Source organism: Ascidiella aspersa, chromosome 8, assembly GCF_963924565.1.
Source record: "Ascidiella aspersa chromosome 8, kaAscAspe10.2, whole genome shotgun sequence".
Taxonomy (NCBI): Eukaryota; Metazoa; Chordata; class Ascidiacea; order Phlebobranchia; family Ascidiidae; genus Ascidiella; species Ascidiella aspersa.
The window spans coordinates 19,567,740-19,710,802 of record NC_139454.1 but is presented as its reverse complement, the minus strand read 5'-3'; the positions used below and the strand labels follow the sequence as shown (position 1 = coordinate 19,710,802).

General features: G+C 36.2%; 10 protein-coding genes, 2 long non-coding RNA genes and 1 pseudogene across 13 annotated transcripts in view; 8 read left to right on the top strand and 5 right to left on the bottom strand.

Moving 5' to 3' along the window:
- LOC146136752 (coiled-coil domain-containing protein 158-like) overlaps positions 1-16,769 on the top strand; it is a 25,722-nt gene extending 8,953 nt beyond the window's left edge. The window contains exons 10-25 of the mRNA XM_083395550.1: positions 82-208; positions 1,170-1,328; positions 1,793-1,884; positions 2,293-2,500; positions 3,443-3,646; positions 5,604-5,735; positions 6,683-6,813; positions 7,562-7,696; positions 8,367-8,532; positions 8,748-8,883; positions 9,374-9,432; positions 9,997-10,136; positions 11,702-11,817; positions 12,387-12,564; positions 15,360-15,523; positions 16,223-16,769. Coding sequence (XP_083251676.1) covers positions 82-208; positions 1,170-1,328; positions 1,793-1,884; positions 2,293-2,500; positions 3,443-3,646; positions 5,604-5,735; positions 6,683-6,813; positions 7,562-7,696; positions 8,367-8,532; positions 8,748-8,883; positions 9,374-9,432; positions 9,997-10,136; positions 11,702-11,817; positions 12,387-12,564; positions 15,360-15,523; positions 16,223-16,296 — 2,221 coding nt within the window. The 3' untranslated portion in view covers positions 16,297-16,769. The remainder of the gene's footprint in view (positions 1-81; positions 209-1,169; positions 1,329-1,792; positions 1,885-2,292; positions 2,501-3,442; positions 3,647-5,603; positions 5,736-6,682; positions 6,814-7,561; positions 7,697-8,366; positions 8,533-8,747; positions 8,884-9,373; positions 9,433-9,996; positions 10,137-11,701; positions 11,818-12,386; positions 12,565-15,359; positions 15,524-16,222) is intronic.
- Positions 16,770-16,956: 187 nt separating this feature from the next.
- Positions 16,957-20,301, bottom strand: LOC146136751 (UPF0462 protein C4orf33 homolog). Of its 2 annotated transcripts, XM_083395740.1 has the most exons (5): positions 20,225-20,301; positions 19,778-19,967; positions 18,651-18,711; positions 17,839-18,087; positions 16,957-17,494 (listed from the first exon to the last, which is right to left on the bottom strand). In XM_083395740.1, the coding sequence occupies exons 2-5, from the start codon at positions 19,953-19,955 to the stop codon at positions 17,401-17,403; spliced, it is 582 nt and encodes a 193-aa protein (XP_083251866.1). In that variant the 5' UTR covers positions 19,956-19,967; positions 20,225-20,301; the 3' UTR covers positions 16,957-17,400. The 2 variants fall into 2 exon arrangements, with proteins under 2 accessions (XP_083251866.1, XP_083251865.1); XM_083395739.1 differs by lacking the exon at positions 20,225-20,301 and having other exon boundaries at positions 19,778-20,091.
- A 4,446-nt stretch (positions 20,302-24,747) lies between these two features.
- LOC146136750 (cationic amino acid transporter 4-like) lies at positions 24,748-41,439 on the top strand. The gene is made up of 12 exons (XM_083396245.1): positions 24,748-24,832; positions 29,907-30,083; positions 31,081-31,225; positions 32,051-32,262; positions 33,418-33,583; positions 34,811-35,038; positions 35,509-35,578; positions 36,398-36,582; positions 37,378-37,593; positions 38,115-38,349; positions 39,490-39,598; positions 41,381-41,439. The coding sequence occupies exons 1-12, from the start codon at positions 24,748-24,750 to the stop codon at positions 41,437-41,439; spliced, it is 1,887 nt and encodes a 628-aa protein (XP_083252371.1).
- A 1,838-nt stretch (positions 41,440-43,277) lies between these two features.
- LOC146136749 (uncharacterized) lies at positions 43,278-46,093 on the bottom strand. The gene is made up of 2 exons (XM_083395354.1): positions 45,684-46,093; positions 43,278-44,927 (listed from the first exon to the last, which is right to left on the bottom strand). The coding sequence occupies exons 1-2, from the start codon at positions 45,976-45,978 to the stop codon at positions 44,347-44,349; spliced, it is 876 nt and encodes a 291-aa protein (XP_083251480.1). The 5' UTR covers positions 45,979-46,093; the 3' UTR covers positions 43,278-44,346.
- Positions 46,094-47,845: 1,752 nt separating this feature from the next.
- LOC146136748 (uncharacterized) lies at positions 47,846-51,725 on the bottom strand. Its single transcript, XM_083395355.1, has 2 exons — positions 51,230-51,725; positions 47,846-49,815 (listed from the first exon to the last, which is right to left on the bottom strand). The coding sequence occupies exons 1-2, from the start codon at positions 51,507-51,509 to the stop codon at positions 49,220-49,222; spliced, it is 876 nt and encodes a 291-aa protein (XP_083251481.1). The 5' UTR covers positions 51,510-51,725; the 3' UTR covers positions 47,846-49,219.
- A 4,427-nt stretch (positions 51,726-56,152) lies between these two features.
- LOC146136747 (uncharacterized) lies at positions 56,153-58,482 on the top strand. The gene is made up of 3 exons (XR_014501614.1): positions 56,153-56,257; positions 56,584-56,638; positions 57,851-58,482. It is a non-coding gene; the product is annotated as an uncharacterized LOC146136747 (long non-coding RNA).
- A 7,667-nt stretch (positions 58,483-66,149) lies between these two features.
- Positions 66,150-69,029, top strand: LOC146136746 (uncharacterized). The gene is made up of 3 exons (XR_014501591.1): positions 66,150-66,296; positions 67,595-67,661; positions 68,431-69,029. It is a non-coding gene; the product is annotated as an uncharacterized LOC146136746 (long non-coding RNA).
- A 1,829-nt stretch (positions 69,030-70,858) lies between these two features.
- Positions 70,859-79,505, bottom strand: LOC146136745 (integrator complex subunit 12-like). Its single transcript, XM_083395399.1, has 7 exons — positions 79,336-79,505; positions 78,573-78,702; positions 76,414-76,655; positions 75,662-75,728; positions 74,842-74,971; positions 73,541-73,638; positions 70,859-72,600 (listed from the first exon to the last, which is right to left on the bottom strand). The coding sequence occupies exons 1-7, from the start codon at positions 79,497-79,499 to the stop codon at positions 72,034-72,036; spliced, it is 1,398 nt and encodes a 465-aa protein (XP_083251525.1). The 5' UTR covers positions 79,500-79,505; the 3' UTR covers positions 70,859-72,033.
- A 5,906-nt stretch (positions 79,506-85,411) lies between these two features.
- Positions 85,412-104,665, bottom strand: LOC146136743 (coatomer subunit beta-like). Its single transcript, XM_083395981.1, has 19 exons — positions 104,455-104,665; positions 103,894-104,045; positions 103,243-103,412; positions 102,685-102,838; positions 101,902-102,092; positions 101,370-101,490; positions 100,762-100,893; positions 100,326-100,448; positions 99,024-99,169; positions 98,506-98,683; positions 97,315-97,539; positions 96,692-96,808; positions 95,918-96,067; positions 95,158-95,307; positions 94,625-94,769; positions 93,647-93,878; positions 92,402-92,525; positions 87,528-87,683; positions 85,412-86,805 (listed from the first exon to the last, which is right to left on the bottom strand). Exons 1-19 carry the CDS (start codon positions 104,627-104,629, stop codon positions 86,746-86,748), a joined length of 2,901 nt encoding a protein of 966 aa, XP_083252107.1. The 5' UTR covers positions 104,630-104,665; the 3' UTR covers positions 85,412-86,745.
- Positions 88,347-92,100, top strand: LOC146136744 (uncharacterized; annotated as a pseudogene).
- Positions 104,666-106,038: 1,373 nt separating the features above from the next.
- On the top strand, positions 106,039-124,220 carry LOC146136742 (double-stranded RNA-specific editase 1-like). Its single transcript, XM_083395256.1, has 18 exons — positions 106,039-106,236; positions 106,753-106,864; positions 107,503-107,664; positions 111,149-111,274; positions 111,760-111,904; positions 112,767-112,875; positions 113,268-113,367; positions 113,911-114,050; positions 114,506-114,637; positions 115,197-115,317; positions 115,773-115,852; positions 116,490-116,578; positions 117,003-117,136; positions 117,954-118,146; positions 118,679-118,905; positions 120,694-120,780; positions 121,648-121,805; positions 123,096-124,220. Exons 1-18 carry the CDS (start codon positions 106,111-106,113, stop codon positions 123,201-123,203), a joined length of 2,349 nt encoding a protein of 782 aa, XP_083251382.1. The 5' UTR covers positions 106,039-106,110; the 3' UTR covers positions 123,204-124,220.
- Positions 124,221-126,250: 2,030 nt separating this feature from the next.
- LOC146136741 (uncharacterized) lies at positions 126,251-138,820 on the top strand. The gene is made up of 18 exons (XM_083396244.1): positions 126,251-126,425; positions 126,624-126,785; positions 127,229-127,268; positions 127,631-127,687; positions 128,316-128,426; positions 129,219-129,320; positions 129,554-129,700; positions 130,855-131,001; positions 131,463-131,570; positions 132,436-132,569; positions 132,988-133,069; positions 133,438-133,599; positions 134,236-134,379; positions 135,643-135,806; positions 136,534-136,594; positions 137,873-137,935; positions 138,591-138,664; positions 138,779-138,820. The coding sequence occupies exons 1-18, from the start codon at positions 126,324-126,326 to the stop codon at positions 138,818-138,820; spliced, it is 1,902 nt and encodes a 633-aa protein (XP_083252370.1). The 5' UTR covers positions 126,251-126,323.
- Positions 138,821-139,156: 336 nt separating this feature from the next.
- Positions 139,157-141,781, top strand: LOC146136740 (nucleolar and coiled-body phosphoprotein 1-like). The gene is made up of 2 exons (XM_083395864.1): positions 139,157-139,239; positions 140,341-141,781. The coding sequence occupies exons 1-2, from the start codon at positions 139,165-139,167 to the stop codon at positions 140,494-140,496; spliced, it is 231 nt and encodes a 76-aa protein (XP_083251990.1). The 5' UTR covers positions 139,157-139,164; the 3' UTR covers positions 140,497-141,781.
- The last annotated feature ends 1,282 nt before the right edge of the window (positions 141,782-143,063 follow it).

Below are 143,063 nucleotides of genomic sequence, written 5' to 3'. Positions count from 1 at the left end.
ATTTTCCGCTTACCAGAATTTCTAATTTCGCCAATGTTTTTTTTTGCAACTCGTATTTATTTTTGATTTCCCGCTTACCAGGGCGCAATTGGAGGAGCGCAACGCGGAGATCGGCCGACTGCGCGAAGTTGCCGCTCAACTGAGAGGCGAGCTGAACACGAGGCTGGCAAGGGAAGTGAGCCAAGCCGAGAACGCACAACGCATCAAGGTATTCACGCAAAACAACCAGCTTGAACTCCAATGCAGGGGCGTAAAAATAAGCTGCTTCGGGTATAACAGGTGTTTGTTTAACATGGGGATCCGTGGAGCCCTTAGGTTAGATGTACGTGGACTAGTTTTAGGGGGTTTATAAAGGCAAAATTAGAATCATATAATTTATAATTTAAAAAATGGGATGATTTTTTTAAGCTTCGATCAACATTTTTAAACTTTAATTTTTAACAGTTCAAATAAAACAACACTTGAGTGGTTTTTAGACAGTTTAAAACAGAGATTTCTTTGGTCTACTTGTTTTGTGTCGTCATTTGACGACGTAATCTCTCTAAAATCCAGTCTGACCTTTGTCCACGCGAAACAAAGATTTAAAAAAACTCAAGGATTCGTGGCGATGATAAATACATGAAAATGTTGGATACTTGTTATATTTCGATCCGGTACCAAACTACGTTTATTATTAACAACAAGTTGGTTTGATATCGGAACTTATTTCAAGCTAGAACGGGCAAGTAAACTTTAAAATAGACACTGAACCGATATTAGTGGAAGCCATATCCCTATGCGTGGCGCAAACCAGCTCAAATATCGCTGTCTGTAACAAAGAATTTGCTGGACTGGTTTAACACAGCGTAATAGGCTTATGTGTTGAGAGCCGTTAAAACTTCGATTGTTTCATCGTGATTTACTTCATTTAGGTTGTGGACACAATAAGTTCGATAAATTAGTAAGATTTTAATGGCGTTGGCTTGCTGCTGCCTAAACACAAAAGAGCCCGAATATTAATTTTGTGCCCATCCCAACAGGCCCAAATATCGCAATAGGAAAAACTAAGACCGGATAAAATTTCTGTTGTGTTGTTTATTTAAATGCATTCGTTTGTTGTTGCGCAAAATTAATTTCTGCATAATTCTTCCGTGGCTCAATAAAAAGCTTAGCAAACACTGGTTGTTTAGGGCGAGGAGAAAATTTCCGAACTTTCTCGAGCGAATACGAAGTTGCGCGAAGACCTGAGCAGCGCTCGGGCTTCGATCGAAGGTTTGGAACGACAGATCGCAGACCGCGCCGTGGAACGAACGGGAGCCATGCAACAGCTGCAAGTTAAGGAACAGCAGGTGCAGTTTTCCGAGGGTCGTGGATTCGAATCTTGGTTGAACAACGATGGAAATCCGCTGTAGTTTTATTAAGTAACAGTAAATCTTTAGCCAAGAATAGAACGAGCTTTAATTTTGTTTGACTGTACCTCTGAATATGTGATATTACAAATCACCTTGACCCTTGCAAGATAAATTTCGACCTTAATTCCTGATCAGTAACAGCTCTAGCAAAGCTAGTAATTCAGGTCAGACATTATTAAAAGATCTTAAATTACGACCTTTCAATAGTGTCTGACCTGACTTCCCAGCTTTGCTAGAGTATTCTGCGATTTAGTTTTTGTTTGATGTAAATGTATTTTTTCTGATTTAAAAATAATTACTTTTAATCGTTGCCTTCAGTTTCTATTAGGTGATATTTCGGTTTGAAACGTTTTATTTTTTTGACTTTTACTGAACTTTGTTTTTTTTTTTACTTCCGTTAGGTGGAGCGATTGAGCACCCAGCTGAGCATCGCCGATCGAAAATTGGCCGAAGTTAGCGAAGCGAAGAAATCTTACGAGGAAAAGTCAAACAGGTGAAAACACGACGAAAATAAGATTGTAAATCGGCGAAATTCCCTTCAAGTTTGTTACCATCCCGCTCCAAATCTCTATTTCTTTTCGTTTAAAAAAAAACCTTCTACGAATAAAAGGGTAAATCGTTTATTCGTAGAAGATTTTTTTTTTTTTCGTTTTTTAAAAAAAAACTTTTCCGTAGAAAACGGTAAAACGGCCGAAGCATTTATGCCACACAACTTGAAAAATTGGTAAGTTTTGATAAGGTCAATTTTCCTTTTTGAACATATAGCAATGGCGTCATTGGGCACCAGATCTAACGTCCGATATTTTTTAGTATCGGATAAAAACACAAATTTTATCGAAAAAAACTGTTCAATAAATTAGTTTTCTTCCCAGATCTTAAAACGTGCATATTTTTCGTCCAGATGCGAGCGCGAAACATTTGACCTTGGAAAACAGCTTAAGGACGCCAAGGTCGACCTGGAGCGCGCCAACGCGATGTCGGATGAGCGCGAGCGCAAGGCACGACAGTTGCGCACGGAAGCGGATGAGAGAAGGGAAGACGTCGAAAAGTGGAAAAGCGAAGCTGAAGAATCTCAGAGGGAAGCGAGGGGATTGGAAATCGAACTAAAGGTTGTTTTTGTGTATTTATTTCTTAAAAAAACTATTAAGTCTGCTGTTTTCGGTCCAAAAATGTGAAAGTTAAACGGATAATACATTCAGTGCACAAACGTTTTATTTTTAATTAAGCTCAATTCTTTGACAAATTGATAATTTATGAAATATACACTACTATTTTAAAGTTTTCGTATAAACCCAAGAACCGCTGATTTAGATGCACAGAAACTTTAGATCAGGGCTGCGCAGTACAATTTACAGTTGGCGGCAAAATCGGTTTAAAAATTCTGTACTGCACATGCGCACGTCGGACTCGGGACACGAACTACCTAAAACTACCAGAGGCCAAAGTGCGCATACGCACCAAAATAGGACTTTACTTAATGGTCGAAACAATAACTAAATCGTAATAACATCAGCTTGCTGCCAATAGCTTTAGATGTGATAAAACTAAACCCTTGTTTTTATATATTTTTCCATTTGAGTGGCGAGTAATTTTCCTGCTTTACTCGTATTTTAAACTTTGAGTTTTACTTGTTTAACAGAAGACTTTGGAATTGCTGTATATTTTGCGCCGGTGTTTTTGGAATCGGTCAAAACGAGTCACTTAGGTTGGAGAATCCCTAAAAAGTACAAATGTGCTCGGTTTTTCAAACTTAAAAAAAACATTGCTGTGTAGTAGTGGCGAGTAATGGTCGAAACAATATCTAAATCATAATAACATCCGCTTGCTGCCAATAGTTTTAGATGTGATAAAAATAAACCCTTGTTTTATATATTTTACTAACTTGACTTGAGGATTTTAAAACATTGCTGTGTGACAGTGGCGAGTGATTTTTCTGTTTCACTCGGATTGTAAACCACCTTGTTCGGCTTCTGAGAAATTGTTCATTTGACAAAAGTCTGATCCCGTATTTTATTCGTATTCTTAAACTTTGAGTTTTGCTTGTTTATCAGGAGAAGATTTTGGAGCAGGAGCGCACCTCATCGCTTCTCAGGAGCAAAGAGCAATCCCTGGAGGAGTATGAGACACGGATCGCTCATCTCGCCGAAGAGAAGGGAAAGATCGCCGAGGACATCCGGAAGATTGAGAAGGAGGTTGCAAGGATCATGAGAGCTAAGGAGGAATCAGACGCTAAACTGGAGGAAGCCAGGTTCCAGGTGAGTTCCGAGGGTCGCTGGTTCGAATCCCACCTCGTGGTTTCTTGAGTATTTTTTTCTGCCTTCTTATTATGTTGAATATGAATAAAAAGTTATTCCAAACGTTTAAAATGCTACTACTTCTGTATGAGTTTTTATATTTTTAATACATCTTACAACCACCCCAAGTTATTATACTCCAAAGTTTATTAAACTTGTTTATAATGGCTTGAGGTTAAAGTTGTACGAATGTCAAAGCCCGTATAAAAGATGGTAGCATGTTTTTTCATTTTGAATGAAGAGGTATTCGAAACGTTCAAAATGCTACCTATGGGCTTTAATATTCTCACTACTTCTATAACTGTTTATATTTGCCTTTTTCAACACTGTAATTTATTGATATTTCTCCATGCTATTGTTGTTTTTTTTTTGGACCCTTTTCGTAATATTTTACTTGCAAATGTCTTTCATGCCATTATGGAACTGTTTTGTAAACCTTAGAAGACGCAGTACGGTTGATATATATTAGCGTTTCTTAACCCATCAGTCGCGACCCAAAATTGTGTCTATACACAAACTAAATTTTATTGACATTTTATTTTTTTTTTTATATTTTGGGGTGATTATTATTTTATTTTATTGGAAGTTAAACGACAACTTTATAAAACCAATATTTTGTTAAATATTTTAGTTGTTTAATATTGGATCAAGTAAATAACAATCAAGTTAATGAAATTGACACAAAATTTTACATACGGCCCACCGTCTTTATTCCTAACCGGCCGTTAGTGAAAAACAAAATTGGGCCCCTGATCTGGACAATGGTAAGTATAAATGCCGAACTCTAACGCAAAGAGTGATCCTCTTAATATATTACGGTGTTTGGCGAAGCGCTGTTTTCATGGCATAAAGAAATAACGGTGTTTTTTGTATTTTGTGTATCACAATAATGTAATCCATAATCATGTACTTTTTCTTCGCCAAAAAAACTAAAAAAAACGTTGGTAAAAATAGATGGCGTAAATACCGCGTTTGATTGAACCAGTATACGCTGGTTTAGGGCAGGACCTCTTTTTCGCGACGACCTAAATACTTAAGTATAATAGCAAAAGCTTTGGCGACCCAATTAACTTCACTCAACTTTTAGTTTTCGAAAAAAGAGAAGACATTGCCATACATTCGAATTCAAAAAAATTGATTTGAGCTACGTCTTCGAATGGGTTCTACAGTTTCGTAAAATTTGAAACAATCTTGCTCATTACTAGAGCGAATATTTTTGACCAAAAATTTTTGACAAATTTTAACCTAAATATAAATTATTTTGACAAAATTTTGACCTGTTAGAAATACATTGATTTAAATGAGCTAGGCGTCGTTAATCACGCGTTTTTTATTACGTATATTGCTATAATAAAGATATAATACGGTTAAAATGACTTTGAACTCAAATCAAAACTAAATTTTTTTGATAAAATTGAACGATAAATTTCAAAACAACCGAACGACGAATTTGAAAAAGGTGACTATATATTTTTTTTAATTTTGTAAACGATTTATGTGCATTTTTATTTGATATTGACTTTTGACCTAACGTGTAAATTTTGATAAAATTTTGACTTTTTTTGACAAGTCAAAAAATATTCGCCCTATACTCATTACCAATCTCAATGAATACAACTATGTGAACTAATGCAGTCGGCAACCGAGCTAAATAAAACGGCGACCACATTTCGGGCACGACCAATGGGTTGGCAAACACTCTCCTATAATTCAAAATGTAGTTCAAGTTTGGAGAAACCTCGCTCAAAAGTAATCTCAATAAACCTAACCCCGTAAACAACTGTAATTAGCGACCCAACCAAATTAAACGGTGACACATTTTCGGTAACGGCCCATAGGTTGAGAAACACTGGTTTAGGGAAATAGTGGATTTTTGTCATCCGCCATATGCTTGACCGGTTGTGTTGGATGCGTTTAGCTTGGTCATCTGATCGACGAACGCGACGGGGTTTCAAAACAACTCAAAGCGACGCAAATAAGATACGAGAAAGACACTGAGCGGCTTGGAAGGGATCTAAGGCACAAGAAGAAGGAATTACAAGAAGCACAGGTTTGAGTGGACAACTGGAGTTCTTTTGGCCTTTTTAAAAATTAAAATTGACGTAGAATGACTATTAATGACCATTCAGAACGACGTGGCATTTTGTGAACGTTTCGCAGGTTTTAACCTTTGTTTTTTTACCATGACAGACATTATAGTTTTGGACTGCATAAAAAGAAGACGAATCAGTTTTGTTTTTCATCCACTGAGCGCCCTCGTTGTTTCATACATCATCTGAGGCTATTAGTTTAATCTCTTCTATTCTCGATGTTCGAGCAGGCGGACCGATACATCGAAGCCGTCAAATATCAGACAATAATCGGCTTGAGTTCCATCAGCCTTTTTAAATACGATTAAAATTGACGTAGAATGAATACCAATGATCATTTTTAAGTATTTTGTAAACCGTTCGATTCAGACTTATTCATTTTCAACATCAAGTTATATTTTGATGTTGAAATTGAATAAATATTAACTCGAATGTTTAATATATGCTACCTATACTTCTGTATGGGCTTTGATATTCATTAAACGTCTAACTACAACCTCCAGCCATTATCTACAGATGTATTTTGTTCACGAAATGCTACCCACTTCTGTGTGGGCCTTGTTGTTCATTTTGCGTCTAACAACAATCTTCAGCCATTATTCTCATAAAACTTAAGCGTCCACAAAATATAATTAAAGAAATTGAAATAATAACATATTTGAACTGGTAATATGTTGTCTTCAAGCAATTCCACCTTATTTCTAGTTAAATATTAGTGTTATACTTGAAATTGTGAATTTCCAAAGCAAATATTTTACGAAAAAATAGTTAAAAGTATATTGGTTGTAAAAATGCTCTTCCCCAATCGATGCAATGCAAGCAGCAGCAACAGTAGTTCAAAAATATATTGGTGTCTAAACCGTTTCAAGCTGTATTTTTAGCGCGGGGTTGTGTGTTTTTATTATAGGACACCCTTTATACGATAAAGAATGTGGACGGTAAAGCTGCCAAGATGGCGGTCGTCATGCAAAAGGAGCTGACCGACAAAAGAGCTCTCATCGACTCACTCCAGAGCGAATTAGCTAAATCGTGCGACAAGTAAGTTGTGTAATTTTGGAAAAGCTACAGGATTGACATAAAGTTGTTGATCCTGAAAATGACTTGATTTAATTGATTTGTGTAAAGTCAAAAAATGTATTTAGAGAGTTTTTTAATTTATTTTATGCGCAGCTAAAGCATGTTAGCCACAAAGTCTTAAAATGCCTAAATGTCGAGTCTTTCGAAAATCGCATATTTTTTAAAGCGTATTTAAACAGTATTTGAATTTATTTTAAGTACAGTTGAAGTTGTGTTTTATTTAACATTTTATTATAAAATTAGGTTATTTATCTTTATTTTCGTAAAACAATTAGATTACTTCATGTTTTTTTTTTTTGTTTTTTTGTTTTGTAATTAACTTTATCCTTTTGGGTAAAAGATTTGGGTTAAAATGAAATGTTTTCATAAGGCAAATATTAAAAAAAATCGGTTATTTATCTTAATTTTTGCACGTAAAACAATTGCTAGGTCTATATGTTGCGTTTTTATTTTTTAGTTGATTTATTGCTCATAGTTAAACGAGTTTACAATTTTATTAATTTAACGTTTTATTTTTTTATTTCAATGATGTGACTTGGACTTAAATGTTTTAAAAGACTTGACTTGGACTTATGTTATTTAAAAATGACTTGACTTGGACATAAGATATTTCAAAATGACCTGACATGTTATGTTTTGAAAAGACTTGACTGGGACTTCAATCATTCCAAACAGATTTACATTTAAACTTTGTCCAATACGTTGTCAGACTCGAGGCTTGTCAGAAAGCGCTCAAGAACTTAAAAAAGGAGACTTCGGGACTCGAGAGGAAGAGTGATCTCCTGGCTGCGGAACTGAGGGACGCGAATGAAGAGCTCAGGAAAAAGAGCAAGAACGAGAAAGGGTTGGTGCTTTGAGATTATTGGTAAAATATCAACTTTTCAAACTCTACAGCTCTGCATGCTCATCAATATTCCAGGATCGAAAATCAACCAAAAATATTAAAAAATATCAGCAACTTATTTTAAGATCCAACAACCACAAAAAATTTAAACCACAGAATATTATAGTTCGCCAAAAAGGGCATCATCAGTTCTTCATAAAAACTGCAAACACAAATGAAATACAATACGTTTTTATCGACATATAATCACAAATATTAAATGTTTATAATTTTACCTCAGTGGTTATTTTTAGGTCTTACCATATGGATAAAAGATACGATATGGGTAAATAACCGGCAGTGTTGGGACAGGCATACCTGATACCGAATCCGTCAAAATTCAATAATGTATTCTGATCCCATTCGTTGTTCCATTAAAGGTTGAAAGTTAGTGTTTTAAGATGGCTCGGGCTTTTCAATAGACTCAAATCGCTTTCAGTGCCAAATCTTTACTATAGGTTCTGCAGAAATCGGTATTTCAAAACTCTCAGACCCTTATTGACAATATTTTCGCCATTAGACAATTTGTTTTAAAATTTACGTTATTTTTTTATTTTTGGAAAAAAAACGCGAGCCTTACAGCCGGTTTTAACCAACATTGCAAATTGACCTCTACCGCCGCCACGCGCAGGTACAAGATGGCGACGGAGCGGCTCCAGAGGGCGCTAGAGAAGGCGGCGATGCGCAACGCTGAGGCTCAAGCTGTGATTGACAGGCAAGAGGACGAGATATCACAAGCCAAGATCAAGAACGGCTTGCAGATGATTGACAGGAGAAGACCAGCGACCAAAGTACAGGTAAGTTGTGTGTGACGTCATGGTGACGTAATGTCAATTGCAGTGATTCTCAAAATGTGTGTTTAGAGCAGTAGTTCTCAAGTGTGCCGTTTTAGTAATTTTGGAAAGTCCTAGTTGTTTAACAGAAGATAAGCAGAAAAGCATAGACTTAAAATGTATACTAAACGCCATACTAGAAGAACTTCCGGTCAAATTAATATTTTTTTTATTTTAAGTCCGATCCTCTGGTGCCTCCTTACGGCCGGGCACCGTCTCAAGCGATAACCAATGAGAATGCTTCCCTTCAAAACCTACTCATGCGCGCCCTGACAAACCAGTCACGTGGTACTCAAGCTACCAACGCAACTTCGGGTAAAGAATTGTTAAAAAAAAGACGTTTCTGTATTCTGTGTTGTTTTAAAAAATGTTGTTTTATTTTAGCCTTTATGGTTCATTTTGGATTTTTCCTGAATGTACTTTTTAGTTTTTGGCATTTTTTTAAGTTCACACTACAAAATTGCATTTTAAGTTTGGTAGTATTTTTAAATGTAAGCCTAAATATAGAAATTCTACTTTGGCCTGTTGAAGCACGTTTGTGTAAAAGCTTGAAGAAAAAGACAAGAAAAACAAAGTTTAGGACCACTCCCCTGTATTAAAAGTTGAAATTGGTATATGTTTACCGTAATTATTTGATAATTAACATTGACCAAATGTGGATTCAAAAATGGAAATACATAATTTACGGCAACGCTGTAATCGAATTGTATAGAAAATCTAGGATTACAATCTGAGCAACTTAAGAATTATTAATTTTCTTTACAGTTTTTTATTTTTATTTTTTCATCGATTTTTATTTTAATAGGCGCAGCTCCACCAAACAGCAGTGACAACGGTAACATAACGACAAACGAAATTTTCAAGGTAAAGTATAATGGCATCTCAAAACTCGTTCATGAGTCAGTAAAAAATTGACCGGCACCAATGTACTTAATGTAAACCACCCTATTAAGCAAAAAATAGAAATCGTAAACCACCATATTAAGCAAAAAATAGAAATCAAGTCACAACAACTCACCGGGTACAAACCTAGTAAATATAGGTATTAAACACAGTATACAGGTTGCATTGATTATGTTGGGTTGATTAAGCCACCTGCAGTTGTAGGTTGCCTCTCCTGATTTAAAAACATGTCCACAGATATAGGGAAAAGGTTATTTACACTCAACAAGTATTATAGTCTACAAAAAATAATAAGGAAATCTAAAATCTCAAAACCTTGCTAGTCTGCTTGTAATTCAATTACTTCCTAACCAGCCATTCCTTACTGCTTAGTGCAGAATTAGTAATTTAGAAATGAAGTCAAAACAACTCGCCGAGTAAGCTTACTCGTTACTCGGACGAATTTTGTATCGGTAAAACGCCAAACAATTTCTAAAAACTATAAAAAAGTGTTTTACGCTTAAAACCACCGTTTTTTCTACACAGCTTCTCTCTGAAGTTCGTGACCAGATTACGTCACGTGACCCAGTGACGTCGACAAGGTCGTCGCCCCCTGCGGTCAAGGTCACGAAGAAGGGAGGACGTCGACGCAAGCACCGTCGACTAAGTTCGTCACTCGACGAAAGGTATTTGAAAACCAGTAAGAATATCACAGCCCATACAGAAGTAGGAAGAATTTTTCGAATGTTTCGAATAAATCTTAAGATATGGCTGGATGTTTTAGTTAGACATAAAATGAATACCATAGCCCATACAGAATGGATTGCGCTTTTTGAACGTTTAGAATAAATCTTCTAAGATAATTTCTGGAGGTTTTAGTTAGACGTAAAATAAATGTCAAAGCCCACACAGAAGTAGGTAGCATTAGATTTATTTAAAAGGTTGAAAATGCCACCACTTCTGTATGGCCTTTAATATTCTTACTACATCTAGCAACCTCCAACCATTATGCTCCTATAATGTATCCGATCCGATATATCACAGGGTTACCACAAAATCTTTGAATCTTTTAAAGTCTTCGAAATGACTTTCGTATCGAAAAATCTTTAAAAAACCCTATGTGTTTTCAAGTCTAATTTATTGTATTACCAGTTTGCTTTATGTGCTTTATACTTTGTGTAGACCATGGAATATATACTGTTTTGTTTGTGATTTCAAAAAAACGTCGAGCGATTCAATTTTAGGTCTTAAAAAAATGTCTTTTGTATATTTTTTTTAACTCTGTGCTGTTATCAGTGTCCAGGAATTTATTAATACAATGTCAGTCTTGTGGATTTATAGCGGATTCGAATAGCTGCGTCAAGGTAGTAACACCAACTGCCGTAAAACAAGTACAACGTCAAGGCACCATGTGCTCAGTGACCTTTGACCGGAAGTAGTAGAATGCTTACATTACTAAATGTGTATAAAAACACTTACACGGAATTCCTGGTAGAACAATGCAAAAAATCTAGGCTGCGGTAAGATTTGAACTCACGAGCTAGGGAAGACTGTAACCACCGTTGCCGAATACATATTCGAACTGACAACCTCGACCACCTCGCGACCGACACAGTATTCTTCTAATGAATCTGTCAAATCGTGTTTTTAACATGCTAACTGTATTCTCATAATTACTTAACGTTCTAGTCATTCTAAATACATCGTAAGTGTTGAGCCAATTATTACTAAACACATAAATCATACGAAAATCAGGGGGCATTGTTAAACGAAAAATTGTATTATAATATTAACAATCTTTTGCATTAAGTTACAATTGAATTAGCCAAACGAAGGTGCCACCTGATTTTCAGATAATTTAGGACAACAATTTCGCTCAAAGAACGATTTGAACGGCTCTCATGTGGTTTAACATAAAACAAAATACGGCCAAAACGAGGGATGAACTCAACAAAGGGTTCAGGCTTATTTAGATTGCCTTAACTGCAGTCGTTATATATTCAAGACTGTAGCTCCGAATTAAACGTAGACACCGTATTAACACCGCTGTACCTGTTCACATTAATGCTCTCCGAACGATAAGAAACTCCAAACAACAAGGATTGCGGTCCACCTTTTGGAAGTGAGGTTTTATTAAAACATTTTGAGGCTACATTACAGATCCATGTATCAGACACATACGGCTGGAACAATCAGTCAACTCAAACGGTTGCTTTAACCTAATTTTAATGATTTTACTTCGATATTTCAGTTCCGACCTCGCCGTGGTTCTAATGCAATCCGACGCCCCTTCCGTTCGTTCCGCTCCGCTGGAAGACACTATGACGTCATTGAGTGACGATACGATACGCAGCAAACCGCGTCGAAGTGAGTACATTATTGTTCGAACAACTTGGCGTGGATAAGCATTATTAACAATATACTTGATGAATGAGGTGCTGAAATAATATTTTTTGTATTTTAAGCAAAGATCTGAAATGTTGAGACGTGAACCAAAGGCGAAATAAAAATAAAACAAAATCTATTTTTTCACCTGTGTGGAGTTGATTCCAGTAGAGGAGTCGCTATCTTTTAATTATTTCTGGGGTTTGCCGTGAACCAAAAAAGTTTGGAAACCGCTGCAATAGAATTGAAATAAATGTGTTTCGTTTTAAAAATCATAATTATTTCATTAAACACCATAGCAAATTCAGGTATGAAAATTTATGTGGTGCATCTTTTTCCTTGGAGCCCTAAGCACGTGCTTATTTGGCTTATTTGGCTTAATGGGCAATCCAGCCCTGACAATAGTTATTTTCTAATTAATTTTGTTATTCTAGTACGGCAGTCGCTATATTTTAATATTTTCTGGAGTTTGGTTTTATCAAAAGGTTTTATCAAATTCGTAAAATCCGCAGTACCGCTGTTCAAAAACAACAAACTTCGATTCATTTCAGGGGGCGGTCACGTGATGACGTCATCACCAAAGAAGCCCCCCTTGCAGCGTCGACGTCACTTGGGTGCAGGGGACCGACCACCCTCACCCGTAAGTATTCTACTGGCGGCGGGAGACAGCCTCGTTCCGACCAAAGAAAACGCGAGGTTGGCGCCAAAGACGGGATTCGACGGAGACAGGTGGGTGCGGAGTTGTACAGCTAGCAAATATACTTTAGACCAGTAGTTCTCAACCGCGACTCCGTGAGTCATTGTAGCGGCCCCCATTAGAATTCAAAAAATAAAATGATTTATCAGAAGCATATTGTGCACGAGTTCGCTCGACAGCAGCAGGTGTTTTTAGATTAATTGTTTAATGACGTTGCTTTGTAACGCAATCCCTGAAAATTTTCAAGCCTTGAAACGAAAATAAACATAACATACCGCGATGCCAAATCAACTATCAAAAAAAAGCTTGCCTTCTTCAGCAAGAAATTAGGACGTTTCAGAGTATATATGGGATGAAAAACATGTTGCCTTCTTCGATGCGGTTTGTTGTTAATTTAAAATTTATTTTTAATAAGCTGCTTGATCTTTTTGTGTCGCTTTTTTTTAAATCTACTGTTCAAATTTGGCTCAGCTGCTTACAAAGGTTGAGAACCATGGGTTGTAGTTTGGTGACTACTTCTATAGTTAATAATGTTTAAAATGTTCAATTAAAATATTCAGACATTGTCAATATTCGTACAAAATTTACACCAAATTTTCCTTTTGTAGTTTTTCCTGTCTTAGTTAACGTCAGTCGACTTTGACCAAGATAGAAAAGTCAAAAGTACATTTCTCATGTTTGAAACCATTGTCGTCATTAGGGCAAGAATATATCTTCCTTTTTCAAACATTCAGTTTGTCACTGTACAACTAGATCAGGGCTTTTTAAACGGAGGTCAGTGGACCCCTTGGGCTACGTAGACTAGTTTTAGGAGGTCCATAACATCAAAAATAGAATCTTGGTGTATAATTTGAAAAATGGAAATGTAAAAAAGCTACATTGAAAAAAAAACGCTTTGGTTCGTTTGGTGCATGGACCTAATCTGTTTCAGCCTTTCTCTCATTACTCAAAAACAGCAGTTTTTTTACACCAGCGGTTCCCAAACTTTTCTAAAAAATTTGCCTGGTGGACCCCGTTCAATTATTTTTATATATCGCGGCCCTTAAATAATTCGAATTTAGTTGACCCATGGTTCTTGTAGAGTCTACACTAGTGCAGTTACTAATGTAACAACTTTTTAACCAATTCTAACGATTCGCTGATAGCAGGTTTGTACATCATTCAGCATATATTAATTATGCTATATCAGGGGTCGGCAACCCCCGGCACGCGTGCCACTTGTGGCACGCAAGAAGTGGCACGCAAGATGGTTTTGCATGGCACGCCAATTGATTTAACGCGCACGTTATATACCCTTAAGAAAGCGCAACCATTACATCACTACCACATCACTAACATTACTATTACATCACTAACACTAGCGCTAACTAAATGGTTGCACACATTGCCAGTTCGTGTCACAAATAAGTGTCGTAACTGTGTTGTATTCAATATTATTTTTTGTGAGCGTCAAACTTGTTGTTTACCACTACCAGTTTGTATTACGTCACAATGCCCCAAATTTGGCGTTACGTTTACTACGTTAAAGCAGGGCATTCTACATCAGTGGTTCTCAACCGCCGGTCCGCGTCAACTTTCCTGTCGGTCCGCCAAAAATATTACAAATTTATATCTCAATTGCAAAAAGCAAGATGTTGAAGGCGGCTTGGCTTGTCCATCAAATTTAGAACTTAGCCATTCCGTAATTTGCAGCATTGTGACGTAACATAGAGTTAACGGTCTACTTTGGACTTCATCTTACGTCACAATGCTGCAAGTGTTGTGCCCAACTATTTAAAAGTAGGCTACTACTCGTTTAAATCCCAAACTTTAAGACCAGTTGTACGTGAAAAACTTTAATAGAACGACGTATAACACGTATGATATCAAAGAGACAGCAGCAAATTTCTCATTACATAGAAGTTTTCGTTATTTGCTTTTAAGTTGCATAATTGTGTCATAATTGCATTTTGGGTTGATTTTAATTTTTGACGGTCCACCGGTTCGCCAAAATTCTTTTAAAATTTTACCCGTTCGTAAGCTAAAAAGGTTGAGAACCACTGTTCTACATTAAAAGTAAGCACGTGTGTTTTTGTACGACTGAGAAACCAACAAAAAGCGAAACTGAACACTTCTAGGTATCGGCTTAAAAGCATCGAAGTATATTTCAAAAAGATACGTAAATTAGATGTCAGATTACAGCAGGGCTGCTGAGTCGGACTCGGGAGTCGAGTAAGACCCGAGTCCGACGTGTGCGGCATGCGCAGTACTAAACTTCGAAACTGATAAGGCAGCAAACTGTAAATTGTTAAGGTGGAATAGCATATGCTCGTGGCATATTTTCCATGACCCTAAAGTGGATTGCGGAATACCCACCTTAATTTAGTTACGTAAATTGGTGAAACACAGAGGCTGAGTCGGGCTCGGGACGTGATGAAATCTGATATTTTGGCCGAGTCGGACTCGGGTTGTTTTTAACCGACTTCGCAGCCCTGATTGCCAGTGCGAAACCAAACATAGAAAAATGTTTGGCACGCAAGTTGTTAATATTTTGACATTATTCATAAACTGGCACACTGCGTTCGAAAGGTTGCCGACCCCTGTGCTATATATACTATATGCTTTATGATGTCACAAGATACATCATAAAACGCGCTATATGATCGATTAATGAACATAACTAAAGACAATATTGATGACAGATAATGTTTAAAACATAGACTAATGTTTAAAAACTTAAAGACTAATTGTCCTTGCGGACATTCTGCAACTGCTGCACCGACCCCAGTTTGGGAACCGCTGGTCTACACTTTTTTATGAGTCTTATTGCGATTTCTTTTCGCCGCAGAGCGGAGCCGGCGGGCTTCTATGACATCATAGACAAGGAGAACGCGCGTGGTCGGTTTGTGCAAGGCGCGATTTCCGACAATGCCGAGGAGTTGTGTCGGCAGCTGCAAGAACGACTGCAAGGTTTGTCCGAGATGGGCGGAAAGTTGGAGAAGCAGAATAAAGGTGAACTCAATTCAACTGCAACTTGCATTTACATATTTGCTATTTGATTTCTGAAATTGTTGTATGCACGAAGCAGGATGCAGCATGTAATAGTGCCATGGTTGTTTCTTGGCTTACTACCCTCTGAGCCTTCGTAGCTCAGTTGGGAGAGCGACAGTCTCGGTATGACCAAGGTCGTGAGTTCGAACCTCACCACAGCCTAGTTTTACGAACAGGATGCAGTGGACAACGGCACTATGGTTGTTTCTGGACATGCTCCCCTCTGACCCTGTGTAGCTCAGTTTGTACTCGTCCACCACAGACTAGTTATGAACATGATGCAGTGGGCAACGGTGCTCACAATATGCTAAAACCAGGAAACTAGTCAAATGATGGATTCGCTCGAATGGGCCGCGACCCATATGTTGAGAAACACGAGTTATCGTCAACACACAACTTCAACATTTATAAAACAAAAGCCCTCTTTGGAGCATAATGGCTTGATGTTGTAACAAGACGTAGTAGTAATATCAAAGCCCATACAGAAGTAAGTAACATTTTGAACGTTTCGAATAACTCTTTATTCATTTTCAGCATAGTGAGAAGCACTGATTCTAAGTGTGAGTTATACGAAACGTTAAAAATGCTACTCTGTATCGGCTTTGATATTGCAACAAATCGCTCTTCTTTCACGCCTAACCACATTCCTTGTGTTTCCAGCGGCAGCAAATCTGATAAAGAAGCAAGATGAGAAACTGAAGAAGGTGAAGGCCAATGGCCGGAAATTAAGATGACAACCTCACTGTTTTATATTACTTAAAGTACATTCGCGAATTATGCAGTATTTTTATTGGCAGACCACTGTAGTGACATGTTACGTAGGTACGCTAAGCAAAAAATGTTAATGATTTTATACTGTATACGTGCATTTTGAAAGATGTTATTAAAATGTATGCCGTGTTATGTCATTTATTTTTATAGATAGAAGGTACGTTCTTTGCTTTAGGGTTTTGTCTCATATATTTCGCGAAAATATTATAGAATTATAATTGTCAGTCGCCAATGCTGTGATCTTGTTGACCCATTTTTATTTACCCTTGTGTAAACTGCAAATGATATTTTTATATGCTATCTCACAACATATAAAAATTAGTTGTAAGAAAAAATCTTGTAGTTTTGCAATGCTGATAGATTGGTTAGCCCAGTGTCTTTTCTGATTAGCAAATCAGCTTTCTTGTATAATTAATTGCTTTTTTTCTCTGTACTTTTGGCGGCCATTCTATTTCAAATTTGTGGCTGTAACTAACAAAAAATGCAACTTGTGTAAAAAGTTTTAAGATTATATTCTTTCAATAAAAATTTTCACGCATAATTGTGGAGGTTTCAATGTTTAAGTCAAGCAAACCATATTGAGATGAGCAGAATAAGAATAAAAGTTTAACAGAGTTTTCTAAACTAAATGGACAGATGAAACTGAGGTTTCTGTAGATTGAACAAGATTGCTTAAGAGAAAACAGCATACAACATATGTGAAAATCAAAAACAAAGCACACACAAGAATTGCACTCTATAGATAACTCCCTAAAAGTTAAACTATTTTATTGAATCACTGCATTGAAAGCAATGGAAGATTTATCCACAGTGAATAAGGCAGACTCCCAGATTTTGGAAGGGTTTTAAAACTTTGCCATTCAAGTAAAAAGATTAAATAACTAAAATTTACCACCAATCAAAGAGTAATTTCAGCACCAAATCGATCAGAAAGTGAAAAGATAGAATAGTGGTACACAACACAATGTGGGAAAAACAATTGTGCAGCTTACCGATGATTTGATTCAAAACTTGTTTGATGGCCCAAATCGATAGAGATGAACAGAGCAATGTTGCAATAGGACTCATTAAGAACTCCAAATTGATGAAGAATCTTTTGACCAGAATCCATTTGGAAAAGTTTTCTTCATGTCAATGTCTCCAAAGTATTCCAAACGATGACTAAAAAGATTAGGAAAATTTGGATAAATATAATAAAAAAATTTTTAAAACCCCTTTCATCACTAGTGGGAAACTTTGCCTACATTTTAATTATGTTGTTCTAAACTTACACATGATTCAAAATCCACTATATTTTAATGGATTTGATCAGAATTGATTGTACAATATGTCTTAAGTTGTGTTGCAGATGCCACATAACAAAAATATGTTATGCATTTGGATAAAAACCAAAAAAATACCTAAAAAAAACTAAAGGATGTGAAAATTTTTATAGCTTTAAATGTATATTTTGTCCAATTAAGTGCTATACATTTAATTTTTTTATGTACAAAACAACTACGTACAAGTCTGGTTCTGAATGTTTGTCTTTCGGTGCCGGAAACAATGATTGAAATTGTCTTGATTTTTCTTCGCCGTGCATTGAGTAACAGTTGTATTTATCAACTCCGACTGGAAGGTAATCCCAAGGTATCAGTGCGGAGCCGCTCCAAGTTTTATCATCACGATTTATAACCGAGGTGAATTCCAACTCCAGGTTTTTTTTCCAAAAGTCTCTCCACTTTTTAAACAGTAAACCGATGTGCTGGCCGTGACTGTCAAGAAAATAAATGTTAAGCTTAGATATGTTGTTAAGGTTTAAAGCAGTGTTTTTAACCCCTGGGTTACAAAATTATGTCGCCGCCTGCAGAAGTTCCCACAAGGTTAGATTTATTGGGAATGGTCTTGAGCAAGATTTTTCCAAAATTTGAGAAACTAGCGGAATCAACAAAAGACATGGTGCATATTAATTGAACTTGAATACAATGAAGTGTTTGTCTTATGTTTTGCTTGCTTACAAAAAATAAACAGGAATGAGAATTGGGTCACCATGAAAAAAGGTTGGGAAACATGGGTTTAAAGCATGGCTGCCAAGATTTTTGTTGTAGAAACAATTTTAATTAACAAAAACATCCTGAATATTTAAAAATATTAAAAATATTGTGTCTGTGCATTGAGCAAGTATAAACTGTCTACTCTAACGTAAATAAGAGTTTGGTTTGCATTAGCTCAATGATTATATTTTAGGTTTGCTAAACTATAATAAAACATAGCATAGTTTTAATTTAGTTAACTACTCTAGTTGTTTAATTCAAGTAAAGTAAGAATTAAAACTTACGGACAGTATTCTACTTCCAGATATTCACCAGTAGAAGAGTTGAGGAAGAATATTTCAACCACTGTAAATATAATGATGTTTAAAGTTTAAAAACAGATATAAAACAATCATTTCTCAAAATTTGACAGAAATATATATTTCACAGTATGAATAGGCATTAACTGTGAGCTTAATATAGGATTTGAGCAAAATGAAAAAAGGTTTAACTTATTTGTTTTTCAGAGATGGCCAAATTAAAAACCTTCTATTTACATGTTGTTGTTTTTTTCTCATTTTTTTATGTCAAAGTGTAGGGGGCTATCATATGACCGCTTTTAATTTTTCAACTTTTCTCTATAAACATGAATGGTCTTCTGGGGGAAATAAAAGCAGCCCAATTGACTTCCTTTTAGCATTTTCTTGCTTATATTTTTAACAGAATAATATTTTTATGTATTTTTTGGCATGAGGCCTCAACATGTCAGTGGCAATAAAATGTTTGCTTTGATGAAAGTTGATGTCATGTATGTATTTTGGTGTCCAATTTGTCTTTGTGGGGGCGCTTTTTGCACTTTGCTATAAGATCTCGGGTGTGCAGCGTCAAATGTTGAGGTGTGCATTCAAGGTTTTATGCACAGTTGAAGTTTAAAAATCTGGCACAACTCAAACTTTCTCTGGAATTAAGGTGTACTCAAATAGCTTTAAAAAATGGGTGTACACCTTCCACAGAATACAGACCGGCCCACAAGCCAGTCTGCATTTCATGGCACTTCATGCCAAGATCTCCGGTGTTTTTAGATGTGCAGGTGTGCAATCATGTTTTGAGGTGTTGAGTGAGAGTGTATAAACAGGAGGGAATGGTTCATTAGAGTTTTAAAATACAAACATGACTGGTATAACTTTAAAACGAGTTAAAAAAGGTACCAAAAAAAGGAAATATTAATATCCTTAGTTCTGGTAGAAAAATAGGCTTTTGTCTGGAATCCCACCACGTTTTTTCAGGTAGGTTACAGTTTTCATGAAACAGGTCGTCAAAATGGAATTGCAAACTAGGAGAATAAATATAATGATATCGAACCACCCAAACAATGTTAGCAATATAAACCCCCCGACAAAAATGCCACTTTTTTTTCTCTGCAAAATCATACCTTCATATTCCCACAACAACCAAAACGATTTTCCAGGTTCTCCAGAAGGCTTTGGGTCGTCGAAAAACGGTGCGTTTATGGTTAGTTGGACGCCACAATCGCATTCCTCCAACTTAAATCTGACGGGATCGTGGGTTATAGGGTCTCCATTCCACAATGTGGCAATTTCAACTTCCATTTCGCTTCAAAACTTTTTTAGAAACACGTGGAAACGTAAATAAAAACAAAAGTGAGAAACAGCTGATCGCAAGTGTGGTCTCCAAACATACTCGCGAATTGACCAAACGGGAAGAACGCAGCTCAAAATTTCATCGTGTAATAACCCCAGAACTAATATTATTATTCAGTCATATTCGGTGTTAAAATTTAAGCGTGCCAAAAGTGACTTGAATAGGGTGAACATATACTTAGTCTGCTCTTCAAAATAAAATCATGACTGAGGTATACCTGCGCGAAGTTGGCGCGCTGGAATAGGTTTTGGGCAATATCTTCGAAAGTTGTGACGATACAGAGTTGAAGTTTTTCACCCGATCCGTTAGAAATCAGTGCATTTCTAAGCAAAAAGGTCTACGACAATCAGGGCATCCAATGGCAGAAAAGTCTAGACTTTAGACCTTGAGGTCCTGGCAATGCACTGATTTGGACCTTTAGGTAAACTCCCGGCGTAGATAAATTGAAAATATTCATTAAAAGTTCAGAAAAGATAACAAAAAGTATGAGATAGGATTAATAACACTTGACCCACCTAAACCCTAACGCTAACCCGAATCCTAACCCAAATAATGTGCGTTATTTTAATAATTCTTTAAATGCTTGGGAAAAAAGCCCATACTCGGATGGGCATAAGATAGTTTCTCGTCCATTGTATTTAAGATTATTACGTCACAAATTGAGGTATTGGGGCCTGAAGCGTTATAATTATTAAATTATCGCACATTATTTGGGTTAGGGCGCTGGTTAGCGTTTGGGTTTGGTTGGGTCAAGTATTGTTAAACTTAATCTTCTTATGCATATTTCTTAATGCAAATTAGTGCATTGTCCAAGACCTCAAAGTCTAAAAGTCGGACTTTTTGATCCTTTGAATGCACTGATTGTCGTAGACCTTTTTGCTTAGAACTGCACTGATTTCTGACGGATGGGGTGAGTTTTTACACAGTCCTTGTATTGGTTACATCTTTCCAGCAATCACACTTTTAGCAAAAAATATTAAAAAAAAATTAATATTCAAAAATATGAATATTAATATTCAGCGATATTAACCCTTAACTGTTGAGCCAACAAGTTCAAATTTTAACGATATAAACTAAGAGGCACCACCTTCAAAATAAGACATTGGGGTACCTAATGTTGTTCTAAAACATAGAAGACTTAAGAAATCAATGAACAATACTTTAGGATTAAAATCAACCAAATGTATGTACTCCAGCTAATACAACTTTTAAGTCCATTAATTAATTGATGTTTAAATTACCCCTTGAAACTTGGTGTTCTCAGTTAAACATTAGAACTACCGGTAGTAGGCTACGGTCATTTTGACCGTTTTCGATTTTTAATCGTTTATAATATCTTTGCTTAGGTAACTGTTTTAGAATATTGAAACTTATTGACTTTTTTCAAACCTAGGTCAGATTTTAGCATATAAATCTTTACTTCAGTAGAACAGAATAACCACAGTAGGCTATGACGTAGGAAGCAATTTACCTTAAATTACCGCCAACGGTCATTTGACTGTAAAGCAAATTCTATTTCCTTCGCAATTAAATTCGCCGAATTTCTGCTTCCGTCAACCATCGAATTTTGATGAATTGTTAACTCAAAATATGAACTAGAATTGTTACCAGCTACTACAGCAATTGTTTACTATTTTTTTAAAAAACAATAGCACAACGAAAGGCTGTCGTTTAAGGCGTATTTAATCGCGGAGGAATTAGAATTGGCCTTACGGTCAAAATGACCGTTGGCAGCAATTTGAGGTAAATCGCTTCCTACGTCATACTGGGGGTATTCTATTTAACTAAAGATTTATATGCTAAAATGTGACCTAGACTTGAGAAAAGTCAATAAGTCTCAATATTATAAGAGTTAAAGATACATAAGCGAAGGTATAAACGATTGAAAACCAAAAACGGTCAAAATTACCGCACCGGTAATTCTAGTGTTAAACATTTTTAATACAATCGGCTGTAGGATAAATCTTTGTATCGATTGATTTCGAAACACATCGCAACAGTAAAACATGAATGTTCGCCCAATGTAAATCAATGTAAGTCTGTACATCAATGTAAGTCTAGACTTTTTTCCATTAGCAGTATTCCAAACAGCATTAATAATTTAGTTCAAGGTCTGTCGCCTGCACTTTAGCTTTCAAATTGTCAGTAGGGTGTTTATTGCTTTAACAGCGAACGCAAAGTGCTGTTATTTTGGAAAAGTCAGAATCTTTGGGGCACCAGGATTTATCAATTTGCAAAAAATGGTGTTCTATAGAAATAAAGTTAATATGTCAAGGTCAGAATCGCCGTAATTACCCGCAGTTTTTATTTATGCCGTTTAGCAGTTTTATGGCGAATATGGGTGTTAAAACTGTTAGACAATAACACTAGCCTTAAACATTTTATTTAAATTAATCTACAGGGTTTTCTATATTTTCACCACGTGCTCACCCTCAAATCTAAACGAAGCCTATCAACATATGTTATCATTTTAGTATGCCTTACCCCAGTGGTCGACAAACTGTGGGCCGCAGAGTCATTTCTAGTGGGCCCCAAGTAACTTTTGAATAGCTTTGTGTTATCATGTAGTTGTGGGCTGCGTGTTAGCCGTACATTCATTGCACTTTATTTTAAAATTGGTGTGGCATGTAATTTTTAAATTGGCTCAGATTGGAAAGGCCCACGTGCCAAATGTGGCCTGAGAGCCAGTCAAACTATATTTTTTGCCAACTTTAAATGCACGCAAACGCAAAAATTTTCGCGCTTTGCGCGTATAATCTTTTTTTATATTATTTTTTACATTATGGCATGGCACTGTTTTGGAGATCAAGGCGCCGTGAAATATTTCACTATAAAATCAAATATCCCGAAAAGCCCTGTAAAGAGTACTTTGGGCAGCGACAAAAAAAGTTTGCTGGCCACTGCCTTACCCCATTTTGATAAAATGATGAGGCGTCGAGCGTCTTATCGCACACTCAAAAAATGAAACTTTGGCAATTTTATTAGCGCGAGTCTACACAACGAAACGTTTATTTGTAATTATGTGACGTCACATTATGACGTGGCTTTGTCTTCTTAAAAAAAAGAAAACATTTGTCATGCACCCCTTTTAAACAAATTTTTTTGGTCCGCGCCGGCTAAAGTCTATTATTAAAATTATTTATACCACTACAGATACCAATAATGGTATAAAGTTGAAAAATAATATATTTATTAATATGGAAATTCTGTGATTGAGGAATGAAAAAGTTCAAAATTTAATTTCAACTTTAATAATGAAATTTAATATTGAACAAGCTTTAATAACGAACAGAGCGTAAAAATCACAGGCATCTTTTGAAATATTAACATGTTACATAGGTACCGAAAAGCATAACTTTTTGCTTACAAATAGTAGGAGACGGTGTCTAACTAAAAAAAAAAGGTTTTGTCATTCAAGCCCAGTATAGAAAGATGTTAGATTATACAGTGAAGCTGTTTCCCGTAATATGTCATTGTGACAGCGTTTCTAACATAGCCATTTGGTACACGCAGTCCAGGCATGTTAAACAGCAAAGCTATAATAAGCTGTTAGAAATTCGTTCAGCCAAGAGCAAATTATATACGTAAAGATGGAAGTTAAAGTTAAAATGTTACAAAAAAGAGATTTAGATGTTTTTATATCTCTTTTCTCTGTCTCTCTCTCTCTCTCTCTCGCGCGCGCGCGCGCGCTCTCTCCCTCTATTTCTCACTCTCTTAGTTTTTCTTTCCACTCTCACTTTCTCTCTTGTTCTCTCTCTCTCTCTTTCTTTTTTTCTCCCTCACTCACTCCTCTTATAAAATTTTCCCTTTTTCTTTGACTTTTATTAATACAATCTTGTTCTGCCTGTGAATTTCTTTATATTTTTCCTCTTACATAACCGGAATCTAAACTATGAAACAACCGCAGCGAATATATATTAATCATGGACAAGATCAGATGTAGCCAGACAACAACAATTATTCTTATCTTAACTGCGAGCCTGCTACGCGCCGTTAGATGTGGTTTTGCGCTTTCATGACCGTTTAAACTGATAGGTTTATTTGAAATAAACTGTTAGTGCATTTAGATAGTTTTGCTTTATAATGTACTTAGTACTTCAGTTTAGACCAAGGTTTCTTAACCAAAGATGCGGGGATGCTGAATCAGACACAGAAAACGTATTACTTTAATTTATTGCTTTGCTCAGTGTAATGTAAAACTCACACTTTTATAAACCTACATGCACTTGTATTGTATAAAAGTTAAATTACAGTGGTTTGGCCTAATTAAGCAATTCTAGAACGGGTGCTAGAATTGGTTGGTGATTTGAAAGGGGTGCAGCAAGAAGCAAGGTTAAGAACCACTGGTTTAAACTCTTTATAGATACGATTTACTCAAACAGACTCTGTATTTACAAAACCTGCGAATCGTTAATGCATGTTGATAAATTAAAACAGCTCTTCTGGCGCGTGTACTTTTAGTAGGATGTTGAAAATTCGACAGAAAAAGCTGTCATGATTGATTTAAGCCTATAGTAGCGACAATTTACATGGTAATATTGTAGAACTCTTATAATTCAGCTTGATAATAAATTGCAAAGCCAAAAATCTCGAGTAGATCGACATCATCTTGATTAAGAAGTTTTGATAGAGCTTGTATCATCTTCAGTTAATGTTTATAATTCACGTTTAGGTTGTCCATAGATCTTTCAACAGACAGCAAACTTATGTCAGTGGACTGGTGCAGCTAACAAGAGAAGCATGTCGTCGCTGAAATCATGCTGCATTCAGTTCGGCGGAAACCTTTTGCGGAAAAAAGGAGTTTCAGAAGATATGAAGCGAAAAGGTAGATTGCTTATAGACGATTATACTGCTTCTCAAGTCATTAGTGGCTCACACAATAAACATCCGTGTTTTTACCATCAATCAATCAACGCTTGTAATAAGGCATTAGGTGCTTCAGTAAGGCCAAGGGGTTAAGAAAAAATGTATATTTTAATATAAACGTTGCAGACTGTATAGTGTTGGCTATAGTCTATGGCAGTGCTTCTTAAACTTTTTCAGTTTCATTCACCCCTATAGCATTTATCTCCAGATTTCATTCACCCTTGTCTCATGATATGATAAAACTATTTAATAGAACAAAATGACTTAGATTGTTTCGATTTTTGTTAAGATCAACTCAAGCTAAGTTTTACCATTGCAAATCTACAATTTCTCGAGTCCAGAAATATAAAGCAACAAAAGCACAAAACAAAGTCACCAAATTGTTGTACTTATACTAAGGCTACCATATTTTTAGCCAAAAAGAGGACAATTTTTGCCTGCATGTAAATCGAAAATAGAATTGTTACGTTTGAGAGATACATGCCATATGCACAACTTTTTTCAACAGAAGCACCCTTTGTAATTTTCCTATGACTTGCACCCCAACGAAAAGCAATTCGGATTTTTTAATTAAATATCACGGAGACAACTTGAAAATAGTGAAGTTTGTTGTCGGTCGCGCCAGCGCGAAAAAAAAGGATTTAATTGGTTGAATTGGCGCTAAACTGTAAAATCAGGAGGCTTTTCGTAAAACATTTCATCCCCCTGTTGCTAGCCTGTTATCCAATTATATAAAATATGGATAAAAAATGGTTCAAACAGCGGATGACTTTTATCGTTTGTCTATAAGTTAGCAAAATTATAATTAAATAGGGCCGTTATACCTTCGATGATATGAAAACATGCAATGGCACTCAAAGAGCCTTGTGCTCAACAGAGTAAACAAAATTAACAGAAGATTCGCAAATTTTTTTTGGCAGTTTTAATGTTGCAGTTGGCAAAAACAGATTTTGTACAGCGCTGTACGAGTGGTGTACAACCAAAACGAAAGCGATACCATTAGAATCATTGCAAAAAATCTAAATATTAACTTAGAGCTCGCCTCCCCCCCCCCTACAAGTTGCTTAGAGCCCCCCTAGAAACCCTTTTCCCCCCTAGAAATTGTTTTCTCCCCTAGAAACCTTAAACCAGCAATTCAGCTATTCAGCATCTTTCATGGCTTAAGTATTTTTTGGAAATAAATATAACGTCTCGCCTAAAAGTCTTGTTAAAAGTATAAGCAACAAACTCGAAATGCGAAAAAAGAGGGCATTTGGACATTTTTGAGGGTCCACGGAGTACCATTCAGTTTTCTTGGGAAAAGAGGACAAATCTTCCAATAAGAGGACATATGGCAGGCCTAACTTATACACTCAGTGCAAACCAACTTAGTATTACAATCAGCAAAAAAACACCAAAAAACAATAGTTCAGTAGTCGATTTACTTCAGAAAGTTGTTTACTAATGACTATAGGATATTCCTGAACTTTCGTTCACCCTTATTCACCCGTTTTAGTTGGTTCACCTCTGCAAAAATTTTATTCACCCCGGGGTGAACCATTCACCACTTTAAGAAACACTGGTCTATGGTATGTGGTTTTTTATTATCTCACTCTATACTCCAACCATATGACGTTGAAAATGCGAGTTGTTTTAATTGGAATGTTTGAATAATGTTGTTTACAAGATCAAGCAACCCTTTCTGTTATTACCGTATAATATTAACCTGAACAAAAAGAAATAAGTAATATTTTAACAAAAATCATATTGGGCTATGTTTTTTGCAAGTTTTGTTTTTGTTTGACTACATATCACCAACGTTTTTATGCTTTGAAGCAGCTTTATATACCGTTGACATGTAAATATAGCATAGAAACAACGTGATATGTGCAACCCATACCATTTTTCCGACTTTGAGAGTTGATTAACGGCCACGGTGGTTCAAAAAAGCAGAAATTTATGCAGGGCAACTGTTGATTTGGTTGTTTCACGTTTTTTGTACTTTTTAATATTCATGTTTCATTACTGTTAAGCAGCCATATATTTTTTTATGTTATTGCAAAATATGTGAACAGTATGGTTTAAAACCGACCTAAAAGCTAGTAGACTACAGCCCTTTCCCACACCTATAACATGGCGCTGTGATTGTGAAACTAGGCAAACGGCATCATCAATCAGTCGTTTTTAACGTCAACGTAAAACGCAAAACCGTGCCCCCAGCGGAAAAATCGTCACAAGTATATACAAGGCAGTATTTATAGACTATGACGGCCCTACACGCTGTACTGCAAACTAGACCTAGTTAGCCACGGGCTCTTGGGTCTGCAATAAAATTGGGCTGATAAGCTAATATACCAATAAATATCCAGCAAAACTCCTAACTAATTAAAGCCAACACAAGAAGTGTAGGTGAAATTTTAAGAGTTACAAACATCTCTTTGTTCATTTTTAACATCCGAAACGTAGAAACGTTCAAAATGTTACCTCCTTTTATATGGGATTTAATATTACTACTAGGTTTAACTAAAATCTTCGACCATTATGCTCCAAACCTACCTATCAACATTGTCATTTTACCCTAAATTGTCATTTTTGGCCACAGGATGTGGCTAATATATTACAACGAAGCCGCAAGGCAAGTTTGTCAGGTCGCGCCTAGGTGATTTTATTTTTTACTTAACGCCCCTTTGAATGATTTTTAAGGCTAAAAAGTAAATTATGATAAGTGTAAACCGCTCTTATATTCTGCTGTAGGCCCCTGAGCCCATATACGTGCTGACTGGTCGTACGTTCGTTCAAATGTGGCCATTTGAACAGTTGCTTTTTATATAATCGACAATATTGCATTGTATATTCACGACATGGTTACATCAACGTTATATGCAGCCTACGAAAAACGGTTTTCTAGTTGTGGCCCTTGCACCATTTTGGGGTGTGCGGTTCTATCGTATAGGAACATCGTCACAGGCATATTCTAGCTGCCGCAATTATTGTGTAACGTTATATTTGGAAAGACCGTCCAAGTTTCTGGAACAAACGGTATTAATAGCCGCTGTATATGGTTAATGAAAGGACAAATAACAAACTGTCATTCACCAGTTACAACAAGTTCCGATGCCCTTATTAAAATAGCGCTGCGCATTTTGCAAACTACTGTCAAACGTCCAGGCCACGTATAACCATATTCCCCACTGTTTGTATTCTTATTTTAACCCTAATTGTAAAACACATACAAATCGATCCCAGCCATAAGACCAAAATTACAACAATGTCGTCGTCGGAATAAAACACAGTTCTGATTAAGATCAAAATAAGACTAATACCTATTGTCGTAATAAGGCATAAATGGGATTAAGAGCTATATCAGTCGGAATAAGACCTAAATGACCATAATAAGGCCTATAGCCTACAACCTTTTACCTAACCCAGGGGTGTCCAACTCAAACATACCGGCGAGCCAATTTTTATCTGATAACGTCTTCGTGTCAAAGTTTCGTAACTATTTCTTTCTAATATTAAAAGCGCTTTTTTACTACAAAAAAAACCTTTATTTACACATGAAAAACATTCGTTTATTTCATCAATCAAACAATATGTAATTGACCAAACTGCTTGCAGGGCTGTAAGCAGTGCAGTAGCCAGTAGCAATGCGCATTACCGCATTTAAGTGTCTGTCTGTAAGCCAACATTTGTTTCTTTACACTAAGCTATATAATTATGTGAAAGCTATCAGAAGTAATTGTAAGTTGTCGTAATTGCGGCGATTGTTTTATATTGTGAATAAACAATGACAATTGGCTAAATCACAAATTTAGTAAAATATTTGATTGGCTTGCGTGCTATTTTTATCAGGTCGCGTGCCACATTTGCCACGCGTGCCTCATGTTGGACACCCCTGACCTAACCCAAAACCCAACCGTAATGTTACAGCAACCACTAATAATTTCAATCTTAAACCAATTTTTAACGCCGTCCCTTACGCCAAGCAGGTGCAATAATCGCCCCATACCCTCTCCCTATACATTTTTAGGCGTTAAGTAATTTAGGTCTTATTCAGACGATATTTTAGATGTTATTCTGCTGTATTTGTTATTACTGCGTATTTGACTTTATTATGTCGTTGGTCTTAATGCTATGATATTATAGATCAGGGATGACAAACGTTTTTTTTTACGTTTTTGTCGCTCGGTTCACAAACACGACCTTAATCCTTACAAATTGCGGTCATATATTTAATTATGGTAGGCTAACTTTATGCGAAACTTTGCTGCTGCGTTGTTTCAAGTGTTATTGTCTGTTTTAGTGAAAATTCAAGTTTTCGGCTGATTTCCAAATGGGTCAGTGGTTCGCCATCCCTGTTATAGATTATTCTGATTTAAATATTATTGCTTTGTAAAACTAATCTCCTCGGTATCAAGTGCTTTCCAGTTGTTTAGAGGGACAAAACAACATCTGAAACGGTTTTCAATATACAGCCTTTATCTTTGTAACTATATTATACAGAGGATAAATACCACTGAGTAATAAGAATAAAATAGAATTTATGAGTGCTGACCTGCGTTGTCCGATAATATCGGATCGGAGCCGATACCCACTGCCAAGTGGTAGTTTAGGTACTTGTCCGATACAAGGGTGTTATCGGTGCCGATCCGATATGAAATAATATAGAAATTGTAGCTTGAATTTGCCACCAAATATATTAATTCGATCTTGAAAGGTAAATTTAGCTTAAAATGTTCGGTTAGCAACTGAATATAACCAAACATCTTAACGCTAAAGCAAATTTGGGTTAAATAACCTCGAAAAAATGCTTTTAAAAGTTCCATTTTTATCTTTATTGCCTATTTGAGCATAGTAATGACGTCATTTGGTATCGGATCGGATCGTGGTACTTTCTGTATCAAACATCGTGTATCGGCATCGGAATAAGATGTTTACTATCGGACATAGCTATCTATAGGGCTAATCCAAACTTCAAAATTTAATCTACATGCGACTATGCGCGCAGAAAAATAAACCAAAAACTATAACTGTAAAAACTTATTTTCTCTTAGATCTGGTGAAAACCTTAAAACTTCACGACCTCACGTTCCTGTCCATCGGTGCAATGGTCGGGTCGGGACTGTACGTCTTGACTGGAACTATTGTACGGACAGTAGCCGGGCCTGCCACAGTGGTCAGCTACGTTCTTGCCGCCATTGCGTCTGCGCTATCCGCTGTCTGCTACGCTGGTAAGTCTGCGTTAAGATTGCTAAGGATGTCCGATAATATCGGATCGAAGCTGATACTAGGAGTAACGGTGTTCGTCCGATACTTGGGCGGTATCGATACCTAATTAGTTTGAAAATGTTCATGGTTTGTCAAATAACTGAGTGTTTCCAAGGTTTAAAAGTGATTTTTTACGATTTTTTTTCGCAAACATATAAACAATACAGAGATTCTCCTATTATCCTGATTTTTAAAGCTATATATTCACTAAAAATGTAAGACGTTTTTATTATTGTTTTTTGTATAAATTTATCAATTAATATAAATGGCATTACCCTGCATAGTGGTTTGGTACTCGTCCGATACTAGGGCGGTATCGGTGCCGATCCGATACCGAATTAGTTCAGGCATGTTCATGGTTTTCCAAATAACTGATTGTTTGCAACAATGTCAGGGTATTTTTTGCCCGGTTTCCTAAGTCTACTAATTTTATATCGTCTTCTCTAAATAATTCATGCCGACCGGTCCCACGCAAACCAACATGTTTATAGGGTTCAATATCAGTGCTGTAATTACTTAAATCAATGAGTTGACTTAAGTGCATAAAATTAAGTGTTTTGAAATGACTTGGCTTGTGCTGTAATGAATTAATTTCATTAAGCATTTTTCACTAGAAAATTGGGTTATTTATCTTAAGTTTTGCACATAAAACCATTTGCTTGGGGTTTTAGTATTTTGTAGTTAAGTTATTGTTTATATTCGGACTAGTTTACCAATTTTAATAGTTTAACGCTAATTTTTTATCACAAGGGCTTGACATGAAATTGGCTTGCTCGAAATTATAACTTGACTGGGACTTAAGTTTTTTAGCAAATGACTCGACTGTCACTCAATCCATATCAAAACCACTTTTCAAAACTCTGGTCAATATTAAAAATGAGTTTAAGAACCCTTGTCTTAAAACGAACGTACAACCCCACGATTACTCGTGATTTTAAACTTCGAGTCATATATTTTCAGAGTTCGCTGCCCGAATCCCAGTGGCTGGCTCAGCCTACCAGTTCACATACATAAGCGTGGGAGAAATTTGGGCGTTTCTGATTGGCTGGAACGTCGCTCTCGAGCACGCCGTCCTCTCATCCGCTATCGCAAGGGCTTGGAGCGGGTGAGCGCTATGATGAGTAAGATTTCTATGTTCGAGGTGCAAAATAACCAAGGACAAAGTTATATACATATAGAAAATAATAAGTGCTGTCGAATATTGAATAAGACTACCGAATTTAAAGTTCTGGTAAAGGATATTGAATTTGCTTGAACTTCTTTTCTATCCTTATTATGAATGTCATATCTGTCTTTTCTTCTCAAATCCTTAATAAAAACAAAGCATTATTATTGTTCCTGAAAACTGGTGCGTTACCCGTTGTACATAGTGTCAAGATAAAATGTGTTCTTTAGTCGTAAGACTGCCACCTGATTGACGTTAGATCAGTAATAACAAAACACACGAAACAAATCGAAAAAAATGAGACATCATGGAAAAAAAATGAAAAAGTTAACAAAAATCCTCTTTTCCTAAGTATAATTGTTAACTTATTGTTTCTAAAAACTAGTGCGTTGCTTGCTGCAGTTGGTGTCACGACAAAAGGGTTTCTTAAGTCGTAATACTGCCACCTGAAAAAACAATCAAACATAAATAAAAAATCAGCAAAAAAAAGTTAAAAAAAGTAAAAACAAAATAAAAAATTAAGAACCACACCTATATCATGGCGCTGTGCTTGTGAAACTAGGTTTAAGGCATCATTAATTAGTCGTTTTTAACGTCAACGTAAAGCGCCAAACGCTGCCCCCAGCTAAAATTTCGTCACAAGTATATACAAGGCAGTATTTATAGACTATGACGGCCCTACACGCTGTACTGCAAACTAGACCTAGTTAGCCACGGGCTCTTGGGTCTGCAATACAATTGGCCAAAAAATACTTTTCCCTTCAGATACTTAGACGCACTGTTCGGAAACCCAATCCGAGACTACCTCACAAAACACTGTCCGATGCCAGGAGGCCTCATCGCCACCTACCCCGACTTTTTGGCCGTCGGCCTCATTCTGGTCATTACGGCCATCGTGGCCAGCGGAGCCAAAATGTCGTCACGGGTCAACGCCGCCTTCGTCATCATCAACTTTACTGTGATCATTTTTATTTTTTGTAAGTCTGTAAATTTGCTGGAAAAGTCGAGCAAAGGGTGGCGTATTTTCTAGGGACCGGTTAAGGTGAATGTAAAAGTCGATCAATTAAAAATAAAATGATAAACAAAAAAATCTCGAGAGAATTTTCAAAGATGACGTCACAGATTTACGTCATAAAGGGAGGTCTTAAACGAATAACCTTAGGAAACATTGGGTGAACGTTCGAGGTAGTCCACAGGCTTGACCTACCATTAAGTGGCAAGCTCAGCCGATGATAGTTTACATTTAGGTTGAAAATATTTAAGAAAATGGCGGGATGACCTGGTTAAACGGGGAATATGTCTGGTGAAAAAATGAGTGTTTATTTTAGTTTTTGTGTGCAAAATGGCTTGACTTTACTTAAGTTTTTCGCCATTAAGAATTTTGCATTAAAATGATTTCTTTTTCTTACTTTTTGTACGTGAACAATTTACTGATATTACGTTTTTGATAATTTTTTTGCTCGTAGTCGTACGAGATCAATTCTAATAGTTTAACCTTCATTTTTAACGACAAGGTCTTGACTTGGAATTGACTTGATCTAAGACTAATAATGACTTGACTGTGACTTGACTTGCTACTTATTTAAAAAGACTTGCTTGACTTGGACTTTTTATTTTATTTAAAAAATGACATAACTGGGCGAAATGACTTGTTTACAACAAAGTGCCACAATGGTAATCCTATTTAGCTTTAACCATGCCTTATTCAGCGCCATTATCGATATGATGGCGGCCAAAGGTCGTTAAGCCTTTTATTTATACTTAACCTAGATACTGTGATGCACCATTAATATTACAATTGTAAAATTGTTCTTCCGGCAAAATTGTATGAAATACCAACTCGAATAGGTGGTCGGAACATTGGTACTTTAATAAAATTTTGCCGGAAGAACAATTTTTCAAGTGAAGCCATGAATGGTAGCAATAGTATATTCCTTAATATTACAATACATGATTTGATTCAAAAACTCGACTTACATAGTTTTTTCAAAATTTTTTAGTCACAGATATTAAAACAAAATAGCAGGATAAACAATTTTACAATTGAAACAATGGCTGGCAGCAACAGTATATAATCCTTTATATTCCAATAAAGGATTTGATTTAAAACTCTTTTTTTGTCATTTTTTCAGGCACCGGTATTTACCTTTCCGACGTAAAGAACTGGATTGACGTAAAGGGAGGGTTTTTCCCCAAGGGGGCGTCGGGGACCATTAGTGGGGCCGCCACCCTCATCTTTTCATATGTGGGGTATGAGGTCGTGGCTTCAGCAACTGAAGAAGCAGAAAACCCACAAAGGTGATTTGTTTATAACTCAGTGTTTTTCTAACTTTTTTTCGCGGCTACTTGAATGCTAAGCGTAAGTATAGTGATGTCCGATACTTAATATTTTATTCCGTTAGCTATACGCGATATTTTGATAGAAAAGTATCGCAATTCGATACCAATTTACGTCATTAGGCTACTTTGCTCAGACAAGCAACGTTTATAAAAAATCAAAAGTTCAAAGGTCAAGTTTTCCAGGTTATTCGATCAAAATTTGTTTTAGCGCAGCCTTTCTTAACCTGGGGTAAATTTACCCCAGGGGGTAAATTTACTCGTTTTAGGGAGTAAATCCAAGGATATGTATTCAAGCTCTGAATATTCTGGTTCCATTTTCTTCAACTGACTTTTGCGAAGCGGCTTCTCTGCATTGCTAACTATTAAATATAAAGCACGAAACCGACTTCATGTTAAATCTGATATTCGTTGTGCATTATCACTAATTTTCCCAGACATGCAATTTAACTCGTTGCCAAAAAGCTGGGGCAGCCGTCACACTGACTATAACTGATGTAATTTGTTACTTTCGTTTTTTAATAAATGAGCACCACTTTATATATTGGGGGTAAATTTGATATTCATTTTTGTTCAGAGGGTAAAACATACAAAAAAGGTTAAGAACCCCTGCTTTAGCGTAAAGAAGGCTAGTTACACCCAGTTGTACTTCCTTGAACGTGGACTCGCTTCGTTGGGTCGCAAATTATGCCTAAAATACCTATATTAATTTTGGTATCGGAACCGATCCCACCCTAGTATTGGATGAGTATCGATACTTCATCACTTGGCACGGCTATCGGTTCCGATCCGAAATTATTATTCATCCTTATAAGCGTAAGTATAACGGCCAAGCTTTGGCGTCCCAATTGTTTTCAGTGAACGTTTTTTTTTTTGTAAGCTTTAAGTAAATCAAATGCAGCTAAGAAAAATAAACATAAATAAGGCCGCATTTAATTTGTGAGCAATATCTTTGCATTGCTTCTGCAGTTTACTAAAATTATGGAGCAATTTTGCTAAAATCTTAATAAATTTAAACACTTTTGCGCGACTGTAGTCGGCGAACAATCCAATTTTCAAATCCATTTTTCCCATCGTGAAATATCAGTGACATTTACTCTCCCTATTGCGAAGATTTACTTTACCTAATTTGTTTTGGCATTCATTTAAAAAAATAAGACCTTTGGAATAAAATTCATTATTTTTTAGAGACGTGCCCCTTTCTCTTTGCTTGTCCATCCTGGCCGTTGTATTCGCATACGTGGGTGACACAGCTGTGCTTACACTGATGGTTCCCTGGTACGAAGTGTCAATCACATCCCCGTTTCCTTCCGCCTACATGCTGCGAGGCTGGTATTGGGCACAATATCTCATTTCCGTGGGTGCGTTGGCGGCTATGATGGCCGCCATGACGGCAGCGTTGGTGGTTGTGCCGAGGTATGAGCTGGGATGAATGGAGTGATGTGAAGACTTTAATCATTGTTTTAAAATAAATTGCAGTGTTGTAAATGAGTCATTTTGAAATAACTTAAGACCCAGTCAGGTCGTTTGAAAAAATTAAGTTGAAGTCAAGTCATTTTTGAAAAAAATAAGTCCGAGTAAAGTCGCTTTAAAAAATTAACAAGTCAAGACCTAGTCAAGCCCTTTGAAAAATAATTACTAAACATTTTACACAATAAGAATGTTTTAGTTTGAATATCTCTTTTAGGTTTTACCCTCATACCAAGAACCATTACCAAGTTCAAGAGCGCAATATTAAGTGGCACTGTTCTTGAAAATGATAATATTGAAATGACTTCCAATTCAGCAAAATCTGATAAAATTAAACCTGTATTTGGTAAAAAGCTATGAGTGTTTTAATATCGATTTGCCTTTCTACATTGAAACCCCAACCAACTCTTGTTTAGGTATCTTTTCTCGATGGCAAGGGACGGGATTATAATGAGCTTCCTCGGACAAGTTAACGAAAAAACAAAAGTAACATGTTTGTAAGAGTTAAAAACCTGGGTACACTATGCACGGATCTGTAGTGTAGCTTGATAATGAATTGCAAAGCAAAAAAGGTTGAGTAGATCGTCATCATCTTGATTAAGAAATTTCGATACGAACTTCTATCATCTGTCAGTTAATGTTACACATTATACAGTATAAATTTGTTTTTATTTAAAAATTCTAGTGGTTGAAAAACAAGTTCTTAACCATTCATTAAATTTTTTTAACACTAAATTATGATAACCAATCAAACTCAACTACAATTTCATAACGCTCAGTTAAGGTTTTGTTAAACATCTATTTTCCTTCATTTAACGGTGAAAAGTAAATAAAGTTTGATATAAAATTCTACATCAGGCCCGCTATCGTCAGGCTTCATAGCAATCCGGATCTCATTAAAAAAGTTTGGTGACTCATGTTTTAAAACACAAACAACATCAAATATTAGGCCTAATAATGAACGCCAAGGCCAAAAAGGTCGAATAAGTCGACACCACCTTGATAAAGAGGTTTGCATTCCATCTTTTACAAGTAAAGTTTGGATATATTCCAGTTACTTATGACGAAACAAGTTCACATTAAAACGTCTTAATCAAGATGATCTGCTCGACCTTTTTGGCTTTGAGATTCATATTAAAGCAACATTACAGATCAATGCTTAGCATATGAGAATAAAGAGTTATTCAAAACGTTCAAAATACTACTTACTTTTGTATGGGATTTGATATTATTACTACGTCTAACAACAACCTCCAAACATTATGCTGCAAAACAAAACATAAATATTGAAACTCGTTTTGTCAGGTTCCTGTGGTGGCGACTATAGTCAGCGGTGTTTTTTCGGCCATCATGGCCGCCGTGTTCAGTCTACGAACCCTGGTCGAATTCATTTCGATCGGCCAACTGCTCGCCTGCACTTTCGTCGCCATATGCGTCATCAAACTGCGATACAGCCCCAACGTCATTGCAAGGTATGACGTCACACGTTGGCACGGCTGTAGTTGGGTGTGTGGGAACGGTATTTCTTTTTTTTCTATACGACGTTTGTAGATGTTATGATACCCCAAAGGGTCGTATTGCAACAGCCCATAATCTCTAGGCGCCCGGCATATTGCCTTAATAACGTTAATATCTCATTAAAATGCTGTCGAATACAAATACAAAAAATTGTAATGAAATTATAACCTGAACGCAAAATGTTATACAGCTCGCTGCACTTTTTAAAAGTATCGTTTTCTTCGTTTATTCTAGTATAAATAGGAAAACCAAAGGACTTGTTTTAATTGTAACCTGATTGGGGAAAACTGGAGAACTATTTTTAATTTTTATTTACTTGTATAGCTTGAAAGTACTAAAATATTCTATTTTTATTTTTAATCTATTTAATTTGGAAGTACTAAGAGAATCTATTTTTAATTCTAATCCATTTAGTTTAGAAAAGTGTTTTTCAACCCAACTTGAAATTTGTCCCCGCTTGGCTGACTTTAGTTGACTGACACATGCTCAGATATATTGAGATAGGTTCTGAGAAAGATTACTTCTAAATTTGCGCTATTTGTGTTATGATTAATCCACTTTTAAAAAGTTCAGTGAAGAGAATTGGTTCGCCAAAGCTTTTCTGTTATATTTTACGCTCAGTATTCTGGTCGCCGCGAAAAACGGTTAAGAAACACTGGTTTAGAAGAACTGAAAATATTTCTAGTTGTCGAAATTCGGTTGTACGTGTTCTTCCAGTAACACACAAACGACTTTACAGTTATAAAAGCTTTTTGATTGTCTCACAGCTACGAAAGAGAAAATAGCTTACATCCAGTTTCTGGCGCAACCTCGCTCGATTTTACTCAAACTTCAAGCTCGGTTGTACACGAGGACTTTCCGCTAACGGGCGCTATAACGAAGGCTTCCAGTTTTAGCGAAAGCGTTTCGGATCACGTGATAGAAGAAGATGGCGGAACCGGAAATCTGAGCGGAACCATCAAGAAATCTGTTCTGTATTCCAGGTATTGGTACGAAAAAGCTAAGGTTGTGTTAGCGATTATCTGATAATATGTGAAAGTCCTAGGATCGGTACTTGTCCGATACTGGGATGGTATTGCTACAAATTCGATTCAAATTTATTAAATTAATAGGTATTTCAAATGTGTTTTTGATCTAACGTAACATTTTTTTAAGTCCACTTTTAAAGCAAATATAACCTATTAACCAGGAAGAAAGACCTTTCAAGTTCTTTTCTCAACTTCTTTTTGACTTAAACTTGTGTAAAGTTAAAAAATCCCGAATTTTGAACAAACTTTGGAGTTGTGAAATAAACTCGTTATTAAAGTTCATAACTTGGAAAGCTTGTTATTACAAATTAAAAATTCTACCCTAGTCGAACTCGGGGGTTGGACTTGGGTTCATTTTTTGGCTGGAGTCGGACTCTGGTTATTTTTAACCGACCCCGTAGCCCCTTTTTCGACCTTCATTATTCCGTTAAAATTAACCTTCGCGGTTTAATCAAGCTCGCTTAAAATCTCGTCAGGTTCGGATTTCTTTTCACATGGACTCAAGGTTACAAGCCGGGGGAACTCCCTTTCTACTCGCTGCTCATCGCGCTGATGACGTCACTGGCCGGGGCGGTGATGGTCTTGTTCGGGCTGGAGTGGATTTCGAGAGAGTGGTACATCGTGCTGCTCACACTATTCGCCTTCATTGCTGTGATTTGCGTCGCCTTCATAACCGCCTTCAACCAGTATCAGGGAATGCAGACGTTTAAGGTGGCCGAAGCTTTTTTTTGGTTAAGATTGAACATAATTAAAGCCTTGATCAGTGGTCCTTAGCTTAGTTCCACGGACCAATATAGTAATAAGCAGGGCTGCGGAGTCGGTTAAAAATAACCCGAGTCCGAGTCCCGAGTCTCGAGTCCGAATCCGGCCTAAAAAATAAACCTGAGTCCGACTCTTTTCCACCTATACAACTTCCAGTTGGCGGCCATATCAGTTTAAAAAATTGGTACTGGGCATGCGCACGTCGGACTCGGGACTCGGGTAGTTTTACGTGGTCTTGCTAGAGTCTCGAGTCCCGAGTCCCGAGTCGGACTCCGACTCCGCAGCCCTGGTAATAAGACCAACGACCTAATAAAGCCAAAGACGCAGTAATATCCATGTCAGAATAACATATAAAATTGCCTGAAAACGACCTACCTGTCAAAATAAGTCCTACATTCATCGGAATAAGGTCTAAATGGCCGCTGTTTTGGTAGCCTACTGGTTTTTGGTTCTCCCTGTTAGCGGTTTGTTGTGGGTAATGGATAAGGTTAGAAAATTTAGAGTTGCATCTATTAGAGAAGTTAATGTATTTCAGGGTGGGGTGGGCTTTGGTTCTAGGTAAAAAGTTGTATAGGGCTGATTATGGCCATTGAGGTCTTATTACGACAGGTTTAGGACTTATTCCGATTTAGAAGTTATTACGACTATTAGGTATTAGTCCTATTGTGGTCTTATTCCGAACTTGGTTCTATTTCGACGTCGATGTTGTTCTTATTTCGGTCTTATGGCTGGAATCCGACCAAGGAATGACGTCTTAAAACTAAGAGACTAATAATAGAGACTGTTGTGGGTACACTATGTACGGATCTGTAATGTAGCTTGATAATGAATTGTAAAGCCAAAAAGGTCGAGTAAATCGACAACATCCTGAAAAAGTCGTTTCGATACAAACTCGTATCATTTTCAGTTAATGTGACTGAGACGTAAATCAAAGCATCGCTTATAAAAGGTGGGACGCAATTTCTACTGTGACCTGATAAAGCACAGTTGTGTAAAAGCTTGTCGAGAATTTAATACAATTTGTCTTTATATAGTGCCACCTGATTACCTTAAAGGCCTAAATAGAGACTAATGTGGTTGTACATCCAGGTGCCGTTGGTACCCTTCGTTCCCTTTTTAAGCATCGTCATCAACTTAATGCTGATGCTCAAGTTACAACCTTTGACCTGGATACGCCTCGCTGTTTGGGTTGTTGTCGGTAAGTTTGAAGTTTATTATGTTCAGAAAAATGGAAGTTATTAGACTTTTTTCCAGAAATCAAAGCATAGATTAACTCGGGTAAAAAAGTCCCGAGTCCGACTACGACCAAATGTGTGATTTTCACCGAATCCAGCTCTGACTCTACAGGCTGTATTTCACCCATTTACGTAACTAAAATAAAGTAGATATACAGGGTGTCCATAAAGTCTCTTTACAATTTAAAAAAATTATTAAAAAGTGAAATGATGAGATATCGCAATGAGGTTTGTTTTAGGTTAATCAGTATTTCATAAAGTTTTTATTGACACTTAAATACACTTCTAAACATTTAATCAACATTTAATTAAAAATACTTAAAAATATCATTACTTTATTTAATACACTTCTATATGGGCACCATTAGTTGCAGGGAGTACATCTAAACGGTTAATTTAAAAATTCTGTCTGAAACAATAAATTTTAGTGTCAATAAAAACTTTATGAAATACTGATTAACATAAAACAAACCTCATTGCGATATCTCACCATTTCATTTTTAAATAATTTTTTAATTCTTAGCAGGGTGTTTTTAACAACCCACTTATCAGGGTGTCATATAATTAATTGACCCACCCGCTATACAATTTTGGAAAATATTCTACCGCAAGCATTTCCCCTTTTGAATTTAAAGTTTTTGCTATTGCGCATTCGGACGTCGGATTGGGTACTCGGGTTGTCTTACTCGAGTCCCGAGTTTGACTCCGACTGCCGCCTTTAAACAATTGTAATATTCGTGTTTTATGCATTATAAAGAAAAACTTTATTGTTTTTTTAAATGAAATAAAAAAACGTCAGAAGGGTTAGATCCAGGGCTGGGGAGCCACCGTAAAATAGCATTAGCTCCGGCTCCAGCTCCGGAGCCATCAGGCAATTATTAAATGGCTCCGGCACCAGATCCGGAGTCGTAAAACACAATCCTTTCCGGCTCCAGCTCCACAAAAATAATAACAATGGCTCCGGCTCTGGCTCCAGAGAAAATGCTGATCTCCGGGCTCCAGCTCCGGCTCCGGCTCCCCAGCCCTGGTTAGATCACAACTGTTAAACGTTTTCTTGCTTGCAAAAGATACTACTTTCAATCTTGCAGCTAGTGATGTCCGATAATATCGGATCGGAGTCAATAACCGATGCCAAGTTATAGTATCGGCACTTGTCCGATACTAAGGTGGTATCGGAGTCGATCAGAAAGCAATTTTATATAGGAATTTCAGCCAGGATTTGCGATCAAACGCATAGATTCCTACATAAAAAATTAAATTTATTAAAACGTAGTATAGATTAACAACTGAAGCAGAGTTTAGCCTAATGACCTGAAAATTCACGTTTTAATGTCTCAATTTAAACCATTTCGCTTGTTTCAGCTTAGTAATGCCATAATTTGATAGGGTCGGGACATATTTTTTGTTCTATTAGAATAATCCATACGGTTGCGACACATATTATTTCCTTGTTTAAATTTGAACGTGGCTTGTTGGCGTAACGCTCTTAAGTACTTCCTTACAGATTAGAAAATTGCACAGCGTATAAAAAAGATCAGCGTTATTTTTTTTTTTTTGCATCATGGTTTATAGAAATCTTACTTTATTTATTTATGAGCTTTGGCGCAAAATCTTAAAAAAATGTACTTAAAAAAGCATCCAGCGTTTTAACAGCAACGCGTAGTTCAAACAACCTTTACAATGTGGCCAACATCATTTGGCACAACTTTGATTTACAAATAACGCCTTAACTTGATTTGTTTTAGGGTTGGTCATCTACTTCGGCTACGGCTATCGACACAGTAAAGCAAAAACCGATGACTGATGCCACTGGACCTTTCACACAAAACCCCATTCGTAGTTCGAAACCAGTCGTTGTTAAAGTTTTTTTTGCGCTATATAGTTGCTGTTTATTCGCTCGTAAGGCGTTACATAAGTGTTGAGTGTTACTGTTTTTAACCCTAGCCCTGTGCTGAAGCTTAATCGTAGTTTGCGTGCGTTGAATCGTAGCATTTTTATTTATTTATTGGCACTGTTTAAACACAAATTGATTCCAAATTTTGGCAAGCTTTTCCACAACCGTGCATCAAATTTCAAATCACATCCGAGCTTCATAACGCCAAAGCATAGAACATTTTCTGCATTCACCTGATGAAGTATGGTTGTGCGAAAGCTTGTCAAGATTGTAATACTATTTGTTAAAAAGTGTCACCAAATATTTAGATTTCGAATTAGACAAATTCTGCTACCAACAAATATATTTATTTATTATTATTGATCGAGCGTGTTATTTAATTAGCTATATGACATTTTTTAAGCAACCGTCAACCATGCCACATCCTATTCATTGTATATGTTAATGACTGGTTCGATTTTAAAAGTTAATATCCTCGTAGTCTTCACAGTAAGCAAGAAAAGGTCAAATTTACTTCATCACTGAATAAATCTGTCACTTTGTTATAACTTTAATCTAGTTTTTTCTTCTAGATTTAACTTTGCAGAATAAAGGCTGTTCTGTCCATCTGAAGTGTTTGTTTTCTTAATAAAAAGGGACCTATATCCGAAGTTGTTAGACTAGGGTGCTTAATAGTTTTTGGGGATCTACAAAGGGGTATTGGAATCTTAGCGTGCAATTTAATTAAAAATGATTTTTTTAAGAAAATAGATTAATAAAAACGCATCTCTTTGATACCTTAAGTGTATTTAGACTCGATTTAGCCTAGTATTTGCCAATAAGCACGACCAGAACAGCAGGTATTCTTAAGTTTACTGGAATTATGACGTCATTTCTAAAAATTTAGCCAATCCTGATTCACGCAAACCAATTTTTTTAGGTGTCCGCGTTACAAAGAGTTTAAATACCCCTGATTTACATGCCTCAGGGTCAAGATCATCTCGATTATCAAACTGTGCGTCGCCAAGTGTGCCGCTGAAATTTTTTAGTACGTTTAGAAATCTACCGATTTCTGTAATTAATAGTCGAGCAAGCATAAAAGACTTAAACTGCACAGTTGCACACCAGGGCTGCGGAATAGGTTAAAAAAAGTCTCTCGCTAAGTATGCAAAGTAGAGTCCCGAATCCGGCTCCGACTGTACAGTTCACCTATTTACAAAAGTATTATAAGGTGGATATTCAGCAATCAACTAATTGTAATGTCATATAATTTATCCAACCACGATACGTGGCTGGCAAACATTCCACCATTTGCTAATCGACCTTTACAATTTAAAGATTACGGCCCTATCGAAATTTTATACTGCGCACGTCGGACTCGGGACTCGGGTAGTTTTACGTAATCTTACCCGATTCCTGAATCCGACTCAAGCAGAACAAACCTACTCCGTCGAGTCCCGTGTCCGAATCCGCAGCCCTGTTGCACACAACCATGAACGATTGTCATATTGATAATATGGTTTCGTAGAAAATGTGCCGTGAATTTTTGTTTGATTTTCGTGGTATGCTTCAAGCAAAAAAGTGTTCTCCTAATCGTATCGTAATGACTGGACTTAAGTCTAGCGAACAAATAGCTTGATACGCACTTTTATTCAAGCAAAAGGCAAATACTCTACATTGAAGATTGTAAAATAAAAACAACGAATCGAATGTAGGGTAACAGATCACGAAGGCTAAACTTTTTGAACAAAAAACCTTACACGGCTAAATTCAGCGTGTCGCACAACTTTATTGTTTTACAGACTAAAGAAAAATAAACATGCAGTGCAACTCAGAAATTTCATTTCCGTGCGATGCGTATCACACTACACATCTGGCCTTTAAATACACAACAAAAAACATCAAAAAAGCAATAACTTTCGACACGACATCACGCATATAAAAAAACAACGGCGAGCAGTCAAAATAATTTGTCAAGAAACTTTTCCAGCTAAGAAAATAAATGTTGAACATTTAGTAGAGCTGGACTTGCATTTTGATGACAAATATTTTTGTCACCCTTCATAAAGCCTTAATCTTTTGGTAGCTAACGTTTCTTGATCGAAGTCATATCATTCGTAAACCGTAAGAATAAACTTTTATGTGAACAGCTTATTAATTTGTTACTAAATTCACACCCAGACGAATTGTGAACGATAAGACATTAATGCTCAGTTAAAATCCCGCAACAGGCACACAGTAGTGATATCCAGCGGTAACCTAAAACTAAAATATTTCAACGTTCCAATCTACTCTACACCACACCAAGTAGGAACGACCGATATCATCGGATCGGAACCGATACAAGAGGCAGTATCGGTACTAGTCCAAAACTATATAGGGTATATCGGTGCCGATACGGTACAAATTGTTTACATATTTTTGTCAAGAGTTGCGCAATTTTATCTCGCATTAAAACAAATTTCCAAGAAAGTATTTAACATTCGCAGAGTTATGCCACCAAATATATTCTAAAGTAAATTTCCACTTAGTATAAAAAATACTTTTGTACGATTTGATTTTTTTGATTTGGTTGTTTTACTACGCAATGACATCATTTCATATAAAAAAAAACGTACTGCTTCACTTTTTGCCAAAAAAATCCAGGATCTTAATAATATACGCAGTATCGTGCATCCCTACAAATCAACCAAAAAACATTTAAAGTGCTCAAAATCAACCGGTTCTATGCCCTTTGCGAAAAACCCACAGTTTCGGAATTTAAAACGTCGATTTGCATTAATTTTTTCAAATCAACGCCAAGTTATCATTAAAACACCACAGCTATACTTTCAGCGACTAATTCAGTAGGGTGGTCGGGTGCTTTTCGTTTTTATCGCCGCTGATTGGCTGTGCAATGCGGGATGGGCCCTGGATGGAATGTTCCTCTTCTCTGTTGTTTTGCGGCGGAATTCCCTTAAGTAAAGATCGTTGCTCTGTATTTGGCTCCTGGTTCTTCAAGAGCGGTTCATTTGTGTTGTCGTGCTCCAGCGTATCTTGTTTCGCGCTGATTTCGTCGTCATTAGCCAAAGAACCCTTTTCCGGGTCTTTTGACAGCACCAAGTCGTTTCTGGAGCCACTGGACACGCTACTGTCGCTCGGGAAACCGCTTTTTTCTTTCGAGTTTCGCCTCATGGAGCGGAAACCCCACAGCAGGTAGCCAGCCACTACCAGCAATGCTACAATGATAGCGACCACACAACAAAGAAGAATTAGCAGGTCCCTGTCCTGAGATGCGTCCTTTTCATTCTGTTGGCGCTTGTAGGCCTCAAAAGCTTGCTTCAATTGATGTAGTTCTTTTTCTTGGGCGCTCACCTTGGCTTCGAGTGCCATTACAGTTGTGTTGATCGGCTCGGCCAGATAAAGACGCGCGTAGACGGCTGAGAGAGAAAACGGTTTAAGTTAAGACTTATTTATCTAGTGGTTTATATCCAGCAAAAACAGGGACGCTTTTAATACAGAAATGTATTGCAATATACAGCATGCTTATTGTTGTATAAATATTTCATGTAGTATTTGTATCTATAACATGCAGAACTTTGCAGTTTAAATTTCACGCTGAATTTGTCGTCTTTTTTAAGTTTATTGAGGCAGTTTGATTACGGCAGTCATCAAACATTATAGCAAGGCATTATTTTACTTTACCAAAAACCAGGGTGCAAATTATTAAAATTTTACGCCAATACTTGTATTTAAAGAAACTACCACCTCAGACGATATCGAAAGGAAAAAAGTCGGATGCAATGAAGCGTTGCGATGGCTAATACTGCTTTGCTTGCAACTGATTAACTTTACGGCTCACCACAGGGCCGCTTGTTGTAACTAACTCAGTACACAGAGTTGTGCAACAAACTATATTAGGAGAATTTTATTATTTGAAGTGTAATTGGCCTTTGCTTACCGGTAATAGTTGTTTATACATTATACAGCTATATGCGTTGTATTGTAGTACTTGACATCAACTATTTCACAAAAGGGCCCTTTAACAGAAAAATACCCCCATATTCCTAATTTCTTTCGCAAAAAGTAAAGCTTCTTTGCCCAAATCCCAGCTGTATGTGTTTAATTTAAACCCATACTAAATCACACGCACCAAATACCACTTTAAAACACAGCGTACAGTAATACTGGCTTACCAGGACATTCGAGGCTACACATTTTCTTGTTGGCTGGAGGTTCACAAAGCAACGAGCATTCTTCGCATCTGTCGGTAGCCCCATAGTACTGGTTCACTGTGCACCTATACTGGGCATCGAAGCGTTGGGTGACCACACTTTTGGCTACCAGCTGGGCAATCTCGATCACTTCGGACTTGCTGACCGTCGTTCTAGCGTCCCCTTCGGGAATTTCCGGGGGGTTCTGGCCCCCTAAAGCCAGGGCCAAAATCCCGATAAAAAACACCGCCGAAAACTGCAGTTTTTTCAAGTTCATTTCGTATTTGCTCGTTTTTACTTGATCGCATTTAAACGTCTCGCTGGCATATGAGTCAGCGAACGGCGTGTATAAGGATTTAAGCGTTCGCCGTCGAGACTATGCCCGGGTGATTTCCCTACTACGAATTCCCGCGCGGTGAAAAAAGCAGCCAGCCATTCCCCTGAGAATGTATAGCTTTAGCCTGTGGCGCAATCCGTTGAAACGGATGTCGTAATACCTATTCTGGTTTCTATTTTAACTTAAATTGCTGTTTCCGAGTCGCTAAGCCAAAATATCAACCCTACTTTTTAAGTTTTTCCATTTTTACACAGGCTAAATTTGTTTCATATTTCCATATATTGTTTTGATGTTACATTGTATTTCTTTCAACCAGGGGTAAAAGCAGAATAATTTCTTTACCAGAACGAAAATAATTTCTTACCGTACAAATGACAAATTTTTTAATTTTGTCACAAAGGTATGTAAAATTGGACGTCAAAAACAAGTAACCCTAGTAAACCGGAGGTTATCGTTCTATGTCATTCTCAAATATGCAACTGAAATCCTAGTTTAAATATATTGAAGAATATGGGATGGTCTGGTATCAAAAGAGACATAAACAGTTTTTTTACGGGAACGGCGTAACTAAAGGAGTTATTTTACCGCAACGTGATTCCATACCGTTCCGGCTTACTTTCACCGCCATTTTATATATAGCCCTACTTTCACGACCAATAATAATGCTCAAAGTGTAGAAACGTTAAAAGTTTTATTGATAAAGTGAAACACAAATTTCTTCTTAAATGTAGACAGAACGACATTTTAAACATTTGTTCACGCATTGTAAGGATATATATAAATAGGAACAAAACAATCTGATGATTCACCTTTCGATTATTGTGCTGAGAAAAGAAACATGAATTTCACAGAAGAAATGTCTGCGTGGTCGAGTCTCCGGTTCCCTTCCGCTATGACATTCCACGCAGGAATTTGAACGGTATTATTGTTTTGTGCGTGTGTTACACAATTTTCTCAGCAGTACCGCAAAATATACTGCTCGTAAACGAAAAACAGTGTTAACTTGCAAAAAAAAATTCAGTGATAAATATACAGGTTTAAGAAAGAGATACATTTTTTAGATAAAATTTAATGAGTTGATAACGTATAGTGCTCGTATTGAATATACGACAACACAATATTAAATCCTTTTTTGAGGCAACTAGGATAAAGTGATCTATCGTTAAAAGTGTACTAATTATATTGACCAGGTTTAAGAAATAAGGCCCACATTTATAATACATAATGACAACACTTAATTTCGTTATATTGTACAATTCACTAATGTAGTATCAACGCGAACTTTAATTTGCTATAAAATGAAGTTTAATTTGCTACGGTATATAAAGTTTAAAACCCTTGAGTTATTTACAAAACGACAATGAGACTTTCCAGAACATTCTCTGTTGAATGTAATTGTGACGAAACAAAGGCGCACAAACAAGGCGGTGTGAGTGAGCACCATAAGGGAAATCCCCATTTATCTCCCGGTTACAATTTCCCGTTGAAGCTTTTTGTGTTGTCTGCGGCTTAGGCGGGGAATAACAAAATATTCTTTAGCAAGTTCCACGTAGGCTCATTCCTTCTTTTCTCGTTCTTTCGATTAAAACACTCAAATGACAACAATCTAGGTTAACGACACAACTGGCTGCTTTAAAAAAGCATTTTTTAACAATTTTGCGAAAATTTCACTGAACCCTTTATGTTGCATGTTTGGTGACGTCACGCTACGTATTTTTGTGACGCCATACTTAAATGGCTACGAAAATGCTATATCAGGTGACTGTTTGGAAGCGTTTCGATTTCAAGCTCAAAAATATGATGATCCTAGCTTTATACAATCACAAAAACACACAGAAATATTTTCCATTTATTTTTTGGCCTAACAGCTGACTTGTCAAGAAAAATAACAATTCACAAATTAATGCGGCCAGTCATATTTACCACTATTGTTCGTATTAATAGTGTGAAGAGTTAGTTAATATTTTTTGTAACAAAAAAAATTAAGCCTGTTAAAAAGAAAGGCAATTTTGGAATAGACAAGTATACAGAACGAAAAAAAAAATTCTGAATCAGAAATTTAGAACAGCTCTATTATTGTTGTTTTATGTTTTGTTATGCCTGGTTTAAGCGATAATTTCCATTACAATTATACCCTTCTGGAAACTACAGCCATATATGTATTGAAATTCTAGCTTAACGTCCTAAATAATACCTTTTTGTCAAACTAAATAGTAAAAAGTCACTGAAAAAAGTGATTTTGTTTATTTTTAGTAACTGTGGGTAATAATTGCATCTAAAATACAAGTTCAACATGGTGAATGTAAAGAGTATGGTAAAGCCACGGGCGTATCAAGCAAACGTTACAATAAGGTTCAAGTAACAGATTTACCAAATGCATGCTGTGGAACGTAAGTAAGGTAAATATTGTACAGAATCAATATTTTCGGAAAATGTGCGTTGGCAGCATCAAAATATGGATAAAGGGGAGAGGGCAGTTCGTTACATATTGTATTTATGGTTATAAAAACAAAAACAAAACAGAGAGAAAAAAAGCTGACACGTTTAACCTACTGCTTACATTTGGCAGCGTCACAATATTGGCATTCGAAAGGGAAAAAATTAGCTACAACGCTACAACGGCATTGTGTGAAACACCTAATAAACGCTTCAACGGCATTTGTGTGAAACACCAATAGGGCTTAAATGGCCAAAATAAGGAAGGGTATTGGACGATCGGAGGACCTGCCTGGCACCGTCGTTTTAGTATCGACATTTGATTGCCCTCTGAGGCGCCGCTGTTTTGGCATCAGCTGGATTCCGCTCCATACTTTACACCCGAAACTTATTTTTGTGTAAAGGGTAAGACACAACATATACTGTTTTAAAGCACCATAAGTTCACGCTTTTAAGGAAACCTTTTAAACAAAAAAAGTCGTAAGACGTACCATGTGACATACCGGCACGACTTTCAAAGTGCCAGAGGTCAGTGTTTGCGCGCGCATTGTACTTAAAAAGGGAAGGAAATAGTTTAAAGAGGTATAATTGTTTCCCACAATTTCAGAAAGAAAGCTTCTAATTTTCCTAACGCTTTATTTCTTTACCTAATTTGTGAAAATATACGCGAAACGAGAATTCAAATTTCGCTAGACAAGAAAAAGGCCTCTTGTTTAGGCAGCAACGAGATCCCGGATCCCATGGACTAGGTATCGAAAGGCTCGTCAGTAACCTCGCAGTCGCCCAACGGTGGAACCTTCTTCAATTTATCCAGGTCCGAGCATCGCTGGTCTTCCGGCGGGACTTCCCCTAACCGTTTCACCTTTGTAGTGATGACGTCATTGGGAGGGGCATTCCCTAAAGGTTTTTCTTTTGTAGTGTTGACGTCATTAGGCGGAACTTTTCCTGACGCTTTAACCTTTGAAGTGATGACGTCATTAAGAGGGACTTTCCCGGACGTTTTCACCGTTGTAGTGATGACGTCATTAGGGGGGAGCTTGGCGTAAGTTGGGGGTGCAATTTTTGCCGGATCGACTTTATGGTCGCTGGTTTTGGGGCGACAGAACGCGTTTGCCCAATACAGTAAACAGAATAACCCGATCAGAGAATAGGCAGCGATTGTGAGTGACTTGAGCCAGTGAATAAGTGACTCTGTGTACGAGCCCCGCCCTCGCTCTTTCGTTTTCCAGCCTTGGAACGATTGGTTGAGCCGCTTCGAATCGTTTTCAACTGCGTCGAAGATGAAATGCAGCTTGAAAGCTTTCTTTTCAGTTCGACGCAACTCTTCTAAACCGGAGAGTGCTGAAATCAAAAGAAAAAGAAAATTCTACGAGATTCAAAGTTAAGCTAAAGAGATTTGACGTGATTTGACGTTCGAACTACTTACTCTTCTACAATGTGGATTTGTACTATTGGTTTATAAACGTTTATCGCGTAATATTTGAAACAAGTCGATTAACTTCTAAGTTCAAAAAAATAAACGTCGCTTTTACAGTTTTTTTGGCAAATAAACCTTACTATGCGTTCTCTTATACTCTACATAATTTGAGAGAACACATAATCCTGTTGGTTCTTACAAACAGGGTATAGTTGTTTATGCTTGTTGTTTAACGCATGTTGTTTTAAAATACACAATAAGATGTTATTTCTACAGCAGGGGTAGGCAATATTTGGAGGCCAGATAACAAATAGACAATGTTAAGAAGGGTTAGGTCAAAAGGAGGATCTAAAATAAACACAATATAAGGTTTAATGTTTTTAAGAAAGCTGTAAATATCATACAAACTGGCGAAGTGAAAAGTAAAGCTGCCTTACAAGTTTGATTTAGTCACTAAAACATCCTTAAATGAGTTCAAAAAACGTTAAGGCTTTTTTGCCTAAAAAGTGTTGGAAAATCGGCCGTTTATTTAAATCGCTTAACCCAGACCGCGGGACGACCGGGACGACCGGGACGACCGGGACAACCGGGACGTAGTTTATCAAGATATGTTACACAGGCTCATATTTCCAGTTGTACATTGAACGCTCCGTTGGTTCAAAAAAAAAGGAGCGAGTGTTTGTTTCTTTTAGCTCTTCAAAGAGGCGCATTTGCTCCTGTGACGTTTTACACGTCACACGTGGTTAACGCTTGGACACGTGCACAGCAAATTTAACTGTGCTTTAAATTTAAACACTTATTGCCAACTGCTAAACGACTTTAAAGTTCAAACAGAAAGCGTACAACATTCCCTTTTTTGGTCTAATAGGACATTTTACAGTTTGGTACTTAAAACCGCTATTCAAAGTAAGCCTATACCATTTTTTATGGACTCTGACTAAGAGTTTAAAGTAAAATATTCGGTAGCCGTATTTGTCTTAATTCTAAATCTGGTGTCACTCTTTAACGACAAATTGTTTTAAAAATCTTGACAAGCTTTAGCACAAGCTAGTAAGTTATTGATCTAATAAAGTATTGTCGTGCAAAAGCTTGTTAACTTAATTTGTCGTTATAGAGTGCCACCTATTTTCATTGTATCTACAGTTACTAGTAAAAACATATTTTTTTTTTGAACGTTTAGCGCATTTTTATCTCTCTTTTGTCTCGTTTACGTGGCGTTGTTACATTTTTTCCAGATAAAGGCATCCCGGATAGGTAGCCGAAACGTCGGTAAACCAACAAATACCAGAATAACTTATTTCCAGTTTAGTTACTAGCAAAGTTAACTTACAAACTTACCAGTACACCTTGTCCGGCACAAAGTCGCATTGAATAATGTCGAGTTGTTTTGACAAACCAACAGGCAACTTTCGCACTGGGATGAACTTTCGTTGTAATAGTGGAGATCAGAACACTTTAGTTCCCGCTGCTTGAACCCAACCAGGGTTCTTGATGCGGAGATTTCGGCGAAAGTTTCCGTTAAAACTCGACCAGAGTCTTTGGTGGAGTCTAGAAGGGAGCTTGCGAACTTCAGCAGAAATATAAAACCATAGACGAGCTGCTGTTTCGCAGGAAACATCTCACCTATGCTAAATCTCAAATAGTACTGTATTTTCAACGAACTCCAATCTTACACAATTATTTTTTAAACTTCTTCTCAGTAGCACTGATTTGATTGCAGGTGCCAAAGCTAATAAATCAATATATACTTACAAGTTTGAACAAAAATATAATCCCATAAACATCCCCGTTTCTTGCATTCCAGGGATTTCTTTCAAAAGAATCACCGCGGTGATTTACCGCTCAACACCGTAAAGGTCCTTCCCCATCGGCAACCAGCTGGGGAAACATAAGCCGGTGCCAAGCCTTTGAGTGCCTATATTTAACCCAACAACATATTTGCCATGCCGAGGACAAAGTGCGCTTAGATTTCGCCACGGTATCCTATTACGCCTGCTCAACAGCGCACCCTAACGGAAGTTTTTCCCAAACCAGTGTTTTTCAAACTTTTTTGAGCAACAGAACACTATAGTATAGGTCTTCGTTGTTATAAATGTTAATGTTAAAAATAAACTACTAATTAAGTTTACGGTACGGTAGCTTGTATAGATAGTTCAGAGGAAGAAAGTAAGTTTTATGAAACGAAGTTCTTTATTCGAACCAAGATTTGTAATTTTTTTGTAAAGCAGATAAATTTAAGTAAACTATAAACATCGCGCTTAATCTCCAAAAGTTGAGGAGTGTACGAAGCGGTCCGGGTACCACCGCGACTCGACACAATTCGATACAATTCATTTTCTGCATACTCGCTTACAAACTGTTACAAGAAGCTGACCTTATGACTGCGCGACATTTTGCAAGTCGTAAACAACAGGCATTGCAATACATTTGCGGGACACCAAAACGAAAGTTCACCATTTTTTATTAAAATAAACTAAATCAAAAACAGTTTCTATTTGCTTAGTATATCTGGTGCGATATCTGGGTCTGTTGGGATAAGCAAGAAACTAATATTCAGACTGTAATGTACTTAGACAGCAACATACCAAGACAATTATATTCCTCCTATCACATACCAAGTATTGTTATTACACAACAAGAAATGAAGCAAATCGCGTCATAACATGCGACAGCTTTTATACATAAAACCATTTACGCCAAAATATTTTAGTTTTGATAAGCCGGTAGTAATAGGAATAAATGTACCGGCCTATTTTTACTAACAAAAAGTTATTTCCGTAGTTTGCCCAAGTCTGATCTAAGCCTTGTTTGATGTAAAAGTCACATCCCTGTGCTTAATGTTATATATTTTCACTCTTATCTTTACACGGGCATAAGAGGTTTCGTACCAAACAAAATCGTTTACATTGCTTTCGTCGTAATGAAATGTACAAGTAATAACCATGGGATAATATTGTGAGCTTAGCAGATAAATTCCCTTGTTTGAAACACCGGGTTGTCGTGTTACGCTAAACCAATGGTTCTCAAACTTTAAAAAAAAAAAAAAAAAAAAAAATTACGCAACGGTTCCCTAGCATTTTTTTTAATTGCTAACGGTCCCGTAAAAATATAAACAAATAAACGCAAAATAACATTTGTTCTTAATGGTATCAGTGGAACGGGTTCGCTTGCTTCTTTGCTATCAGCTCGGCTATGTTAACCTCTAACGAATCACTTTATTTGAGTGAAGCAATCACGAACAGTTTTAAACCGTGACCGTACAGCCCACAGTGGCAGCGCAGCAAGCTGTAAAAACGTAATTCTTATTAGCACAACGCAACACTATGACGTCACAATGGACAATTCAACTTGAAGCGTACAATAACGTGAATGAATAACTAAAGAGCTTGGTTTGGAAAAGTAAGTTGCCTGAAAATTTTATTGCACAAAATATTTCTTCTTCAAAGCGTCGTGTTGAGTTTTTATTAGGTGCTTCGCGGTCCCAGAAAATTGTCTCGCGGACCCCAGTTTGAGAACCACTGCGCTAAACAATGACTAAGCTTTTTTTCTTGCAGCGCCTTTGAAAGCAACTGATGGACTTTCGACACAAAAAAGCGATAGAATTTCGATGAATGTTTACTGCAAGACCAAATTATTCACTTCTTTGTTTCAGAAAATCATAACCAATTGCTGCTGGACTATAACTTGAAATAAATATGCCAGACGATAAAAAACCTGTAAGCATTAAACAAGAGCATAATTTAGTCGCCGAAGTCAGTACGTTTATATAATTTTTAAATAAATTTTTGGTAAAATTAAAAAAAATGCCTGATGCTAATCTAAAGTTTAATGGAGAGATTTGGGAGGTCTATACTTTGCCGTTATATTACGCTTAGTATTCGGCGGCCTATCTTGTTCGGCGGCCTATCCATGTTTTTATGAAAGCTGTTAAACTCATTTAGCTTTATAAACAATGACAAGGGAAGCCGAACTCGGGTGCTTTCCTGTGTTTTTAATCAAGTTCCATTGTTCACCAACAGACGGCGATTGTTGCAAGCGCGACGCCCGACTTCCGCGATTTTTTTGAGATCCTTCGACAGAGCGTTGAAAATTGATGGCCGTGCTTTCCGCCGATAAAGTCATTGTTCCTAAATCAAAGAGATGAGGAATACTGGAGTTTTCGAGCGTGTTGGGTAATTTGTCTTCTGGTGTCACACGAGTTTATCAACGTGCGTACTACGCCGTCAAAAATACCTATCGATGCAAGAAAAAGGGGCTTCTGCTAATAGTGTTGTATACGAGTCATTTAACAGCGACTTAAACTCGTTTTACGCCTACACAAAAATGCCTTGAGATGAAGACGAAATAGGGGATTTTGGCAATTAAGAGAGACTTAAACAATGAGGCAGCAAACTTTTTTACAAGCAGTAATTGGGGTAAAAAATAATTCGAAAATTATTTAAAGCCCTTGAGTAAGTGTAGCCGTTTGCCCTAGGGACTTGCCAGGTGGAGCAGTAATTTCCACTTGGGCAATTAGAACACTGACTGGTACCCAGAAATGAGAGGTATCTTCCATTATTCGCATTGCACCTAGGCATGCAACTGCAAGGGTGTAAGACCTTACTGCACGCCTTCTTTAAGATACTGATAATTTTCAGTTGTTTACATGCATTAGGGTGTTTGTCAAGTTGTAGTATTTTTGTTTTGTGAACAGTTTGCCGCGGAAGGTTGGAAAGTTTAAGAACCACTGGCCTATAGCGTCTCATCAAGTTAAAGATAAGGTAAACGGCCGTAAACTAAAAAACAAGAAAGAAAAACAGTTGAGAAGGCATAAAGCAAAAAAAGAAACAAAGGCGACCTTTGCTTTGAATAACGAAAGAACTTCCAGAGAAGAAGAGTCAATCTATCGCTTTGGTTCGTGGAGAGGCAGGATGTGAAGTGACAAGCATCCCCCTTTTTTTCCACCGTTATAATCCGATAAGACGGCTCGAGCAAAACGGCTTTGCAGCATTCGTGTTTCTCAGTTGACCAGCGGTGTTGCGTCTCTTTTTGGAAAGCGTAGCGTTGTCGTTTAGCAGGGTTTGCCATTTTATTAGGCGAACTCTTTCAAGGACTCCAGCCAAAAGATAGAAATTAGAACGACATCAACGTCGGACTTTTTAACACAGTTCGAAAAAAAACTAATTACTTAAAGTCGCAATACCGTAGCCGGTCAGAATTAGACCTAAATGGCCAGAATCAGGCCTATACAACATTTTGCCCCAAACCCAACCCCTAAGTAAGTCACTCTCTTCCCCAATAATTTCCACCCTAACCCTAACCCAATTTCTAACCGAAGTCTTTACCCCAGTGGTTCCCAAACTTTTATAAAAATTTTGCCTGGCGGACCCTTTACAATTTTTTTGATATTTCGCGGCACTATAAAAATTCAAGGGTCAGTTGACCCATGTTTCTTGTAGTACACTGGTGCAGTCGCGAAAGATTCGTTGATAGCAGGTAGTTCAGCCTCATAGATTCTTTATGATGTCACAAGAGACATCAACAAACACGCTATATTATCAAATAATAAAGCATAACTACAGACTAAAAATGTCTTAAACATAGTCTAATTCTAATGTTTAAAGACATTCGTTAATGACTATAATGTTTAAAAAAGTAAAGACTAACTCTCCTTGCGAACCCTCTGAAACTGTTGTACGGACCCCAGTTGGTCCGCGGACCCCAGTTTGGGAACCGCTGCTTTACCCACTAATACCCCAAACAAGGCCAAACAATCCGGTTATTCCGATGAATTTAGGCCTTATTCCGATAAATTTAGGACTTATTCCGATGAATTTAGGACTTATTCCGATAAATTTAGGCCTTATTCCGATGAATTTAGGACTTATTTCAATGAATTTAGGACTTATTCCGATGAATTTAGGACTTATTCCGATGAATTTAGGACTTATTCCGATGAATTTAGGACTTATTCCGATGAATTTAGGACTTATTCCGATGAATTTAGGACTTATTCCGATGAATTTAGACCTTATTCCGATGAATTTAGGACTTATTTCGATGAATTTAGGATTTATTCCAAAGAATTTAGGCCTTATTCCGATGAAATTAGGACTTATTCCGATGAATTTAGGCCTTATTCCGATGAATTTAGGACTAATTCCGATAAATTTACGATTTATTCAGACGATTTGATCTTATTCTGTCGTGGGTATTAATGCGAATTTGACTTCATCATGTCGTTGGTCCTATGCTATGGTATTATATAATTTTATATGCTTTAGGTATTGTTGCTTTGTAGGTCTTATTGTTTGTTGAAAGGAGAAGATAATGAAGCTGCTCATCATCGCTGTACTTTTGCTACTTGCAGTTGGAGCTAACGCGGCGGTAAGAAATCGTAAACTTAATCATCCAGTACAGGACAAACTTGGACAACTAGACTTTGTTTAACCTTTTTTAAATTGAATTGAAATTAAAAATAGAGCGTTTCAGTTTTTTTTAATTAAATAAGAATTGGAATTAGATTATTTTAGTTCTGAAATTATATTTGTTATTTTTACAAGCTAAAAGAGTATGGAGAACTTAAATCAAACTAGTGCGGTTTTTCACAAAGTTTTTTAGAGAACAACACTTGGGTCAAAATCAGGACACCGTATTTATCAGATTATATGAGAAATTATACAGGTTACGAATAATATTTTTTTATATTTCAGAACAATTATTGTGACTCTTACTGTGGGCTAAATTGCGCAGCTCTAAAAGACATTCGTAAGTGACTGAATTGATTAATCTATTGAATTAGTTTACAAGCTTTACAAGACGTTTACATTACGAATGAAAGAATAAAGATGTGTTACAAAATATTAACTTGATACAAGCACACTTGAATTACTATCAGTATGGGCTTTGATATTTTACCTTCGTCTAACTACAACCTCCAGCCATTATCTTAGAATTTATTCGAAACGTTTAAAATGCCACTTACTTCTGTATGAGATTTGGTATTCATTCTACGTACTGCTAAAACTTTCAGTATTACATTAAAATTTATAAGAATTTAAATTTATAACGTTCGCAAATGCTAATAATTATGTGTGGGCTTTGATATTCTTACTACGTCTTACTACAACCTCCAACCATTAAGCTCCAATGTTAATATTGTTTAATGACTTGACTTCGTTTTAAAATAACAGCTAAATAACCTTAAACTGTTTAATGAAGAACGGTTTTTGTATTCTTATTTTGGCATATTTCTTTCAATGTTGCACACATTTTTTGCTGTACGTTTAGTATACGGTACTTATTATGTAAAATACCTTTCGGAAACGAAATATGAGTTGCACATTGTATTTATTAAGACCAATGGCCTGGGTTGGAATTAACTGGATATGACAAAGGGAAGAAAATAACTAAAGACTTGGGTTGGGACTTGAGTTGCTGTTTAAGTTAAACGACTTAAGTTAAAGCTGTACTATTATTCTTACTACCGGTACTATTTTGAAAACTTATTTACAATTACAACATTGACTTATTTACAAGAATGATTTTAAACTTAGACGAAGAATGAGTATCAAGGCACATATAGAAGTAGGTAGCATTAGTTTCGAAAAATCCTTTATTCATTTTCAACATCAATAAAATAATTATTATTCGAAAATACATACTTATTCGAAACGTTCAAAAATGTTTTTTTTATGTACGGCTATATGAGTTTTGATATTGTTTCGACATCTAACTACAACTTCAAATAATTATCTTAAGAAAAATTCGAATCGTTCCAAATAATATCTATTTTTGTATGAGCTTTCATATTTATTCTCTTTTAAAATCTCAAAGCTGTGCTGTCTATCAATAAAATATCTAGATAGGGGTTTTCAATTGATATTTTCTTTGTTTATACACTGTTAAGGAAAATAACCACAGGAGGAGCTATTTTATATTATTAGTTTTGATTGACAGGTTGTTTATTTTTTGTTGCAGCGTACATCTTATGCCGTTACTGCAACGAACCAGGAAACTACTTGTGCAGAAACGAAAAGGCATTATCGGTTCTTGCAAGCGAACCAAAAGGAATTGAGTAACATTACATTATGCCGGAGCTCTTGTTTTTCGATGTTTGTTAAATACGATTACACAGTGCAGACCTGTTCTATTGAAATGACTTTTTAAACTTTTGCTTACGTCGTGTATTTTTTTGGTTTATCAGTTCACGCTTGCGTTGGTAACTTTTATAAAGAACGATGAATCTCAACCTTTTTCGCGGCCTTTTCTTTACCACAGGTGTGACCTACTTATGTTTGACTGCGATAAACTGGAATTACTTTTTGAACACTCACGATCGACCAGTTCGGTAACAAAGTCAAAAGAACAAACGTTACGTCAACACCTTTTTCTATGACTATTCTACTGTAAATAACTTAATATTTCCACTTATTAAACTTTGAAAGCTTTAATTACATTGCGATGAAGTTCAATCTGTTAAGTCATAGCACGCATCATTATGCTTGCCCAATGAGATACTGCCATTTTAACACTCAACTTAAAATTACGCATGTAAAGTGTTACTTTTCGTCTGCTATTCGGTATACTGTGTAATAAAAACTCTTGCGATATTTTGTCGTCGAAATTCTAAGCGTTGAGTATTACTGCTTGGCTGTAATCAAGTTACTACATTTTTTTGAGTCTTAAGGTGTCCAATCTGGTCTTCTAGTATGTGTTCATTTAGTGACCCCGAGTGCAACATCTTCCAAATTTCTACATTTTTGCCGTAAAAAGACCAATTTGGTAACCCTGTCTGCGACCCAACCAAATTAAATGGCGACCTCATTTTGGGGTCCCGGCCCACGGGTTGAGAATAGAATATTAATCGGAGCTTTCTACGCACAATACAAGAAGTGAAATTACTTTTTTTTGTGTTTTCTAAACTAGATTATATTTCAAATAAAATATTTCGTGTTCGCAAAAAATTGAAACTAACTAAAATCTGAATTACAATCATCTGTAATCAATTCACAATAATTAAAAAGAAATGCACTTTCGTTTTCAACAAAAATGCTACTTTGGTTTTATCAGCAAAACTGATAGGAATGTAAATGTCAAACCTAGTACACCGAGACAGGCTTTCAGGCTGAATAATTTACCTGCATGGCTGAAAGTATGTTCAGAACAAAAAACTTAAAAACGTCTTTATGCAAACTAGAATTTTTGTTAAAAAACACAAAGCAATTTACAAATTAGATCAGAATTAGAATTGAAAACAAGAATTATTTAGTTGCCAATGGAAAGGATTTTAACAACCCTTTAGAAACCCTTGATTGCTTTATACTTGTTTTCGAAGGGGAAATTTTCAAGTATTTATATATGGGCCGAAAATTTATTTTCAGGTTATATCTTGTTGTTTCCCGTATTCTATGCATCGTAAAACTTTTAAACTTTCAGATATCACTTAGAGTGGTATGCATATAGTTACTTTATGTTTTAGGAATCTGTACCCGTAGAGGCCTAGTTGGGGTACACAAAACCTAAAATATTATGAGGTGATCGTTTTAGTTCTATGTAGCTATCGACTCCTATCTAGTTTTACATGGTTTTGTAATTTAAAAAAAAGGCAATTTAAAACGTGCTTTCCGCATGTTTTGACACAACAGCAAGCTTCGAAAGTGGTAAACAAGTTTGTAGCGGCCTAATCGAAGGAAAATCATTCCCAGGAAATCGCGCTGCGTTGTTTCCGCAATTCTGACGTCATAGTGACCCCCGCGGTGGACCTTTTAAGCTGGACGAGGGACACTTTGTTGTCAAACCAGAAAACTCACGACTTCGGAACAACAATATTTTTGAAGCTTTCGAACCAAAATGAGCTTGAGCTCTTGTTTTTCGATGTTTGTTAAATACGATTACACAGCGCAAGTCTGGTCTATTGAAATGACTTTTTAAACTTTTGCTTACGTCGTGTATTTTTTTGGTTTATCAGTTCACGCTTGCGTTGGTAACTTTTATAAAGAACGATGAATCTCAACCTTTTTTGCGGCCTTTTCTTTACCACAGGTGTGATCTACTTATGTTTGACTGCGATAAACTGGAATTCTTTTTTAAACATCACGATCGACCAGTTCGGGAATGAAGTCAAAAGAACAAACGTTACGTTAACACCTTTTTGCTATGAATATTCTACTGCAAATAACTTAATATTTCCACTTATTAAACTTTGAAAGCTTTAATTAGATTGCGATGAAGTTCAATCTGTCATAGTACGCAACGTTATGCTTGCCCAATCAGATACTGCCATTTTAACACTCAACTTAAAATTGCGCTTGCAAAGTGATAATTTTCGTCTGCTAATCGAAGGAAAATCATTTCCAGGAAATCGCGCTGCGTTGTTTCCGCAATTTTGACGTCATAGTGACCCACGCGGTGGGCCTTTTAAGCTGGACGAGGGACACTTTCTGCTCAAACCAGAAAACTCACGATTTCGGAACAACAAGATTTTTGAAGCTTTTGAGCAAAAATGCAGCGAATTGTTTTACTTGGGTGCCTAATTTTTGTTGTGCTGGCAACTACAGCTGAGGTAAAGTACGTTTTCTATTTAAAATACTTTGTTTTTTAATTTTTTGTCTATATATCGTTTCAGCTATACGCTTTTGTCATCAGTTAAACAATAAACCAACCTAAAACGCGATACTTTACTGTTTTTAATGGGGAAAAATCGTATGGATGCCACAAATGTATCTATTAAAAAACGTTTCCATATACTCGTTTTTCCATCAGCAGGTCAACGATCAGGGGTGGGGGTGTCAGGCCATGACCCCTCAAACTTTATATTTTTTGCCATGACCCCAAAACCATACATTTTTAACTGAATTTTACTAAAAATTTGTGTTTTAATAAAATGTTTTCAGCCAAACGACGTCATGCGTACTATGCTATGTTGCGCCGTATAATCTTATAACCTCTATAAAGTAAATTTTTTGGTAAATTAAACCATAAATGTTGATAGTTCGAGCAATAGGCGAAATATTATTGATGGTAAATGTCTTACCTATACCCTTTAAAACTCAATTATTTTCAAAATACACAACACAAAATCACAATTCATCACAAATGTAACTCTTTAAATTTAATTTTTTTTTTCAAAAAACGCAATTTTTTAGACTGGTTTAAGCTGCAATTTAAGCACTTGTTCTCTCAAAAACAACAACTGTTTTGAGAATGATGTCACGTCATGACGATTCTGGTGTCACATCATGACGAAACTTAGTAACGTCATCCCTAAAACTTTGCATGTTTCCTCAAACAAAAATCCAAACTACGAAGCTATATAACGCAGAATTTTAGTTTGTAAATGCGCAGAAGAAAAGCTAGCCGATGCATCTTTTTCAGGCAACAAACTACTGCCAAATGCGCGGCTACTGCAACTCACCAAAATGCGTTAAACCTGAAGGAAGGGGTAGGTCTTTGTGCGTCAATTTATTGATATTTCGGCCAATAATAATTCTTTTGTGTTATTGATCAGTAGTGCGAAAACTGCACCCTTTTGTTTAGCGTAGTTATAACGCGTGACGGATTTCGGTCACAGTTATCATATGTAACATTTATTATAGACTTACTCTGCATTGTTTTATCTTACAGAAGCTGTCCTTTGCAGATTCTGCCAACAACTGAATCTGTGTAACGTTAGGGGTGGCAGGTTGTTACAAGTAATGCCGCCAGAGTCTGTTCAGAAAATAGCAAAACACGAAAAGAAAATGTCTTTGAACATCCCACAAAGCCCTCCAGTCTTTCCATTCGACGACCAAGAATGAATGGTCGTCAGAACGCTATATTTCCTGTATTGTAAATTGAAATTGTAATATATTGCCTCGAAATTTGTAATATATTGGCGTATACCCTTTTTATATTTGTGACAAGTCTTTTTAAAAGGTTTTCAATTGGTCAAACGTTGATATTGCACGCCAGCTAAACTCTCGTGAACTTAAGTGTGTCCGTTCAAGTAAAACATGAACTGCGAGGAAACACTCGCTGACGTTTATATTTGAACTGTTAGATTCCATTTTCATTTGAAAAAAGAAATGTAACAAAGATTGGTTGCAATGTAAAACAGATCTAATGGGATTCTGGCCAAAAACGATTAATATTGTTGTTATAATTATGTTTTTTCTCTGTCATGTTTTTTGTATTTTATAACATGTGTGCAATAAATGGTTGTATTTACCAATCAAAACTTAATAATACCTGCTTACGCTACGTTATAAAGAGGCGGGGGACTGGTTGGGATGTAGGCGGTAAAATTAGGTCTACCGAATTTTTTTCGATCAAAAATGCCATGTCAAAACTTACATTGCCGAGGGAGTTTTACGTTTAACGGTTTCGTATAACTATACGCATATTCAGCAAAAGACTAAGGGGCGTCGATGTTTCGGTACCGGATTGTTTGGTCATTGTTAGGAGTAAGTGACGACGGTTAATGTGTGGGGTTAAAAGTTGGGTTACGGTTAAAACTATCAGAGTTGGTCGGTTAGTGGTGGAGTTAGGGTTGGGGTATTGGGTTAAGTAAAAGGGTGTATAGGCCTCATTTCGGCCATTTAGGTCTTATTTTGAGGGGTTACGTCTTACGTCTTATTTCTAGTTAGACGTTATTCGACAATCTTGAAATAGTATTTTGGTCTTATTTCGAACTGTATGTTTATTCAGACGATAAAGTTGTTTTAATTTCGGTTTTATGGCTGGAGTCCGGTATTTGGTAGCTCCAAAATAATTCCAAACAGATGAGTGTTTTGCAAAATCATATTTTTTGGGTTTGGAAGTGATCCGATGCAATGCGCTAACGAGCCAAACAGGTGAATACCCGCTTTGCTTTGCCATAGAAACTTTATGTTGTTATCCATTTTGTTTGTGAAGACATCCTTGTGTGTAGGTAGACGTATTTATTTTATGCAAAACTATTCATTTCTTGGTGAAATTATTCGGCTACCCTCCATCGTGCTTTTACGTTAACATTACAGATTTTGATCTTAACTTAAAGTTTAAACTGAATGTAAACTAAATGTCTGAAACACACTTCTTACACCGATTGCGAAAATCATATTGCTTAACAGCAGGTGTGAGAAAAATCGTGTGAAAATTCTATTAAACAAACCAGACAGGTGAAAAACAACAAATATACAGACTAGCAACTTAGCCATGAATGACACATGGGTTATTACAATGTGATCTAGCCTTGTGGGCGGCTTTGTTTTTCATGATTTTTCACCTTAATTATACATAAGAGTTTCAATGAAGTATGGTTGTTTTTTTCAACAACCACCGAAACCTAATGGTACAGAAGGCTTTTTTAACATCTTTGTAAGACATTCAATGATTGCGAGAATTCCAATCGCGATTGAAACTGGAAAGTTCTCTGCGAGAAACAACAAAATTCCCAGCCACATGTTTTTCGGTGATTTAAGGTGTAGACGTGCTTTCCGTCAGACGCACAATTCATCACCGGAAGCAATAACTCGACATTAAGCTTTTGCTGCGCTGGCATTTCAAACTGAAAATGGTAAACAACTTTGCCGGCGACAGATCGAAAACTGATCAATTAATCGCGCTGCATTGTTTCAGACAGTGTGACGTCATAGTGATCCCCCTGGTGGGCCTTAAAACTGGAAGAGAATCACTTTGTGCTCAAACCAGAAAACGTAAGACTTCAGAACAACAAGATTTTTGAAGCTTTCGGACAAAAATGCAGCGAGCTGTTTTCCTTGGGTGCCTGGTTTTTGTTGTGCTGGCAACTACAGCTGAGGTAATGTACTATTTTCTACTCAGATGTTCATTGGTTAAAGTTGTTAAAGTTTTGTGCCGTGTAGACACCACAGATAAAATAAAATATTATTAAATATAGAAGCGGAATTATTCCAGAAAATGGGATATATTGGTATTTTACACCGACTCAAATCTTATCTAATAAAAAATTGCTGATGTTACTTCAATTAAACACACAGAAAAACTAGTGTACAAAATGACGTGGTATTCAAACTGTTAGGCAAAACTTTAAAATATTTTGTTAAAATGGCAAGCACAAAGACTGAACGGGGTATTTTTCTTTCAGGCAGATACTTGGTGTCGGGATAGAGGCCACTGTGGTTCAAAATGCCACAAACCAAGAAATGGTTTTGGTAAGTTTAGGGAGATTTTCTCACTTGTCGATACTGTTTTACCCGATTTTATCCAATATGTGAAAAAAAATATTACATTTTAAAGTTACTGGACTGGATGACTTAAATCAAAGTTAAGCCATAATACCAAACGACTGGAGTCAGAGATTTTACCGAAACGACTTGAAGTTAATTTTAATTCAATTCATTAAAAGTTTACTTGTATGCACTCAAGTCAATGACTGACTTAAGTACTTACAATACTGCTACAACCTCCAGCAATAATCTTAAAGATTTTTTTAAAGGGGTCACAAAATGCCACTTCTTTACCAACTTTAATATTGATTCTCCGACTAGTTACAACCCTCAAACTTATCTTAAAATTTGTACGAAACGTTCACAAAATGCCACCTATACTTTTGTATGTATTCTCTGTCCAACTATTTGGTCAGCGACTTAACCAGCTTTGTTTTGTCTTGCAGATGAGATGTTTTGCCGGTTCTGTAAACAAAGTTGTAAGTTGCAAGACACACGTTTTGTTCGTTTCCCGTGAGACCATCCTGGCCCAGTTCACTTCCACCACAAAAATAAACTCTTACACAAACCCTATAGTTTTACTGTATTTGTTAATCGCCTTTAAATAACATAATGCCAAAAATGTTTATTCAAAAATGTTTCCTACTCAAATCGCAATACACACATTTGAATATTGTACCTTTGAGATGTGGTTATCCAAATGTTAAGCTGGCCAACGACGTTGCCACGAATATAGGTTAAGTTGGGCTTATAATACCACCAGTTTTAGACAGGTTTTCCTGAACATTCAACTAAATAGTCCAGATATTAGCTGTGTTTGTTCTGCTTAGCCAACTTGTTTTAGTGATATCAGGTTTTTTTCTCATGTCATTCATTGTACATTCTCACGAGGGCTGTATTTACAACAACACTTATAAAGTGATGGTAAATCAGTTGTTTTCAATTTTTGTTCTGTTTCTCCCTTACAAGCACAAACACTGTCAATTCCTGCCTGCAAAAACACGAAGTATTCTGTCTTTTTTATTGATTACTTTGATGTACCTTGACAGAAAAACACATCTACGAAAAAAAAAGTCAATGAAAATAAAAATATGCGAAACTGCAATAGACAAAACTGCACCAAAAGCCAAGTTTGTAACAAAATTCGGACGCGTTTGAACGTATGACGTAATAATTTTATATGGTGTATGTTTCTTAAATAGCTGGAACTGTGAAGAAACAATTACCTTAAATTATGGGCCGAATAGACTTGTTATAAAACCAATCAATACAGCTAAAAATAGCTTTTCATTGCATATAACCGATTAAAAACTTTTTTTATTCATTTGTCCTCCCCAATTCCTCTCAGAAACAAATGTCCTCACCCAAATTTAAAAATCCCTCGCTAGGGGAGCAAAGTGGCTCACTTCGAGACCACTGGGCTAAATGTTGTATGATGTCACGTTGTGGCGTATTTTTGTTACGTCATGCCTGAATACCAATCTAAAAAATCCATGAGAAGCGTAGCCAAACAATAGACTAACCGTATGGGTTTAATGCACTCCAGGGATTCAGCACAAGTAAAGACTGTATCCTACGGTACACCTGAAACCTACACGTAAGCAATGTATATACTATATAGGCTATTCTGTGATCAAGCTCTTATAATGAGATATTCGAAACGTTCAAAATACTACCTACTTCTGTATAGCAACTGAAGGCATCTTGTAGGCCTACCCTGAAAAAGTTCAGAGTAGGTAACTTTCATGGACACAGAATGAACAACATGAAGCAAATTGTGACGCAGCAGCTAAAACTTGAAACAGTCAATAGATTAAAAACGGCGGACGCCCTTCCCGGGTTTTAAGGGTGTTCATTTAATTTCACTAATTGTTGTTGTTATTTTGGAAGTGCATAATACGAAAACTGCTTTGATTGATGCGACAATTCACGAACAAAAAATACTCGGATAAATTGTAATCAAAAACAGTTTTCTTACAATAACATCGCTTGTCGCGCCAATACACAACTTCTTGCCGTCGAGGATGAATAACAAAACTTCGAGGTCGGAAATGGCGCTTTGTATTGATCCGCAATAGTGACGTCAGAAATGTGGCTTTAAAGTCTGCCAACAAACTGACGCCAGTGTTCAATAGTTCCAAACAAAACGTATATGCGTTTGCAATAAGTGCTTTGCTGGAGAAAGTTTACGAATAAATATGAAGTGTGATTTGATTTTTTCCTTAATAATTATTGCTGCGATGACAAGTATCATTAAGGTAACGTAACTTTTTTTAAATATTGTAAAATAAAAGTTAAAAATGTTAACTTGTAAAACAATACGCTGGGTATGTACTAATTTAATAGCAATTAAGGTACGTAAAGGCAAAGTAAATTAAATTTATAAATTGTTGTTCAACACGTGTAAACAGAGTTAAAAATCGCGTTTAGCCCATTTTATGTTGAATATATAAAATTTTCTTGTAGCGCCCCTTATAGTTTGTTTATTTTGGAAAAATTGCTTTTTCGACTTGCATTCTGTACGACATTACTCATTAACAATATTGTATTGTGAGCATCTTTTTAATTGAGCGAATCAAATTTTTATGCAAAAAATCTAGGCTAGAAAAACTTGCGTGGGTTGAGGTTTGAACTCACGACTTCTTTTTTATTTGTTTTTATTTTTAATACATGGTGATTATGTAAAGATTCTTAAATTGTTTGCCACGACATACCAGTGTCCCGGAGATACTGTTTTTCTAGTTTGGAAAATTAACATTTTATAAAATCATGGCATACAGCCAAGCATACGAGGCTCCAATGTACACTATCCATTTTAGATATTATTATTTTGTAAAAGTGTGCCGATTTTTTTTTTCTTGTTTTAGGTTGCAACAATCTAAAAACGCCTGACAAACAATGCTGTTGTATAGGAGCCAGAGAAGTGTGCGCGTCCGCTTGTATTTTTTATAATAAAAGGATACGCTACACTTTAAAAATTAAAATGTACCCTGTTTTTACGGGCTAGTATTGTTTACAAAACATATTTAAAACACACGGGTTTCATTAATTTAAAACCTATCTACAGAACATAAATAGTAATAGCCAAACCTATAAAAACACTGTACAATTTTCGGATTAATGTGTCTGCTAGTACACGGTACACGGCAAGAAATTCGGTTCATGTAGCATCAGGAAATACATTGTTAAATGAATTTTGCTCAAACATGTAACTTAATTGATTGATTGATTCGGTTAGCCTGCTGTAGACTTTCAGTGTACAAAGAAAAACATATGTACATATTGTGTATACAAAGCCCTCGCAGACTCACCGAATCTGTCGATCATATACAAGCAAGGCCAGGGTAGAAAAACAACTAGCGGGGAGGTTAGAACACACGACCTCAGGTCATACCGGGACCATCGCTCTACCAACTGAGCTACACAGGCTCAGAGAGGAGCAAGCCGCGAAACAGCCATACGCTAATGCATACTACATGTAGATTACAGTTGTTGAACACATGTATGTGTCTATCTTTCGTTGCATATTCCCATATTAATTTTCTATTTATTCCAGGGCAACGCGTGCCGAGTTAATGGTTACTGCGATGGCAGGTGCAGTAAACCACAGAAGTCGCTGTATGGTGAGTAAACAGCAGTTTGTCGCCTCAAAGTCTAGTTTAAGTGTGACGTCACTAAGTAATTGACGTCATTCGGCTGTTTGTTTACGTCAGTAAAACGTTAACAAACTTTACACCTCAAAATACCGAGCTTGAAAAGTAATACAACGCAAACCCAAAAAAGCCTAAGGAAATGTCGGTGTTCGTATGTTTATTAACAAATCTTTTTGGCAATCATTCATATTGATTAAGATATTAAGTAAACGAAGGTTTTTAAAGCAAAATTCGTGCACGAATTCACACTGGGATCAGCCTTTTGGTAAAAAGAATTAAAACTAAGTTTTTTTTTCTGAAAACAGAAAAATGCAGCGTCAACAACATAAACTCATTTACGAAACCCTACTTTCTCCAGAGGTGATGCCAAATGTATAAGGCATTGTACAGACAGTTATGCCGCTTTATCTCTATGGAAAAGTGCCAAAGGGTTACATGTGATCCAGCGGTTAGTCGAGCGCTCGGATTTAAAAAAACGAAATAAAACTTAATTAAATAAGAAGCTATTGATACTTCAGGTTAAAAATCGCCATGTTTTAATGCAGTGTCGCCCAAACCTTACCCTAACCAATAATTTGTAAAAATATGTCTGCCATTATAAATTTTATAGCGAAGTTTGAATACAATAATGTAGTACAATAATAACACAAAAATACTTAAACATGGAATCCCAGTTTATACAGCTTTACAAATTTATAAAAAGTTCACGGTTAACCACAACCAATAACTTTTTTTTCAGTTAATATGCTTTGCGATTATTGCAAAACAAACCGGCTGTGCAGTGGAGTTATATTGGTGAGACAAGCCCTTGTCGAAAATCGTAGAGTGCCAAAAGACAACTATCATCGAAAAGACCTACGAACAACCTCAATAAAACGAAATTCCTCTGTTTTCTGATTTGTTAGTGAGTGTAAAAAGCAATTTGTGCAATTGAGTCACCGATTCCATTAATATGAATAAATCACAGGATTGTAGCAAATTGAAATTATTGTTCCTACAACTTGAATAAAAACAATACGATAAAGAAACTTTAATTTGTTTTACTGAAAGATGCATTGTAGTTATAACTTTACCATCTTTTGTTTAACGGAATTACTTTGTTGCCATTCCAATTCTACCTACTAAAATTGCATTGAGATGCTATTCCAAACGATAAGCGTCACTTGTATTGCAATATAGAAAATAATGTCTAAAAACTAAGGTTTTATTAATTGCAGCTTGTCGTTCATGTTTCACGCGAAAATGAAACAAAGTGATAGAAAGCATACTTAAATTCAAACCCGTCGACTAGGGACATCTCAAAATTATCCTATTTATCACCTTTAAACAGCTTAATGCAGATTGCTCTTTACATCACCTGGTGATCAAAATAAAATAATCATTAAACCAGTAGGTGTAAGATTGACTGATTGAGTATACTTACAATAATGCCATATATGGACTGCGGTATCTTTTCTTAATTTGTCAGATGCAATAATCTTAGGATCTTTGTTATGGAAACTATAGATAGAACGAGTGCTTAAAACAGTAAGAGTGTTGCATGTTAAGCTCGACTAAGACAGCACGTTAAAACGCTTGCAATATATAGTTTGCCTTTCTAAAATTGTGGTTATCTTAACTTTTTTCGCTGGTCTAGAATCCTATATCATAAGACAAATTATTTGGGTTAGGGTTAGCGTTTGGGTGGATCGAGTAATATTAAAATTGTAATGCTTGACCCACCCAAACTCAGACGCTAACTAATGCAAATATTGTGCGTATATTTAATATTTTTTTGAAAGCTGTGGTAGGATTCTAGACCATCGCCCAACTTTTATTAGAGTTTTTAACCAAGAGTAACAGCTAGCCGAAAATGCTTTTAATGAGGTTCTAGAATTAACAGTTCAACTGGTTTTAGAGCAGATCTGATAAAAAGACTACAGGTCTCAGTTGATAATACTTCAGTAAACATAATTACTTGCCCTGTAATGAGTAAATAGTCTACACAACCAGTTATTACCTGCATCTCCACTTCTACAAACACCACGCTTCAAATGAACACAGTTCAATCATATGAATGGTTCTATCGAGTTTAGTTCGCGATCAGCTGATCACAATTAAAGCGGGAATTTACTTTTTGCTAAAACCGAATTATGGTAACCTACCTTCAATCGTTACATCATTGGTCAATTTATTCAGATGAAGGGCTTGGTATCCTGTTTTTTGGAGTATTGTAATTTATTCAATGTTAAACAAGAACAAAATGCCGAGCCAGTTTTTTAAACCCAGAATAAAATATTCTTATTCTAGGATAGCAGAAAACATCGTTCACGACTTATGTTAAAAACAAACGAAAAAAGAAGTCCTGAGCAGAGCATTTTTTGCAATTTCGTCAAATTCCCAACTTTTATTTGTAGCACTATACTACTGGCCACAATTTAGTTTTAACAAAATTTACTTTTATATAGAAATTACTGCATTGGATCGCAAATCGTTGCTGAAATTCCTAGGTCAAACTGGTGTCGGTCCGCTACCGACACAACTAGAGTATCGGACAACAACCTAATGCAGTGTTTCTTAACGTTTTTTACTTGGGGCGCACCTAAAGACGTATGAAAACGTGGCGGCGCACCTTACGAGCGAAGCGAGATATATTTTAAATATATTAAGTTTTTTTCAGGTGTAGGCTACCGGTATTTCTCTTCACTTGCCTGCATTTTCGATTATATGGGTTTTATAGTTGCATATCTTTAATACATCTTCCAGCTTTCGAGACTGGAAACGTTATTTTGTCTAAGTCTTCCGATTTAAATTAATCCGATTAATTTTGAACTTATTTTGGCATTTTTTTCCTTTCGCTCGCGGCGCACCTAGCAGCCTTCCATGGCGCACTATACTAGTGCGCCGCGGCGCACAGGTTGAGAAACGCTGACCTATTGTATCATTTCGGACAACTACCGATACTACAACTTGGAATCGGGTATTGCTTCCGATATTAAAGGACATTCTAACTTCTAAGGTAGGGACAAGTCGTAAATTCATAGAAGTCATTACAAAACTGGGTTGAAAACTAAGGCTGGTTATATACGACTTAGTCGTATTTTAAGCTCAAGAAATCTGTCAACACACCGATACATCCATAAGAAACCACATCGACACGAAAACGATAAAATGCAATCAGCACTCAACATTTCTCTTTTACTAAAAAAAAAAGATTTGAAAGTGCGAAAAAGGTTACAAATCATTCCCTACGCAAAAACAAAAGCAAAGTGGATTTCTTTTTGCCGCTCATCAAGTAAAATAAACATGCCAGTCAAAACTTTATATAACTTTACTAGAATTGAAATGAAAAACTACAATAACAATTTTAAAGCAGCAATATTAGGCGCTTTATATTTAGCGTAAACGTGGTCAGTTTGGAGTTATATTTTTTAAAGAACAGCCTTACAAGTATAAAGACGACTAAAAAATCTCGTACCACATGGTTTTAATTTGAATTTTACCTAATCGCATTAATGACGAAATACCCAATATTCTATAGGTTAAAAATATGAAATTTAATAGCCAGTGCGTTTAAAGCAAATTTTGGAAACAATTTGCAAAAGTTTAATAAGTTGTTTGTTGTACCTTAAGGCACAAATGGGAAAGGAGGATAACAGTTTTGCAGTTTTCATCATTTGTAAGGAAAACGGTGATTTCTAAAAGTTTTTTTTTCAGAAAAAAAACGGTAGTTATAGACTACTTAAACGTATAACACAAATAACGCTTTTAGAATGATTTGTTGACAGGAAAAATAGCACAGTTTAAGATAAGTTTGCCAAAACACTTTTTATTAATACTTGTTTTAAGTGGATTGTTAGTACTGAAGACAACTTGGATAATGTGATAGTAGGTAACAGGAGATATTCGAAACGTTCAAAATGTTACCTACTTGTCTATGGGCTTTGATATTCCTAAAATATTCCCTAATCTGGTTGTTTTTTAAATTGAATTCACATTGTTTTGGCAACCTTACAAAACAATCATTGCAGGTTCTTGAGTGAAATAAAGCGTTAGGAACTGAATGTGCGCTGGGTTTGGAGTAAGTTGCGAAATAAAACAGCCTAACACTCCAAAATGGCGTCGTTTCCTTTTCCGAACCGATTCGTTTGTTCCACTAGCATACTGCGTTTATTTCTCGCATTTCTGCACTCCGTAGGCCTTGCGTGACTTCTGACAGTGACTTAATTCAGCCAGAACAGTTCGCTTCTCCCCTAAGAATCCACTTTTGGAAGCGTGTTCTTCGTCACGACCGCAGCCCACCTGGGGGTAGGACTTCTACTAGGTCAGCCTCGCTAGGCGTCGAGCTTATGACCAAGTGCCCTTATACCCGGCTGCGCTTCTGCTGCATGCGCTGTTCCGCTTTCTTCTTGGTCATCTGAAGCCGCTTTGCCGCGTTTTCTTGACTCTGCACCGAGTTCTTGTTCTTGCCGCCGCTGGAGTTCGTAGTTGAGGCGGAAATTTTCGGAAAAGGGGCCGTTTTAGCGCCGAGAAGCGAGTTGGAGGAGATTTTGTGCGGCGGTTTTGCTTCGTGCGAGTTGGTGCGGGCGGCGGCGGGTGGTGCGAGTTTGGCTTGCGAGTTTAACGCGCTCTTTTGTCCTTTAGGGTCAGATTTTACGCCCGATTTAGCGCCGAGAGCCTCAGCCCAAGCGTCAGACACACTGAACTTGGATGTCGGTTTAGTGTGGTTCTTAAGCGGCTTATTGGAGGACTTGTCCTTTAGCTTGTGGCTCGCATGCTCCAGCCTGGGATCAAGAGGATGGGAGGACAAGTGATCCTCTGGATGCTGCTGCTGGAGGTGGGGATGCTGCTTCGGTGACTTTATGGTCTTCCCGCTGAGCTGGGCCCAGCCTTGGAGGGGTCCAGCTCCCGAGGAAGAAGTGATGTTGGTCTGAAATATAGGAAGAACAATATGTTAGGTTTGGAATGAATATTGAAGGCCATATAGAAGTAGGTAGCATTTTGTAAATGTTTTAAATAATCTTAAGATAATGGCTGGAGGTTGCAGTTAGACGTAGAATGAGTTTTAAAGCCCATATAGAAGTAAGTAGTATTTCAAACATTTCGAATAAATCTTAAGATAATGGCTGGAGGTTGTAGTTAGGCGTAGAATGAGACAGCCCATACAGAAGTAGGTAGCATTTTCTAGATGCTTCCAATACAACTTCATATATTATCATTAAGATTATTGTTTTGGCATCCGCTCCACTTCTAATAACTAAGGGGCTCTTAAAACTGAGTCCGTGGACTAGTTTGAGAGGTGCATGAAGGCCTCATCAAAAGTGGTGCATTATTTGGAACTGAAACGATTTTTGAAAACACGCGTCGGCGTCTATATTAACTCATTTAAACTTTATTCCATTTAGAAACCAAATACTTATTTTAGGGGTTCGTGTTATAAAAACTTTAGGAATCCCTGGTCTAACTAAAACCTCTACAATGTGCTTCAAAGGTAAGTTTTTCGTAATGACGATAAAATGAGACTCCATTGTATGGTTTGTTTTTGTTATAAATCGTACATAAGGCACATAAAAAAATATATATATTGGTAATTAAGGAACAATAAAAATATGAAATAATGTTTATCATTAAGAAACGATTGATTTACATTTACTGTAGTAGAGAATAAAAATAGGCAATTTATCATCAAAAAACGATTAACTTACATTTACTGTAGTAGAGAAGGAACGTTTAAAATACTGTTGATTTTGGTGAAGCTCTTGGGATAAAATAAATGTGCATCCCTCTTTTTTTCATTATTTCACAAACTACAATAATATCACGATTTATAAGTCCCCACCCTTTCAATCAACTTGTGCATAACTTGTTACCTTCATTTCTGTTCGCTTGAAGGGGGTGGCAATGGGAGTAGAGTTGCTTCTGCTTTCGACCAAAGGCACTTTTTCCCTCATCATGTCCAAAGAGTTGCCTGAAAGAAAAATAATTAACGTTTATGCAATGAAACAGTTTCACTCTTACATGGGCATATCAAACAAAAATTAAACAAAATGTTTGATAAAAAAAAAATAAAGTTTGGATTACATCAAACTATTGTAATTCAATTCAATGATTTGGACTTGTTATTTATTGAAATTTCTTTGACTTAAGTTATTTTTTAGACTAAAGATATTTTTCAAATGACTTAATTGCTTTCATAGAACCACTCTGTTTGGTCAGGTTCTCATACAAACCTAATCTAGCCATTTAGATCAGCCTTTCTTAACCTGGGCTCAATTTGCCCCAGGGGGTAAATTTTCTCGTTTTAGGGGGTAAATGAGCTCAATAAAAATATCCACATCAGCTGACAGGACAGCAAAAGTGTGCAAGCCATAGGTATTGGTGGCCTACTTTCCTAGTTCAGATTAGCTGCTAATTCAAAGTTAGCCTATAGTAGCCTATCAATTCTTTATCATCTAGTGTCGGTAACATTATTTTCACGATGATAGCTATTTTAGTTAATTGGCAACATCCTTATCTCTTAGTAACTTCATTTATATATTGGGGTAAATCTGATATTCATCTTTGTTAAAATGGTAAAATATACAAAAAAGGTTAAGAACCCCTGATTTAGATGGTGGAATTTGAAAACAGGTCTGTGGAGTTGAGTCGGACTTAGGATACGTTTATTTGGCTGGAGTCACCATAATTAGCAAATTGATAACCAATGGAAAAGGGGATATATCATATGGTGATATATTTAATTTGCAAAACACTGATGAATGATACACAGAGCTGCTAAAAGTTGTATTTTTCGGTTAACTACACAGATAATACCTAATTATACAATACTGCAAAAAATCTTTATTCTACTTGATTTAAATAAGATTGCATAACAAAAAATGCATGAACATGACATATTACATAAATGTTTTAGAGGTGAAAATGACTGATACTTTTTTTTCAATTCCGATACTCAACATGTTAAAGAAAAACTACAGCACTCCAAACCTAGTCAAACGACATTATGCCGTGCAAGTAAAATAGGTGAAATTAAAAAAAATTTTTTAGGGTGGTATCGAATTGGCATCGATACCACCATAGTATCAAGCGAGTAACAAAACTAAGTCTTGGTCTCGGGTATATGTTCAAATAAAATATTTTATCATCCACCTCTATTGAACAGCATACATACCCATCATGATGGAAGGTGGCTTGATATGCTGTTTAGCTTGCTTTTTCATGTTTCTTTTGCACACAGCGCAGTACCAAATGCAGCGCGGATCGTTAATCTCTTGGTCGCTTATGGGGGGCTGATGACAACTCTGAAAAAAGTTTTTAGGTTTAAACTGAAACCATCATTGCTGGCCTAGCATCATACTTTATTCTAGACTAGGGGTCACCAAACTTTTTTTCATTAACTTTATTGGCTTGATTGGTATTAAAAACGAAAATAAAATAATAAAACAAATTTATATTTTATAGCGTTTTAATTCCAATCAAGCCAATTAAGTTATATATGTTGAGCTTGGTGAAATTGTCATTTAGTTTTCTTAAATTTTGGTTTAAGTTTTGCTCACCAATGTTGTTATTTGTGTAAAGTATGACAGTTCAAATTAAAAATGTCAAGTGTGAAATTTTTTGAGGATTTGTGACAAAAGCTAATCATAATGTACTGGGCAAATCCTTCAATTGATTTGGCGAGCCTTTTCAGAGCGACGAGGGTATACTGTCATCACTATTTTGTGTACTGTTATTATTAGTCGGTACAATGGTTAAATTTCAACAGTGTCTTGTAGTGGTGTTTTTACATTATTCTAATTATTATGAATTTGGTCGAAATAACGTCACGTAGATATAAATATATATATATATATATATACTGAGTGTTTGTATTACTATATTGGTATATTTAATAAAACTTTTAATGACATTACAAGTGGTGATGTTATTCAATTTCGGTATTAATATAGGATAAAATATTTTATCTCTTTTTATTTATTTGAGGAATCTACCTGATGATACATGTTGTGGCACTCTTGGCATTCGGTCAGTTGATTTCCGGAACCCATTGTAATTTTTCTAAAAACACAAAGAATATGCTTTTTTTTAATTGAAAGTCAGACAGACATCGGAAAACCTGTCAAAACACTATTAACCCTTTAGGTTAAACCAAAAAATTGCAAAGTACAAAAATACCTGTTGTTTTTATTACTTGCCTCAAATTATGATATAACTATTCAATTAGTAATTATTTTAACCAAAAAAAATATCTTGTATACTGTAATGCATAAGACCTACCTCTAGATAATAAAACTTCTTTAAAGTATATTGGTGTGAAATAAAAGTTTAATTTTAGCCGGGCGTTTAGTTTAACTAAAGCAAAAATTAAAAATATTTTTAACCCAGGCCACATTAAAAAATTGAAAAAGTAAGTGGTACACAAATCAATACTACCTAAAACTTGACAAACGCCTTTTATACGCGACACAGGTATATGTTTATATCATAATATTATCAGTATTTAAAAGGATAGTGTGCATTTAAGTCTAGCAGTTTGAAGCACCTATAGGTAAAATGAGTAGTTACAATTTTAAGCATATTTAACAACTTAACAAACAAAAAACAAAACAAAAAAAAATTTTACACAAAAAAAAAAAAAAAGAAAAGTTTTTTACACGAACTACACAAATTGTGTTAACAACGGTTTAGGTTCCCAAGATAAAGTAAAAAAAAAGACTTCACAAAAACTAATCTTTTAACGTACTTGCAAACCGTGCACGCCAAGTTGTCCATTTCCAATTCAAAGTCGTCTGGCGTCAAAGAGGTCAAAGGTGAAGACTTGCCAGCAAAATTGGTGACAATGTGATTTTGCGGAACAAACTCATGACTCGGGGAATTGTGCATGGATGAGGGTTGACTACTTGATCCTGGGGTCACCCCGTTCGGCGAACTGCGGAAAACTTTCTTTGAAATTTCTTGGTTGATTTCGTCCAGGTCCCTTTGCACCTTGGAAATAGGTAAATTTTTGTTTCATGAGACACTTGAATCATGTTGGGTTTGTAAAATAAAACATGTTTTTCATCTAAAATGCGCAGTAAAATATTAAAAATATTTAAGTAGGGAAATTATATAGAAATTTTAACTTAAAAATTTAAAATTATGACCTACACATAATTTATTTTGACAAAATTTTGAACTACCAGGAATACATCAATTTTAATGTTTTACAGACCACCGGTGGGGGGATTATGCAAAACTCTTGAAAATGCTTCAAAGTTTATATTTTTGGCATATTAAAAAGACATTTATAACAACTATGAAAAAAGCCAAAGAAAAACAAGACGTTGGTAGTTTTAGAAAATTATTGAGCAAACAGTTTGGTTGAAATACAGGGTAAAATAATTGCAAAAAATTAAAGACCTAGCATATTTATTGAAATAGGAAATAATTGCAGAGTTAAACCTAATACGACAAGTTAGGCCTGCATGCAATGGTTAATTCTGCCAGTTCGCATATACCATATTATTGTCAAATAGCTTACAACAAATTTTGTTAATTTTGTAAAGGACATTTGTGCACGTGCAACATCATTTTTGTGGCCTGCAAATCACTGTACAATTTATTTATTTCTAAGCTCTATTCTAGTGGCGTCCTATTCAACTGGTTAAATAAATGATAAGTGATCTAAGGACAGGAAACATACTTAAACTATTTGAATATGGACTAAAATGTTTAAATTAAACTGTTAAATAAACTTTTTACTGTTTCACACTAATGTAGCCTCCAGTATGCATCTTGCAAACAACAATTTTGTGTATGGCAATATCAAATTTTTAGACCTCTCTTATAAGTTGCAATTTTCAAAATAACTGGTAATTTTGTTTTTAACTATGATAAGTTTTAATAAATTTTATACCTAGTCTGTGTATTTTCCATCTAAACATTTCAGAATGTTTTTAAATAAAGTTTTAGTCAAGGCTAACATTAAATATTTGCTATGGGATACTCCGGTAAAGTTTCGATGATAATAAACCAGAACAAGGCACACAATGCCCTTTTGTATTCAACTTCAAAACAGATCTACATTATTAGATTCACAGCTGATTACAATTAATTTAATGACGTTCTATCTTGTGGTTTAAACCTGGGGACATCAAACTTTATTCATAAAGGGTCGAATAACTGTATACCATGACGATTGCGGCCATATCAATCTTAATTATCAACAATTGTGGGTGAGATATTATACAATTTTGTCCACTTTATTAACTTGATTATTGGTAAATAAGGAAATGCAACAAAAACTGTTGTGATCTTTTATAGGTTGTTTTATAGTTTGAAGTGTCATCCAAATTTAGTTTGAAATCGCATCCCCAACATTTTAACTAGACTTCATCTTTATTAAAAAAATAGGTTGCAGGTCGTTCGAATTCTGAGAGGCCGTAGTTTGAAGACCACTGGTTTAAAATAAAAAGTTGGTTTTATAAAGTTGTGTTAAAAAAATTGCTCATACATGTATATAAGCCAAGCAAGAAGTATGTATATAAGCCAAGCATTATGTCAGAGCATTTAATATACGGCATTTAATTTAGTACAATGACTCAATTTTGGCATTCTATAGTTTGCCTAAAGTAAGATCCTTTAAAATAACAGCAACAAAAGTGAGTACATCTTAAACTCTAAAATTAAAACACATTTTCCATCCATGAGTAGGTTTAATGACCACAATGTAAATATTTGGTAGTGCAAGCAAGGCAGGGGCATCCAAGAATATTCGCAAAAGCAAAGATTCACGAAACAGCAACATTATTTAAAAACAAAGTGGTATTTTACGTCCAAAAAAGGTATGGTTATATAATTGTTTGTTTGATTAACAAATTAAACAAACTAAACCTTTTTTACTTAAAAAAGCTATTTACCAACCTTATCAAAATGCCTTTTATGTGATTGTTCTTTTTCCTTTTTCCAGTGTTCTGAACCAGGTTTTGAGGGTTTCAGCAAAGGCTTCAAAGGCTTTCCTGAGTTGCCCATTGATTCCTTGTTATCTTTGGCCCTAATAAAAGCCAATAGTGTATATTTAAAACGAGAAAATATGAATCACATGTACACAAGGTCACAATTCATTAGTCAGGTTTGTAAACTAAAACATAACATTTTTTAATGAGCATTTTTTATTACTGCATCCTTGCAGCAACCAAAATGCAAAGAATTAAATAAGCTTCCGAGACAAGATGTTTAGGGTTAATATGTTTATGCTTGTTTCTATGATTTACACACCAAAGAAAAAAAAAATAACTTCCAAATAAATTTAAAATCCTTTCATTTAAATTTTCCAGCTCTTCACCAATAAAATAAAATGGACAAATTAGTAACAAAAGTGTTCACGGATGACAAACGCTTTTGATTGTACTAAATATTTATTTGTTTTAATATTAGAAAATTATATTCTTCTACTTATTTACATCTTTTCTACAATAGGGATAGTGGAAAAAACAATCATTACTACGTAGTAAGAATATTAAATCCCACATAAAAGTAGGTTGCATCTTAAACAGTTTGAAGATCTCTTCAAATTCATTTTAAACATCTCAATGACAAAATACTACTTTCTTCTATGTAGACTTTGATATATATACTGCATCCAACTTAAAACTTCAACCATTTCATGCTTTAATATCATGACTACCTTTTTGAATTTTCCAAGGCCTCATTGAGTAATGATTTCAAGTTGGTGTGAGATTCCAAGCCATTCGATCGAAAACAAGCGAGCGCTTGATTAAAAATGGTGTCCAATTCCACAGCCGAGCACATGATAAAATCAAACAAAAGCGTTACTTCATTTGGGTACATTTATTTAAACCTGAACGAATCAAAATATAACACGTCAATCAATCCGACTTTAAATCAATTACTGGTACAGCGTTCAAACAATTATTAAGTCAAAGCACAATATTTGGGTTAGGGTGAGGGTTTTGGTGGGTCAAGTAGTTTGATATTTATTATTTAATAACAATGAATGACCCACCAAAACCCAAACCAAAATAAAGTGGGTTGTGGTAGCATTCTAGAGCAGTACCAAGTGCTTCTTTTTTTAATCAACAAGTCAAGTCTGAACCCGAAAAATCGAATTTACATTCTGATTTCACCATTCAGTGAACAACCGGGGTGCAATTTTGGCCTTTGGTACAGTCCACAGGAATTTTTCAATGATGCAATTTGCAAAATCTTGTCAAGATCTGCGATACTTTTCTGAATTGTTAAATGGTTTGCAATTTTTTGTTAAATTAAAGTCACTGTATGAACACAGATGGCATAGGTTTAATATCACACAATGCAATATATCATAGTTTGTAGCACATAGTTGTTGTAAACCTAAAATACCAAGATATAGAACTTTAAAATATACAGATAAGTTCACACAGCTGCTGCATACTAAAAAATATAGTATTTTTTTGATTATCTAAAATCTACAAAATTGTTGCAGCATTACAGAGATACAAAACCTAAATAAAACTAAAAACAGTTGTTTATCTTTTTGTATGGTTTCTATAATCAAACAACAAGCTACATTAGGCAAATATTTGCTCCGGAAATAGACTTTTTGACACAACGAAATGTAAAAAAACATTTTTAGGTTGCCTTTGTTAAACAAACCCTTAAATCTGACAATCATCATAAAAAATACCAGCTGCATAATTTCCTTTCATTGCACCATAAGTTACTCCGGCCGTATTTGGTCAAACGTTGTTTGCGGGGTTATTCTAACAACTTTAAGGACGATTCCAGTCGTTGCGGTAAAACAGAACAGAAAAAATGTAATTAGAAAAAATTTGTGCAACATTTTCCCTTTTTCAGGTCTTTCCAACACGCCCACTGTCGCAATAATAAGGCCTTTTGAAAGGTAGTTCTAGGTTTTGTGGTAGATACTTAAACATGCATTGTGAGGTCCCAAATCCAAGCATTATAGGAAAGTTTCCTATTGGCTGAAATTTTATGACGTCACAGACGCTCAGCTGAGCGGCCGAACTAGGACTTAAGAGTTGAACAAACTATCGACCTCAATAATACATTAGCAGAGAAGCTATTTTTTTTTTATTTTAACAGTTTGAATAGTTTAGTTATAGATTTTCGCACGGTTCTTCAATTTTTTATAAAAAAACAGATTGCTGTCATTAGTTACCAATGACGCTTTTTTGACTAGCCCTGCTTAAAATGTCATCTTTTTGAATAACTAACGAATTTACTTTTTATAAGTTAAGAGTTTGGCGCTGGTCTAGAATCCTACCACAATTATTAAATCAGCGCACATTTTTTAGTTAGCGTTTGGGTGTGTCAAGTATTATTATATTTTTTATTTAATAATAATACTTGACCAACCCTAACCCAAATAAGTGCGCTGTGGTAAGATTCTAGACCAATTTTAACTGCTTTTTTAAGAACCCCTTTGCAAACCCAAATTAAAAGAGGCTGTCTATTGGTTACAATTGTATTCATTCCGGCATATCTGCTAAATCAAATTTCCAAAAGCACAATGCATTTTATTTTTTGAATAACTCGTACAAACACGACAACAATTTTTTGCAGTAAACTATTTTAAAAGTAATAAAATATAATTAATAACATAAATATGAAGCTGACCCAAAACAAAATCTATCAACATGTAAATGCTCTTTAGGTATACATGTGTATGTTTTTAAGCTGTTGTTTAACCCCATTATTATGAAATTCATTTTTATTGCAAGATAATGGAACACAATGTAAGCGTTTCAATGTAAAAAAATGTTGTTGCACTTTGTTGAGGATGATTGCTTCTCCAGTGCTATGGGGTCACTTTGATTTTTTCCTGCTCTACATGGTGACTTTGACAACAGGTCCTTCTGCCCAAGAAACTAACATTTCCTCCAAGTGTGTTTCCTCAAACCCAAGCAGGTATAATACAGCTACCGGCTAAAGGTCCTGCTTGTAAAATACAAAAAAACCTAATGACCACAAAAGATTACCTTAAGGATGCGGTTGGAAAATCTTGATATCTAAAAAAATTTAGAGGTTGTAAATTAATAATTGTGATACCAGTCAACTCCTTTTTAGGTATTAATGAATTGTTGTTGGTAAAGTCACTAACATGTTCATAAAATGTAATGCCAGGTGCAGAATTTTTTTTTATCAGGAATAGTTAACAAAAGTAGCTTTCTGTTAAAAGAAACTATAATAGCATTTAAATATCATGATTCTATAATTAAAATTTCTCTATATTTATTCATGCAGAGTAAAAGATTACTTTAGCATTGAGCAAACACATGTAGATAGATGCTCGACAATTTTGTACTAAATTAACAAATGGTATGTTAGACCTAAGTTAAGAATACTACTTTATATATTGATAAGCAAATATTAGTGTTTGTTGTTCTGTTTTTTTTTTTTTTATACCTACTATTTCAAAATACCTTGTTATTCTACTTTGGACATTGTTAGTTTAAAATAAAACCTTTTGTTGAGATTAAATTTATCAATTAAGAAAATAAAGGAAGCAATACAAATAATGTCTTAGATTGCTTAGAATAATTATTAAAATTTGAAATTCTTTATGCTAATGCTTATTTTTTGTTTACTTACAAGAAGCTAGTTTTTATTTCACTTACAAGAAAAACCAATTGGGTTGCCAAAGCTTAGTCTTCATACCTAAGCTTAATATTTGGGTGGCTGCGAAAAAAGGTTGAGAAGCACTGGCTTACATCATGTTCCATTTATCTTGCAATAAAAATAAATTGTTTTTGGCAATTTAATATTTTTCTCTTTCATAATACTTGCATTTAACAACAGCTTAAAATCATACAGATAAATATTTAAAGCATTTACATTTTGAAAGATTTTGTTTTTGGGTCTTTTTCACATTTATTATTTATATTTTAATACATTTAAAAAAGTTTACTGCAAAAGTTTGTTGTCGTTTTTGATTGAGTTATTCAAGGAATAAAATGTGTTGTACTTTTGTAAAATTGATTAGGCAGATATGCGAGAATGAATACTATTGCAACCAATAGACATCTTTTTTGGGGGGAGGTGGGGTTGCAAAGTGGTTCTTAAAAAAGCGGTTAAAATTAAAACTCTTAACTTGTAAAGAGTAATTCGTTAGTTATTCAAAAAGATGACATTTAAAGCAGGGCTTAGGCTTGCTTAATGCTAAGCGAGTCAAGAAAGCGTCATTGGTAACTAATGACAGCAATCTGTTTTTTAGCAAAGATTGAAGAACTGGGTGAAAATCTATGTTTAGGTTTGGGTGGGTGTGTGGGGCACGGGGTTAGTAGTTTAAGCTTCTGACTCCCGTTTTAAGTTGACTAGAAGGTTGCGTGCGTATAACTCGTTCGCCAACCACAATGCTTCTGGTGATTAATAATTGTATTATCTGATAAGCGAACACCCAGTTGAAACTATAGTAGGCGGACAAGTTAGCATATAGGAGATGCTACTTGCAAATGTCAAAGTTGCGAACAGCACAAGACGTCAACAAAGAAGAAGTTAGTTTACAAGCGGATAGCGGCAGTCTTAAATAGCTACCGACAATCCAACTGCTGACTGCAGAAACAGGCCATTTAGCATTTAACACTTTGGTGCGAGCAGCGTTGCTTCGCATAGACAATTATCGCTGACAAAGCAAATACATCACAAAAGTTACTGTAAATACAATAGCTCTTAAGTCGGTAAATTCATGCAAACTACAGGTGCAGTATTATTAATAAAAATACTGAACCCATCCTAACCAAAATAATGTGCGTTGTGGTAGGATTGTAGACCAGCGCCAAATCTATAACTAAACTATTCAAAGACACACCCAAACGCTAACTCGCACCCTAACCCAAATATTGTGCGCTGATTTAATAATTGTGGTAGGATTCTAGACCAGCGCCAAACTCTTAACTTGTAAAAAGTAAATTCGTTAGTTATTCAAAAAGATGACACTTTAAGTAGGGCTTAAGGCTTGCTTAATGCTAAGCGAGTCAAAAAAGCGTCATTGGTAACTAATGACAGCAATCTGTTTTTTTATAAAAAATTGAAGAACCGTGCGAAAATCTATAACTAAACTATTCAAACTGTTAAAATAAAAAAAAATAGCTTTTCTGCTAATTTATTATTGAGGTCGATAGTTTGTTCAACTCTTAAGTCCTAGTTCGGCCGCTCAGCTGAGCGTCTGTGACGTCATAAAATTTCAGCCAATAGGAAACTTTCCTATAATGCTTGGATTTGGGACCTCACAATGCATGTTTAAGTATCTACCAGGTTTTGTCCGAACGCATAGGGACATTCCCACAACAACAACTAAAAAAGAAAAAAATGCACGAAAATTCATCACATGGGTAGCAATGCTTAAAGTTTGTAACTAAACTATTCCCTTTTATGTTTGTTAATTAAACAGAAAACGTTAAAACTATCAGAATTAAACATAATATAAAGCTTCTTTTACATCATGTTATTCAAAAATTATATTTGATTTTCAAATAAATATTTTAAAATCCTAGTAATGTGTTTTTTATTTTTATCAATTTAAAATATATTGTTAACGCTAACGGTGTAGCTAAAATCTATTTTGTTGTTTACAGTTTGACTAAAATTCCATAGAGTTTTGTTTAAATCAATTTATGTGATGAAGTTTAAAAATAAATAAAATGTGGATACGCATGACGACGTTTCAGAATTCCTGGTTAACGTTTATCCTTCACCACAGAGTCGCCTAAGTTTTTTCCTGTGTAAATAGTAGATTAATTCAAATATTTACCTAACAGCACAAGTATTATGGTTTATTTTTTAACTGCAAGAATGTAACAAACATATTTTCAGAGCAAAGCAACGTAAAAAGTGTAATATGTTTTATTTCATCTTCTATGAATGATGCATGTGAATGGTGAATACTATTGGTTGATGCAGTTCGCGGTAACAAAAACAAAACACTTCTCGTAAATCTTACGACGAAAGTAATAAAAGGGTTCAATACGTGGCAAACCGGCTTTTTGCATTTATACATTTTATACGTGTTTCTTTGCCGTCAACTTTTACAGCAACCTTAACACCAGTCACCGTAAATATAAAATACGTAGGCCTACCCTTTTTGAAAGAAAGCAAATTTTAGGGCTGAATAAGTATTTTTTCGTACAGACATTGGATAATAATCAAACAAAGCCGTCACTCTGAAAAGTAATCTTCTAAAATCTGTGATTAACGCATTTCAAAAATAGCTGCAAATTGATACGATTAAAAATTATATACAAAGTCGCTATTTATTGGAAAACTATTTGGATTAAAATGCAGCAAAATACAATTAAAGTCATATTTTTTACGTCTTCCACGTCGTTACTTGGGCACAGAGTTGATATGTTGCTCCATAAGCTTGCATTTTTTTTTTTAATTAGAATTTTGTCTGATGCTGAGTTAAGAGAAATTTGGAACTTTTTAAACCATTGTCCAGGTTTAACTTTGTAGACCAACTGTTACTAAAAGTACAGAAAATATAGCAAGGTTTCTTATTTATGCAACTTTTTTTTCTTCGCCAATTTAAACTTATATATTGCTAAAATTGAAAGGGTCGGTTTCTTTGTATAACCACTTGTGGTTCAAGGCTGATCCTTCCCCAAATCCGATAACGTTATTTACTTTTTTAAGCGTGGATGGGGAGAAAAATAAAACTTAAAACTTGCCGGGTCTATTTATTTTTAAACTGCACTATATCATAAGACACTGCTTTTGAAAAACCATACACAAATGTAGATGAATTTTCCGGGTTTATTTTCTTCTACGAATACAAACTTAAAAAACGAGATTCTTACTTCTTGACAAAGGATATGTTTAAAGCAATTTAATTTTGGAAAAGTTATTTCTACCGAGGCCTAAAATCGATGCGAAATTCAAATTTGGTTTTAAAAATGAAGTAACATTTTGTACAACTTGCATGAAATTTGAAGGAACGTTTTAACAACATTTCATAAAAGGAGTTATATTGCAGCATCATAACTTTTCTAAACGAAGCACCACAAAATGGCCAGTACACAGGAAAAAGGCAACACTTATCAACAGGGAACAAGTCATATTAAAGGTAGGCCTATGCGTTAATTACTGGCGGCATGATTGTTGGTAGACATTTACGTTTGACTTGGCCATACCGTTTTTGTTTGTTTTTCTTTCAACTCGAATAAACGCACTCGTTTTTATGGAAAACCCGGGCAATTCTTGGAAACTATTTGGACCGAGAAAGGGTCACCTGCTTCAAGAATTTTAAGGGAAATTTAATTTTTTATCGAACTAAACTATTTCAGAAGATCCGAAAAAATATAAATTTGTATTTTATAGGGTTTAGGCAGTTTCGAGTAATTTAAAATAACGCTATATTAGAAATAACGCTAGAAACTAGATTTTTTGTGTTGGAGGAAACCACCAAATATCACCGAAAGATCCGAAAAGGTGGAGATCCGAAAAGGTTTTTTTTTAACTTTTTTTTGACAAAACGTGTTAAAAATATTGCCACAAAACAACAGACCTCTTGATGGTAGGTATTGGGGATTTATCTTTCATTGAATTTAAATCGTTTTAAGTTTTGTGGTTTACAGGGTTGCCACAAATTTTATGAAAAAAATTAAAAAGACTTTCAAAGATCTAAAAATAATTCGAAAAAAAAACAGCATAAATGCCATGGTCAACACAAAAACAAATATTGAAAAAAAAAAAAAATGGTTTGCAACGCCAGCCTTGAAACTTATAGTAGACCTTTCAAAGACTTGTATAAACATAGGGATTTTTCAAAGACTTTTCAATACGAAAATAGATTCAAAGACTTTGTGGCAACCCTGGGTTCATTTCTAAAGAAAAAACATAAAACACGCACTTGGAAAGTCTAAAAAAACTCGAAGCGTTCCCCAGCGGAAAAAAAGGCGTAGCGAAAGTTGACAACGATATATATATAATATATTGGAATAGTTGAAATGCGAGAAAAACTGTCTTGACGCGCTTTGCGCCCGTGCAGCCCGCCAGTGGGCGACAGAGATCAGTTGTAGCTTGATTGTTTCCGTTTGTTGTTGTAGTTCAATTGTGACGTAGATTCGGGTGGCGGGTGCTATTTCTTTTTCTTCTTCTGTGATTGGTTTAACTTGTCGCCCAGGCTTAAGGCCATGCCCTAAAAAAGGGTTGGTTACGTTAGAGCATGAAAAAAGAGAATTACAATAAACGGGCTCCAGTCATAAGATAGAAATTAAAACAACATCCTCATTGGAGGTAAACACAGTTCGGAATGAGACCAAAATAGGTTTAATACCGGATATTCGCAGTCCCGTCTAATTTGAAGTAAGTCCTAAACCCGTCGGAACAAGACCTAAATGGACAGAATAAGGCCACAATAACATTTTACGTAACTTTAAATACCCACCCTTAACTTCATCACCAACTCCCCTAATAATTTTAACCCTAAATCCATTTTTAACTCCACCCATTAATCACTAATCATCCCAAACAGGGTCCAACAAGACAGTGCTAAAACAGCGGCGCCCTTCAAACCAGGGCGCCCAAACATCGACACCAAAATAACTGATGCCAGACAGGTGTCACCCAATGGTCTCTCTACAGTTTTAGTTGTGTATTTTTGGCTTATTCTGACCAATTTAGCGCTTATTTCAACATGTTTAAGTCCTATTCAGACGATTAAGTTCTTATTCTATCGTGGATATATCACTGCGTATTTGGCGTTCGTTGGTCTGAATACTAGGGTAATATAAATCATTCTGCTCGTACGCCTTATTCTTCCCGCAATAAACACAAGTTTATAAAATAAAGGTTTTCTTTGTACAAGAATAAAATGGACGTACTGCCATCGTTCTCAACATAACAACGACCCTGACTCACCTGGCTTTTGGCTCTGATTCGTATATGTCCGGCCACAGGGGCGTCAGGTCCTTTTCCCGCAGGCTTCTCAATGCTCACGTTCGCCAGACCACTCTCCCCGAATATGGACTTGGCAAAAAGGTTGGCCGCAAGGAATCCCGAATCGCTGCTCAGAGCCTAAAGAACAGAATTGAAGCGATGATAAATGCGCGAAACGGCTACCACTATTTCTCAGGGTTGGGCTTCTAAGCAGGGCCGCGGAGTCAGGTAAAAATCAAATAGTCCGACTTGACCAAAAAAATATACCAGGGTCCGAACCCTGCGTCCCGAGTTCGACCAAATTTACAATTTCGTTGATTCCTTAGTTACGAGTCCGTCTCTACAGCCTTTAACCCTAAACCGACCACCATGCATGGTTTTACATTTTTCACCATTTTCTATTATCTTTTAACAATTTACAGTTTGAGGCCTTATCAGTTTCGAATTTTGGTCCTGCTAATGCGCTCGAGTCTCGAGTCCCTCTTCCAAGATAGGGGCCCTTAAACTGGGGTTTGTTGACCCCTTGGGGTACGTTGACTCATTTTAGGGTCCATGAAGGCCTAATTTAAGCACGAGTCGAGTGTGTTTTTTTTATAAGCAATTATGCCTTCATAAAATACAATACTGTAGCGGCCCTGTAATTTCCCACATACGTGTACACGAAGTGAACCTTTTTCTTATTTTCTCTTCTCTCGTTTTTTATGCGCACTGTCACCGCTCGTTTGCCTTTTCGTTTTGATCGCTGAATAAACTGGTTGTCGCCTTATTGGTGACCCCGCAAGTTCGTTTGCTAACGGAAGCATGAGCATAGAATCGCAACACGCAGTCGCTCTCAAGTTGCCGACATTCTGGACTGCTCAGCCGAAAGTATGGTTCCAGCAAACCGAGGCGCAGTTCGCCTTACGAAAGATTCTATGGACATCAAGAAGTACTACCACGTGGTCTCCGCTTTGGACCAAGATACTGCTGGCCGATTAATAGACATTTTTGACAATCCGCCGGACGACAACAAATACACAAGTCTGAAGGAGCGTTTACTCCAAATGTTTACTCAAACAAAGTCGCAGAGAGCGCAGCGTCTCCTTCAGATGCCCCCTTTAGGGACAAAATGCCATCAGCACTAATGGACGAAATGCTGATTTTGTTGGGCGAGGAAGAAGCAGGTTTCTTATTCGAAGAACTTTTTCTACAACTCATGCCAACGTATGTACGCACAGGGCTTGCTGCACAGACTTTTACCGATCACCGTGCTATGGCTCGGACAACCGATGTTTTATTGCACGCTGGACGCCATGATGCCCAGAATGCTTTTTCTGCCAGCGTTAAATCAAAGCTGCCGCAAAACAAGTTCAAAACGTCAAGTAATAGTGGCTTGTGTTTTTATCACGAACGATTTGGAAATAAAGCTAAGTGTTGTCGACCTCCCTGTTCTTGGGAAGCGGGAAACGAGGAAGCCGATCGGCGTTAGCTGCTGCGACGGTCGGTACAACAGGTAGCCTTTTCCACGTGTTTGACCGTACTTCAGGTTACAGTTTTCTGGTCGATACTGGCGCCGAGGTCAGCGTTTTTCCTTCCACTGGACGCGAACGCCGATTAAACCCTCCAGGCAAAACCCTGATTGCTGCAAACGGAAGCGAAATACGTACATGTGGAACGCGCCAGATTGCCTTGGATTTACCTTTGGGCAAGTTTCAATGGGTGTTCATTCTTGCCGATGTCTCGAAACCTCTGTTGGGCGCTGATCCTGCGGGCATACGCGCTTTTGGTTGACATCAAACGCCGACGCCTAATCAACGCCCATACGTTCTCTAGTAATTCTATTGGCAAGATTGGGCAATCAGCACCACAGTTAAATGCCCTCGCGAGCAGTGCGTCAAAGTATACGCGTCTACTCGGCAAATTTCCAAAGATTACCACTCCCCATTTTTCAGAATCATTTCCTACACAAGGTGTAGAGCATTACATTCCCACAAGCGGCCCACCGGTGCACTCCAAGGTTCGGAGACTGCCCCCTGAGAAACTGATGATTGCTAAGAAGGAGTTCAACCAAATGTTGAAACTTGGTATTATCCGAAGATCATCTAGCCCATGGGCATCTCCATTGCACATGGTCCCAAAAACGTCCGGAGATTGGAGACCTTGTGGGGATTATCGACGATTGAACGCTGCGACACAGCCCGACAGATACGCAATACCCCACATCCAGGACTTTTCTGCTCGTTTAGCGGGAAGCAACGTTTTCTCCAAAATCGACCTTGTGCGTGGGTATCATCAAGTACCTGTGGCACCGGTCGACATTCCAAAGACGGCCGTCGTAACGCCTTTTGGATTGTTCGAGTTTATCCGGATGCCCTTTGGTCTTAAAAACGCCGCCCAAGCTTTCCAGCGACTGATGGACACTGTCTGTCAACCTTTGGATTTCGTGTTCGTCTACTTGGTCGATATCCTGGTGGCCAGCAACTCGGTTGAAGAGCACCTAATGCATTTAAGGAAACTTTTCATACAGCTTGCAAGCCATGGTTTGGTCATCAACGTGGGCAAATGTCAATTCGGCGTTTCCGAAATTGATTTTCTGGGGCACAAAACAACGAAAGATGGCGCACGGCCGCTCCCCGACAAAGTTGAGGCTGTACAGAAGTTTCCACGACCAACGACCATCAAGGGCCTCCAGCAGTTCGCAGGTATGATAAACTTTTATCATCGGTTTATTCCCAACTCTGCCAAAATTATGTCCCCGATATATTCCGCTTTTTCGGGAAAACCTAAAAACCTTGTTTGGAACAAATCTCTAGATTTAGCTTTTCGACATGCAAAACAGGCTCTAGCCAATGCAACTCTTCTGCACCACCCGTTACCTCAGGCCCCGACTGCCCTTACCACGGATGCATCGGAATATGCCGCTGGCGCCGTTTTACAGCAATTTATAGACGGCGGGTGGCGCCCACTGGCTTTTTTCAGTAAAAGGTTTCGGCTACCGGAAACCAAATATAGCGCATTTGACCGAGAATTACTTGCATTGTATCTTTCTGTGCGGCATTTCAGGTATTTTCTTGAAGGTCGTCCTTTTGTTGCTTATACCGACCACAAGCCATTGACTTTTGCGTTTACTAAAGTTTCATCACCATGGTCTGCCCGTCAACAACGACACCTAAGCGCCGTTTCGGAATTCACCACTGATGTACGTCACGTAGCCGGTAAGAAAAATTGTGTGGCTGATACCTTATCTCGTGGAGCGCTTAACGTTGTTCATTTTCCGCTCGACATGGATTACGTCGCGTTCGCCAAAGCTCAGCTTGACCCGGAGGTTCAAGCTTATCGTACAGCAGTAACCAACCTTCAGCTTGAAGACATTGAGGTGGGACGCTCAGGTACAAAACTTCTCTGCGATACGTCTCAAGGCTCGCCACGCCCGATAGTACCAAAATCGTGGCAGCGTAAAGTGTTTGACATGATACATGGTCTTTCCCACCCATCCATACGAACAACGAGGAAGCTAATGTCTTCGAAGTTCGTATGGCCCGGACTTCTGAAGCAAGTTGGTTCATGGGCTAAAGAATGTGTTCATTGTCAACGTTCGAAGATCCAGAGACATGTTCGCGCACCCTTGTCAAATTAACCGATGTGTAGCGGTCGTTTCACCCACGTCAACATTGACATCGTCGGACCACTTCCGCCCTCACAAGGTAATATGTATCTTCTTACAATGGTTGACCGTTTTACACGTTGGCCAGAGGCAATACCAATGCCTGAAGCAACGACAATCACGTGTGCGCGCGCTTTTGTTTCTAATTGGATTTCGCGTTTTGGAGTTCCGCAGGATATTTCATCCGACAGAGGCGCTCAATTCACCTCAGCCATGCGGACATCGTTTAATGATTTACTGGGCATTAAGGTGCATCGGACAACAAGTTTCCATCCACAAGCGAATGGCCTCGTGGAGCGTTTTCACCGGCATCTCAAAACGTCGCTGATGGCTCGTTTACAAGGTCCTAACTGGATGGACGAGTTACCGTGGGTAATGCTAGGAATTCGCACTAGTCCTAAGGAAGATTTACTAACATCTTCAGCGGAACTAGTTTATGGTTCCACCTTGTCTGTTCCAGGTGATTTTTTCTCATCCAGGCCTGACAGCCCACAGCAGCGTTTACCAGCTTTGCGAGATTCCTTTCGACACCTGGCGCCAACCCCGATGTCGCGTCACGGTAGAGCAAAGACGGACGTTCCTAGATCACTTGGCACGAGTAATTACGTTTTCGTACGAGTTGACAAGCATCGCCCGCCCCTTACGCCGCCGTACAACGGGCCATTTCGAGTAATTCGGCGCAGTGACAAGACGTTCACAGTGGATATAGGAGGGCGAAACCAAACGATTTCCATTGATCGCTTGAAGCCAGCATACATCGACGAGACACAACCGATCGAGGTACCTCAAGCACCCCGCCGAGAAAGACCTCCTTCGCGCAACATCTCGACACCAGCTTTGCCCAACGAATTGGAGCAAACATTCGTACAAACGCGCGCTGGTCGTGTGATTCACCCCCCTGATCGTTTTTGATAGGTTCACTTCTGGGAGGGGGTCATGTAGCGGCCCTGTAATTTCCCACATATACGTGTACACGAAGTGAACCTTTTTCTTATTTTCTCTTCTCTCGTTTTTTATGCGCGCTGTCACCGCTCGTTTGCCTTTTCGTTTTGATCGCTGAATAAATTGGTTGTCGCCTTAATACGGTAATTAAAATAACGATTCATTTAAAAATTAAAAAAACGCTTATTGTTGAAAAGAACTTATAACACCGCACCGTGGCCTAAAAAAATCCTGCAATAACAACTAAAATGTGCTTTTCGGGCATGTGTACCTTTTCTGGTGTGAGGCATCGCATGTTGGTGCACTGCAGAATGTGCTGCAGGAATTCTGTAAGCTCAGTGACGTTTGTGTTGACCGTCACTTTGTTCTCCCACTCAAACTCCGACCACATTTGCCTAAAACACAAAACGAACAAGTTAAAAATGATTGCAGTTATTAGTAAGAGAAGCGACATGGTTTCTGCTCAATACGATACCAGACTGGTATAAACAGAAAGACAGTAACAAATCGTTAACAAAATGCACAAAAATCTATCTAAAATTTACAAAAACTGTCGTGAGATTTTTGAAATTGTTGTTTAGTTTTAAGAAAATTTAATTTTAAATTACATCCAACATCATTTTTACTATATTCATTAGAGCAATATACCGCATACGCGAGCCGGCAGACTTAGCCATTTAACCGCACAGGCCTGGCTGAAGGTTCAACTCGAACTTGGCTTGTGCTTCAGATAGTTGTGTATCGATGATTTTGGCAAATGTTTTGTACTGGCGTATTTTTTCGTTGGTGATTTGCTATTATCCTATTCCCTATTGGGATAATATGATAGACCTTGCTGATTTTTGGAATTATTTTTTACCGTTTATTTCAACTATACTATTTAGTCAACAAATTTCCAAAAAATAACCGCGTCTTTCCTTCGCCAAATTTATATTTGTGATGTTTTTTTGATTTAAGAGTTCTGCATTAACCCTAAAAAATAACGGATTTTTTTGTTAACCGGTCGTCAGTAAAACATTAAAATCAAGTGACTAAAGACGCCAAGACACTAATGTAACTTTTATACAATAATGTATGGTTTAAATCAGGGGTCGGCAACCTTTTTCTAGTCGCGCGCCAAAACCAAACTAAATTTTCGCAATTACGTGGTTAAAATAGTCAAAAAGTATTTGAAAGGGACTCTTGTCTAATTTTTCAAAGAGGCGGCGGGCCGGATGAATTACATCAGCGGGCCGTAGGTTGCCGATCCCTGGTCAAAAAACTTTAATTTTTTGGTCAAAATTTCTTATTTTTCCAGTTAAAAAATAATCGTCGTAATAATCACTAATAGGAGTATCAGTTAACTTGAACGGGAAATAGCAACTTTCAAATAAAAAAAGTGAAAAAAACGGAAAGACAGGGCAAAAAATACATTTAGAAAAAAAGATTAAAAAGGACAATCAGAATAAAAACCCAGAAAAAACGAATAAAGAAAAGACAGTCAGAAAAAAACAACAACAGAAAGACAGACACAAACCTGAATTCGGAGTCAGTGCATGTAGCGGGTTGAATGTAGTCCATGATGTCGATGTGGATGTCATTGAGCACCACACAATTGCGATCGCTCGCCGCGCCTGTGATGTCATAGACAATATTTCCGAAAATAATGCCGTTCTCCGTGGAAGCCACCTTCACACTGGCCTTTATGTTGGCGAAATCGTGGGGTGCAAGAGTCAAGGGGCTCGGTTTTTCGACCAGTTTTAGGTCGCCTGGTGAGAAAAATAAAAGACGTTGGAAATATTGTCAGTGCAGCGATCGTGGGCTGGTTTGAACGCCATTTTTTATCATTTAAAGAAGATGTTATTTTACTGGGCGGGTGGTAAAATCGCCGAAGAAGATTTATAACTTTTTCGACAAAGCGCGTTTTCGACTTGATAAAATAAATGAATTTGTCAATTATTTTGAACGGCTGGCAAACTCAGCAATACAATACAATCGCTTGCAAAAATGCCTTAAAAATACAGAAAAGGCTTTTAGTAACTTGATAAACAAATTCCCACCAGTAAAGTAAGTAGTTTAACCAAGTATCAAATACGCACAAATCTACAATAAACAGGTATATACATAAACATAAAACAAATCATTTTCTATAAAAGTTAAAACGGAGTTCAAAAAGTGGCATTACAGGGACACAGTTTTACGAAAAAGAATAGTTTTCAACTAAAAATTAGTTTTCAACTTTTCAAAATAATTATAGCATTTCTAAGACCTAAAATTAATTCGCTTCACATATTTTCAATATAACTCGAAAATAAAACAGTAAAATGACATGCTCAAAACAATAAAAAATAGTACAATTTTTTTAACCGCACTGCATAACTTGAAGCTGTACATAAAACAAATTCAACGACTTTCGGAAAAAAAGGTTTTTGAGACTTTATAATACACAATTTATTTCAAAAAACTTAAAAAACTTTGAGACAACCCTGAATTATAATAAACAGAGCAGTCTTACCCAGCGTAGCCAGCTCAATGGTACAGTTCTGAAGGGTGTCTGCGGTCTGGTTTACAACAAGCACATCAAGAACGATGTCGTATTGGTTGATGTGGACGTAAGCTTCGGCGTATACCGGGTCAGAAAAGCCGGTCAACTGAGTGACCTGTGAAACAAGTTGTACTGTGTTATGATTTGACGTTCCTATCCGAAATGACAACACTATTATGCTTAAACAGGCAAATAGATACTTTTTAATAAAGACCTTTGTGGCATGATAATGGTTGGATGTTGTAATCGTCCTGAACGAAATATGCGTTTTCGTGATTTATAGTCTTACTATTAGATGGAGGTTGTAACAAAAAAAAACAAGGGCTTTGTTTAAACATTCTTCTAAAATCAATGCGAATTATTCACGTCATAATTCTTAGATAAATTGCTACACACATTCAAACAACAGACATATCAGTTTGCGCGGTGCTACTTTCAAAATTTTCAGTTATACACCCTAAAACCGGTCGCTTTTTAGCTGTTACAAACTGCATTGGTCGTACCTTGTTGAGTTTAGATGCAGAGGGGTCTTTAGCTTCCTTCTTCTGACCCAAGGTGCCGACAGCAGCGCTCAGACTCAGCTCGAACTGATCTTCCAACGAACCGGCTTCAGCCTTGGCCAACAGTTGGACGAAGTTGATCGGGTCGTCCGGCTGTAAAGTAAATAAAGTTAAACTGGGTACACTATGCACGGGATCTGTAATGTGGCTTAATAAATTAACGAATCTTTATCACGATGGTGTTTGGTGTCCATCTACTCGACCTTTTTGGCTGCGCAATTCATTATCATGCTAAATGTCGAAAAAAAATCACGATTTAATAAAAAAAATGGGACTAATAAAAATGCAAGTAACCTCATTTAATCATCATATAACTAGTTCAGGGTTCAGGTAGGCTATATTGGTTAGTTGTAAATCCGAAATCAGATGATATGTAAATAAACCAAGGGCAATGCTTCCCACAAAAGCTTTGGTAATTAGGAAAGCCAAAAGGGTACGCAATGGCGTTCCATACAAAAATAGAGGTATTTTGCATAGGTAATTTGCCAGGCCATGTCGCCACCTCGCCATCTCCTTGAATGACGTATTTAGACTAAGATTGCAGTGTCAAATATTCGTACCCGACATACAACGATACACATTATGATGTAATTGTATGACGTCATCACAGAAAAAATTGTTTGTCTCGAAAACAAAATTCATGCGTTCTGGTAGGAAAATGGTTGTACTTTCAACCCTAAACATAATAAGTTTGCAACATCACCTGAACAGCAGTGAGAGCGCTCTTGCTTTTCTCAGCAGCCTTTCGTTCCACGCTTTCTTCAGCCGCCCTGATGTCCAGTAAAGTTGAGAGCGAATCTCGACATTTTCCCGTGAAGATTTCGCCCATCACTGCGTTGCGTTCCGCGAGCACCTGAATAACACAAGTGGTTTTGTACACCTGAATAGTGCGTTTTATATGATTGTTGGAATGCTTGCTCGTCGATATTCTTTGGGGTGAAATGACTTGATTTGAATTCGGTCACTATTCTTTAAAGGATTTGACTTTAGTCACCGTTTGGAAATTATTGAACTGTACTGGAGTCACTTTTTCAAAAACGACTTGATTTGAATTCTATTTTTCGGGTCAACGCAACTTGGCTGGACACAATTCTTTGGGGTATAACGATTTAAGTTGACTTATGTAATTGTTTCTGAAATACTTGACCTGAGTAAGTGTTTTTAAACGACTTGACCTAACTTAAGTCTTTAGGGCAAAATTACTTTGACATAAAAGCAGGTTAATATTTTACAAAAGCTAAAATACTCAGAATGATAATAACAGGCATCTTAATCTCTTTGGTTTTATTTTTATTTTTTATAATAAAGTAAAGGCATTTAAGTATTTTTATTTTTAATTTTTAAGCAATTTATAACTACTGTAATTACCTATAAATAAGATGAAAACAAATTTCTCTAGTAATGCTTTGGTTAAACAGTTAAAATGTCAAAAGATAAGTTACCAACAAAAAATCCAAGAAAGAAGTAAGCATTTTACCTTAAGACAGGACGACAAACGATCCACCTCGTCATCACTTATCGGCTTCTTGGATAGATTTGACTTTCCAAGATGTAAGACACTGGATAGTATCAACATGCACTGGGCTGCGAACGACTGGTATAAAACACATCCTTGTTAGGTCAAAAAAATGGCATATTTAAGAAAAAAGGGATCCAGTCAGCCGTCTTTGTCTAACAAGGCTAAACAATTGTCAATATTATCAAAATTAAATAAAAAAAATAACTTTCAATCATAAGAGTTTCAAGCAGTTTTGAATGATTTTATTACACTGTTACATACTTTGTTTTTTTAGCATAAGTCTTTTTTATTATTGCTATCACGAGTTTAGCCAGTGTACCAGTTAAACCTAGTAATATTAAAATAAAAACAAGTTTTTTGCCTTTACAACTGAAACAAAAAAAAAAAACATATAAAAAAAAAGAAATGTTTTCTTTCAAATAAAAACATCAACGAAAATTAATAAACTTTGTCATACAGCTTTGTAACTAAACCAATTAAAATTTTTAGAAAACCAACAATTTTAACTATAAAAATATATCTGAGGAGATTAAATAAATTTCAGGAGATGGCTTTCAAACTATAAAAAACTAAATGCTTACATTTTGCTTTCTGGGGTCACTACAGGTCGCCATGAAGCGAAGTGTTTGTTTGGTCAGGGCTGTTGCCAGGGAACCGGCCAATGAAAAGTCTCCGTCCATGAAAAACTGTCGCAGTGGGGGTCTCAATGCATCCAACCCTGATTTACCCCCCTTTTTGGTCCCGACGCTGAACGCAGACTGGGTGGCGTAGGTCCCCATCTCAGTGACTTTACGTGCTGAAGAAGTCTGTGATCGCAATTACATAAGATCAATTTAAATAGAATAAATCCACCAGGCAACATATCAAGGGATAGAACTTACTCTTCTGGTGTAAATAAAGTTATAAAACAAAGTGTAAATAAAGTTATAAAACGAAATAAAGTAGATTCTTGAGTTTTCCACAGAGGTTATAGTTTGGTAAAATCTTCTGGTGTAAAGTTATTACCGACGTTTTGGCAGCAGATACCAGCAGCATCATCAGGGTTAACAATTAAAAAGAGAAAGCGTTAAACAGCTTAGTTTCATACAAAATATAAATAGAATCAAGAAAAACAAATGTAAAATTCTTTGCCTAAATATAGGCTAATAGCATTTTAATTTAAAAAATACTTATTAGTATTTTTTTAGTTCTGCACAGTGCACAAATCCATTAATTTGTATAATTGAGCATTATATATTAATCACTGAGGTCATAATGTGGTAAAACTCTTCTGCTGGTGTAAACAAAGGTATTGACCAACGTTTCGGCAGATACCAGTTTACATCATAAGGGTTAATAATTAAAACGAGAATATGTCAGCCAGCTTATACACTTTTTATAAGATTTACCTTGGCTTCGTTCCTTACTAACAATCCCTGGTTTTTATGAAACAAATTGATGGCAATGATATCAACGCTTTGCTACTGATAGCAGTAATGTTTTTGGAGTTATTTTACTAACTTACCCAACATAGACTAACCATTGTAAAAAGTAGTATTTTCTTGAACACACAAATCAAGAATATGCCCAAGGTAATGTTGTTTGCCAATCAATTAAAAGTAAATTTAGTCAAAAGAAAGAACAGTATTTTATGTACTTTATGGCTATATTGGTTATTGTAACAAAACAAAATAATTCAGAAATCTGTGGTTTTCACAGAGCTACTACTGTCTAACAATTAAACAATAAAGATTTCATAGGTCCCTCTTCTGCTAATAAAGAACAGATTTTACCTTTGCAGTTTTCTCTTCATCTATTTGAGTTTCCTCGATTTCTCCGGCCGCAAGTTTCAACTCGCTCTCCACAATAGGGAGTTCCCCTATGGATTTTCTGGCCTCGGTGACGAAGCGGAGAATTTGACTTGTGCCATCACAATACTCGCCCAAGATCCAAAGCACCCCGCGCATTATCCTGGGACATTAGAAATGATTAGCAAAAAGCAGAACTGGGAACAAAAAATTTCTGGGGGCCTTCAGAAAGATTTTTCCCAAAATTAGTTGACCTAATCATAATTCTGTTTAAGGGTTTTGTGCACGAACAAAAAAGTTTTTTCAGCTAAAGTTTTATCATAACTAAAATCTAAGTAAACCAAACCAAAAAAAACGTTGCAAAAACCTAATTTTACCACCCAAGAAATGAAATACTTAATTGACAGAAAATGTAATGTAAGTTTGGCAAAACAGCATTCCAAAACATTTAAATCATCAAATAAAAAAGCATTTCAGTAAAAAAAATATGAATGTTAATTTACTTTGCAGCTCGGATTGTGGAAAACACTTCCAGAAGTTTATCAAGGATGACTCCCTTGTGAATGTCGTATCTGTGAACAGCCTCTCGTACGAACAAAAGGACGTCCTGTGCTGCAAGCTCCTCAGTGTCACCCAAGAACTCCATTAACTACAACAAAAATAATAATTAGTTATTATTCATTGCCCCTTGAATATTTTCTATACATAAGCCACACATTAGCTAGTACTCAAGATGCCTTTGGAAAGCCTCCGAATTACTTTTTGTTCAAAATTAGTACAGAAATTAATGTCAATCATCGGATACCCCAGCCTTTTTTAAACTGAGGTAAAATTAACTCGTCGGGTAAATTTTAACGTTTTAGGGGTAAATGAGCTCAATCAAAATATCCACATCAGTTAACAGGACAGAAAAAGTGTGCCAGCTGTAGGTATTGGTGGCCTACTTTCCTAGTTCAGATTAACTGCTAATTCGAAGCTAGCCTAGTAGCCTATTGATTCTTTATCATCTAGTGTGGGTAACGTTGTGCTTCACTAATTGACACTTTTTTTAGTTAAATTTGCAACAGCCTATATCCTGGTTACCACGTCATAACTGATGTAAATTGTTAGTTTAGTTTTTTAACAAATTACCATCTTATTTATTGGGGGTAAATCTGATATTTATCTTTGTCAAAAGGGTAAAACATACAAAAAAGGTTAAGAACCCCTGCCCTAGTGTAACTGAAACCTAAATATACACAATGTGTATTTCTGTGATGAATTCTAAAGTTGCACTGGCCCAACTATAAGGAACATATACAGGGTGCGGCAGAAAAACCTACCACATTTCAAACTGTTACTGTACCAAAGCTGTAGCAGTATGACAGGATGTTGAATTGAAATTTTGCGACAAAGGACTTACCATTTGTGTTTCAGGTTTTAGTTTTATAAATTATAAGTAAATAATGTTTTGTGCAATTTTTTTAAATTTCGTATCTGTATGTTAAATGGCCTAGACTTGCGGACACCGTGCATTTATTGTGGAAGATTTCATTAGAAATGGGGAATTGTGGTAGGTTTTCTGCCGCATCCTGTATAAAGTACAAAAAATGCCTCTGGAAAGGCTTACCGAAATTAGTCAGTCTAATCAGGTTTATAGTTGTAGTGACTTCAAACCTCACCACAGGCTAGTTGTTTTTAGTCTGGTCTTTGTCGTATAAAGCTGAATTTAACTTACAAATATTTTGGTAAATTTGATTTTATTATAATACAACTATATTTTAGTTACTCTACAAACTGAAAATAAAAAATTGCAGTTGACATACCACTGGAATGATAGTGGCTGCAGTATCAGGGAACTTAACAGCGCATGTATGCATTCTTTTAACCAACATTTGGCGATATTTCTCTGTGTTGTCATGGCCTTGAACATTCGTAGATTTAATGATCTAAAAAAAACAAAATTACACCATTCAAATGAAAAGGCAGCGTTCCTTAAGATAAAGAAGTACTTCAAGCTAAAAAAAAGCATTTGATTACTGTACGGTCATTTTAGTCCATTATTTTGACTTTACTGTGTGAATAAATAAGGTCCAATTTTTCTAAAATAACAACAATTCTATATATTATTTCACAGTGATAGAACATAATGGGTTGTATTTTCTCATTAAATAATTTTATTAGGTTGAAGCATGCATTACAAGATTGATACTGATGGCTGCCGTATTCAAAATTCGGGAAAAAGATAAAAAAAATTCAAACCTCTTTTTCCATGAACTTGACAAAATCTTCGACATTTCTAGAGGTCACAAGGTCAAGTGCAAGGTCAAGGGTCTTGCGACGAACTTCAAGGTCAGGAGAGGCGAGAGACCTTAGGATGTCCATCACCATTTCCTTGAAACGATAAAACAGGGTATATAAATGTTTTTTTCCAAATTCTGACTTTGATCATTTTACAGACAATGGCATTCCTATAGTTTAGGTTTTTGTAAGATAACAATTACACAATAAATTTTTATTTTCAAATTCTTCAATTGTACGATTTCTTTACACATTATAGCACTTATCTCTGTTTTCTGTAGCAGTAAGATCAAGATCAAATACAATATTAAATACGGAAAAAAATTCATACTGCACTGTTAAGGAAAACATTTCTTTTGAAAATTATTTTCTATTTTTTAAATTATTTACCGAGATTAAAATCAGGCTATCTTGGACCCCTAAAAAATTGGCCTACGTACCCCCAATAGGTCTACAGACCCAAGTTTAGCAACCCCTGGCTTACATTGTTTCAAAACAATGGATTTTTTAGCATTTATTTTTTGCAAAAACTTACATCAATTTCAAGCTTGAAAAAGTGAATTACGTACCTGGAGAACTTTCTCGTGCAGAGGGTGGTCTTTCAGTTCAATAAGGCGATCCAAAACTATCAGCTTCACATTATTATCTGCCTCTTTCACAATCAGTTCAACGTAGCATTGGGCTGCCGCTCTACACAAAACAAGTACACAATTAAAACCATAAATTTTGATTGTCTAAAATTAGGATAAATGCTATTTAGGCTATCAGGGTTGCCACACATGTTAATGAAAAAAATTTGAGAGTTTTTTTTTTAACTCATTCGCAGTCCTAAAATTGGATCGCTTTTTTTTAAATAATTCAAACTCAAAACCTCGGTCAACACAATAGAAAATAGTTTTTTAACTACATTTTTACTGGCACTTTCTAAACAAATACCTCATTCTCAAGCAGCGCATAAAATATATACAAAGACTATTCAAAGACACTTTTTAATGTCCAAATAAATTGAAAGTCATTCAAAAACTTTATGGCAAACCTGTTTATCAAAGAAATTATAAATTGCGTTATACTCAGTTTCAAAATATAAGTCGGATGTTTTACCTAACAGCAGTAGGTGCATTTGAAAGAGTGACAAGTGTTCCTGCCGCTTCGTATCGTACAGCTTGGCTGGATGATTGCAAGAGGTTGTAGATGCATCGGATGAATCGCGATCGCTCGTTTGGGTTTGCATGGCACACTTTGTACACAAGCTCAACGATCACCAGTTGCAGAATGTCATTGAAGGTGTTTACCTGAAAATTATTTTAATAAATTTTACTCTTTTTTTGGAAAACTGATTAAGAAAAATAAGGTTTTTGTTTTGCACTAGCCCGCTTACAACTGCAAGTTTAATTTACTCAGAGTGAGTGCTTATTGACACCTACATGCCTGGAGAGTGCCCTAAAGCAAATTTAGTCGTTGAAAGTTTATTGATCCATTATTACAGCATATTACATTAAAATAAATATTCTGCTGTTGCCAGGCCTTTTTATTTAGGTAAATTCACAAAGTTCTTTTATGCGTAACCTCTAACGTTTACCTGACTACTGAATTTGCTGGTATTTTTATTTAGTGGAATGTGCCTGTTTATTTCGTTGCGAAGCACTTAGCAATATTCTGCCTTCAGTTATGGGCTATAAATACAAATATTAGTAAAATTGAAAACTGGCAAACATTTTTTAATAAATATACCGAAGTTTCAAAAACCTATACAGGAAATGTTCATCAGAGCAATGAAGTGTTTGACTGCTATATTTTTTTTTCTGATATTGCAACTGGGTGAAAATATATGTAGCCAGTAAAGACCCAAAGAAACTTGGATTCTTTAAACATATATATTGTCACCTGGTCAATGCAAGTGCTCAAATAGTCGAGAGCCCTTTCTTGATCGGCATGTATGAGCATCATGAAAGCATTTCTCTTGCAAGAAGCGTCCTTTTCCCCTTCCAAGAAATCATGGATAAGCTCAGGGGCATCTGGGATAAGCTGATCAAATTTTCTGAAAGTAAGAAGATATGATTTATTTGGGATCTTGGAAGCAGGCATAACTGTTGATGTCTAGCATTTCACAGTTTCCAAGAGTGGCAAAATTTAACTTTTTTATTTTTTTTTTGTTGAATAATATTGTTTTAAGCAATCTTGCAAGTGGTAACAGATCAAAGCATTAAACAATACAAAAAAATTGAACTTAACAGAAGTGTATTGGAAGAAACAGGTACCACCCTAAAAATAATAATGCTAAACTTATTACACTTAATGCCTAACACTTTATTAGTTTAAATAAGTTGCATAAACCTTACTTTTAAAAACTGTATTCATACAATAAAATTTAAAGGTTTTTAATCTAGTTGTTAGATTCTATATGATTTATACATTTTTTAGGTGGAATATCAGTCAACAAACCTGAAAATGGTGTAAATAGCCAAGACAGCATTTCGCCTGACATAGGAGTGTCTATGCTCGAGGCAAGTCCTGATTGCCGGCATCAATGGTTCGATAAGCTCCGGTTGACGTAGTTTGCATAAAAATCTCAAGGTTGATCCACGAATGAACTCATTCGGGTGTTGCAGATCCTAGAAGAATATAGGGGTCTTACCATAAAACTGAATGCTATTGGCATTTAATTTTCCATTAATTTAAATTGCTACCAGATCCCCGGTATACTGAAAAAAATTGGTATAGGTACAATGTTGAAAAACCATAAAATCAGTTATTGGGTATTTTTAAAAAATGATATCGGTCTGATTTCCTAGTACCACAAATTTAAAAATTCCTGTTCTACACAAAACCTCACATAACATAAAGTAAAAAAGTTTTCAATTTGCAAATTACTTGATTTTGTGTTCCCAATAACCAGATATCTCTAAAACCAACATTCTATATTTTGGGTTATGAAAATGTATCTGGGGTATTTAAAAAGATTAAGAACACTAGTGTGATATCAAATTAAATAAAAAAAATTGAGAATGCCGACTAAAAAAGACTCGGTTTCTTAAGCATGCCTTTTATAATTAGAAAATATCTAAGTAAACTATATATGACTTTTAGACTCACTTTTCTGTATGCATCGCAGACCAAGATCATTTCAGGTCTTAGTTTGCCCTGTTGGTCTGTTTTGGGCCAAATTTCCCAAAAAATAAGCAGCAGCTTCTTAATGGTGTGATCATCGGATGGCAAAAGGTACTTAATGATAGTCATCAAAAGTCCTGTAATAATAAGCAAATGTTAAGAAAACTTTATAGAAGAAACCTGAATGAAATTCTGCGTTTTTTATAAAAGTTAGCAATTACATGGTTTACAAAAATGATAACAAACATAAACCCAACTTTTTTGAAGTTCCCAATGACGAGGGAATTGGAATTTTCAAGCAGAATCAATATTAACACTAACAACCAAACTAATGAAACTATGAAATTATTTTTGTCAAAATTACTTTATTTTTTCGAAAGTCTTAGTTAAGCCATCAAATCATTAAATTTAATCATTACAAGACTGTAAAATAAGTGGACAAAACATTGTTCAGGTTTATTGATATAAATGTTTAAAACAAATTTGGAATTATGATATACTTAATAAAATCAAAAACACAGTAACTATAGAAATAGTTCAACATACCTTGCAGCTTTTCTCCATTAAGGGTCATTAAAATCACCCTTTTCAGGGCTTCTGTCTTGATTCTGATATCGCCATGCTCGATGTCATTTTTTAGTTTGGTCTCATTCACCGGTTCGGAGTCTGTCACTGAGGGACTGTAGATCAGAGTATAGCAAATACTCTCGGCAGAAGTCATGACTTTAGTAACTAAAATCAAAACCTAAAATGATTGCCAACCTAACAAATAAAATATTAAATTTGTTGTATGAGCCAAAAAATATAATGCATCTAAATATATAACTGCCATGTGCTTCAAAGCAACAGTCTAATCTCACTTACACAAATGTAGTAAACAAATAATTTCTCTTTTCTACATTATATTTTAATGTACCCCCCTTGTTAACATTTGGGAAAACATTGCGTAATGTGGAGATAGAATTATAAAACAGAAGTCGAATAATTAATGAAGTTAGCGTTGTTTTGTAATTCGTTAATTAACTGAGTTAAACACGCTAATTCAGCATACTATTAACTACTCGGCAAATTCACAACACATATACCAAATAAAATATTAGTGTATCAAGAAGTTTATTATTCGCATAATAATAGTAATAATCGCCGAAGTTTCGTTTAATAAAGTGTCAAGTTATCAATCTGTGCAAAATAGACGTGTCTTGTGTGACGTCACACTTTGTGCGATATGACGTAATATTTTCAAATATATTTTACAGAGGGTTTTCACATTTCATTTCTAATAAAGCTCTAACTTTTTAAATGATAGGTATATAATTAAAAAAACAGTGTTTTATTTTTGCGCGTCGAATGCCGTTGATTTCGATTTTTTAATGGCAAAGGTATGAGACGAAGGCAAGTTTGCGATTTATATTTAACAAATATTTAACCAGGCTAAAAAATAGGTTAACACCTATCAGTGTTGTAATGACTTAAGTCAATGTCTTGACTTAAGTGCACTTAAGTTACTGTTTTTAAATGACTTGACTTGACTTAAGTCTTTTGGGCAAAAAGACTTGACTTGACTTAAGTCATTTGGACAAATGACTTTGGTTAAAATAAATTGTTTTAATTAGGCAATTAATTATAAAATTGTGTTATTTAGCCCAATCTTTTGCAGAATTTGCTTTTAACATGCTGCTTTTATGTTATTTTTGACTTGAGTTGCTCATAATAATCGGAGAAGTTTGCCGGTTTTCATAATTTAAAGTTTTATTTTTTTGACAAGGGCTGGACTTGAAGTTCACTTGCTGTAATTATGACTTCACTGGGACTTGACTTGGGCAACCGATGACTTGGACTGGGACTTGACTTGTTATTTATTCAAAAAGACTTGACTTGTATTTAAGTTATTTTACGAATGACTTGACTGGGACTAAAGTCATTTCAAAATGACTTGTTTACAACACTGACACCTACAATGAGTAATTTTTCAAACATATCGCCCAACATTGATTCGAAATACAGTGTTTTACGAAGACACTTTAAAAATTACAAGATGAATGGTTAAAAGAAAAAACAAAACAAATGTTATTCTGCCGGTACGTCACGCATCATTAACCACTTGGCGTTATCCTGGCGGAACAACAACCTCTGGTCTGGTCTTAATCAAGTCAAGTTTAATTCGCGAAAAATACAAACAAGACACGATTTGCATAATATGTTATGATTTTTCGCTTTTCGTTACGTTATATAAAGTATAGCCCGAAGTTAAACCAATTTGCTTGTAGATCCTTCTTGTTTTCGGCGAAGTTACCCAAAGAGAAACAAATGGATGCCTCCTCCATGAAAGTAAGTGTTATTCTGGGTTTAATCATCGTATTTTTGCTGATTAAATTTGGACCCAGAAATTAAATAAGCTTTTGAACATTTGAAAATTGTTCCAGATTGCGTTGAACATAAACTGGTGCTGGTCTAGCATCCTACCACATTTATTTTAACGCAAACGAAACGCGTTGTTAAACTTGAAATTACAAGTCGTTGTTAAACTTGAAATTAAGGCATAAATCTTATAATAATAATACTTGACTCACCCAAATGTTCGCAATATATATAGGATTCAATGGCCCATAAACCTCTTCATTAATATCTATTTTCAATAATAAAAAAGTGTTTAAGAATACTTTTAATAAACCATCTGTGGTGCTAACCCAATATTTAATTAAATACACTTTAATGATTAGGCATCATTGTACACCTGCAAAAAAACTAAAATTTAGCGCTGCAAACCTGAGAACTCGGTCTGAAGTGCAGACGGGGTGGTTTTAAATTGTATGTCATTTAAACTTCTAAATATTTTCTTGTTAGGTTGTAGAACTGAGAAGTTTTCTCAAAGCCGAGAACTTGTCATCTAAAGGCAACAAGGAAGAGCTTGTAAAGCGTGTCAACGAGTTTCGGAAGATAAAAAGTGAAACTGAAGGTTTCCCCATAAAATTTATGATTGCATTCACGTCTTGCTTTAGCTTGGAGAACAATATCCAGTTACCAAACAGCAAAAAAAATCTGAACTTGAAATACATTTCTTTAATTATTATATGTATTCTTTAACACATATAAAATCCTTTTCTTTACACATCTAATTATTTAAAGCTAATTTTTTGGAGAATTTTTTGTTGAAAAACCTAAAAAAGTCTTAAATGAATGATACACACTTGTTCTAAAAATCGCATCCTTATTAAGTTCAAGGGCCGATTTTTATTGTTGCCTCAGCACACACTGATCTAAATTTGTCCTGCCTATTTAGGCTCATTGGTTTCTTACAACAACGCAAAATATAAAGTTAATTTTAGCTCGCTATTAATAAATTACAGCCCCATTCATAGTTTTGATTTTATCATAAATGTTTGTCGGAAACTGCAACATTTTTTATAATTTTTTTTATATACGATTAAATTCAAAAGATACTGAGAAAGAAATATTTAATCGATAACAGAAAAGGATAAATAAATTTCGCTGGGTGATAGCTGTTTAAAAAAAACAAAAACATTTCCAATTTCCCACTCAACAAAAAGTCACCAAACTAGATCAGTGTGTAAAGGCTGGGTATTGTTCTCTTAGTGAACAGGGGTGAAAACAACATAACGCCAGCATGCACAAAGCAAGGTGTTTCACCAGAACAGGCACCAATGGTGTTAGAGGCTCCACCTAGTTCAGATGCTGATGTAGAAATGCTGCCAGTCTGCACTATTAAAAGCAACACAAACGGGGAAAAAAACAAAGGTAGGCCTGATAAAATCTTGCAAAAACATCTAGTGTACAGTTTTTTTTTTAATTTTTACAACAAATTTTGAGAATTGTGAGTGTGTCTTAACTAAAAATGTCCACGGAAAATATTTTTTGCACTTTCCAGAGGCATCATGTGTACATTATTTTGTGCGCCGTTATTGTTAGTCACACTCTATAAGGGGTTAATCACAGTATACGCATTGTATATATCAGGGGTCGGCAACCCCTGGCACGAGCTGATTTTCCAGGGCACGCCAAATGATTTAACACGCACGTTATACCGCCGTAAGAAAGTACATTACATCACTACCACATAATTAACATTATTATTACATTACCAACACTAGCACCAACCAAATGGTTACACACGTTTCCAGTTCGTGTCACAAATTAGTATCTTAACTGTTGTATTTAACATTATTTTTGTGGGCGTTTAACTTGTTGCTTACGACTAATAACGACTAACCGTTCGTATTACATCACAATGCCCTAAAATTGGCGTGAAGTTTAGTGCGTTAAAGCAGGACATTCTAAATTAAAAGTTATAACATGTGCTTTTGTGCGACTGGGAAACCAAGCTAAAAGCGAAACTGGTAGTTAACACTTCTGTGAAAGACCCACACAAACACATGTGTTTAATAACATCTGTGATCTAGCCCCTCGGAAGTTGCTTTATGACCAACGATTACGGCTTCCGTATCAATAGTACACCGAAAAGCCATCGCAGACTCGCCTCCTCTCTGAGCCTGCATAGCTCAGTTGGTAGAGCGACGGTCCCGGCTTGACCGGAGGTCGTGAGTTCGAACCTCACTGCAGGCCAGTTGTTTTTCTGGCTTGCTCTGCTTGCATCATAGATCGACAGATATCTTTACAGAATTTAACTTATGAAATGAGGATTAATGGCATCTCTGAAGATACGTGAATTAGATGTCAGATCATTCGTAAATTGGATGTCAGATCACAGCAGGACTGCGGAATCGTATTTGAGAAAGACTATGTAAAAACTACCCGATTTCGATGTGTGCGCATGCGAAACTGATAAATCGATTGAATACAGACCTGGACAACATGCGGTCCACGGGCCGAATCCGGCTAGCCAACCAGTTTAGTCCGGCCCGCGGCTTATTTTCCTTGCGAGTTTTCACATATTTGGTTGTATCGTAAACGCTTTTTCCAGGAACGAATTTAGTAATGACCTGGCCAAATTTGATTTTTAGCCTGTTTTTAATACTAAAACGGAAATTATTTTCGCGCTTCGAATCTCTTTTGTCTTTCTCTTATGTTCCACGTGCATCTTTACAGAAAAACAGCGTCCTCTGCACTGTGGCAGTTTAACAAACTTGGCCTAATATTTATATATTTTTGCGCTTAGGTCAAAAGTACTACACCTTTAAAATACGAACAAGATAAATACGGTTTTCTGAACTCTGAAATATACCGTTTCACATTTTGTCAATCTAATTTGGTTAATGCCATGTTGTGTGTTTCATTTGATGAATAAACGCTAACATATCAAGCATGTACATTTTTAATTTGTGCTCAAGGCGTCACGTCCCTCTCTAAATGTAAATTAAGTTTGCATTTTAGAACAAATATGGTCGCAAATTTTGCGCTTCCCGCGACGTCTTGCGACCTTTTTTTAAATTCGACTTAAAGTGCAAATTTTCGCACAACTCCAAATGTAATAACAAGTTAGTTATTTTTTTATAGCGTCATAGTATGACGTCATATTGCGTGTATTTGAAATCGTGTTTTTGACCCGGCCCGCCACAACATTTTAACTTTCTCATGCTGCCCGCTGTTAAAAATAATTGCCTACCCCTGCTTTAGAGTCTGAGCAGGACTCGATGAAAATGCGCATTTGGCCGGAGTTGGACAAGGGTTGTTTTTAACAGACTCCGGATCCCTGGCTTCCAGTGCAAAACAAAACATAGAAAAATGTTTGGCACGCGAGTTGTTGATATTTTGAAATTATTCCTAAACTGGCACTCTGCATACGAAAGGTTGCACACCCCTTATATATATGGATGTTTCAGTAGGTCTCAACCGTTGGAACTTGCTTATTCTAATTGCTCTAATTGTTTTAAATTAAAGTAATTCAACGTAAATCTTCAATTGACTTACTGAATCAGACGATCATTAACGATTTTCATGAAAAAACTTAGCCTGAACTTGTCAGTCTTTCAAAACACAACCCGAAACTGAGTTGAAGATTACTTGAAAAGTGTGTAAAGAGTGTCTTCTTATCACTGAAAAAGCGTCCAAAAAAATTTAACACATCAAAATCAGACACAAACTAAAACATTTAGAAGCCACAATCTAGCGGTGGAGATCTTTGTAACCCCTGAAAAGATCTTCAGAATTCTATTTTCAGTTAAAATTCCCTCATTTTTGTTTTTTATTGAAAAACACCATTTTTTGGATTTGTTTTTTTGGTTTTGGGATAGGGTGGTCAAAACCCAGACCAAACAATATTATCAGTAGCCTATTGTTTAAATCAGTAATAAACAAAATTTTTGTTTTAAATGGGTAATTTAACAGTTATGGGTTTCTTGACATTTATGTAGCCATATTGTGGTTTTAGGCACGTTTTTTAAAGCTTTGGCTATGGTGGACACTAAAAGTTTAAGTGATACAACAGATCAGATATAGTGCATTTCTGTATTCCTCAGTTGGTACATCGACATTCCCTGTATGACCAAGGTTGTGAGTTTGAACCTCACCGCATTCTAGTTGTTTTTCTGGCCTGCCCTGCTTGCATTGTTGATAGACAGATTCGGTTAGTGTTTGAAGGCTTCCAGTGTACTATGATGATAAGTTGGTATCTTTGGTCAAAAAGCGACTTTAAACGGGCTGGATTACAGTTGTTGTCTATTTTTTATTAGTTTATTTCAGCTGTTCATAAAAAAAGATTTTTAAGGCATGACTTTGGTGGCTACTAAGAAATTTAAAAGTCTAGGCTATATTTTGAGAAATGGTTGGAGAAATTTAGGAGATCATTTTACACCCTAAAACGACTTCAGCCATAAGATGGAATTACATTAAAACAGCATTAACGACAGAATAAAACACAGTTTGGAGTAAGCCACCTAATAGTCAAAATAACATACATATCAATATAATTTGATGAAACATGCACACACATATGTGTTCAACAACTGTAATCTAGCCCTTCTGAAGCTGCTTTCTGACCAATGATTGCGGCTTACATATCATTAGTACACCAAAATCCATTGCAGACTCACCGAATCTGACGATTAAAGAACTAGCCTGTAGTGGGTTACGAACTCACAACTATGGCGCATAACCGCCAACACCAAACGGCCAATGTCCCCCCCGGTCTTCTTATACTCTCTTCCTACAGTTTTTGTCCATTTGGGCCATATTCTGATGAATTTAGGAGGTATTTTAACAGATTTACTTATTCAGACGATTTAGATCTTGTTATGTTGGTTGATTTTTTGATTTATTTGGCTAGTTGCAGAAAAAACGACTTGCTCACCACCTTCAGCTAAAAAACAGAAACTCAGCCATGGCCTGAACAGGCAGTCTGGTCCAAGCCTTCCAAAGACTCCTGTTCAACTGTTAAATGAAAGAAAACCTGGTAGGTGTTAATTGTCATATTTATAATGGCTAAAGAAACAGAACTGCCGACATAGCCCTAGCCCAAATTCAAATATAAAAAGCAGGCCTAAGATGTCATAAAAAAATAAAAACAAACTACTTTTATAATTTATTTAAAGAATAATGGCTGGTGGTTGTACTTAAACATAAAAAAATCCATAAGGCAATACAAAAGGTATTAGCGTAATTAATTTTTACACACAGAATTTTGTGAATGAATAAGATTTGTTAGAAACATTCACGAAATGATATCTTTTCCTGAATGGCATTGATTTTCATTTAATAATCCCAATTAAGTAACCCAGGCTAATTTTCCCTAAATTTGTGTTAAATCCATAAGCTTTAAATGAGAATCAGTTAAAGCATCTCTTTTTAAGTATGTCATTAAATACTTTATTTTATAGCCCTTAATTTTTTTTATTCAAAGAGCCAATTTTACCCGATATAAACCGCCCTCCCCGACAGGTTTAAAGTACGAAACTGTGAGTGTGATTGGGCCAGCACACGCTTTGCGCTTCAAAATGAAAGTGACCATGGATGGAAAGGAGTATTTTGCCGAGGGTGGAAGTAAAAAAGAGGCAAAACAGATGGTTGCAAGTCAAATTGTGAGGTATGTTGTTGCTTCTTGCTTCTGTCGCACTTCTGACCTTTTGTTTGTATCTGTGTTTTTGTTCTGTTTTTTTACAAGCATTGGTACTGCTGTAGTGCCCACCATTGCGGTTAAAATTAGGCTGTTTTATTTTTTTTAATTTGTTTTCTTTATTGTACTCTAAACCGTGTACTTCACAATCACATGTATCCTAATTATGTTGCGATCAGAGAGCAGCTGACTTTAATGACCTAATGGTCTTTCGCTGCTCGCTGGAAATCTTCTTCCCAAAGAATAAAGAAATCTATCTATCTTATCTATTTGACAGTTCAGTAGTGTTTCACTTTATTATGTACTATCTTGATTTTTCATTTATTTGCACTTATTTTCATTTGATTGCAGAAAATTGACCACATAATGTCCATAAAGAAGTAGGTAGCAGTTTAAACATTTCTAATAATATAACTTTATTCACATTCAAAATGCTCCTTACTTCTGTATGGGCTTTGATATTCCTATTATGTCTAAGTAAAACCTCTAGCCATAAAAAATATTGTAAGTTTTGAAATAAACATCTAGTATAAATAAGAAAAAAGTATATTTCTTAACTATATGATTTGGTATTTGACATCTGGCAAATTAAGTAACAGGTTTCAAAGTTTTCAACTATCAAGGAAAGTTGATTACACCTGGAATATTGCATAAGGTCAAAACGCCTGCCTTGTTAAGGTGTACGACTGTACATTTTTTGGTAATTCTACTTACTATTAAAAGCACCCTTGAAACAAGCAAGTAAAACACTTCCAGGAACAGCGTAGCTCACGGCACACCGTTTGCAAAACACTTGTCTATTAATTTTTTTGTTAAATCTTGTGTTTTACAGGGGCTTTCTTCAAATGGAGGCACCCCATGTTTTGGCTCCACGACTCGCAAAACCAATCAGTCAAATTGATTTCACTTCTGACGATCCTGTTGATTGGTTATTTGACCAAGTAAGATGTAATGTTTGTTGTTTTTTGAACTAATACTTGATTAACAAACTGGTAAATACAATCCAATACTAAAGTTTTTATAAGTGTACAGAAATTTATTGATAACACAATTCCTGTATCTAATGGATTCATATCTTTATTTAAATGAATATAAATACACACAAAATATAGTATAAAAACAAAAACATTATATTTTCCAAACACCAACATGTAACTAGCAAGGAAACTGTCCTAAGGACAACTATAATGTCAAGGCACCATGTGTTCAGTGACCTTTGACCACAAATAATAGAATGCTTACATAATTAAATTACTTATAAAACACTTACACTAAAATGTGCAATGTTAACATCTTGTTATTTACCCTAATTTTATTTATCATGTTAATTCAGGGACCACCACCGATACCCCCCTCAATCATCACACCACCCCGTTTAGCAAGTCCTACTTCTGCTGAAATGTTAAGTCCAAGGATCCAATCACCTTTTAACAGTAAGTTCGTTTGCAGTACTTCTTAACTTTTTTATCTTGCTACCCAATAAGAACAAAAAAATCCTGGAAATCTTTCATAAAGCAAAATTCCCGGAATACTTTCTACAAAAAAAATTAAAACAAAACGTCATAAAATTGTTTTTTAATTTTCTCGGTGCCAGCCTGTTTTCACATATAACAATGTAAAAAAAGTTTAAGGGAACTTGGATAACTTTTATAGTTTATCTAAGTTGCCAAAAAATGTAATTTAATACGGCCATTATTTTTTTGTACTGTTTGCTATCAGCGCTTATACACAAGTAGGTAGAATTTTGCAAATATTTCTGAAAAATCTTTATTTATTATATTTTAAACCATTGAAAAGAAAAGATTTCAATTTTTTTACTAGAAAAAGTAAATAAAATAATGTTAAAATAATAGACAGATTAGCCTAAAAATGTTGTCTTCCATAACTCAACATACAACACTTCGAGTTTTTTTTTCTGGTTTTATTTTGTTAACGAAATTTACATATTGTCCACCACCGACTCTTTTGAATTCAAGATAAAAACCCGGTTCAGACGCTTAACGAAATGATGCCTGGACTCAGCTACGTTTGCTTGGATGGAAACAACGATTCAAATTCATTTACAATGGAGGTTGAAGTAAAAGGTCAAAAGTACCAGGGCTTCGGAAAAAGCAAGGTTAGCACTAGCGTGCCATTATTAGCAAACCTAATTGCACACCAAACGATTTGGAAATAAACTTGTACCCGGTGACATTATTGGAAAGGTTTTTTTTATAACTAATTTACATACTGAGAAATTCAATTGCCAAGTAAACATCCAGCAGTAAAAACAGGAAGTTAATAATTAAGTATAAAGTTGACATATTTCACTTTTTTAACCGCTACCAATAGTCGATTTTTATTTTTGGCCAACTTATAGTGATAGTGATAACGGATATATGCCTCAGGCCAAGGTGCAGTAATAACATTAATTAATTATCTTATAGTGGAAATTACATTCAGTTGTCTTCCTATTTTATGAACGTTTCCAATATCTCTTTACTCATTTTCAACATTATCATGATTTAAAATGCTGTCGACTTCTAAATGGGCTTTGATATTTCTCCTAAGATTGGCCTGTAACTTTTACAGAAACTAGCCAAGATTGGAGTAGCCACGAAGGTCTTGCAGCAGGCTTTTGGCATGTCGGTCGCCCCGCCCGATCAACAAAGTGTTCCGAGCAATTTTGACGAAAGCTCTGACGAACTATTACCTTATGCAGGGGTAAGATATGTCTCAAAACGCTTTTTATTTTACTTATAGCATCTGAAGGTTGAGCAGTATTTTGTGCTCACTGAACAAATTTGACATTTTACGACAATCTTTTTTATTAGTTTACAATAACCAATGCATTTAATCAACAATTAAAGATTTGGAAATAAAGTGCACCCAAAAATATACATTATTAATGTTAAAACATTCCCAAGTTGGTAAAATCCATAAAAACAAATTATGCCATATTTTCAGCTTAACAAAAAATAATGACAACATATTTGAGCAAAAAATTAGTATTACAAAGTTATGTTACTTTCTGGTATCAACTATTTTCTGTCAAATTTGCATTTTGGGGAATAAACATCATTGGATTCTCAAATTTAAATTAATTAGGTTTTGGATCGACACCGATACCACCTTAGTATTGGACTGGTACCAATACTACTACTTGGCATCGGGTATAGGCATAAAGTCTTATTACTTGGCAGTTGGCATATCTAGTTTCAACCAAAGGATAATTCATAAATTAAATAAGCGATTTTTTTATTTAATCTTCTTATTGTCGCAGACTATCCCTGACCTTGTGTACGACCTTGTTCGTTCCAAGTTCGAAGAACTCACCGACAACTTTACTTCGGAAACCTCGAGACACAAAGTTCTCGCTGGCATCGTAATGACAAGGGACAACGGTAGGTTGTTCGTTTCAGCTCTCTTTGATAGCTTTTTACTATTACTGTATGATTTGAAAGCAGGGATTCCCAAACTCTTTTTAACACGGACCCTTGGAATGTTTCTTAGTTTCCTTTGACCAAGGTATGACGTCATAAAACAAATAGACTGTAATATTCTTCTGTTTATGGTCGAACTCAAATGTGAAACTAAAGTCGAGTCTAAATAGATTCAAGGAGAGGCCAAATCGTTTCACCAAATAATGGATTTTCTTTTAAAAAATTCATCACATTTTTATCGATGTACCAAGATTTACGAGGCCTTAATAAACCCCTGCTTTCAAGCTTAAATGTCTTGTATTGTGTTGTTCTAACTCTTTGTTTTTTACTACCTAGTGTAGTTTTATTTTTTTGAATGTTATTTTTCCCAATCAGCTTCGCACACTGTTGTTAAAGCACACATTATTTTGTGGCAGGTAGCGATGTCAGTGACGGTGTAGTTGTGTCACTTGCCACTGGCACGAAATGCGTCAAGGGAGAATATATATCAGACCAGGTATTAAACAGCTTTGTAATATACAGTATAATAGGAAACCTATATTATCCCCATGTAAAAAATTAATATAATATTATAACAACCAAAATATATTTTTTAAGCTGTTGATTCAATATTCTGTAAGCTGTTGTAAAGCTATATTCCATTTGTTTAATCTTGTTTCTCAAATGCTTATTTTTTGTAAGGCATGTTGTGTGCCTTTAGAAAGTCTGACTGAAATCAGTTTGCCTTATCAAGATTTTTACAAGCAAGCTAGGCTAGATTTCCTTGATATTTTTTTTTATTTATAAGTATGTCGTAACTCGTAATCGTTGGTCACTACTACTTCAGAAGGGCTATAACCAATGTGAATTTCATGGCTTAGTTATGTAAAATTTTGTATAGATCTTAAAATGGTTATTACATTGGCGACACTTTGACTAAAGCGTACATTTCAGACAAGGTAGTAGTAGTAGTAGTAGTAGATTTCTACTCAATTAATAAAAAATAAGATATCTTAGCCCGGTATAAAGCCAACAATTTATCAATTAACAAAATCGACATATTTTTGTTAACTTTCACGAATCCATACATTATATTATCAGCAATGTTAGCAGTTTGTTCGAAAAACTAACTTGAAAAAAAAACTTTTTTCAAGGGTTCCGCTTTATTTGACTGCCATGCTGAAATTGTGTCTCGTCGTGGTTTAAGGAGGTTTCTTTATCAGCAACTCATAAAATATGACAGGTTGTTTTTTTTACTTTTCTTAGTTAATGTTGTCAGTGTGCTTATTTTTTTTACCTTTTTGTGTTTTCCTTACATGTTAGCATTTGAACAGACCCTTGTACAACGCTTATGAGTTCTAAAAAAACTTATCTTTATCAGCAACTAAAATGTGTACTTTAATTATTTTAATGTTATAGAACATTGTAAAACCAATATGATTATGACTCCAGTTTTCCAGTTTGTAGTGTGCCTACATTTTTATTTTTTCTGTAAACTATTTTTCGGCATTGAATAATGTAATATTCGTAACTAGTAAATTTACATTTTTTTGTATTTTCCTTACGTGATAACAACAAAACAGATCCTAAAGCAAAACTTATCGAGCGTTCCATCGATTTCTGTTTTTAGTTCTAAATAAAAAAAACATACAAAAATACTTTTGCAGCGACAAAGCTGCGTCGATTTTCCAGCCAACAGAATGTGGAATATTCAGTTTAAAACCTGACGTCTTCTTCCACCTTTACATCAGCACATCTCCTTGTGGTGACGCCAGGATATTTTCACCACACGAAACAGAAGGTAATCTTGATTTGTTTACAGATTTTCGTTCTTTTAAAAGTTGTGACTTTAAAGAGAGGCGGCCACGACACAACTTAAAATATTGCGCTCGCCCGCTCGAGTCCAATTCTCTGCTGGCGAGTGCTGATTGACCAAGTTTGCTTGTTCTTATTAAAGATACTCTTTTATTCCGATATGCGATATTTTGGACAAAACGTATCGGGAACCGATACCAAATGACGCCATTTATGTGCTTAAACAAACATTTTGAACGTTTCAACTAACTCTTTATTCATTTTTCAAAATACTTCGTTTAACTAAAACCTTCAACCATTATGCTCGATGGTTCTTTCCACACCTGGACAAAAGGCGGTCCGCCAACCATTAAAATCATAAATAAATTTAGTATCGGACCGGCCACCTTAGTGTCGAACGCGTACCGATTCTATGATTTAGCATTTTGTGTCGGCTCCAATTCGATATAATCGGACATCCTAGTGGGAATGCCATAAGGCCATAACAGATTGAACGTTTCGAATATCTCTATATTCAGTTTTCAAAATACCACTACCCTAACTAAAACCTCCAACCATTTTGCTCGATGGTTTATACCACACATGGGCAAAATACGTCCTGCGTGCCAGAACCATCCTAAAAATAAAAAAATCCAAATAATTTGTTACCGAATCGGCACCAAAAGCACCCCAGTATCCGACGAGTACCGATACCACCCTAGTATCGGACGAGTACCGATACCATCACTTGGTATCGGGGATAGGATCCTATACGATATTGTCATTCATCCCTAGCACTGAGTAAAGGTGCTTTCTCGCTACAGATGGTGACAACCACCCGAACAGGAAGTCTCGAGGTCAGCTGCGTTCCAAGATCGAGAACGGTGAAGGTACGATTCCGGTTGAGGAGGGGAGCAATGTTAAAGAGAAGGGGAGGAGCAACATCCAGCAAACCTGGGATGGAGTCCTCAGTGGGGAGCGACTTCTCACGATGTCGTGCAGCGACAAAATCGCAAAGTGGGTAGCTTTGCTGCTCTCTCTGTATGGTAGAATTGGCCTTTTCGGCAGTGACAAGTGACGGGTGCCAGGGAGACTGTCGGATGCCACTGGCTATTGACGCCGGGTTGCCACAAAGTCTTATAATCTTTAAAAGTCTTTGACTTGATTTACGCGTTGAAAAGTCTTTGAATTTATTTTATGTCAAGCTTAAATTACGTGTTCAGAAAGTAACGTTAAAACAACAACTATAAATATGTTTTAATTGTGATGACCAATGACCATAACAAACTTTCATGGAGTTCGACCTTTTTACCTATTTCGTACCCTTTGTTTTGTTGTCGCACTCTAATACACGCGTTGGTATTTCGTAAGGCGCAGTAATTATTGGTTTATGTTGGAATGATTATTGCATTCTGCGCTTTTCGTTCTTGGGTACAACTTTACTACGACGCTGGTGTGTAGTAAACCGTAAAAACATTATTCTAAACCTAAATCCTACTCCTGTACCGAACGTCCGAATGCTAACCTGAAGCGCTTAATGTCCACGCAGATGGAACGTAGTTGGTCTCCAAGGTTGCCTCCTCAGCCACTACATTCGTCCGGTCTACCTGTCCAGCATAATACTCGGCTCCCTCTACCATTCCCAGCACCTGCAGAGGGGGGTGTTCGGCCGGGCCAGGGAGGCCATCGGCGCCGTAGCGGCCCAGAGCGAAGCCGATGTGTTCCCGGAGCATTATCGAATGCACAGACCACTACTGGCTTCCGTTACAAGCAGAGGTAAAATGACTATTAGGGTTTTTTTCCAGATTCAACTTATTTTTGTGCATCTTTGTAAACAGTAAAAACAATAGCATAAAGAATAACGCAAGGACAGTGAAAATACCTTCCGGCCATCGAGTGGAGCTGCCGATATTCGCAGCTATCCGCACGAATGTTTTGTACTTTGCATTGTGTTGTGCTATCCATCTTTTTGAGGCGGCAAAAAATGCCGCGTTTCGATCCGAGACTAATTGACGTTCATTACTATGGAAAAGTTAACAAAATTAAAAAAAAAAATCAGGTTGACATAAAAAATGATTTTGCATTGGAAGACATTTTTATCTTTGTTTATTAACGTAATGTTTCTCAGAATTTTAACTTTTAAAGTAACTAGCCATTACTAGTGTGCTTTGGTTAGTTTGATACGACTACCGATACCACCACTTGGCATTAGGTAACGACTCGGATCCATATTGTCGGTCATCTCACATTACCACTATCAGTGCGATTGACAAGAGAAAATAGTTAATTGTTTTTTCGGAGTTGTCGACCCTATCACTAAGTTGGACGTTTTAGTTTTACCAACTATATTTTTGGTGATCGGGCTATGCGGCTGAACTTTTGCCCAAAGTATCAGTATCGGTATATAATTAAGAGTATAGACAGGGGTTCCCAACCGTTTTTGCTGCTCGTACCCCCTTGTCAGGTCAGAGCGTTCTTCGTACCCCCAAAAAAATTCTGATGGAAATTTTGAGATATATAATGCTTTTATACCCCATTTAAACGTTAAACCAGTGGTCGGCAAACTTTTTTTGTCGCAGCCCCAAGTACTTTTTTAGAGCTATTGAAGGCCCGCTAAGTAAAACCACTATTAAAAAGTGGCGTATTCCGGATATTTTATTTTAAGGTGAAATATGCCACAGCGCCTTGGTGCCCAAAACAGACATACAAAAATATACGCGCGAAGCGCGAAAAAATTTTAAATTACATTCAGTTTAATTTAATAATTCTATGCCACACCAACTTTTAAAATAAAGTGTAATGAATGTACGACTATCACGCGGACACCAACTACATTATAACACTAAGCTATTCAAAAGTAACTCGCTGTCCACTAAAAATGGCTCTGCGGGCCACTGTTTGCCGACCACTGCGTTAAACGGTTATTTCACACAAAAATCGCTAAATATCAGTAGTTATTTTGTTTATCACTTCTCAGTGAGATATTTGTTGCTGCTTCATTGACAAAAAAGAGGATTTTACTAAAAAACAACACTTATTTGTAGATATTTTTTTTAGTAAAGCAAAGACTGTAATACCATAATATCATTTACAATTGTAAAATAAAACTGTACAGTGAAATCTGTTTGTAAAACTGCTCAGTGGCCCAAGGCAGTTCGAACCCCATGATGGTACGAGTACCCCAGGTTGGGAACCCCTGGTATAGGAGATCCATGAAAATGAGTAATTATGTAAAAAATAAATATAATTTATCCACTCACAATAAATGGTTGGAAAATATTCCACCTTATGATATTCCGCCTTTACATTTTACAGTTGTTGGCCATAACAGTTTTAAAATTTGGAACTGCGCATACGCACGTCCGACTCGGGACTCGAGTAGTTTTTCGTGGTGTTACTCGACCCTGGTACAAACATACTATAATTCAGATAGGGAGCCGTAAATCGAGCTCTAAATCAATATATTTTTTAGAAAGTTTCCTCTACAATATTTGGGTGTTAAAAGTTTTTTTAAGTAAAGTTACATTCGGTCCAGTTTCTCATTTAACTTGTTTTTATTTACAGAACGAAGAACGGCTAGAAAGGCGCCTAGTTTTGCCCTACATTGGACCAACGGGGATAACCAGCCTTACATTATCAACACTGGCACTGGTAACGTTTGGGTTTCTTATTTCATTATTAACAATGCTTTTGTTTTGGAGTACATGGTTGGACGTTGTAGTTGACGTAGATGTTGGCGTAGAATGAATTTTAAAGCTCGTACAGAAGCAGGCAGAATTTTAAAAAATTTAATATTAGTTATCTTCTGTGAAGAACGAGAAACCGCCATAAATGTCCGAATTCAAAACCAGACTTGGACAACTAGATAATTCTAGTTTTCTAATTATTCATTGAATTAGAGCAAAATGCGGTTAATTCTAATTCTAATCTAATTTGTGAATTCCTTGTGTGCTCTAATTCTAATTCTAATCTAATTTGGATTTTACAAAAAATGCTACTTTGTCCAACGGCATTTTTAGTCTCTCAGTTCAAAAACAGAATTTCAATTAGAATTTTAGGTTGGAACGACTTGTATGTAATTTTTACAGTCTAAAAAGCTTAAAGACGTATAAAATTTAGCACACACATTTTTACCATTCACGTTCTTATAAGAAGAAATTGCGATTAAATTAAATTGGTCGTAAAAAATAAATGTGATTCTAGTTCAAATTCTAATTGAAATGTGATTTTTTAGCAATTCGGTAATTCTAATTCTACTCTAATTTGAGAAAGCTCAAAACGATCTAATTCTAATTCTAATCTAATTTGGAAAAACTAAAAAGCTCTAATTTTAATTCTAATCTAATTTTAAAAAGCTAAAATAAATCTAGTTGTCCAAGTCTGTTCAAAACATTTTGGTTTCTGTAATTTCAAAACATTTTGGTTTCTGTAAAATTTTTTGTTATTATTTTATTTTTATTTTGTGGTCCTGCTTTGGAAAAAATCGGTTCGTTTCAAAATGAAAAAAAAATGTTTCAGGTCGAACTGACGACAACTCGTCTTCAAACCTGTGCAAAAAGGAAATGCTCAAGTTGTTCTTCGAAGCTCGACAGAGCAACAAGGCAATTGAAGGCTTGCCAGGAATCACGACTGACAAATCCTACGGCGAACTAAAAGCCATGGCCAACGAATATCAGGTTGCTCTTTCAATTTACGGATTTTGTTTTTAAGGGTTACTTATTTCGATCGGGCCCGTTTCAGTATTGCAATTGCAAGTGAGGATGTCCGATTCTCGGCGATTTATTCCGCTGCCCGATATATCGCGCAAAAAGTATCGCGATCTGTTCCGATACCAAATGACGTCATTCGTATGCACAAACGAGCAAAAAAATCGAAAGGTAATTTTTCCCGAGTATTAGGCCTAAATTTGCTTTAGCGCCAAGAAGCCTATAGTTACCTCAATTGGTTGTTAACTTCGTATTTTTGATAAATTTACCTTTCAAGTTTGATCGCTGTTTGAAATCGCGCACCATTGCAGAAATCGTATATTAGTTTGTTGTCGGATCGGCACCGACAGCCCCAGAGTATCGGGCGAGTACCGATACTAGCTCTTGGCATCGGTTGTCGCCTCCGATCCGATATTATCGGACATCCTTGATTACAAGCTTAAAAAATGAAACTTTTACGTCCGTATTACCGCTTCTTTGCTAAAAATTTCGTTTCTAATCGAATGTCGGTGCTTCTCAACCTATGGGTCATGACCCAAAATTGGGTCTCTGTTTGATTTGGTTGGGTCGCTGACTGCAGTAATTCACATGTTTATACTAATTGAGATTGTTTCTGAGCAAGATTTCTCAATTAAGAAAATTAAGGAGGCAATACAAATAATGTATAGCTATTAAAATTCGAAATTCTTTATGCCAATGCCTAGCTTTTGTTCGCTTACATGAAGCTATTTTTAGTTCGCTAACAAGGAAAACTATTGTGTCGCCAAATTTTAGGCGTCATACTTACACTTAATATTTGGGTCGCCGCGAAAAAAGGTTGAGAAACACTGATTTAAATGAAAACAAATATGCCGATTTTATCGAATGTTTTGGCTTTGATATTCTTATTGACATTGCTAAGAAAACTCTGCAAGAGTGTTTTACACAGAGTCACAAGAGTGCTCGCCACGTACCCAATTATGAAGCCATTTGATCACATTTGTTTTTGAAATACATAAGCTTTTCAATTCAGAAATAAGGTATCCTAATTTGCAGCGTTAAGGAAACGTCGTGTAAAACGTAAACCAACTGAAGTAGACGAACGGTGATTTACTTATAAAGGGCCCATGTTGCAGTGTTTCCAATAAAATACTACTTTTTTTGGTTTGCCAACAACATTTTAATTGTTTGCATATTCGTAATCATCTAATAACATTTTCAATCCGTTTAATTGTTGGAAAATTTCTAGAAAACGTACAAGAACTTTTTACTGAATTTCAGGGCCTGAAAAACGCCTTGATGTCGGGATTCAGCAAATCGAATTGTGGTTCGTGGATCGGCAAGCCTTCTGAGGTCGATATGTTCACTTACACACCAAAAAACGCCTAGAAACTTCAACCCAACCTGACTGTGCATGGAGGCAAATTGAAATCACAAACCAGTATAACTGGACTCCCTTTCACTGTTATCAAATAACATGACTAGACTTGTAATCAAATTAATGTGGCAAAGAGCGAGCATAACTTACGACAGCCGCAGTAATACTACATTTGGGTTAATTTTCTCTGCATAAAACCTGAAAGCTACTTAGTACACTAAAGGTTACCGCAGATTGAGAACCACTGGGCTGGACTTTAACAAATATCACTTTTACTTCGGATTTATTTCAAAGTGTCCTGTGTACAGTAGACTACTGTAGTTCATTGCTTGTGTATCAAGACCAAACTTTTTTAGCTTCACTGCCAACTGTTTTACATACAACGTTTACAAAACTTATTGACTTGAACACTGGTTCCCAACCTCTTATGGCATACGCCACCCCAAAAATGAATAGGTTGCGCAACCCTACTAGATTTTTTGCCATGGTTTGCTGTAATGCCACAATAAACGAAATTTTGCAATACAAATTAATCAACTCGAAACTAAGTCAGGACGTATATTTTGATTTATCTCTTAATCGTACGAAAAGAGTTTTATCAAAATACATATCCATAATAGTAAAAATTAATTTCCTAAAGATTCACAAATATCTCGCGGAACACTTTGGCATTAGAAATGGCACCCCGGTCGGGAACCACTGGACTTGATCTAAGAAATTAAAACACAAAACGCAATGTAGAGGATGAGACATACTGTAAGTAGCGTATTTTGATCGTGTCTTCAATCCAAATATTTTAATCGTGTGAAAAAACAGTTTTTTTTTTTTAACGCGTTGACGTAGCCTACAACTAAAAATGTTGCAAAGGGTTTTGAGCTGCCTAACAGTGGCCGATGTGTAAAGTTATTGTTTACGTCGTACATAACGTCTATAGTGTTCCGGTGTTTGTCGGTAAAGTGTGTTTTTAGATGTGGCAAACGTAGCTGCAGTGAGTGTGATTTTTTTCTAAACTTGCGACATGTGAACCAGTTCATAAAAAAAACAATGGCAATGGCAGTGGTCTTGATCTTTATAGCATAGAGTACACAAAACAACTATAGTTTTCAGAACAAGTCCAACCTTGGTGATTTTCGAGTTATGCCAGAGTCAGCTAAAGTGTAACATATAATAAATAATAAAAAAAAACTGTTTAAGGAAAAGTTCAATAGAATTTTACCTCTAGAAATGAGAAAAATATGTTTACTACCAGCTTTAATTTTAGCCTGCATGAAAATCAGTTCTCCGTTACATGTGTTTAGCACAAATCTATAAAAACCTGGTACAAGTTACCAGGTAGCAAGGTAACGTAAACAAAAGAGAGAATCAATTGTGCAGTGATTTCTTTCGAAACGGAACTATAAGCGGAAATGGTCGTTGTTTCCGTGAAAACAGCAATCCCGCATCTGATGCGCACGTGTTTTAGGCAGGTCAAGAACGTCAACAGCAAGTAGGGCAAAAGCAACTAAAGTGCGTCTTGATAGAAATATTGGGGTTTCTTTCTACCCACAAAGATTACTTCGAAATAATGTGTGTTGAATGAATTATTCTATTTTGCTGTAAATGCGTTTAAATTTTGTTTTTTGTATTTATTAGAAAATGTTACCACGTGACTGATGCTCACACGCTACTATTTTTTGGCGTCCAATACAAACCTTAAGAAACGTATTCTGTATTATTAAACGTTATAGAATTCTTTATAGTTGATATTGTGGTATATTTAAACACTGTTAATAAACTTCTAAATTTAGAAACAAAAATATGTATATGACCTATGCACAGTTAAAAGTTGTTAATATCAAACAGTAATTCTATACGTATAGAGTTTGAATAAAGGTGTTAGGTCGTTAGGACAATTTTTTTTTGCATGAACTTATTTAACAGACGTCACAAATGCGTCATAGAATGACGTAATTTAGCAATAAATAACATCTGAATTAACAATAAATCGGCGCTGGTCTAGAATCCTACCACAGTTCTAAAATCAACGCACAAAATTTGAGTTCGGGTGCGAGTTAGCGTTTGGGTGTGGGTGGGTCAAGTATTATTATATTCTTTATTTAATAATAATACTTGACCAACCTTAACGCTAACCCTAACCCAAACGATGTTTCGTTGTGGTAGGATTCTAGACCAGCGCCCAATAAATCTAATTATCTTGCTGCAATGTTTTGGCGCTTGCTAAAATATTACCATATTTTTAGCGACAGTAACGAAGCCAGCAGAACTTGTCAAAAGTAAAAGTACAAACTGGAAGAATAAATGTAATTACACTTGACCCACCCGACACCCAAACGCTAACTCGCAACATGACCCAATTATTGTGCATTGATTTGAATAATTATTTAAACGCCAGGTAGGATTTTAGGCCAGCACCCAATGTTTTATTTATTATACTAATCACAGTTTTTGTTATGGACTTACATATATTTAATTTTAGTATGATCTAGTTCAGGGATGTCTAACCTTTTAGCAGAATGGGCCGCGTTGCCACTTCAAAAATTTTGATGGGCCGCAAGACCAATTAAAGGGGTGACGTCATAAGTTGCGTCATATCGTGACGTCACAAAACAACTTAACTTATAAACACCTGCTCTTCGAGAGTGAACTCATCCGCAAATATGCAAGTAATCTCAACCTTATTTAATTATTTTTATTATGGTGAAGCGCAACAATTTTAGTTTTTACATGTTTGGGCTGATACATTTCCTTAAAACGGTCCGGAAAAATACACATGTAGAAAAACACTCATCTTACTTAGCAATGATGTGTGCACAAAGCTGTTGATGGATGTTGAAATGCGACATTAGATTCGATTATAGTCTATGAAAAAAACATAAGATTAGGCCTACATCAAACACTGCGAGTTTTGAAGATAGTTGAAATTGTTTTTAACAAAGGCTGCTGAAAGTGAGAATAAGTGGTGGGCCGCACGTAAATATCAGGCGGGCCGCAGGTTGGACATCCCTGATCTAGTTGTTCTTTTGAATGTGACTTCAATTTACTTTGTTTTTCAGAATTGTTTAGTCTATGATTGATATATAGTTACTAAGGGTCAAATATACAAACAAGTTTAAGTGCAAAGTGCTTTAAAAATGTCTGTTCAACCGAGTGCTTTGTATCCGTTTATTTATCGCTTCTTGTTAGAATGCAAGTTCAAGAAATTGGCAAAGGACTTCAAGGATCATTCTAAAACAGTAAGATTTATTGCACCTTCTTAATGATTGTTTTTATTTAACTCATTCTATATTTTTTTGACGCCAATGATAAATACATCCTGCTATTTTTGAAAAGACTTAAATTATATTTCTGAATAAAATGTGAAGTATGGGATCTTTACTCCTTACTGTGAATGATGTAGTTCACTTGTCCTTCAAATATGTAACTATTTCCAGACAATTCCTGATGCAAATCACGCAAGTCTTCTTGACATCTACAAAGTCTGGATGCAACACCAATCCGCTCAAAAAAAGTCACAGAAACAAGCTTTGCAACAAAAAACAAAACGCAAGGCCGACCCAAAATCGTCGAGTGAAAGTGAAGGTTCTGACGATGAGGTACAATGATATTTCTTCATTAAATGTTTGTTATAAACTATCTGTTAAAGTTGGGCCGATATATTGGTTTACCTATACTATCAGCCGCTATTAGGCTTTTCCCAATATATATATTAGTTTCGGAACTTTCAACTGATATATTTTTAGATATTTTAATATTGAAATATTATATGGTTTTTCCTTATTAACAAACAAATTTCCTATTTTTTTTAACTTGCAAATTTGGCAATTGTTTTTATTTTAACGGTTGTATGATTAAACATAGAGTTTAGTTTACTGTGTTTAACATCATGAAATTTTACAAAATGAGAGTGTATAGTTTAATAAATAGAAAACCTAATGTAGTTTGGATTTTATTTTCAATTATTGCATATCAAAGGTATTTAAAAACGTTATATTGATTTGTTTTTTCTGTTTGCATTAACTAATAAGCATTTTTTTAGGAGGACACAAAACCACCTCCAGGAAAGAAACCAAAAATGGGTATGCTAAGAATAAATAACATAACTTTGTTGATAAAAAAACCTTGAAATGAAACTGCCTGAAAAAATCTGGTATTTCTGACCTACTTGACCCAGAGCTCAAAATATGGCCGAGATAATAGTGAATTACAAAACATTTAAAAAAAGAATGAATCTTGAAAGCAAACAATTCAAGGCATTGCAAACAAATTACTGCAATTATATTTATGACATTGGTCATAACAAAGAAGACCCATTCATAGAGCGTCAATCCTAATTTGACAGGGTTTATTATTTAACTCAACGTGGTGTACATTTTTTTAGCCTTGACTTGCTGCGATTAAAATATGTAACTCCAATAATACTTTTATTTCTTGTATATAGAAGTTAAAGAAGATACTTCAGATTCTGATACATCTTCTGATGACTCTTCAGATGATGGTAGGTGTTCTAATGTATTTATTAGAATTATTTTCTTTACCTTTTAAGGGTCTTGCATTTTACGACATAGACCGACATTTTCCTTCTCACGATATTTGGTACAGATAAATTTTGGATATTTAACTACAAAAATATGTTTTAACTTCTGGAAGTTTTATGAAAAATATTTTTTTTTGTAATTTTTTGTTTTGTGTAGCATCATGTAAAGCAGAATATTTAATAAATATAACTTTTTCTTTTCAATTAATTCAAATTATAATTGAATTGCAGTTAAATGAAAAATCAGTTATCGAGTATTGGTTGACAAAAAAACATTAAAAATCTGATATCAGTATCTGTCCGAAAGAGTGATATCTGCCAATCCCTAGTTACGAGTAAACTTAAAGATATAATACCTAAAAACTTTTTTTCTAAAATCTTAGTAAGTTGTTTTTTTCTACTTGTGGAAGCAAATCTTAAATTGTGGAAAGCAATTTCTCTATAACCTTTTTTTTTTTTTTAGGTTTTTTTTTTTTTTTGATATTTTTTTCTTTTTATTAAAATTCTTGTTGGTTTCATACCTTCAAATACAAGCTTTTATACTAAATAGTTTACTTTTTGAATTGTAATGCCATTTAACAACGCACAGATGAGCCTGCCAAGCCCATGGCTCCTGTGAAGAAAGTTCCTGTTCCTTCGAAAGCTGCAAGCGTTTCTTCTTCAGAAGAGGATTCATCTTCGGACGAATCTTCTGATGACGGTAAATAAATAGAAGTTCAAACTGGTTACCAAGAGCTTAACACTCACAAAATATCTAGAATTATTTTACCAACGTAAAAAGTCTTTAAAACAATTTTTTAGTGTGAATAACCTACAGCTGTTAAAAAAAAATTATTTTGTCATGTTTTTGTTATAATTTGTTTTATTTTCTGTTAAACCAGAGATGTGCAAAATAAGTAATAAACCAGTGGTCGGCCAACTTTTTTGTCGCCGCCTAAAGTACTCTTTTCAGGGTTATTGAAGGCCCACTACTTGAAACCACAACGAAAACAGTGGCAGATTCAGGCGATTTTATTTTAAAGTGAAGTATTAGACGGTGCCTCGATGCCCAAAACACTGCCATGCCATAATGTAAAACATACTATAAAACGTATGTTTTACTATAAAAGAATTGAAAAATGTCATGTACATAAAGTTAAAGTTGCCCAAAATAGTTCGACAGACACTCTCAGGGTCACATTTGGCATGTTAGCCTTTCCAAGCTGAGCCAATTTAATAATTCTATGCCACACCAAAAGTACAATAAATGTACGGCTATCACGCGGCCCACAACTACATGATAAAACAAAGCTATTCAAAAGTAACTCCGCGGCCCACTAAAAATGACTCTGCGGGCCACAGTTTGTCGACCACTGTAATAAACCATTGTATGCTAAAAAACTAGTTTGTCATAAAACCAATGTCAACCAAATTAAACCACCATTAAAAAAAAATTTGTATTAAAAAAATGTGTAACAGAATCTGGTGTTTCCAATTTTATTTATTTATTTAGAAAAGTCGGCCAAACCTGTGGCACAAGTTAAAAAGGTTCCGGTTCCGGCAAAAGAGTCTTCCTCAGAAGAAGATTCTTCAGATGATGACTCGTCTGATGAAGGTAATTAAAAACTTCAATGTTAAAAGTTAATGATTTACAACTACTTTTAATGTACTCGAGAATTGTGTTTTAATGTAATGGGTTGTTAAAATGCTAATTGTATTTTTAATAGTATTTTGAGCTAATGTTGTTTAAATTGTTAGTTAGTGTGCAATGTTGCTTTACCAATAATTAGAAATGTAAAGTAAATTGTTCAGACAAATTACTTTATTCATTTTGAATTGTTTTAATAGAAAAAAAACCTGAACCAAAAGCCCAAGCAAAGGCACAAGCGTCAAAGGTAGATGCCAAAAAATCCAAAGTTACTCCTGCTCCTACTAAAGCTAAAGAAGTTTCTTCTTCAGAAGAAGATTCTTCAGATGACGACTCATCTGATGAAGGTAAAACAGTTTTGTTTAGAATTCCCCCCCTAACAATTAAGCTCTCTTTAAATTTTGCTATTGACAAATCACAAAAAAATGTTAAGACAATTTTTGTGAATATTCCTTATTTGTGCAAATTTAAGTTTAATTCATCTAATTGAATGTTTAAATCCAGTGATTTACCTTAGTTGCTACCATTACCACCCTTACCATGATTACCCTAGAACAGTGATTCTCAACCTTTTATGCTCCGTGCCCCCTTTGAAAAGATCTCTTGCTTTTAAAAAAACTAGCCTTGAAAAGCTCTCTTGCTTTTAAAAAAACAGCCATTAGAGTTGCTCGCCCAACAGTATTTGATGGGCACTTAACAATCAGGCCACAGTTATCGGAAAGTTATTTCTCAAAAAACACTAACTTCATGTTATAAAGCTACAGGAAGCTGCACAATATAATTGTTTCACCACAGCGATAGGCGACGTTAATCTTGCCTATTGTGTATCTACGACTAGGCATAATTTTCCGCAATAAAACAAACAAATTTTATCGGTTCTACTTACCTGATATTAACGGCCGAATTGGATTCCATAACAATTTGGATTTGAATTAAAAAAAACACAAATTTAAGTTAACTGACAAATTTTGAGAATAATAGCAATTGGGTAGTTGGGTTTTGCAACACTACGAACTAGCTAGAGAGTTATACTCGTTGCCCCCCAATCACCGCTCCGTGGAGCCCAGGGGGGCCGAGGGCCACGGTTGACAAACCCTGCCCTAGAACAACTCAAGTAAAATAAAAGCAAAGTACTTAAAAATGTCAAATCTATTTACAACTAGCATTCTTTACAATACAACTTTTGTAAAAAAAAAGTATTTCCTGTGTCTTTATAAACAAAATATGCTGAAATTCTTTATTGTAACTTAATATATTTGTAGTAATCAACCTCTAAAGAATTTAACAAAATTGGAAACAATGGCTTGTTTGTTAATGTTTTTTTCTTTATATTGTTTTGTTATATCGAGAATTTTAATCGTTGGGATACAAATAAATGTTTTTCCAAAAAGTGTATTGAACTATTTGTGATGTTTAACTTTCATAAATTACTCAATACTTGATAAAATTATCCAGTCTTTCTGATTATTCTACAATCTACATGTTGTGTTTTTTTTTTCAGAAAAAAAGCCAGAACTAAAAGCCAAAGTAAAAGCACCAGCTCCTAAGGCAACTCCTAAAAAAAATAAAGTTACTCCTGCTCCGACCAAAGCTAAAGAAGTTTCATCGTCGGAAGAAGATTCTTCAGATGACGACTCATCTGATGAAGGTTTCTTTTCTTAGTTTTGGCCTTCCCAAACTTTTAAGTCTGCGGGTCCCTTTTAGTTTAATAAAACTTTACGGGACCCCCTAGGTTTAAAACTTTAAAACATTTCTTATTGTCTACTTTGGCATGCATTTGTTAAAGTAATGTACATTTTATAGATGTAACACTTTGAATAAAATTCTAGGGACTTTCTAGCGCCCCCCTAAAGTATTCACCGATCCTCAGGTTGGGAATCCCTGGTATTAGATACCCAAAATAAGTATGATTCATAATTAAGCTAAACACCAAAAGAATCCATGGTATTGACATGTCATTGAAGAAAAAGTGTTTGAATTTATATTTTCTGTTTAAAATATTACCTCATGCGTTGTTCTACCTTTGTATGCCACTGCGCTGTTGCACTTATCAGTGTTTGACAATTGACTAGGAATTGCAAATTCTAACAGTTTGATGTTGTTTTTCAGAGGACACAGCAGCGAAGCCAAAAACCACAGCTGCAAAAGTTGCGACTAAAACGAAAGATGAATCGTCATCAGACGATGATTCTTCAGACGAAGACTCCGATGAAGAAGGTTATACTAAGTACTATCTCTATTATACAGACTGGTACAAATAATTTAAACAGAGTCTGCAATGGCTTTCGGTGTACTAATGATACGCAAGGCGTAATCGATGGTCAAAAAGCCGCTTCAGAAGGGCTAGATCTCAGTTGTTACACACATATGTGTGTGCATGTGTTCATTCAATAAATGATATGGTATTTATTGAATATGTTCATTGAAATGTTTCATTGATTAAATGATAGGGTACCCCTTCAATATGAAGTTGGTTGTACTAACGGCATTGGCGTATGATTGTTTCTCGACTCGCTTCTCTCTGGGCCTGTGTAGCTCAGTTGGTAGAACCCCGGCTTGACCGGAGGTCGTGAGTTCGAACCTCACTGCAGGCTAGTTGTTTTTCTAGCCTGCCCTGCTTGCTTCATTGATCGACAGATTCGGCGAGTTGGCAATGGTTTTCGGTGTACTTTTTAAATAGACTTCGACTTTATTTTAAGTTTAGCTTATTTTCAAGTTATGTGTTTCGAAAGTGTTGTAGTAAAGCTTACTTTTAATTAATTAGTTATTGTATGGACCTTGGATTTCTACTGTTTTGTTTTCAATTAATAAAAAAAAACGTTAAGCAACCCGAAGTTAGGTTTTTAAAAAACCTAGAGCTGTTTCCTTGAAAAGTCTGTAAATATTCTTAAATTCTATTAAAGTGTTTTCATGAAGTGTTTTAAAATTATTCTTTGGGCAAAATTTTAGTAAAGTACCAACGTTTCGACCACCTATTCGTTTTCAATGCAATATTACTGCAACAATGGGCGTAAAAATATAACTATACCAGGCAAAAAACAGCCACGTTCTAAATCACACCATGTATTCGTGTTTTTAACAGACAAGAAACCTGCAGCCAAACCGAAAGCGGCTGCTGTTCCCGCTAAAGCCGTTGAATCTTCGAGCGAGGAAGATTCAAGTGATGAAGAGGATGCACAACCCCCTGCAAAAAAAGCAAAGATGCAACCAAAAAAAGTAACCGTTTTAGCGACTTTCACTTTTGCAAAGCACTGTTTCAAATCTATAATAGTGTTTTACACTACACAAGTTTTAAACCGTTACCCTACTTGTAGGTATGTTGTTTGTTAAACTGAATTAGAATGTGAAGTTATGTTTTTAAGTGAAAGAAAGTAAATAATTTTTTCATAAAGTTTCCATTTGAAATTTGTTGATATTCTAAATTTAACATGCACAAAAAATTGTTCATTGCACTTGGTTATCCCCCAAATTTAACATTTACCCCCAAGCTTTCGGTTATTTATGTGAAAAAATACTGTTAAATTGGGCAAACCACCAAAAAAATTTTGCACATGATTCAAATTCATTGTTTAGTTTACTTACTTCCCATGTTTGTATGTGTAGTTTTATTTTACTAAATGTTATATTTTCAAAGGTTGTTGTTGCAGCAAAAGCAAAAGAATCATCGTCCGAAGAAGAAAGTGATTCTGATGATGATTCATCCGAAGATGAAAAAGGTAAAAAGATCAACTTTTTGTTTTTATTATGTTGTTTTGGGCAAAAATCTCATAGCAACAAAACATCATACAACTTTAAAGAATAGTGGCTGGAGGTTTTAGTTAGCTGTAGAACTTTGAAAATTAAAAACGTTTATAAAGAAGAAATCCAAAAACATTTATGATTAATCTTTAAATTTAAGATATAATGCAAATTTATATTTTGTAATAATAATAATTATGAATTGCCCATTTGCCATATAGACTGAATTGTTTAGTTATGTTAACTAGTGTTAAATTGGTAAAACATCTCTAAAAAATTGCTTTGGCATGTTTAAGTTTATTTTTTTCCAAAATAAAAAGAAAAATTCTATTAATTAATTATTTAGAAGCGAAACCAGCAGCAACCAAAGTCACCAAGGCAGCTGCGAAAAAGCAAGAAAGCTCTGACGAATCTGACAGCGATGAAGATTCATCGGACAGTGACAATGAAAAAGCGAAACCAGTTGCACCGAAAGCAGCCATTCCACCTCCCGCCTCATATGACACAGGTCAGTTTGTCGAATTTCTGCCTTAAACTGTGTCACTTTAAAACTACACAAAAATAACTTTGTACATATCAGGGACAGGGCTTGATACACTGACGATGCCTTTGCTTTGTGAAAAATATATACTTTTAAGATCTTTTAATGATGTCTGAGTCTGACCTGAATTACCAGCTTTGCTGGAGTATTCTGCTGTTACTGATCAGGAACTAAGGTAGACATTTATCTTGCAAGGGTTAAGGTGATTTGCATTATCACATATTAAGTAAAACATCAGGGTCAGGGTTAATATTTTGAACTCGCCCGCTCACCAATGCGAATGCAGCCAACTGCCAAATTCGCTGCCAGCCAGTTTTAGACCAGTTGTTTTCAACTTTGTGAGTAATTCCTCAAAAAAAAAAAATTATTATGCAAGAAGGAATGTTAATGCTGCCAAGTAAAAAGGCGGGTTAATTCATTGTAAGAAATCACGAAATCTTGACATTTTTGGCGAGTGTTATTTCGCGTGGGCCACTGCTGATTGGTCGTTTGACTTGAATATCATCCCTAAAATGTTTTATTTTAAAATTAATACAAAAAACGTTTATTATGTTCAAACTGAACTATTTGCAACATTCGTATTGTTTTTTTTAATCTTTACAGCCGAAAAAAAGAAGCCGGTAGCAGTTGTAAAGGGAAAGAAACAGAAATCGGCCGACTGTAGCGATTCAAGCGCCTCAACATCTGAAGAAGATTCAAGCGACAGTTCCGACGATGAGGCTCCCGCAACTGCCGTTATAACCCCAGGTCAGTTCGTTTTAACACCGGGTCAGTTTTGTATAACCCAGGACCAGGTCGTTTTAACCCAGGACCAGGTCGTTTTAACCCCGGACCAGGTTGTTTTAACCCCGGATCATTTCGTTTAACCCCGGATCATTTCTTTTAACCCCGGGTCATGTCGTTTTAACCCCGGGTCAGCTCGTTTTAACCCCGGGTCAGCTCGTTTTAACCCCGGGTCAGCTCGTTTTAACCCCGGGTCAGCTCGTTTTAACCCCGGGTCAGCTCGTTTTAACCCCGGGTCAGCTCGTTTTAACCCCGGGTCAGCTCGTTTTAACCCCGGGTCAGCTCGTTAAAACGCCTGGTCAGTTTGTTTTAACCCCGGGTCAGCTCATTTTAACCCCGGATCAGATCGTTTTAACCCCGGATCAGCTCGTTTTAACCCCGGGTCAGCTCGTTTTAACCCCGGGTCAGCTCGTTTTAACCCCGGGTCAGCTCGTTTTAACCCCGGGTCAGCTCGTTTTAACCCCGGGTCAGCTCGTTTTAACCCCGGGTCAGCTCGTTTTAACCCCGGGTCAGCTCGTTTTAACCCCGGGTCAGCTCGTTTAAACCCCTGGTCAGTTTGTTTTAACCCCGGGTCAGCTCCTTTTAACCCCGGATCAGATCGTTTTAACCCCGGATCAGCTCGTTTTAACCCCGGGTCAGCTCGTTTTAACCCCGGGTCAGCTCGTTTTAACCCCGGGTCAGCTCGTTTTAACCCCGGGTCAGCTCGTTTTAACCCCGGGTCAGCTCGTTTTAACCCCGGATCAGCTCGTTTTAACCCCGGATCAGCTCGTTTTAACCCCGGATCAGCTCGTTTTAACCCCGGATCAGCTCGTTTTTACCGCGGGTCAGCTCGTTTTAACCGCGGGTCAGCTCGTTTTAACCGCGGGTCAGCTCGTTTTAACCGCGGGTCAGCTCGTTTTAACCCCTGGTCAGTTCGTTTTAACCCCGGGTCAGTTCGTTTTAACCCCGGGTCAGTTCGTTTTAACCCCGGGTCAGTTCGTTTTAACCCCGGACCAGTTCGTTTTAACCCTGGCCCAGTTCGTTTTAACCCCGGCCAAGTTCGTTTTAACCCCGGACCAGTTCGTTTAACCCCTAACCTTGGGTTTTGTTATAACCCCAGTTAAGATTTATACAAAACCTGGTTTGTTACTGGTCCAAACCAACAAAAAAAAATCGTTTTTAAGTTGTGTACAACATGCTAGAAATTAGATCAAAGGTGCAGATTAAACATCAATTGTCTTTCTCCAGCAGCTTCAGGCACCAACAAAAAATCGACCGCCGACTCATCCGACGATTCGTCTTCGGAGGATGAGAGCAGCGATGATGCGGATGAGAGCAAGGCGAAAAAGGCGCAACCCAAAACTCCAAAATCGATCAAGGCCCTCACGAATGGAAACTTATCCATAATTCAGGTAAAAATTGGGAACCTCTTCGGATTGCATTGGAAAAATTTACTGAAAATAAGTTCTGGTAGATTCTATTTGAATAAGAGACTGATGATGCCGGATTGGCGAACTATATTTCCCTATTAAAAACTATAACTTATAAATGACTGATTTTGACTCAGACAACAAAGTCGAAAGTATATATAAGTTATGGTATTTATTTGTTTTATATGGTATTTTATTTGTTTATACCATGCCTGGTAGCAACAGTATATTTGTTGTAAAAATTTGTTGAGTTCTCAAAAAATGGATGCATTACTTAACCTTAAGGTTTGTAATTAAACCCGAACCCCTGGTTAGGTAAATTTATAGGAATTAGTCATTTTAAATTGTTTGCAACAATTGTGTGTTGGTCGCATCCTTCAATTTTATTCCTATACTATACGACCCTAAATTTAGTTTGAAGGTAATATTTTAATTACGGCAATTAAGTGGTACTCGTCTAAAGCTAAAGTTATAAAAAAACGTAAACGACAGTATAGTGTGTGTTTACCAAAGACAGCAACTAATTTCAACGAAATTGCCACAGAACAATAAATTTCCGGTAATTTTCATTTTTAACTCATTACCTTGCTATTAATACGTCGCGTTCCAATATTTAACCTTTCATGACAAGATCCGAAGTTCAGTAATGTGTTTCCTGGTTTCTTTAAAAAAAATAATATCACCTATATAACATAACATATTTCTACAGACCCCGGCTGCTAAGTCGACGCCGAAAAGTACCCCAGTGAAGTCAGCAACTAAGATGAAAGGTTGGTGATGTTTTTGTCACTCGCGATGTATAACTGTTACACATGTTTATAACTGTGACTGGATTCATCCACTTTGCAACTGGTATAATAGATTAGTGGTGAACGATAACTAGTATTTGATTCCGATACCGCTACCCTCAATTTTGTGAAAAGTACAGTAGTCCAATTTGATAGAAAATTACGTTATTACACCTTCTATGTAATTCTTATGCAAAATAGTGTTTTTACGACCAATAAGCTGAAATTCATTTCGTTTTAACCCCGGGTCGGTTCAATATAACCCTGGGTTAGTTCGTTATAACCCTGGCCAGTTGGTTATAACCACAGATCAGCTCGTTATAACCCCGGGTCAGTTCATTATAACCCTGGGTCAGTTCGTTATAACCCTGGCCCGTTTGTTATAACCACAGGTCAGTTCGTTATAACCCCGGGTCAGTTCGTTATAACCCCGGGTCAGTTCGTTATAACCCCGGGTCAGTTCCTTATAACCCCGGGTCAGTTCGTTATAACCTCAGGACATTTCGTTATAACCCCGGGTCAGTTCGTTATAACCTTTCTCCGTAACAACTGGTATAATAGATTAGTGGTGACTGATAACTAGTATTTAATTCTGAAACCGCTGCCCTCAATTTTGGGACCAATAGGCTAAAACCTAAAAGTCATTTCGGCGTTGGGTCTTAATTTACCTTCGACTGTAAACAATTTCTAAAAAATTTTCACAAACAATCGCCCGAATGACAGTGTATACATTTAGACAACCATAGTGTTGGACAAGCACCATACTACAACCTGTGTCCCGATCCAAAAATATCGGACATCTTTTTGTGAGATCACCAAACTGTGTTTTTGCACTGTATTTGTTACCCGATCCGTAACCGCTTAAATTCCATAAAGTTTATACAATAAATAACTTAACTCTGTTTCCCCCAGTGTGAAGTTGCTTGTACTAACAAAATGTGCAAGTATTGGCGCATGGTTGTTTCTCGACTCGCTCCTCTCTGAGCCTGCATAGCTCAGTTGGTAGAGCGACGGTCCCGGCTTGACCGGAGGTCGTGAGTTCGAACCTCACTACAGGCCAGTTGTTTTTCTAGCTTGCTCTGCTTGCATCATAGATCGACAGATTCGGCGAGTCTGCGATGGCTTTTCGGTGTACTATTGATACGGAAGCCGTAATCGTTGATCATAAAGCAACTTCCGAGGGGCTAGATCACAGATGTTATTAAACACATATGTTTGTGTGTGTCTTTCATTAACTCTGTTTGTTTTTCTTCTTTCAAGGTGGCTCGGATGCACCAACACCAAAGAAAAACAAGAAATCAAATGCAAACGAAAGTGCGTCGGGTAGGTTTGCGTTATTTATTGTTCGCACCAATATAACTGTACGTTTTTAGGGGATTTTGTTTCACGATAAAACACAGCACCTTCCACATTTCTCTTTATTTAATTTTGTTAACGATATTTATTGTAACCTAGGATGTCCGATATTTGAAATTTCCTTTCTCAACCCAAAAATTTAGGCAAAAAGTATCGCGATCCTGCCCGATCTCTAATAACGTCATTGCTATGCTTAAACAAGCAAAATTAGATAAAATTGAATTTTTCGAAGCGAGTTTATCCATGTTGAAGTCAAAAACTTTAACGGACTGACCTTTCTCGTTATTTCTACCAGTGTTATATATGTTTTTTGGAGAAATTAACCTTTTAAGGTAGAATCGCTGGTTGGCAAATCCAGACTGTTATTTCTATATCAATTTGGTGTCAGATCGGCAGCGATACCACAATAGTATCGGACTACAACCTGGTATCGGCTCCGATCCTATATAAGCAGGTTTCACTGATACCCCAATGTTATACCTTTTATGACCACCTTGTTTTCGTCACTTTCTGCAATTTGAGTAAAGCGCCAATACCAGAAAATCTGAACATTTTAAGAGCTTTTTTTCTGGATCACTTTATGTACTTTTTTACCACTTAATTTACTTTTGTTTTATTGCAGAAGTCGCAATCTCAACCCCTGCGCCTGGTACACCGGCACAGAAAACCCCAAAGTCGGGAAGGAAGTCAGGCAAGGTATGTTCACTCGATCAGGTTCTCTGCTGTTTTTTCGAAAGATACAGGCCTTGGACGTGTTTGAATTAATACATATTATAAAGTCTTTGCAAAACCCTATGTTTTTCCCCAAAGTCTTCCAATTTATTTTATGCCCAGCTTAAGTTATGTGGTTAAATAGTTCCATTAAAAAAAATTCAAACATGATTTTTTTTAATTCTGTTGACCATGGCATTTCTACTGTTTTGTTTTCAAATTATATTTAAAAAAAAGTAACAAAATATAATTTTTTTTTAAAGGCGAAAGATTTTTCCAAAATTTTCTAAATGTCTTATATTATTTTATATATTTAAGTGCCAACCATCATTAAGGTAATAAAAGTTTAAAAAAATACAGTTTAAGCGGGCCATTGCCCCGTGGCGCCATATACAGCGTATATAAGACCGAAGTCTAAACTAAAAAGAATGTCCGAAATTGTCAGTATTCGTATTTTCCACCTTATTTTTCAGTCGACCCCCAACATGCCGTTCCGAAGGGTGAATGACGATGAGGTCCTCGTCAACAAACGGTTTTCAAGCAACTCGTTCGACACCAAGGTAGGTCGATTACCGTGGCAGTATTATGACGTAACTTTGGAAATCGCGCTTAATAACTATACGCGATTCTGCGATTGCTGTGTAATATTGCTTACCTCAAAATATTTTAACCTTTGATTATTATATTTGAATTGATTGGTTTATGAAAACGAATTTGAAAAAAAAAAACTGTTTTTATAAATGTATTTAAGTAGTTTTTCGAAGATATGTGTTTTGCATGTGCCAAAACAGATTTTTTAACTATATGTTATTTTATTGACCATGCAATTTTTTTACTGTTTTGTTTTCCCGTGCATCTAAAAATGTCACGGGATACGGTTTTCGCTTTAAAAACCTGTGAATTTTCTTATTTTAATAAAATATATAGCAACACTGGTATTGTTTTGCCATCTAGTCTTTTCGTTATAGTTGGTTACGAACAAACCCCAGTCCGACTTCTGCTTCTGCCAAATGTGCGATTTCATCGAGTCCGGCTCTGACTCTCCAGCCTATATTCCGCCAATTTACTTAACTAAATACGGTGGATATCCAGCAATCCGCTCATTGGTGTGTCATATAATCAACCCACAATACGTGGTTGGAAAATATCCTACCACAGGCCATTCAATCTTTACAACTTACAGTTTTCAGCCTCATTAGTTTTTGTACTACCCATGTGCAAGTCGGGCTAGGGACTCTGGATGGCTTACTTGAATCGCCATTCCGGCTCCAGCAAAATAAACCGATTCTGTCGTCCCGAGTCCGACTCCGTAGCCCTGGTGAATTGCACAGTGATATATCGGCCAGATAAAAACAACCTTTTTGCCTTTTCCAGAACCTCTGGACGTTTTAATTTCATTATTTTGCTTATTTGAGCTTAATAATGACGTCATTTAGTGTCAGATCGGATCGCGATACTTTTTGTCCTAAATATCGAGCATGTATCGGAATAAAATGTCAAGTTTCGGACATCCCTGATTCTAACCATGTAAAACTACTACAGTCGGCGACCTAACCAAACCAAATACTGACCCAATTTTGAGTGGTTCCATAAAGGTTTAGAAACACCGGGTCATTGCAACATTTGTACGACCAGCTATAAACATCAATTTTCTTTCCCAGAACGACTCGTGGGGCCAGGCTGCTCACGACACTCTCAGGCACACGAAAGGAAAGAGTTTCCGGCACGAAAAGACCAAGAAAAAGCGAGGGAGCTACCGTGGAGGGAGTATCGACGCCGGGACCGTCAACTCCATTAAGTTCGACGAGAGCGACTGAACGGCCAAGCGTTGTCGGCGATTTTTTACATTTGTAACAAGGAGAAATACACTTTGCCAGCCTCGAACGCCGCTTTCGCCGCAATGATAAAGTCGAGGATTTTTTTAGACAACTTCAAATGTCACCGAAGCCTGCGTGTTGTATCACAAAGAGTCGTGGCTGGTTAAGTTAAATTTGACGTAAAGACCAGTGGCGTAGCCAGCCGAGAATGTTTTTGGAGGTCCTATATTTTGAACTTGAACTTGTAACAGCATTTGGTTTGGGACACCGTCTTTGATGCATAAAACGACAGGATATGCTGAGCAAATTAATTTAACCTCGCGGAGATAAATCCACTATATATATTGTAGAAAGACAATATTTCAAATATTTTTTTAACTTAACATAGTAAGAGTATTTGGTTTGGGACACCGCCTATTGATGCTTAAAACACACAATGCATATTACGTAGGCAAACTAATTTAATAGCTTGCCACGAAAACCGGTAAATCGCAAACATCAATCGACTTTTGGATACATATTATTGGAAGTAGCCTACAATATTTTGAAATTAGAGTGAACATTGTCCCGGAGCTATCTCCCTGGCTTCACCTATGGTAAGAACACAATTTCGGCCAAGTAGGCTACCAGTAAGTCCACTTCTTATTATCACAGATGTTCGAATCTCGACATTAATTCACTTGTTTGGGAAACCAATACTGGCCAATACACAATGACGTCATTATTATGGCTAAATTAGGAAAATGTAAAAGTGCCATAATATATTTTTTTTAGTTTATACCAAAATTTGCTTTTAAAGCTGTGAAGCATACTATCCTCGGATCGGACATTCCGATTTAATAAAACATTTTTAGACGACTGCGTTTGAATACAGTTTACTGTCCAAACGATGTCCACTTCATATTTAAATTAACAAATTCACTTTTTACTTTATTAATTAAAGCCTATATCACTTACTCGTTAACTTCACTGATATCAGGGTGGTATCCCAACCAATAATAAGTTAACAGAAGTATGCAGGCTACCGTATTTCATTGTCGTTTGCGTAATATCATTGATGGTTTTTGGTATCGAATTTCACGGCCTTATTTTTCCCGAAACACGAGATATCACAGTCAAAAAAAGTAGCGTTGGCCTACATCCCTAATCGTATCCTTTTTAACGGGGTATATTGTGTATCTATGCTATATAAGTTGTAATGCCTATTTGCGTTGTCGTGGTGTTTCAATTCTGTGTGCTGGTCATTTTTTTATAAAGACCATTGTTTTCGAATAACAAAAAAGGTAGGACATGGCTAACTGTGGCTGCATAGATAAATAGAATGCGAGGCCTGAGAATTAAAGAACATTATTTAAAATAACAGTGTTGTAAACAAGTGATTTCATTTTCCTAGGTTCATAGTCATTTTCCAAGTCCAAGTCATCAGTTTCTAAGTTCAGTCTTAGTAACATCAGAGCAAGTCCGGACTTTGTAGGGCGTCTTATATGTGTTGCTGACACTCATTATGCTGTTAGCTTGTTTATTTTAGAAGGGAAGCGAAAAGACCGGAGATGGTTCTTTAGGCTTGGTTCAGATACAGGGCAGACTCTGGCGAAGACAGTAGATACATAATATATAAGCAGACACGAGAAGAAGGTCAATAATAGAAAATAACAGATATATCGTTTGGCAGATAAAGTTACCGCTAGAGTCGCTACAACTTTGTCTAGATAATAAGACGAAAACTTAAAATTGGTATCATTCCACTACAGACACTCGAGGAGTGAACATCTGAATGGAGAAGGCGAGTACGAGCTATGCGCAATCGGCAGTAAAAAGCGCAGGGAGTGCGCTGAAAAGGCCAAACTGTCTAAGTTTTAAATCTGAAAGAATGCTTAAAAGGGACGAGTTATGGCAGTTATTAATAGAGGCTGATTTCCCTATAAAAATGTTCTTGTAATTGCAGAAATGAAAGGGACGCAGGTAGATGTGACCTGCACAAGTAGACAAATCTTAGAATTACAACGTAAGCAAGCCGAAATAACCGTTTCAGCCTGACGTAATAGCAGAAACATTGAGACACATTATGGAGAAGTTGAAAAAATTCGTACGCAGCACTGCGGTGCAACGGGACAACAGGAGTTCCAGGCACTTATTGCCGAGCGACGGTATTTCGTACGATGCAATTCGGTGGTGCAACGGGACAACAGAAGTCGCAGACATTTCTTGCCGAGCGACGATATCTCGTACAATGCACTTCGGTGCAACGGGACAACAGGAGTTCCAGGCACTTATCGCCGAGCGACGGTATTTCGTACGATGCACTTCGGTGCAACGGGACAACAGGAGTTCCAGGCACTTATCGCCGAGCGACGGTATTTCGTACGATGCACTTCGGTGCAACGGGACAACAGGAGTTCCAGGCACTTATTGCCGAGCGACGGTATTTCGTACGATGCAATTCGGTGCAACGGGACAACAGGAGTTCCAGGCACTTATTGCCGAGCGACGGTATTTCGTACGATGCACTTCGGTGCAACGGGACAACAGGAGTTCCAGGCACTTATTGCCGAGCGACGGTATTTCGT

Bases quoted from the DNA above. Each gene is read 5' to 3' on its own strand.
- LOC146136751 (XM_083395740.1), bottom strand. From the start codon at position 19,955: ATGGAAGTTGAAATTGCCACATTGTGGAATGGAGACCCTATAACCCAC. The intron at 18,712-19,777 runs GTATGATTTTGC...TTATATTTACAG, and splicing joins GTTGTTGTGGGAATATGAAG to TGGTTGAAATATTCTTCCTC. The intron at 17,495-17,838 runs GTACGTAGTTGT...TAATCTTTTTAG, and splicing joins AAACATTCAGAACCAGACTT to TCATCGTTTGGAATACTTTG.
- LOC146136745 (XM_083395399.1), bottom strand. From the start codon at position 79,499: ATGTACCCAAATGAAGTAACGCTTTTGTTTGATTTTATCATGTGCTCG. The intron at 78,703-79,335 runs GTAGTCATGATA...GGCTTTTATTAG, and splicing joins GCCTTGGAAAATTCAAAAAG to GGCCAAAGATAACAAGGAAT. The intron at 74,972-75,661 runs GTAGATTCCTCA...AACTTTTTTCAG, and splicing joins GCCACAACATGTATCATCAG to AGTTGTCATCAGCCCCCCAT.
- LOC146136743 (XM_083395981.1), bottom strand. From the start codon at position 104,629: ATGACTTCTGCCGAGAGTATTTGCTATACTCTGATCTACAGTCCCTCA. The intron at 101,491-101,901 runs GTAAAACATCCG...TGTTTTGTGTAG, and splicing joins AATGCACCTACTGCTGTTAG to AGCGGCAGCCCAATGCTACG. The intron at 96,809-97,314 runs GTAAGCATTTAG...GTTTTATACCAG, and splicing joins GTGACCCCAGAAAGCAAAAT to TCGTTCGCAGCCCAGTGCAT.
- LOC146136742 (XM_083395256.1), top strand. From the start codon at position 106,111: ATGATTTTTCGCTTTTCGTTACGTTATATAAAGTATAGCCCGAAGTTA. The intron at 117,137-117,953 runs GTAATCTTGATT...TTCTCGCTACAG, and splicing joins TTCACCACACGAAACAGAAG to ATGGTGACAACCACCCGAAC. The intron at 121,806-123,095 runs GTTGCTCTTTCA...ACTGAATTTCAG, and splicing joins CCATGGCCAACGAATATCAG to GGCCTGAAAAACGCCTTGAT.
- LOC146136741 (XM_083396244.1), top strand. From the start codon at position 126,324: ATGTCTGTTCAACCGAGTGCTTTGTATCCGTTTATTTATCGCTTCTTG. The intron at 133,070-133,437 runs GTAAAAAGATCA...TTAATTATTTAG, and splicing joins TTCATCCGAAGATGAAAAAG to AAGCGAAACCAGCAGCAACC. The intron at 135,807-136,533 runs GTAAAAATTGGG...ATATTTCTACAG, and splicing joins GAAACTTATCCATAATTCAG to ACCCCGGCTGCTAAGTCGAC.
- LOC146136750 (XM_083396245.1), top strand. From the start codon at position 24,748: ATGTCGTCGCTGAAATCATGCTGCATTCAGTTCGGCGGAAACCTTTTG. The intron at 30,084-31,080 runs GTAAGTCTGCGT...ATATATTTTCAG, and splicing joins ATCCGCTGTCTGCTACGCTG to AGTTCGCTGCCCGAATCCCA. The intron at 39,599-41,380 runs GTAAGTTTGAAG...GATTTGTTTTAG, and splicing joins CGCTGTTTGGGTTGTTGTCG to GGTTGGTCATCTACTTCGGC.
- LOC146136749 (XM_083395354.1), bottom strand. From the start codon at position 45,978: ATGAACTTGAAAAAACTGCAGTTTTCGGCGGTGTTTTTTATCGGGATT. The intron at 44,928-45,683 runs GTAAGCCAGTAT...TTTCTCTCTCAG, and splicing joins GTGTAGCCTCGAATGTCCTG to CCGTCTACGCGCGTCTTTAT.
- LOC146136748 (XM_083395355.1), bottom strand. From the start codon at position 51,509: ATGTTTCCTGCGAAACAGCAGCTCGTCTATGGTTTTATATTTCTGCTG. The intron at 49,816-51,229 runs GTAAGTTTGTAA...TTTTGATTTCAG, and splicing joins GTGCCGGACAAGGTGTACTG to CACTCTCCGGTTTAGAAGAG.
- LOC146136740 (XM_083395864.1), top strand. From the start codon at position 139,165: ATGCCGTTCCGAAGGGTGAATGACGATGAGGTCCTCGTCAACAAACGG. The intron at 139,240-140,340 runs GTAGGTCGATTA...TTTCTTTCCCAG, and splicing joins GCAACTCGTTCGACACCAAG to AACGACTCGTGGGGCCAGGC.